At 51.4% G+C, this 139,293-nt stretch overlaps 3 protein-coding genes, 1 long non-coding RNA gene and 1 pseudogene across 5 annotated transcripts; 2 read left to right on the plus strand and 3 right to left on the minus strand.

The window, feature by feature from the left end:
- Positions 1-4,741: 4,741 nt before the first annotated feature.
- LOC125353787 lies at positions 4,742-5,012 on the minus strand (annotated as a pseudogene).
- Positions 5,013-13,707: 8,695 nt separating this feature from the next.
- On the plus strand, positions 13,708-103,029 carry Myh9 (myosin heavy chain 9). 2 transcript variants are annotated; one of them, XM_048356079.1, is made up of 41 exons: positions 13,708-13,938; positions 45,771-46,122; positions 50,895-51,051; positions 63,150-63,177; positions 64,153-64,246; positions 68,124-68,216; positions 68,734-68,797; positions 69,822-69,920; positions 70,314-70,457; positions 71,291-71,386; positions 72,344-72,462; positions 73,938-74,090; positions 75,369-75,542; positions 76,465-76,638; positions 78,666-78,780; positions 81,082-81,275; positions 81,582-81,703; positions 82,430-82,499; positions 84,489-84,649; positions 85,326-85,434; positions 86,343-86,474; positions 87,279-87,485; positions 87,853-87,990; positions 88,864-88,987; positions 90,426-90,597; positions 90,967-91,179; positions 91,537-91,681; positions 92,832-93,038; positions 93,250-93,354; positions 93,576-93,728; positions 93,928-94,176; positions 95,370-95,582; positions 95,707-95,919; positions 96,196-96,357; positions 97,482-97,610; positions 98,703-98,791; positions 98,878-99,001; positions 99,298-99,506; positions 99,984-100,092; positions 100,182-100,354; positions 101,606-103,029. In XM_048356079.1, the coding sequence occupies exons 2-41, from the start codon at positions 45,790-45,792 to the stop codon at positions 101,721-101,723; spliced, it is 5,883 nt and encodes a 1,960-aa protein (XP_048212036.1). In that variant the 5' UTR covers positions 13,708-13,938; positions 45,771-45,789; the 3' UTR covers positions 101,724-103,029. The 2 variants fall into 2 exon arrangements, with proteins under 2 accessions (XP_048212036.1, XP_048212044.1); XM_048356087.1 differs by lacking the exon at positions 13,708-13,938 and adding an exon at positions 23,778-24,388.
- Positions 92,319-106,566, minus strand: LOC125358715. Its single transcript, XR_007212364.1, has 3 exons — positions 106,557-106,566; positions 105,622-105,626; positions 92,319-92,498 (listed from the first exon to the last, which is right to left on the minus strand). It is a non-coding gene; the product is annotated as an uncharacterized LOC125358715 (long non-coding RNA).
- Positions 106,567-111,094: 4,528 nt separating this feature from the next.
- On the plus strand, positions 111,095-117,468 carry LOC125347297 (apolipoprotein L2-like). The gene is made up of 3 exons (XM_048340451.1): positions 111,095-111,128; positions 114,742-114,868; positions 116,595-117,468. Exons 1-3 carry the CDS (start codon positions 111,095-111,097, stop codon positions 117,466-117,468), a joined length of 1,035 nt encoding a protein of 344 aa, XP_048196408.1.
- Positions 117,469-129,843: 12,375 nt separating this feature from the next.
- LOC125347308 (apolipoprotein L2-like) lies at positions 129,844-134,076 on the minus strand. Its single transcript, XM_048340460.1, has 4 exons — positions 134,015-134,076; positions 133,828-133,905; positions 131,955-132,077; positions 129,844-130,760 (listed from the first exon to the last, which is right to left on the minus strand). Exons 1-4 carry the CDS (start codon positions 134,074-134,076, stop codon positions 129,887-129,889), a joined length of 1,137 nt encoding a protein of 378 aa, XP_048196417.1. The 3' UTR covers positions 129,844-129,886.
- Positions 134,077-139,293: the final 5,217 nt, after the last annotated feature.

Consider the following 139,293-nt stretch of genomic DNA (forward strand, 5'->3'; position numbering starts at 1 on the left):
CTTGAAATAGAATCTTAATACCAATGGGTAGAAACTAGAAGTAATAGAAACCATGATGATTTAAAGAATGAAATTCTACAGGGTTCTGGTGGCTTGCACCTGTAATCCTAGCCACTTAGGAGGCTGAGCTCTGAGGATTTAGTTTCAAAGCAAAGCCTGTTAGACTGTTTGCCTTCTTCCCTTTCTTCCTTCTTTGTGCCAGTCCTGGGGCTTGAACTCAGGGCCTGTCCCTGAGCATTTTTGCTCAAGACTAAGCACTCTACCACTTGAGCCACAGCTCCACTTCTGTCTTTTTGGTAGTTAATTGGAGATAAAGAGTCTGGAGGACTTTCCTATCCAGGTTGGCTTCAAACTGCAGTCTTCAAATCTTAGCCTCCTAAGTAGCTAGGACTACAGGCATGAGCTACTGACACCCAAAGTCTGTTAGACTCTGATCTTTGATTAACCACTGAAAATCAGGAAGTGGAGCTGTGACTCAAGTAGTAGAGCACTATCCTTGGAGAAAAAGCAAAGGGACAGTGCTTAAGCCTAGATTCCAAGCCCCAGGACTGGCAAAAATAAAAATAACTAAATAAATTCTAAGCTGACATCAGTTTCTTCTAATTCTAGCTACTTAGGAGGCTGAGATTAGAGGCTCACCTGGGCAGATTCTTATCTTCAATTAACCAGCAAAAAACAAACACAAACAAAAAAAGAAAGTGAAGGTGTGGCTCAAGTGGAAAGTTGGTTGTGTCCTGGACAGAGAGCAAAGCTTTCCATGAATCATCTAGCCCATCCCCACACTGGCCTAAAGCTAGTTTATTCCAGGAGATGACACTGACCCTTCATCAGGTGAACTCGTTTGTCTAAGGTCATAAGGAAAGTGTGCTGGCTTTGTCACCATACCACTAATTAACATTGGTGTCATGCTTGTCTGTTTATAAACATGTGCCACAAGTCATTTGAGACTCATGACAAGCTTGCTAGGCATCTAGAAGACAGATGATGAAACGAGGTTCCAGGAGATCCCTTGGTCCTAGTTAACACACGTGGCCTGGCCCTGAGCCTGATAAAGCTGAACTCATTTAATCCTAATAAGACTGTGTAATTCTTTTAGCATGGAGGAAAGCAAGACTCAGAGGGTAAAATGATTTGCCTAAGCTCCTATCACGTGCAACTTTGAAAAGCATCATTCAAATCCTATTTTATCTAACTCCAAAGAGGTGATGGGGGGGGGGGGGTGGGAGAGGAAGGAGAGCTGTTTCAGGGCTTGAACTCAGGACCTCCTGCTCTTACTTGGCTTGCTTGCTCATAGCTGGCACTCTACCACTTGAGCCATGTCTCCGCCAGGGATTTTTGAGATGGAATCTCATTTACTTTATAGCCTGGGTTGGCTGTGAACCATAATCCTCTGGTCTCAGCTTCCTATAATTTAGGATTACAGACATGAGCTACCAGTACCCAGTTTCTGAAAGATTTCTTTCTCTGCTTGTGGTACTAGATCTGGAGGCCCAGGGCGTTGCCCAGGGTAGGTAAGCACTCTTACCATTGGGTTACATTCCGGTGGGGCTGGGGGAGGGCGTGGACAGGTAAAATGGCCTTTGGTAATGCTTTACACCTCCGATGTGATTCCAGCGCCAACCGCCTCACTTCAGCGGGGCCACACCTGCATTTCTCCAGCTCCTACAGTTGCAGAGTTCTTCTTGCAGGGCAGCAGGCTGGGAATGGGAGCCCAGCAGACCTGGGGCGTCTCTGCAGCAGCCATTGGTTGTCTTCAGAGAGGGCGGGGAAATTGTTTCACACGGGTGTCCGATTGGCTCACAGGACGGAAGTGGGCGGGCACAAGCAAATCCTCTGGTCAGCAGGTGGAGAGAATGGGACTTCCTGCTGAAAAGGTGTTAAAGCCCCCCCCCCCATCACCTGGGCGGAGTCTTCCATTCCGGAGCAAGCGTGTACGCTGGGCTGCTTGCACAGGGCAGTGAATATGAGTCAGCTGGAGTAACGCACACACCTGAGACACTGCTTACTTCTGGAGGGGGAGGGCAGGTACCCCAGGGGCAGGGAGGGTAGGCATAGGAGGGAAATTTTCGTTGTTTCCCAACGAAATCACGAGGGACCTACTGAAATGTGTGTGAGTGTGTGTGTGTGTGTGTACACATGTGTATTCTTGGGATACTATCAGGCTTATAAACCCAAAGCCTAGACTGGCATCCAAAGCCTTTACTAACTTACTCTAACCTTCCCACCTGCCCATCAACCCCGAGCCCAAAGCCACTGGCACATACATTGGTCTGTGCCCAGCCCCTCTTTCCTCCACAACTTGGCTCTTGCAGAGTTTCTTCCACCTGGAGTTCCCTCTCTCTCCCAACGACTCACCCAAGTTCTGCCCACTCTCCAGGGATCCCTCAGAGACCTCCCTACCTCTGTCTCCCCTGAGCTTCCCACACACAGAGGACCCTTCTCCAATGTCCACTCCACCGGGCCCATTTGTCCATTGGCCCAGCTCCACATCCTGGGCGTTGTGTTTTTTTTATTGATTCAACAGCTTTTTGCCAGTCACTGTTCCAGGCACTAGGGATAAAGCAGGCAGTTAAAACTCATAATTCCTGCCCTCCTGGAGGTTTTGTTTTGGTGAAGACAGAGTGTGTGAATAACCCACCCACCCCAGCATGATTAAATCGCAGCAGGGGTCTACCCTACAGGGGGCTGGTGGTTCTCCCGTCCTGATTGGTTGTTTAGAGATGGCTTCTGTGTGGAGGTGGTATTTTGGGAGTGACTTGAACAAAGCATGGGAAGGTGCCATGCCATACTTGGACAAGAGTGTTCCTGGCTGAGAGATGGCAATGGGAAATAGCTGTGTGCCCTGTGGGTGCCCAGAAGGTGGACAGAAGAAGGGGAGAAAGGAGATGGGCACTGGTTCAGGAGAGTGAAGGTGGCTTCTTATGTTCTCCAGGGGTGACCGGCCTGGCCTCTACCCAGTGACTAAGCTGTAACCAGTCACACAGTGTTGAAAAGCCACACCCAGTAGGCTAGACTTCTCTAGGGAGGCAAGGGTCACAGGGACCTAGTTCTGGGTTCTAGGCCCTTGTGGGTGATCTGAGGAGCCACTTGATCTCTCTCAGTTTTAGAGTAACAGTGTCCCTCTTGCTGGGAGATCTTAGGGATATTAAGGTTGTTCTTTTTTTTTTTTTTTAATTTTCTTTAAGCAGTTGTAACATTAAGTTTTTTGTTTTTTGTTTTCGTCAGTCCTGGGGCTTGAGCTCAGGGCCTGGGCACTGTCCCAGAGCTTCTTTTGTGCAAGGCAACAACTGAAGAAATGATGTTTTGGATACCACTGTGGACAAAGCACCCTTCAGAGGCTGGCACATCAAGACTGGCTCTCTAGGCTGCTGTTGGAATGGAGTCAGGCAATCCTTCAGCCCCTGGCTCTCCAGGGTCCTTGATGGACTCAGGTCAACAACAAGGACAGGTAAATTAGAGATTGTGCTTCTCTCTCCTCCTTTGCCATCTCCCCCTCCTCTTCTAGAAAAATCATGCTCAGCCCTGATTCCTCTGCCAAGCCAGGCTCTGGTCAATCATCCCCACCTTCACCCTAAGAAACAGTGGGAGAGTTTCTAGGAAGGTGGGTCCTGCAGCCGGGGGGCCTGGGGCACATGGCTCTGCAACTTACTAGCTGTGTGATCTTGAGTGACTCACAAAACTAAGCCTTTTCCTTTATTTCCCTTCCTTTCCTTTCCTTTTCCTCTCTTCTTCTTGTTCTTCTTGTAAAAAATATATTTGGGGGCTGGGAATATGGCCTAGTGGCAAGAGTGCTGGCCTCATATACATGAAGCCCTGGGTTCAATTCCCCAGCACCACATATACAGAAAATGGCCAGAAGTGGCGCTGTGGCTCAAGTGGCAGAGTGCTAGCCTTGAGCAAAAAAGAAGCCAGGGACAGTGCTCAGGCCCTGAGTCCAAGTGCCAGGACTGGCAAAAAATATATATACATTTGGGATGAGGTACTGGGGTTTGAACTCAGGGCTTACATGCCTAGTTGACTTGCTCATTCAGTTGACTCTAACACTTAAGCCATTCCTCCAGTCCTGCCTTTTGCTCGTTATTTTAGAGATGGAGTCTTGCAGACTTTTCTGGCTAGCTTCTGGCTTTGAACCACCATTCTCCAGATCTCAGCCTCCTGAGAAATTTATTAACACAAATTAATTGTGCAAAGGAGTTTAATTGTGGTATTTCCATACATGTGTATAATGTGCTTTGGTCATCACGATAATTTCCAGTTCCACCCATTTTCCTGTGATCAACATATTGCATTAAACATTTGTTGGGCATTTAGGTGGATTCCATGGCTTGACTGCTGGGAATAGTGCTGCAATAAACATAGTGTGCAGGTATCTTTACTATATGCTTACTTACATTCCTTTGGATATATGCCAGAGAGTGGAAACCTCTCTGTTTCAATCGTCTCATTTTTAGCAACCTATGGCTATTATGAGAATTACAGAAGTGAATAGTAGTCCCTCAGCATACTTGGAGGATGGGGTCCCAGGTCCCCACAGACAATGAAATCTTTGGCTGTACACATCCCTTAAATGGTATAGGATTTGCATGTAGCAATGCATATCTCTCCGTAAACTTTATTATTTTATTTTATATTATTTTTGTTGTGCTGATACTGGGGCTTGAACTCAGGGCCAAGGTGTTCTCTTTTTGCTTTTTGCTCAAGGCTGGCACTCTAGCACTAGAGCCACAGCTCCATTTCTTGCTTTTTTTTTTTTTTTAAGGTTTCCTGAATTTTTATTTTATGTACAAATATGGTCTTTTATTGGGCTTGATGTCTTGGATAATCTGTTTCAAGAAGATCGATTATCCCAACTTCATGAAGCCGATGTCCTTCGCATACTGGCGGAAACACTGCCCGCACATGTTGAGCCCCGACTTCTGGATCAGACGGTGGCGGCTACAGCACATGCGGCAAGAGCAAGATCCCTGGCTGAATTTTCAGGGGTGACTCCAGGAGAGCTGCTGGTGACCCATCTTGCTTCTGCAGATCCAACGAGGAAAAAGGCCATGTCCTGCTTCTTGATGGCTAGTTGGAGATAAGACTCTCATGGAGGGGGCTGGGAATATGGCCTAGTAGTAGAGTGCTTGCCTCGCACACATGAAGCCCTGGGTTCGATTCCTCAGCACCACATATATAGAAAAGGCCAGAAGTGGCGCTGTGGCTCAAGTGGTAGAGTGCTAGCCTTGAGCAAAAAGAAAGGCACAGTGCTCAGACCCTGAGTTCAAGCCCCAAGACTGGCAAAAAAAAAAAAAAAAAAAAAAAAAAGACTCTCATGGACTTTTCATCTTGGGCTGGCTTTATACTTCAATCCTCATGCATGAGCCCTCCGTATACTTTCAATTATCACTACATTACTTATACCCAAGATAACATAAATAATGGTGTGGACAGTTCTACATTATTTGTTTAGGGCATGACAAGAAAAGTCTATATACACTCATGATAGACACAGGCTTTTTAAAGCTATATTTGGTCCTCACTCAGTTGAATCCATGGAAGCCAAACCCACAGACATGGAGGGCTGACTGTAGCCTGGCATGTCCTTTGTGCTCTATAAACCTCAGCTGCTATTGTCCCTCCAATGCCATGAGAAGCTCCGGGTGGGGGGGACCGTAGGCAGAGGAGGAATCTCCAGGCCCCAGAGGCACCTTGGATCCCGAGCCTAGCATTTATAGAAGGGCTGCCTCTACCCCGGAGCTCTTCCTTCCTGCCTCCATCCACAAGGAGCCTCAGCCAGGCCTTCATGCCTCTCCATCTTGCCCAACAATCCTGTGTGGTTTTGTCTCCACTTCCGTGGTTGAGTGACTTGGTGCCTTAGAGGTAGAGGGGCTTCTCTTGTGGGGAGCAGTGCTTCCTCAACTCCTCGCTTCACCAGGGTCCTGGCATTGCTCAGCACCAACTTTTATCTTCACAATCCTGCAAGTCACTGTGTGTACTAGTTAACATAGTTCCGCATGCATGCAGACCTCAAGTGTATGTTCTTTATGCTGTTCATATGGTTTTGTTTGTTTGTTTGTTTGTTTTAACCAGTCCTGGGGCTTGAACTCAAGGCCTGGGCACTGATCCCTGAGCTTCTTTTTTTTTTTTTTTTTTTGCCAGTCCTGGGCCTTGGACTCAGGGCCTAAGCACTGTCCCTGGCTTCTTCCCGCTCAAGGCTAGCACTCTGCCACTTGAGCCACAGCGCCGCTTCTGGCCGTTTTCTGTATATGTGGTGCTGGGGAATCGAACCTAGGGCCTCGGGTATACCGAGGCAGGCACTCTTGCCACTAGGCTATATCCCCAGCCCCCTGAGCTTCTTTTGCTCAAGGCTAGCACTCTACCACTTGAACCACAGCGCCACTTCCAGCTTTTTCTGTTTATGTGGTACTAAGGAATCGAACCCAGGGTTTCATGCATGCTAGGCAAGCACTCTGCCATTAAGCTACATTCCCAGCCCCACACATTTTAGAAGGTCATCAACTCTGTGTGTGTGTGTGTGTGTGTGTGTGTGTGTGTGTGTGTGTGTGTGTACATGCTGCTATGGGTCCTTTTTCACTTAAGGGTGATGCTCTACCACCTGAGCCACTGCTCAATTTCTGGCTTTTTGCTAGTTAATTAGAGGTAAGAGTTTCCTGCACCTTTTCTGCCCAGGCTGGCTTCAAACCTTTATGCTCAGATCTCAGCCTCCTGACTAGTTAGGATTACAGGTGTGAGCTACTGGTGCTCAGCTTCATCAAATGAATCTTGTTAAGTAGACAAGGCATATTCCATGATTACCAACAGGTCAAGAAATACTAAGTCCCTGAATGGTCTAAAATCACTAGCCTAAAATCACACAGTAAGGGCATGGCAGGGTTGGGACCCCACTTGGCCCCTTTTTCTGTCTAATGATAAAATACCATAACATCCATGTGTGCTAGGCACAATGCTAGCTTTTTACCAACGTGATTTTATTTGCTTTTTACCCAGTTAGTAAGTGGTGGGGATAGGGTTCAAACTCATGTATTTGGATGCCAGACCTAGAGTGCATACCTTGATATCCCAATTGTTTTGCCCTGGCATCAAGTTGGGTTTTCTCTAAATTGGTCAGTTCCTTGATGTCACCCCAGTTGAATTTGCCTGCTAAGATGGCTGTAGATATTGGCTTCACCATCCTGGAATCGGCTTTGTACTACCTGGCCTGGCCTATCAGCAAGGGGTACAACATGACTGTAAAATCCTTGGTTACACAAGAGTACTAGGAGGACCAGTGTTGAAAAAAACCACAGCTTTGAAGGGCACAGCATAAGTAAGCCCCTCTCATGACACCTCCACCCTGCCTAGCATGGCTGGGAGATGCTTCTGGTCTGCTCTGGGTCCCAAGCCGTGGGTGGGGTAGTGACTCCTACCTTCAAATAAATACCTGTTTCCTTGGAGCTGGGGAAGGCAAAGTTCATCCCATCTTTATTTGTTTTCCTTCCTTTTTATAAGAACTTTGCTGTGATGGAATTCACACACTATAAAAGTCACCCTTCAATGGCTTTTAGTAGATTCAAAGTTGTGCAACCACCACTGTGATCTAATTCTAAAACACTCTCATCTCCCAAGAATCTTCAGTATCCAGGAGCAGTTAGTCTTCATTCCTGTCTCCCTCAGGTGGGGGCAGTCACTAATCTGCTTTTTGTCTCTGTAGCTCTATCTCTTCTGGGTATTTCATAAAAGTGTATGTTTATATTATAGGGACATAGATGGTCTTTTGTGGTGACCACTTAGCATGGTCCTTCCAAGATCCATTATGTTGTAGCATCTCCTACTATTTCATTCCTTTTCACTGTCAAGTAGTACTCCATTGTATGGATAGGCCATATTTTACCTGTCCATCCATCAGTTTATGGACATTTGAGTTTGTTTCCAGTTTTTTGTCTATTATAAATAATGCTTCTATGAATATTCATGCTGTGCACACTTCCCTATATGGTTTAACCCCCATCCCTTTCTTTTTTTTTTTTTTAAAAGAATTCTAGGTCATAGTATGCCTTAAGTCTGTTTTCTGTTTCTAGAATATAAAACCACAGACTGGCTCATGAAAAGAAATTCATGTGTCACAGATCTGGAAGCTGGGAAGTTGCAATATCAAAGTGCTGGTCATCTTTGAGAGCCCTTTGCCGGGTGGCGAAGTGAGGAGGGCACTGTGGGCAAGTGGGCAGAGGGTGGGAAGAGGAATTGAGGAAGCTCAACTCCCTTTGACTACAACCCACTCTCAAGAGAAGGAGCTTAATCCCCAAACAATGGCCTTAATCCATGATGTGGGTGGAGTCCTTATGACCTAATCTTTTCTTTTCAAGTTTACAATAGTTATACAGGGGCCTGATTTCATTGTTATATTTCCATACATTTATAACATCTTCCAACCAATCTCACCCCTCTACTACTCTCTCTTCTTCTCTTCCTCTCTCCTTCCCAAGACAATTTCAACATGTTTCATTGTTCTCTTTTCACAGTGGCGTGCTCTTTCTCTCTCTGGTGCTGGGAATGAACCCAGAGCTTTATACATGCCAAGTATGCTAGGCATATGCACACATAAACACACAGACACACAGACACACAGACACACACACACACACACACACACACACACACACACACTACCACTGAGCATGAGGTGGGCTCTAATAATGACATCCCAGAGCAGTCAAGCTGGGAGGCTCTGAGTTCCCTGTTCATTCTCAAAGAACTGGTTGTAAATTTGCCACTTGCTGCTTATTGGGAACATTCACCGCTCCTAGATGGAAAGAGCAGCCTATTGAAGCAACTAGATGCAGGGCTTAGAATCCCAGCGGTGCTATGAAGCCCTGGGCTTGTAAACTTTGCCCTGCTGAAGCTCATTCTCCTTCTGCAAAGCTGAGACTAGCTCGAGCCATATGCCAGGACTGCCGTTAGGGTGGAATGACCCTGGAAAACATGTAATAAATAAATGGTAGATGTGTTTGTGAAACATAGGAAGAAACTGGGTGTGGGCAGCTCACACCTGTGATCCTAGCTACTCAGGAAGCTAAGATCTGAAGATTGGGGTTTGAAGCCAGCCCAGGCAGAAAAAAAAAATATCTGTGAGATTCTTATTTCCAATTAAGCAACAAAAGGCTAGCAGTAGCATTGCAGATCAAGTGGTAGAGCACCAACCTTGAGTGAAAAATCCAAGCAAGGGCAAGAGGCCCTGACTTCAAGCCCCAGTACTGGCACCAAAACTGAACCAAAAAAACAGGAAGATTCATTCATTCATGCCTCCATGACTGGGGTCCTGTGAAGGGCGAGTTTCTATTATACAAAGGGGGTTAGAGGGCTGGGAATGTGGCTTAGCGGTAGAGTGCTTGCCTAGATGCATGAAGCCCTGGGTTTGATTCCTCAGTACCACACAAAGAGAAAAGGCCAGAAGTGGCGCTGTGGCTCAAGTGGTAGAGGGCTACCTGTGCAAAAGGAGCTCAGGGACAGTGCCCAGGCCCTGAGTTCAAGCTCCAGGACTGGCAAAAAAAACATAGGGGGTGGAGGGAGGTGATTAGAACTTTCATGCGTGCAGTTCACACATTTGAGGGAGAAGACACAGAACACAAAAAGCTGGGCATCCCCCACCGCCTTGAGCCAAGTGCTACAGAAGGGATGTGTCTAAAGTTCTCTCTGGCTGCAGAGGAAGGGTGTGGCAAGTTGGGTCAGGCTGAAGGAAGTGGTGATGGGTGGGGCCGGGCAAAGCCGGGGCAGGTGGATGGTGTAAGGTGGATGGTGGAGCTCAAGACTCCTGGAGTGTGGGTCTTCTCTTGGGTACACCCTACTCACATATAACTGTGCCCCAGAAAATGACCCATCTACACTGAGTCCAGAAGGAGAGGGACCTTTGGTGTATAAATCCAGATCAGGTACTGGCTGGCCACACCCATGCCACTGTGTACCCAAGGCCAGGTGGCCACCAGGCCTTTGAACATCACCAGGAGTGGTTTGAAGACAGAGGAAACATATTGGACTGGGGAGGGAGACAGACCAGGACAGAGAAAAGGGCTTCAAGCACGGACTCTGCCATTTAATAGCTTGTGATCTCGGGCAAGTCTCAACAGCTCATGCTGGCCTCAGTTTAACTCATCTGCAAAACGGGGATACATGCAGCCCTCCTCAAACAAGACAAAGGAAGGTGGCGGGGGAAAAGTCTGTTGTGAAATCTAAACACTATAGACCTGGTGAAGGCTGGTTACCACTGGATCTGAAGACTGGTGGGTCAATGAAATGTGTTTAAACGTTCTCCTTCAGCAAGATAAACAAATGCCATAACCCTAGCTCATACAACATGAACGCATTCCGAAAACATCACGCTAAATGAACGGAGCCAGACACAAAAGACCACACAGGGTATGACTCCCTTTCTGTGGAATGTCCAGAATCGGCAAGTCTATAGAGAAAGTAGATCAATGGTTGTCTACAGCTGGGAAGAATAGGAAAATGAGGGGTGACTGCTGATGGATAGGGGGTTTCTTTAGGGATGATGAAAATGTTCTGGAATTAGGGGAAGTGGTTGTGCAACTTAGAATATACTAAAAAACTACTGAATTGTCCTAGAGGGGTGTGTGTGTGTGTGTGTGTGTGTGTGTGTGTGTGTGTGTGTGTGTGTGTATACACTGGGGCTTGAAATAGGATCCTGGGCCTTGTCCTTTAGCTTTTTTGCTCAAGGCCTGGTGCTTTACCACTTAAGCCACAGCTTCATTTTCAGCTATTTGCTGGTTTACTGGAGGTAAGAGTCTCACAGACTTTCCTGTCTGGGTTGGATTTCAACCTGGATCCTCAGATCTCAGCCTCCTGAGTAGCTAGGATTACAGACATGAGCAACCAGTGCTTAACTTGAATTGTCCTCTTTAAATGGGTGAAATGTATGATATGTAAATTATATCCCAATAAACCTCTATTTTTTTTTTTAATTCAGAAGATGGGGCTGGGAATGTGGCTTAGTGGTAGAATGTTTGCTTAGCATGCATGAAGCTCTAGGTTCAATTCCTCAGCACCACATAAGCAGAAAAACCCGGAAGTGGCTCTGTGGCTCAAGTGGTAGAGCACTAGCCTTGAGCAAAAGGACCTCAGGGACAGTGCCCAGTCCCTGAGTTCAAGCCCTAGGACTGGCAAAAAATAAAAAAGTTCAGAAGTTGATTGGTTTTGTGTGTTTTGTTTTTCTTTTGGTAGTACAGAGGTTTGAATTCAAGGCCTCAAGCTTGCTAGGCAGGATCTACCAGCCTCATAAACATGTTTACCAGCACCCACTGTGGTATTCGTGGGAGATCCACAAATGAATAAATGTCAAGCTTTCACTCCAGTCCTTTTTTTTTTTTTTTTTCAGTTGTGGGGCTTGAACTCAGGGCCTGGGCACTGTCCCTGAGCCTCTCTGTGCTCAAGGCTAGCATTCTATCACTTGAGCCATAGCACCACTTCTGCCCTTTTCTGTGTATGTGGTGCTGAGGAATGGAACCCAGGACTTCATGCATGCTAGGCAAGCACTCTACCGCTAAGCTACATTCCTAGCCCCACTTCTGGGTTTTGAGTGGTTAATTGGAGATAAGAGCCCCACAGACTTTCCTGCTTTGAACCACTATCCTCAGCCTTCTGAGTAGCTAGGATTACAGGCACGAGCCACTGGCACCTGGCCCTATTTTATTATAATATTATTATTGTTGAAACCATTCCTGGGCCTGGAATTCAGAGATTGGTGCTGTCTCTGAGCTTTATCTGCTGAGCTACAGCTCAAGTTAGTTTATTGGAGATAAGAGTCACGTGGCTTTTCCTGCCTGGCTGGCTTCAAATGGTGATCCTCAGATCTCAGACACCTGAGTAGCTAGGATGATAGGTGTGAGCCACCAGCACCTGGCTTAGTTAGCGTTTTCCCTCCTAGCTGGTGTTCTACCACTTGAGCCATACATTCACTTCTGGCTTTTTGCTGTTGGTTAATTGGAGGTAAGAGGCTCTTGGATTTGTGTGCTCAGTCTGGCTCTGATCTCAGTCCTGAGTAGCGAGGACTGTGTGAGCCCTGCTAGGACTGGACATTCTTATTAATATTACTTGTGAACTTCATGGGTCAAAAATGACATTCCATGTTTTGCTTGCTTTCTGATAACCAATTTTCCCCTAATTATTGGCTACTTGTACTTTGTCTTTTTGAATTAGCTTTTCCTAGCATTTAAAAAATTTTTTACTTTTAATTAAAATGGAAGGGTCTCACACATAGTCTAAGGTACCCTTGAACTTTTGATTCTCCGATCTCAGTCTCCCCAGTTCTGGCTTTTAGGCATTAGTCACAATGCCTGACAAGTTTGGATCATCTTAGTTTCAGGTATTTGGGGCTTTATACATTTTAGATCTTTATACATTTTGATACTGTTTGTCACTTGGGCTGCAAAATCTGTTCTTCCATTTCTTTTGCCCTTAGAATCTAAATATTGTCCGAAGTTCATTTAGAAGGATAGTTTTAGTCAACAATGTTAGGATATCCTAATGAAAATTTGTCTTCAGAGACCTAAAATGAAGCTACCATTGTTGAAGCATTGTGTACTCGGCACAGTAACATATGAAAAGCCCAACTGGTTCTTTTCCTCTTTGGTGGTGCTACTGGAATTTGAACTCAGGACCTTGCTCTTGTTAGATACGCATTCTGCCCCTGGAGCCTCACCTCCAGCCTGAAAGAAAGATCAATGGATGTAATGGAAAGGAATTCACAATATATGAACTTCAATATGTAATGATAAAATGCTATCCGCTACAGTGGAGAAAACTGGGTGGACGGCCGACTTTTGCAAAAGTTTTTAGATTTCTTGCTAGCTCCAAACGCAAATTTACTGAGGGATGAAAAGATAAAGGTAGAATTTTCTTTTTAACAAATGGAACACCAAACCAAACTTTCTTGTAGACAGTAACCTAAACAGGTACAATCAGCCCACCTAAAAAATAAAAACATTTTTTCTTCAAAAAAAGGAATTTTGCAAAGAAGTGTCTGAAAGGTGAGGCGGAGGTAAGGAGCGTTCCAGGTAGAGGGAACAGCCGGAGCAAAGGCCCGGAGGCTGCTGCAAGACAGCCCTGGTGAGCACCGTCTGAAGAGACAGGGTCCAAACCCAGCTCAGGACGCCTACACGGAATGCAGGGCTGAGGCCATGCCCGCCCCCGCAGCCACAGAATTTTGTAAAACACCACTTTTCCCATATATGGTACTTAATGTCTGTTCTTCTGGTAGGACAGGGCGTAGGGAAAACACAGCTCGCGGGGCGGAGTGTCGGTGCCCCGGGACCTTCCCCGTCGGCTCCCGCCGGCCCCGCTCGCGCCCCTGCCGAGCACCACCACCCGGACTCGGAGCCCATCGTACACCCGACTGCCGGGTCTTGATTGGCGGCTGCTTACGTCAATTCTCGTCCTGGAACCTGGCTGTCCGTTGGACCAGCCCTAGGAGGAGGAGCTCCCGCCTAGGAAGCGCGGGGGGGAGGGGGGAAGGTGGGGTGGGTGGAGGGTGGGGGCGGTGAATCCCCACCCCTTTGGCTTCAGAGGCTCCGCCCCCACACTACCACGGGATGATGAGTCTGTCAGTCAAGGCCGCAAGAGAAGCGATTGGGTGGAGCAGGGTGGGGGGCGGGTGTTACGGTCAGGCCCCTCCCCCCTCTCCCCGGCTCGAATCCGGCCCGCCTCTCGGTAGGGCGGGGCGGGAAGGCAGCGAGCCGCGGAGCTGGGTGCGGTGAGGCGCGCAGATCACCGCGGTTCCTGGGCAGGGCACGGAAGGCTGAGCGAGGCTGACCTGCTGCGGCTCCCGCCTCGCGTGCTCGCCCCACCCCGCCGCCGCCGCCCGAGCGTTCGAGAAACCGTCTGCTTCTTCTTCTTCTTCTTTTTTGATTTTGGAGAAGCAGCGCCTATTTTCCCGGGCAGATCCAGGTTCAGGTGAGCGAGCCCCACCGGCAGGTCCCCACCCGGAACGGTGAGGCCGACGGCGGCGACGGCGACTAGACAGACGCTCGGCGTCGGGGGGGCCGGCGGGCCGACGAGTGGCTCCCCGCCCGTGCGCGGCGGGCTGGGGCGCGGGCGGCCGGGCGCGAACGCCGGCCGCCGCAGCCCGAGCGCCGCATCCTTTCGCCCAGGAGTCCCGGACCCGGCGCGGGCGCTCGGGGCGGAGCGCAGCCGGGAGCGAGGCCTCGGGAAGCCCCGGACGCCACCCCCACCCCGCGCCCGGGCACCGGGAGCCCGGCCTCCCTCAGTTGCCGGGTGCACCCGCCCTGGCCTCGGCCGGGGCCGAGTTGGGCAAACTTTTTAACCCTTTCCGGGGGGAGGAGGGGAGCCGCGGTCCTCGAGACCCCGGCGACCCGGCGGGGATGAAGTCGCGAGGTCGGGGTAGCGGCTCCTTTGTGAGAGTGTGTCCGGGCGATTTGGAGACCGAGGTAACGGGTAACCGGGGACCGTTTGGCAGCTGTCAGGGCGTCCTCCTGAGTCAGAATCGGACCCGTCCGCCGCAGACATTGCGCCCGGCTGGGTTTCCGCCCTCCGACGGCGACTTCCTCGTTTGCCCGGCCGCCCTCTGCCGGGCCGAGGGGGGCGGGGAGAGGTGTGGTAGGTGCCGGGGGAAGGGGGACCCGGTGAGACCCGGGGTCGCGCGGGGCGAGGGGAAGACCCGCTCTCACCCCCTCACCCCTGGCCCATCGGGTCCCCGCAGGAGGGAGGCCCGCGCGAGGCGGGGACCTGAGGCCGCCCCGGCGTGCACCTGATTCCACCTCACCCTTGGCCTCCCGGCCCGGGGCAGGGCCGCGAGCAGAGCTGGCCCCTGCCTTTAGGACCAGACCTCCTGGGCTATTGCATCTTCCCTCTTGGGGCCACAGACTGCATTTTAATACACCCCTCACTTCCCGGTGCCGGGGTCCGCACTCCATGCTGTCCGGGAACCACGCCTAGGGCCGCAGGAACGGCAGCCTCCTCCCTCCTCTTCCCTCCCCCCCCTCCCCCCGACCGAAACGGAATCCGTGCCGTCCAGGACGAGCTGGCGGGCTGTCCTGAAGCCGGGGCCCGGGTGAATGCCGGGGTGCTGCCTGCGGCCCCGCCCAGCGCTGTGGGGAGAAGGTTCCCGGGAAGTCCCAGGTCCAGGAGACGGGCGGTTCCCCTCACCGGCCCTCACTTCTCCCTTCGCTGCTGCGCGCTTTTCTGGGTTTTAAGAGGATTTCAAAGTAACTGTTGAGTAACTTCAAGTGGAAACGTCTTAGCTTCTTGTGCAGTGCAACATTGTGGTCATTTCTGATTCCACGGTCTGCGTCCGACTGGTTAAGCTCACCTGATGGCTTAGTCTCTTTTGGGAAAGGAGGGCAGCTGCTTGAGAGCTTGTTTAGACAATCACTCAATTAGTATTAGCCCATTAATATGCAAGGTTGCTATGGGTGGGGGAGGGGGAGGGCACACAGATGTGTAATTGAGCAAATATTTAACTGGCTTCTCTGTGCCAGGGACTTTGCCAGGTGGTGGTGGAGGGCCTGGGGGGGGGGGAGGGAGGGAGGGTGAGTTGAGTAAAACCTAGGCCCTTGCCATGGGCACTTAGGGAAGAGCAGAGACAAATCTGTAGATGACTGTAATGTGAGTTGGAGATGACAGGGACCCCAGAAAGGTACTGTGAATCACCAGGCCAGAGAAGGGAGCCAGCCTCTCCTGGGAGATCCTGGAGGCCTCTGCCCTCCGGAAGTTTGCAGGCTTGAAGGGGCAACAGTGACAGGGTGCCTGAGATACAAAGGCAGCCTGTGATGTGTGTCCCAAGATGCCACAGACAAAGGCCCGGAGGAATCCCGAGGCCGAGGAGGCCGCTGCTGTCTGGGTGGTGAAGGAGTAGTGTTGCAGGTTTGTCCCACTGAGGCAAGCATGTGGTGTTGGAAAGTGAGGAGTCATTTAATGGATAATTGGGGGGTAATTAAAAAACGTCAAGAGATTGCTCAGGGTAATTTGAGAGCCAGCGTGCCCCCAGATGGCTATGGGGTGACACCAAAGAACTTCACTCTTCATACTCAGCAAGTCCGGGCAGTGCAGGTGGGCAGATCCAGGTGCCCTGCCAGCCAGGTTGGCAGGCTCTGCCTAGGGGAGTTATCCAGCCCTGGGGGAAGGGCAGGTGAGAGGTGTTCTGTGTGGGGCTACTTATCTGAAGGATACAGGAGGAGAGAGAGAAAGAGGGGGGCTTTCTTGTTTTATTTTTAAACTTTTTAACCTAAGGGGTTGGAGATGGGGCTACTTCTCTCTTGTAGGATGGACACATGTTAATCACAATCAGCATTTTGCCTGTTCTGGCTCCAGAAAAAACAAAACAAGAATCTGTTAGCTCTTTAAAAGAAGGAAAGCACACTCAAAAAATGCAGCATTGTTTGGAACCTGGTGGGGTATGGCTAAAAACCCGGCTGGGAGCTTTCTTCACTTCCTCTTCCCCCTAATCCTTCAATAAAGTACTTAAGACAGCCCTTACCAGCTTGACATCTTTATTTCAAAGGGAGAGGAGGGGTTGGCTGATGTTTTCCTTCTCTTGTCTGGGAGAAAGAGAAAGAAACCCGAAGCAGAGGGAAAAAAATTACTTGCCTTGACAGCTTCCTCCCAAGCATCATGTTCCAAAAATATTTAGAATAACAAAATCTGTGTGTCCTCTTAATTAAACAAACGTCCTAATTTACTGAGCATAAAACAAGCATCTCTACCCGCAGGGGCAGGAAGTACATTTTCCCTTTGTGCAGCCCCAGAGAGGCTCTGCCTCTTGGCTTTTAACCCTTGGTATGCTGAGCCCTTGGGTTCAGGTCCTCTGCTGACAACAGACTCGGCTGTCCCTCTGGGAAGCAGGGTTCCTGTCATTCACAGAACCCCATTCTTCCGGTTTTCTTGTAGTTTATTGGAGGTAAGAGTCTCACGGACTTTTTCCTGCCTAGGCTGGCTTTGAACCATTATCCTCAGATCTCAGCCTCCTGAGTAGTTAGGATTACAGGCATGAGCTACCAGTCAGTGTCCAGGCTGAGAAGAATTGGGATGGAGTCATAGGAAGAACTAGAGCTTTGGAAATAGCCAGAGTTAAAATCCTGATCCTGCCTAGTAACTTTGTGGCCTTGGGTGAGCTACATAGCTTTTCCTCAGTTATTCCTCTGTGATGTGGAGTTGAAGTCTATACCACACAAGGTATGGATGTGAGAGCTCAAGGTATAGGCCATCTTAAAAGAAAAAAGGGCTTGATCATGGCTATTTAACTAGATTTTTTTGTTGTTGTTCAAATCATGTAAATGCTGTCTTAGCTCCCTGGGTAAGGATGGATAGTAGGGTATTTCCCTGGCTCCTAGCTCAGTGTTCTTTTTTTTTTTTAGCTCAGTGTTCTTAAAGGGGTGCCTGAGCCATGCTTTTCTGTGAGGCCAGTCCCTCTGCTGATGCTTTTGGTACCCAATTTTCCTGATTAGCTTGACACATGGCCTTGGCCTCAAGTGGAGGATTCTCAGATGGTTCAGTTGTAAAACATCCTTTCCCATTGTCTAGACAAGGACTTGTCTGTGTGAAGTCCTCCCTTCTAGCGCTGACTTTGATAGAAGGCTGGTTTGGTTTTGATAGAAAGCTGTATTGCTTCACAAAGACATGGTGGGAAACTGAAAAATTGAGGAATTTAAATTCCTTCCAAATTCCTGTTTCTTAGACCCTATTGATGGGAATGTGTATTGTGTAACTCTTAAAAAAAGGCAGTTTAGCAGTATCTGTCAGAGCATAGTTCCTGACTGCATTCTAGGAATGTATCCCACAGATAAACTCAACTGTGGAAAAGGAAATATCGGAGAATCCTCACTGTCAGAAAAAAGGCAGGAAACGCGCTAACTGTCCATTAGAAAGGTCAAATTAATCACACTACAGCTGTACAGTGGAAGGCCTCACCAGCCTTTAAAAATCGAGACTCATCTATCTACCTGCCTGCCTGTCTGTCTGTCTATTATCTATCATGCTTGCCAAGGTAGTTTTTTTGTTTTGTTTTTGGTTTGTCATTGGGCTTGAACTCTGGGCCTGGGCACAGTCCCAGAGCCCTGAGCTCTTCAGCTCAAGGCTAGCACTCTGTCACTTGAGCCATAGTGCCACTTCTGGCCTTTTCTGTTTATGCAGTACTGAGGAACTGAACCCAGGGCTTCATGCAAGCACTCTACCACTAACCCACATTCCTGGCCCCTGCCAAAGTAGGTTTAAGTAGAAAAGGGAAAAGCAAAATGGAACTAGACACAAATAGCATGTAAATAGTATGTACATTGCTTCTCCCTCTTTCTTCCCCCCAAACCTAAGATGTCCCCCCACCTTTTTTTTTTGGCCAGTCCTGGGGCTTGGACTCAGGGCCTGAGCACTGTCCCTGGCTTCTTTTTTGCTCAAGGCTAGCACTCTGACACTTGAGCCACAGCACCACTTCTGGCCATTTTCTATGTATGTGGTGCTGGGGACTCGAACCCAGGGCTTCCTGTATATGAGGCAAGCACTCTTGCCACTAGGCCATATTCCCCCCCCCCTTTTTTTTTCTTGAGACAGGATATTGCAATATAACTCAGGCTGGCCTGGAATACTTCATGCTCCTCCCTCCATCTCCTGAGTGCTGGGATACAGGTGTACCATCTTGTACAGTTTACTTAGGACAAAGGTCTTAAAATAAGGCTAACTTGCTCTTTGTGCTTGAATGCTCTGGGTGCTGTTTTCATGACGTCATATTGTCACTAGAGTAACTCCTTAGACAATGTCTGCTTTGGTCCACTGTTTTCCTGGGAAATGGCGGCTGATGGCTTTGCTGTACGAAAGGAGCTCAGTTTCACTGCTGGTAGATGTGTCAGGATGCTCTCTGGCCAGAGTTCCCACAGTTTGCCTGTGTCCAGATCATGTGCTCTTCTGTCTTGGGGGCCCCATCCTGACAGAGGCTAAACAAGACCTTCCCTTGGGTCTCTTTGTTTTGTACTTAAGATCATTGTGCTTACTTGCTCGTTCTTGCTCCTTCCCACTCCATTCGGACATCTAGCCTGTGGCTTTTATGGATAGGAAACCCCCCCAGTTCCTGAGAAAATGTGACTGGAGAGGCATTATTGCGACTTGAAGAACATAACCCCATCCTCCAAGAAGTGGGTTAGCCGTGGCTGGCTCAGGTCCTGGGCTAGCTGCCGGCTGTGCCCATGGCTCTCCTCCTGCTTCTCTTGGAAGCCTATGGAAGACCCGGCACAGTCCTGAGCAGGTCCTGGCCTGTGCGCTAGGCAACATAGTCACACTAGAACACACATGAGTCTGGCTGTAAAATGGGTCTGTTACCACCTGGGCAGGTGGTATGAAGGCGGAGGGTGTCCCCCTGCTCCTCGTGGGCTCAGAGATGCTGCTCACCTAGTCTGGTAAGAATCTCTGAGCCAAGGCTGGCTTCTGCTGGAAGACAACTTTGAGACTTGAGAGTTGTCAAGCCTCAGGAGATGAAGCACAGGCAGGTGGGGCTGGAGGAGGCTCCTGGCGGCGGCCTCAGCGGCTGTCTTCACCTCCAGCCAGCCCCAATCCCCAGGAACTTTCCCCGCTGTGCTGGAGGGAGCCAGCAGCTTGCAGAGCCTTGTGGAAGTAAGTTACCACCGCCACAAAGGACGTGGCTTCCTGTGGGGCAGGTTGAACTGCAGCCTAATGTAGAGGGTGAAGGTAGCTTCCTGTGGCCTGTCAGAGGACCTTGAGGTCCTTGTTACATGGTAGAGGTAAAAATGAGTGTAACCGCTGCATGATGTTTAGTGTGCTGTGGCCCCTTAGGTTGTCACTGACCAGAAGGACCTGTTTTTGGAAGTTAAGCCTTACGTTTTTCTCTTCTCTTTTGCATCTTTTTTTCTTTTCCTTCCCTGCCTTCCATCTGTATTTCCTTGTTCAGGGGAGAGAACCAGGACATTGCACATGTTAGGCAAGTATTCTACCACCGAGCCACCACCCTAGGTTTCCTTTTTCTTTCATTTATCTAATTCTAAATGATGCTCTGCCTGGTTTAGAAAACCATCAACAATAAAAACCTTACTGAATATAGTTAGGATTAGTCAATGCATCAGGTAGTGAGTTCAAGTCCCAGTCTCACACCTGGAAAGGAAAAAGAAAAATAAGATGTTGTTTCTCCATATGGTGCAGTGCTTTGCTCAGGCTCATTCCATGAATTAGTAGAAAACCTGGGCTCCTAGCTCACTTAGCCCAGAGCCTTTCCCTCCAAATCAGGAGACTGATTTAAGAGATGAGTTTAAACTTGGGTTCTAACTCCTTTGTTCTGTCTTCACGCATGGGTTACTTAGCCAAGCAAGACATATCCAGTTCTTTTAATCTTTACTCCAAAATCTCCTTCCATTCTCTTACTCTTTCTGGGTTGGGGGGCGGGCATTAGTTTACAGACTGGGGGAGGTGTTTGAGTTTCTCTGAACTTCTTCCAGTAGGGTGGGGCCCTTGGGCTGAAAGTTCCCACAGCTCAGAAAGTCAGTATTTCCCGTGGGGTATTGCCAGGCAGCAGGGTGGGTCATTCAGAAAGCCACACTGGCATCGGCTGCCCTTTAGCTGGTCTGGGTTTCTAGTAATTTTAACTCAATTTAGTGTCTTGGATGATGAGTTTGTTGTATTTTTCCACATAAAACCTGTGGTAGAACAAAACAGGATTTTAGGATTAGGTAGACCTTCACTTTTCTCCTACTGTGAGCCTCAGTTTCTCCATGAGCAACATGGAGATGCCACTTTTTTTCTTTTTTCTTTTTTGCCAGTCCTGGGGCTTCAACTCAGGGCCTAGGCACTGTCCTTGGACTTCTTTTGCTCAAGGCTAGCGCTCTACCACTAGAGCCACAGCGCCACTTCTTGCTTTTTCTGTTTATGTGGTGCTGAGGAATTGAACCCAGGGAGAGCTTCATGCATGCTAGGCAAGCACTCTACCCCTAAGCCACATTCCCAGCCCGGAGATACCACTTTCTTAGGAGTACGAATGTGTATGAAATGGTCCAGTCCTTCTGTTCTGCCTGCTCCTCTCCCCTCCCCTCCCCTCCCCTCCCCTCCCCTTCTTTGTATTACTATCAACATCATTCTGAGGTGGTAGGAAATACATGTTTGATTTTAAAGATTTTACCTTTATCTAGCAAAGTTGTGTTTTTTTTTTAATGGGGTGTTGTGGCTAAGATGCTGTAGGAAGGAACCTGAACCTGTCTGGAGCTTCCTGAGCACCAGTGCTGAGTTTTGAGGTCAGCGACATGGGCATCCTTCCTGATGTACGACATTACTCATCTGTTGGCTCTGTTCTGAGCTAATTAAGGCATTAAAAAAAATGGAGCTGGGCGCTGGTTGTTCATACCTGTAATCCTAGTTATTCAGGAGGCTGAGATCTGAGGATCAAGGTTCAAAAACAGCCTGGGCTTGAAAGTCCATGAGACTCTATCTCCAGTTAACCAGCAAAAAGCCACATGTGGAGCTGTGGCTCAGGTGGTAGAGTGCTAGTAGCTTTGAGCAAAAATGCTCAGGGACAGTGCCCAGGCTCTGCATCCAAGCCCTAGGACCAGTAGGGTGGTGGTGGGGGTTACAAAGCAGGAGAGGCACCCTTATTTAGTCCTCTGTGTTCAAAAGCTGCCGTGTTTCCTGTGTCGCACATGAAGTCACTGAGCTGGAGAAGGCAGTTTCCTGTCTGATAAACATGCAGAACGAGGCATTGGAACAGTATGAGTGACTTAATCTAACTGGACTGGAATGGGAGGGATATTAGGACTCACTGGAGCGTGAGACCTGGGAGTCAAAAGCTATCTCTTCCATGGCTCTCCCTGGCTGCCACCTGGGCTCTGGCAGAGTTGGCCCTTGGTCCTTGTTACACGAAGGGGCTGAAGTCCCCTGGTACTTTTGCTTAAGCTTGTGTGAAGAGGCCCTGGCAGCCAAGGGCTTGTGAGGGCTGCGTTCCCTTTTACCAAACCACAAGTATCTGGTCCTTTCTTGGGAATCTCGAGTGATACAACCCCTTAGTAGGGAGATGTTTCGAAGTTTTTATTTTTAAAGTTTTTGAACTTCTAGTTTTCAACCCAGCCCATGGAATGCCAAAGCATTCAGACTGAGCTACATCCTCATCCTGATGTTTTAATATTTCAGAGCCAACTTTTGAGTATAAGGGAATTGCCCTCAAGTTTCTAGATCATGTCAGTGAACACAGGGGACTCCTTGAGTTCCTGTTGTGTGTCCTACCTGTGCTGGCCCCAGTGGGATTTCATCGGTGGCAAAGGGCTTAGCCCTCCTCCTTTTCCTGTCACCAAGGAGCTTACCCCGTGACACTGGTGACATGAGGCAGGTTCATGTTCTTGGGGGCTTCCTAGCATCTTGAACTTGCATCCTGGAAGCTCTCCCTGCCCAGGGAGAGGAGGGAATGGCTGGAGGAAGGAAGGAGGAAGGCTGGGTAAAGGTCTGGTTCTGCTAGTAGCAGTCAACTTTTTAACTGTAACCCCTTTGTACACCACCTTTATAATAACAATAAAAAATTGCCTTTCATCGAATGCCTGTATGTGCCAGGCCCATGCTAATACTTTCATGTGGACTGTCTTATATATGTCTTTCCTCATTCATACAAGTTGGGAGCTCATTCCATTTTGCTGACAAGGTTAGTGTGTGTAGATTCAAACTTGGGGCTTCTGTCCAGCACCAGTGAGGCCTTGTAAACACCCTTCACTCTGCATGCATTTTTTTTTTTAAACACCCTTCACTCTGCATGCATTTTTTTTTTTTAAACCTACGGTGAGGGTGGAGTGGTCCCCTTGGCCGTCTCCCTGTCCAGTGGCTGAGAATTCCTTAAAGGAGCCATGCTTTGGGTTGTGGCAGAATGGGGCCTCCCAGTCCATTGTTGGCCACTCAGTGCGGCTGGTTCTAAAAGAGGACAGATGAAAGATCTTGGTTGTGGTGTGACTTTGGGCCTGGAATGACTTGTCTGCTATTGGGCCCCTAATGGTGCCCATTGGGAACTGTCATCATTTTGACTAGTGGGCTCCCCTTCCTGTCTGTGCACCTGGCAACCCTTGCATTCCTGCTTTTCTTGCTTGCTTGCTTTTTCTTTTATTTTTTTGGTAGTTATGGCCTGGGCACTGTCCCTGAGCCTTTTCACTCAAGGCTCTACCACGTTGAGCCACAGCACCACTTCCGGTTTTCGGGGTATAAATTGGAAATGAGTTTCACGGATTTTCCTGCCTGGGCTGGTTTTGAACCTTGATACTCATCCTGAGTATCTAGGATTACAGGCATGGGCCACTACTGCCCGGTGCATTCCTGCTTTTCCTATCCGCCCTCCTGTCAAACCCTTAGTCATTCAGTAAGCACTCCTTCAAACTTTCTGTGCTCACGAGACCGAGTGGCAGGTTCGGGTGCTAGGAGCGAGTATCAAGGTGAGGGAACGGGGCCTTGTTTCTGGGAGTTGACAGTCTCCCAATAGGTACAGATGCCAGGAGCCTGAGAGCAGGTCCCGGGAGCCTGAGAGGGCTGACTGGAGGAGGGGCTTCTGATTGCAAAGAGGGGATGGGGTATGGCATGTCGAAGGAGCAGGGCTGGGACCTTGTTCAGTCCTTTAGACTCTGGCAAAGCTTTGTTCAAGGGTGATTCAGGTTGACCAAGGCCCCGTGAGTCACCTGGGGTTGGTGAAAGTTTTTTTTCCCCCTGAGGAGCTGCAACCCCAGCCCCTGCGCAGCCCAAGGTAGTAATCCTTGAGGCCTGCTTCCTTGCGCCATTTCCTGGGAGTGCAGGATTCCACTCTGCTGGGAATTCTGCCTGCACCCTCTCTGGTTGTGTAATCAGATATACTCCCCGTCAAAGGACTTGGGACGAAATTTTTTCTATGGAATATTGAGAGGCATGATTGTTAGGGGAATCAGTTCTCTTTTTAAAGTGAAACAGAACAAAATGAAAAGACAAATAAGGGGTGAGTTGTTTATAATACAAGTATAACCACAAAGCTGGCCAGAAGCAAGTTTGCCCCTCACCCCATCCACCGTGTGCATTTTTCTAGGTTTCCTGCCCGTATACACTTTATTTTACAAAATCATAAGTGGAATGGAAACTGTTGATTTATTCGTGCAGTACTATAATCTGATTTCCTGTGTCGCAACACTCTCCACAATGGGTGTTCTAATGGCTATGTTATGGTCCACTGAGGGAAAGAACCATTGTTTACATTTCCAGAAAGTTCCATGGGTTTTATTGACTCTTGGACATGCGTGCATTCAGCAAGTGCTTCCTGAGCGTCTGTGGGAGGTCCTGGCCAGAGATGATGGCCAGGTGGTCCAGGCCTGAGATGGCCTGGCCCTGTCTTCTAGAGCCGTTGGAGCTTCCCTCCCGGTGGTGTGGCTGAGAGACTGGAGCCTTCTTACCCAGTTGAGTCAGTGGAAAACAGGTAAAACCACTCTGTCATTCATTAGTGGTGAGAAAGCTTAGGAACCCGGAACTGGGAGGTTTTCTGGGCTTTGTGGAGGAAGGCCTTCAGCCTGCTGCCTCCCACCCCCACCAAGCCCCTATGCAGTTTTCAAGGCCTGGGCTAGAAAAGCTACCTGGAGGAGGTGAGGGAGGAAAAAGTCCCCAAGGGACCTGTTTACAGGGAGGCTCAGGAAATAGCTCTCATCCCCGCTGAGTGCCACAGAAGTAGGAGGGAGCTGAGGGCCCGAGCAGGTGAACGTAGAAGCGTTGGAGGGATAGGGGAAAAGGAGGTAGGTGGTTTCTTAAACATCCAGCTATCACTGCCAGCCACTTGGGGTCTCCTGTGGCTCCTGCCTCCCCCAGATGGTACAAGAACTGTAGTAATAAGTTGCAACCTGTGGGTTTTGTTGTAAAAGGAGTCCTAGTGGCTGCTTTGAGCAGTCCATGTTTGTGGTGAAGGAGTATTTGCAGGTGGGGTGGGCTAGGCATATGGGAGAGATGGTGCCAAGGGGCTAGCGACTGGAATGCAAGAGTTGGCCTGCTCAGGTGTTTTCTTTCATTCCAGAGAAATGGCTTCCTTCTTTCTGGCCTTCCATAACCCCTGTTCCCCTGCCCCGGCTCCAGCTCAAGTCAGTCTGCTGCAGTCTGCCACTGCCTTAGAGAGCCTGCAGTTGCTTGGAAAGGAGCCCAAAGCTTGTTACCACCTGCCCCATGGGGGGATGAAGGGCCTGGGGCCGCCCCAGACATGTTGATGCCGCCTGGACATCGTTGTGGGCTGTAGATACTGTGGGCTCTGCTCACCTTTCTTGTCTGCAGTGTGGATTTGTGTCAGTATCAGGTCTCTAGGGTTTGAAGTTTGTCGCCCACTCCCACAAACAACAACAAAAGCCAAATGTAACCCAACTTTATTATTCACACATTGTTACTAAGTATGTACTAAGTACTAAGAATGCTTAATCTGAGGATTTCAGCACTTAGTGGGTTGTAATGCTCCCTGTTGTTCAGGTGAGAATGTCTGTGTATATTTTTGTCAATTTCCTGTCACCTTGTTTATACAACTGTTTGGTGACTATAGGCTAAAGATTATCTTTGCATTTATACTAGCTTTTATATCGGAGGAAGGAGAGATAGGAGAAAGTGGGATGTATAGCGGGGGTGGATGGTTTTAGAGGCAGCAGTTTAATTGAAATTCCATTTTCAGCCGGGTACCAGTGGCTCACGCCTGTAATCCTACTAGCTACTTGCTACTCAGGAGGCTGAGATCTGAGGATCGAGGTTCAAAGCCCAGTCCCGGCAGGAAAGTCTTGAGATTCTTTTTTTTTTTTTTCCAGTCCTGGGCCTTGACGTAGGGCCCGAGCCCTGTCCCTGGCTTCTTTTTGCTCAAGGCTAGCACTCTGCCACTTGAGCCACAGTGCCACTTCTGGCCATTTTCTATATATGTGGTGCTGGGGAATTGAACCCAGCGCTTCCTGTATATGAGGCAAGCACTCTTGCCACTAGGCCATATTCCCAGCCCCCAGTCCTGAGATTCTTATCTTCAATTAACGACCGGAAGAACCCGAAGTGATGCTGTGGCTCAAGTGGTAGAGCGCTAGCCTTGAGCTAAAGAGTTCAGGGGCAGCGCCCAGGCTCAGAGTTCAAGCCCCATGACTTAAAAAAAAAAATTCCATTTATATCCAGTTTATTTGCTTATTAAGTATGTACTTGCTGTGTACTAGACGGTTCTAGGTTCTGGGGATATAGCATTGAGTAAAACCACTGAAGTCTGCAGTGTATATGCCAGTGGACCTGCTCACTGTGGCAGGTCACGCTTTCAGTATGTGCTGAGGAGATCAAAAGTCAGGGAACAGGGTGGTGAGTTTGCTGGGGCTGCCATGACAAAGCACCACAGACTGGCAGCTTAGCACAAGTTGATGCCCAAATTGATGCTGATGTCCTGAATGAACTCTCTCTTTCCTTGGCTAGTAGTTGGCCATCTTCTCTTTGTCCTCACCTGGTTTTCCACTGTTCTTTTTTTTTTGGCCAGTCCTGGGCCTTGGACTCAGGGCCTGAGCACCATCCCTGGCTTCTTCCTGCTCAAGGCTAGCACTCTGCCACCTGAGCCACAGCGCCCCTTCTGGCCGTTTTCCATATATGTGGTGCTGGGGAATCGAACCGAGAGCTTCATGTGTTGGAGGCAAGCACTCTTGCCACTAGGCCATATTCCCAGCCCTTTCCTCTGTTCTTGTCTGGGTCCTGAACACCTGTCATTGAAGGACCTACTTACTCCAAGGACGTCACTGTAGTCTTCATTAGATTCTTTGTGGTCACATTGGGAGTTAAGGCTTCAAATTGTGAATGGAAGAGCATGATTCAGGCCATAACAAGAGAAAGTGGGGGTAGAGGAGACTTTAATCCAGGGATGTTCCATGTCTAAGAGAATGAGCCCTCCTGTATGCTTTTTTTTTTTTTTTTTCCTTGCCACTCCTGGGGCTTGAACTCAGGGTCTGAGCTCTGTCCCTGAGCTTCTTTTTTATTTATTTATTTATTTATTATTTTTTTAGTTTTTATTATACAACTGATGGACAGAGAGGTTACAGTTTTATACGTTAGGCATTGGATACATTTCTTGTACTGTTTGTTACCTTGTCCCTCATACCCCCCTCCCCCCTCCCCCTTTCCCCCCCTGAGGTGTTCAGTTCACTTACACCAAACAGTTTTGCAAGTATTGCTTGTCCCTGAGCTTCTTTTGCTCAAGGTTAGTGCTCTACCACTTGAGCCACAGCACCACTTCTGTTTTTTTTCTGTTTATGTGGTACTGAGGAATCAAACTCAGGGCTTAATGCGTGCTGGCAAGCACTCTACCACTAAGCTGCATTCCCAGCCCCTCCTGTATACTTCTTACTAGTTGTTTACTTAACTACTTTGATCCCTAGGCATTTTTTTATGGGGATCGGGGAGGGGCCTGCTCTGGGGCTTGGACACTGTACTTAAGCTCTTTTGTTCAAGGCTAGTGCTCTACCACTTGAGCCACAACTCCACTACTGGGTTTTTGGTAGTTAATTGGAAATAAGAGTCTTATGGATTTTCCTGACCAAGCTGGCTTTGAATTGTAATCCTCACAATTTAGCCCCCTGAGTAGCTAGGATTATAGGCATGAGCCACTGGTGCCCAACTTTTTTTTTTTTTTTTTTTAAGCATCTGTAAACTGGTTAATAAACTCCAGCTGGGCAGCTGCCACGAGCCTGTAATCCTAGGATTCAGGAGGCTGAGGCAAGAAGATTGGGAATTGGAGGTGAGCTTGGGGTGCATAGTGAGACCGTGTCCTCTCTCCCCACGTGCTGCCTCAAACGAAACTCGACCTCATGTCTCCCGTGTTCTCTGGGCAGCTGGAGGATGTCTTGGAGGACCTCAGTCTCCGCCAGGGCCTCCCCACTGGTTTGCTTCTGATCAGAGTACTTTGATTCTTTTTGTTTGTTTTGTGCCGGTCCTGGGGCTTGAACTCAGGGCCTGAGTGCTGTCCCTGAGCTTTTGTACTCAAGGCTACTGCTGCTTTGAGCCACAGTTCCACTTCCAGCTTTTGGAGGTTAGTTGGGGATTGAAACAACAACAACAAAAAATCTCACGTCCCTGGCTGGGCTCGCATCCATCCTTGGTCTTCAATCTCAGCCTCCCGAGTAGCTAGGATGCTAGGTGTCAGCCATCAGCCGCACTTTAGTGGTGGGGCTGCCGCCAGTGGCTTTGCTGTTTGCCCAGTCAGTGCTCCTGGGCCAAGTGTTCTTGGAGATGGCTTCTCCTCTGTGAGCCACAAACATATTTGTGAAGAGCTGGCCAAAGTGTCAGTGGCTGTAGTTAAAGCTCCCTTTGGTGAGTGCCTCACCTGAGCCACCCCTCCCTCTTCCCTCGCCTCTATCCCAGGACTGGCCTCCATCCTGTTCACACGTGGCCGCCATGACCCTCGCCCCACCGTGGGCCCTGTCCTGGGCTTCCCTCCCAGCACTTGGGTAGAAGATGGCTTCTGAGGCTTAGCTGCCACGTAGTGCATTGTCTAGTATTTATACAGATAGACAGAAGCTCTGTCCTGATTGTCTTTCTCCCACTTGCCAATTCTGTGACTTCGGGCAAGTTATATGACTTTGGAGTTCAGTTTTCTTCATCTGTGGGATGAGGAGAAGAAATGTCAGAGGTGGTATTGGTGCTCCGAGAAGCTTGGCGCTATTATTTGCTGTTCATTTTAGTTATGCAGTTTGCCCAGCACTTTTGAGAGGTTTTCTTTTTTTACCTATTAAAACTGTTTTAATCTATTTTGTCTATCACATTACATAAGCAATCCAGGATTGTATAGATAAGTTACATCTAGGTTGTTGTAAGTCTTAAGAGGGTGGCAGTGTCACACTCCCATTTTAGAGCAGGAGCGTTGAGACTCCCAGGAACCTAAGTGGCTGCCCCAGCCAGCCAGGGAAAGATCTCAGATCCTCCCCCACCTAGCCGCTCCTTTTCACTTATTTTCTGTATCTCTTCCTACTGCCTTTTCCTGCCTTCTTGTACCACTTTGGCCACTCTAGGGATAACATGTGAAACCTAGGTTTTGGCCGTGTCTGTGTTCTTCTGTACAGCTTCAGCGGTGACTGTCCCAGTCGCAGTTACTTGCTGGCTTCTCCGTGCCAGGTGTAAGTTCCGGCCCCCTCTGTTGCTTTTGTGGCTGTTAGGCAGCCCGCAGAGGGAGGTGTGGTCGGCTTGGATCTGGTGGGAAACATAGCTTTTGCTGTTCTCCCTCAGCCTTCCCTTGCTACCTCCTCCAAGCCTCCCAGTGTGCTGTTCTCAGCCTGCCTTCTGCCCACGGCAGGCCTGCCATCCCCCACTCTTCCCTGTGCCTGCCTGGGGGAAGGGGGAGAGGGATGTATAGCGCCAAGTGTTTAGGGAAAAGGCCTCATTCATTATCTGGTAAGTTTCTTGCTGCCAGAATTCATGGCCTCATCACTTTCATGTCTCCCTGCCCCCTCCTGCCCCCCCCCCCCCCGCCCCAGTTGCCTGCACATCTTCCTCCAGCTCTACTGTAGGTAGTTGTGGGAGACCTCATGTCACAGGAAGTCCTGGACTGCCATGAGGGGCAGGGACGGTGTGTCCTGGGGCCCTAGTGTCTTCCTTGTGATGACACTGGGGACTGTGGTCCAGGTCCTCAGGCCCTGTGTGTGCAGACCTGCAGTTTCATACTCTGCGGAAGAGCAGCCTGTGAAAGAGAGCCGTGTCTCTTCCTCTTCACACAAGTCCTAGGCTTTAATTATCTTTAGATTGAAATTCTGGAGCCCCTCTCTCAAGACGGCTCAGCTCACCCGTTTCCTTCTGGCTTTCAGACAAGAATTTGAAGAATGTGATCCTCTGTTGAGGACCTGAGCAGAGATCAGGGATGGGGCCTGAACTCAAAGATTCAAAGGCTCTTCCCAGCTTTACCCTGTCAGCTTTGTTGTGCCTGGGAACCTGGGACATTCCGGATTGGTTGTGGTTAGTTGAGAGTCACAGGCTCATTAAATTCCCAGTGGCTCTGTGTGATTCTTCCTGACACTGCTGGGAGGGGCAGCTGCAGGGAGCTGACCTTCCTTCCCTCCCCACATGCTTCCTCTTGGAAGAATGAAGGCCGGTGGGAGGGGGGTAAGTATCAATCCCGAGACAGTTCTGCTTTCACTGTGGGGCAAGGGGGATGGTGGGGTGGGCACCTCTGTTCTTGTCTCTTCTTGGACCACATCACAGCTGTTGTTTCCCTAGAGCCTTGCTGGATGCTCTGTGAGCATCTGCTGCTTCCCTCATTCAACCTCAGGCAGGAAGCAGGATGGTTAGGTTCTAGGTCCTGTAGCCCCAGATGAGATCACAGACACCAGCATCGAGTTGTGCACACATCCTGGGTTTCAGTTTCCTCTTCTGCCTCACCCACCTGGCTGCTGAGTTAAGGGTCATCACTCTGAAAAGTAGTAAGAACTAAGCATGAGTGTTTTTTCTTTCTTTCTTTCTTTTTTGCCAGTCCTGGGGCTTGAACTCAGGGCCTGAGCACTGTCCCTGGCTTCTTTTTGCTCAAGGTGAGCACTCTACCACACGAGCCACAGTGCCATTTCTGGCCTTTTCTGTTTATGTGGTGAACCCATGGTAGGCAAGCATTCTACTGCTAAGCCACATTCCCAGCCCTGCACGAGTGGTTCTTAATGGCCACATTAGCCCTGTGAAGTGGACTTTCTAATGCTCATTTTACAGCTTAGAGACAGGGAGGTTCAGAATGATTTTATAACTCATCCAGACTCCCTTATCCAATGAGAATCTAGCACTCACTCTGGTTAGGCGGCTGCTGCTTCTTTCCCTCTGGTATAGTCTTGGTCACTTTGGATCCAGACTTTGGCTCAGACTGAGGAACAACTCCTGGTGGGTGGTTCAATAAACAGCAGCAGGTTTCAGTGAAGGTCATGGTGAGGTCATCCTTGCCAGCCAGGCTCCCTGCTCAAGGACAGCTGGGGTTGGCCTGCTTTCAGACGGGGTGCTATGCAACCCTCTCTAGGAACTGTGAGTTAATTTTTCTTGAAAATGTGAAACATGGATTTTCTCTTCACTCCGTGGCCTCTATTTGATCACCTTTCTTGGAGGCAGGAGGTTTTGGGATGCAGCTCACCCACCTCAGCTTCTCCACAGACTTTGGCTGTGTTCTCTGTGCCTTCTTGTATTCTGTGCCGGCTCTGGTGAGAACAGAACCGACAGATGGGGATGATAGCAGGAGAGAGCAAACAGTAGTTTGTCCCCCCCCACCCCCGGGGTCAGCGAGTAGGGGGGCGTGTTACAGCAGTGTCCCATGCCGACTCTCAGCATTGGGTCCATAGTTCTGCCTCCTCAGGCTTCTTCAGGTGAGACCCTGCTTGTCCTTTGGGGTGCCTCAGTCTGTGGACTGTACTTCAGGATCTCTATGAACCTCCTAAAGTGGTAGACACATTCTCATAAAGGACCTTGTCCACTGACTTAGGGAAATGGCACCTAAGCTTTCCTGGTGGAGGGTGTGTTTAACACAGAGCGTGGGGATGCACACATCCTATTTAGCAACATTATGTGTGTTCATTGCAGAATTAGATTCTACTGTTCATTACAGAATTAGGTTCCACCACTCCTGGGATATAAAAATATGGAGCCCCTCCTGGAGCACACCCCAAGGATAGTGGCTCTCCTACCTGATCTCTCTGTCTTGTTGTTTTTTTGGGGGGTGGGAGGGTGTCAGTCGTGGGGTTTGAATTCGGGGCATGGGCTCTGTCCCTGAGCTTTTTTTGCTCAAGGTGAGCACTTTACTGCTTTGAGCCACAGCGCCACTTCTGGTTTTCCTCAGATCTCAGCCTCCTGAGTCGCTAGGATTACAGGCGTGAGTCACCAGAGTATGGCTCCTCCTGGTCTCTTGAATTAGCCTTCGTTATCCTATCACTTCCAGATGTCTCATCAGCATGTGGCTGGGCTGGAGATTGAAGCGTTGATGTTCTTATTATAGCTAGATCCAATCTGTTGTTATTCTAGACTCTTATTTTTGTCCTATTGTCTTCCATCTGGACTCCTTTCTGACTTGCTAAGAATGAACCAAAAGCCCCCTTATCTAGACAAGTTTGCCTTCCTGAGACTCTGAGGCTCTCACTGAAGGGAGAAGGGTCCTGTGACACCTACCTTGGCTTTCAAAGTCAGGAAGATCTAACAACTTGACTCCTTGGACTCTACCACTTGACAGTGTGAGTGAGACGCATGTGTCTAGCAGGTGTCAGGTTGCTGCCACAGGTTGGATCCACAGAAACCCCTTTTGCTTTGGACTTGATAAAACTCAGGGTATGACTTCAGGCCCGTCCCTTGACTAGTCTGGGTCTTCTGTCCAGTGAAGACAGGCGGGTGGGTGTTTTTCAGACTGTTAGCTGAGGTTTGATAAGCCATGAAGTTACTTCAGTGAGTGACAACCAGCAGCTTTTTAAGAAATGAAATTAGAGTTGGATGGTGCCCAGCATGTAGACATCATTTCCTGAAGCCTTTATTTGATATGTCCACATTTGTGATCAAAGCTTTAAAATTAAATTATACATATATATAATGTGTATGTAATGTATGTATGTAATATGTATGTATATACATGCACATATACACTTTTATTTTTCTGGTGTTAGGACTAAAGATTAAACTCGGGAGCTCCATCTCTCTCTGAGCTTTTTTGCTTAATTCTAGTGCTCTACCACTTGAGAGCAATAGCTCCACTTCCAGCTTTTTGGAGCCTTGTGCACTTTCCTGCCAAGTCTGGCTTTGAACCTTGATCCTCAGATCTCAGCCTCCTGAGTAGAAAGGATTACTTGTGTGAACCACCAGCCCTCAGCTTGAATTTCCTTACTGTACTTTGACAGTAAACAACATGGGGGCGCTCAGGATGAGGTCTTCTCCTACCTCTTTTTTTTTTTTTTTTTTTTTTTTTTGCCAGTCCTGGGCCTTGGACTCAGGGCCTGAGCACTGTCCCTGGCTTCTTCCCGCTCAAGGCTAGCACTCTGCCACTTGAGCCACAGCGCCGCTTCTGGCTGTTTTCTGTATATGTGGTGCTGGGGAATCGAACCTAGGGCCTCGTGTATCCGAAGCAGGCACTCTTGCCGCTAGGCTATATCCCCAGCCCCTTCTCCTACCTCTTGCAGCTCTGGCTCTGCGCAGTTTCTTCCTTCAGGTCTGAGCTGAGCTGGGGCTTCTCCGTCTTCCACCACTGCATCCTAGCTTGTAAATGAGGCCCTTCCAAGGTTGAACTCTTGGACTACAGTTCTTGACAACGTTCTGGGAAGTAGCTGCATTCCTGAGGTGGAATAAATCTTCTTGAGTTGGGCTAGGCAGGATGTGACTTCGAGGCCCTGAAGTGGGCCGTGAGGGCAGTGTCTGTGACTGACTCATTGTGAGCTCAGCCATGACAGAAATATCTTAAGAGAAGGGGCCGAGGTTGTGGGGGGAGGGCTTGCCTGCCTGGGGCTCCACCAAGCACTGCTCTAGTGGCCTGAATCCTCACAATGGTTCTGTGAGTTAGGCCTTGCAGGGAAGGGGGCAGGGACAGCGCTGTCAGCCAGGGCGGCCATGCCCTAGTCCTTCTCTATCTAGTGTTCTTCACAGCTGTCCTGGGGTAGCTGGGATTATCTTCCTTTCACAAGTAGAGAAACTGAGATCCACAGGGCCAGGCCCACCTGGTAAAGTGTGTTCTGTGAAGTGGACCTCGAGGTTAAACAACCTCTGGTTGTTTGTAAGACATCTCTGAGAAGAAAGGCTAAAGGCAGATTTCCATTTGGAAGGTCTCACCTTTTCAGGGACGAAGCTCCTTACCAGGGTCTCCTCAGATGACTGATGGCATCAATTTAGGAAGGTGGTTGTTGGCTCCCGGCCAGTCTTGTGTCTCTTAGAGACAGAACAAGATGAGTGTGTAGTAAACAGAGGCAGCAGTAAGATGGAGGAGTCTGAAGACAGTGTCGGGGCCCCTGGGTGAACATAGGGAGACTTTGGCCCATTTTGACCTTTGACATCTGGCCTGACAGAGAGGGATGAACCACCAGACAGTCATGCTGATGTCTGTCTGGACTGCAACGTACAGATGATTAAGGTTTAACATTAGTCACTTAAGAATGAGAGGGAGAGAATTTGTTGGACTCGATCTCTGGAGTTTGGACCTTTGAGAAAATTAGAATCTCTCCTTCACTTTAGGTCACTATGGCTCAGGTCCTACCCTGCTTTATAGCTCCCAGCCCTGCAGGAATAGAGGCAGGAGGGTTATGGAGGACACTGGCTATGTGATTCAGTTAAAAAAGAAAAAAAAGTTACTAAGGGGCTGGTGCATGCAGCTTAGTGGTAAACATTTGACTAACGTGCATAACACTCTAGATTTGATTTCCCAGCACAGCCAAAAAAAGAGAAGGAAAGGAAATATTATTTGTTTATCACTAAGAGAATAACATGCTGCTGGTTATTCTGGCAGGTTCTGGGCCGAGTGGCCTTTAGAAATCATCTAATTTCTGATCACGGGTTGCATTTCTCAGCAGCCTTAACTAGGATGCGGAACACCGGCATCTTGCCCTTTCGCAGTGAGATGGCGGACATATATAATTAAATCTTTCGAGTATGGTTATTTTTCTGCATTGGGTTTCAGCAAAGTGTGCTCACATGCCTAAGGAGGGAAAAAGCATTCTATCAGCAGAACCAAAGGCAAGGAACAGGCGCGCTGCAGGAGTCTGAAGGGCTGAGTTGCCCCCGCACTGTGTGGGCAGCGCCTGGCAGGCTTGGGGGGAAGCTGTCTGCAGGAGGGCATGGCTGATGAGCAGCTCCACGGGAAAGGAGGGAGGCTGGGGGAGTCTAAGCCGGGGGCTGAGGGAAGGATAGCTGCCCCTCGCAGTGGATAGCTTGGGAGGGGCACACTACCCCTGTCTGGGGTAACTTGCTTCTCTCGGCAGTTTCTCCTCAGCGGCTGAGGGGAAGCTCATTACCATCCAGGTGAGGCTCCCGAGTGATCTCACTGTGCAAATATTGAACCAATTAAAAGCAAAGCCAGGGTCCACTGTAGATGACTTATCTGCAGATCCAGTCCCAGGTCTGCCTGCCTGTCTGCCTTCTTAGCTTTGGATGAAAGCTGCCCAACCTGTTGTTGAAGCTCCCCCCTCCTGCCCTGCCTCTCCCCTTTCCTCCCTCCTGGAGAGATTAGACCTGAGGGCATTTAGGTGTGTTTGGGGGTTACCCTTGGAAACACCTTCTCCCTCTACCCCCAAAGTCCAGATTCTTTCCCAGAAGACCCTTCCAAGCATTTTGAACAGTTTAGGTCCTTCAACAGCATTGATGGGGTTGAAGGTGTTGTTGTTGTTGTTGGTGGTGTGTGTGTCCCCGGAGCTCAGGCAGCATTCCAGCAAGAGGGGCAGGGGTACAATCCAGGAGTTCTAAGGGAGACAGGCAGAGAAGTAGACCTGGGATGAGGCAGATTGTACTGGGCCTGGAGGGAGGAGGTGGGGTGGGGAGCATTTTGCACCCCAGTGTTAGGGAAAGCCTCTGGGCAAGGTGGCATTTGGTGCCTCTGTCTTGGAAGATCTAGCAGTGGCTAACTGAGGAAAAGCCAAGTCCAGCTTTTCTCTGGGGCAGCCTGAGCAAAGGCTACGCTTGAGGGAGGGCAGCTGTGCTGGCTAGGATGGAGGACCTCTGGCAGAGGAGGGGCCCTGGGAAGATGGCGCATGGCCTGGCTGTATTTCCCAAGCAGCCCGCAGCTTGTCTTTAGGACAGGTTGCCTTTCTGGTATGAGTGGCAGGGCTGACTTCTGCCGATTGATTGGTTGATGCATTTAGAAATGCTGTCGGTTGAGGCTCTGGGTCTGTAGACTGACTTGTGAGTAGAGAAGACAGATGCTGCGTGAGGTCTGTGCCTGATGCTCTTAGAAACACTGGCCCCGGAGCCCTAGGATGCTTCTATTTTTTCTTTGGGAAGCAATGACTATGAGGCTCTTTTTGGTCAGAGGGTGAAATCTGACTGCATTTGTCTTTAAGGTAATAATCTCTTTCCACTTGGTCTGGACAGGCAGCTAGCTTGCCTTTCTCTGGAAGCAACCTCCTTCCTGGGACTTTCCAAGTACTGGCTGCCCACCACCCCCTTCAGTGAGATTAGTGAGGGTTTTTTTTTTTTTTTTAAAATACACATCTGATGATGTCACTGCCCTCTAGAATAAAGTCCACATTCCTAAATGGCTGATAAGATCCTGGTAAGCTGCCTCTGGTTCTTGTGTAGGAGATGGGAATCTACACATGAAGTTCTGATGGCTTTAAAAAAACCCCACATTTTTTTAATTAGCAGAGAAAAATTGTATATGTTTATCACCACCGGCCCAGCTTTGAGCCTTTCAGACCAACACATGTGCGCCTCTTCTTTAGGCCCACTGGACTCACAGAAGGGTTCCCAGCAGCCTTTGAGGAGAGGGCCTGGGCTTTGGTGCTAAAAGGCTAAATTCCTCTCGGGCCTTTCTTTGGTCTGGTTTCCTTATCTGCTGAGCATCAATTTAGTCTTGGGTTGGAATACTGCTAATAGAAACAAGCCCCAGCTTCTTCTGTAAGCAAACAGCATTCCTGAGGTGGGGAGGAAAGGGGTTTGTGCGCTGCCCTCCCATTCCTCAGCAGCTTCTTCCTTGTGGGCTCTGAGCAGCCACGTCTTCCGGGCCTTGGGGACAGTGAGTGCCTGGGGGTGGTAGTGGAGGGACTTCAGTAAGGCTGGCCTTGAGTCCGAATGGCCCCTTCCCGGATCCTCCCTGTGGATCGACCCCGCTGTGCGGCTCTGGTGTTTATGCCGGGAAGTTACATTGTCTTCCTTGAGTCTTGGTAGCGGTGCTGGCCCACAAAGGGCATCTTGCAAGGTGGGCAGGCGGAAGCCCGGGAGCTTAGCTCACATCTGGCCAGTCCAGCTCTGCTGCCACAGCCCTCAGGTACATCCTGTCAGACCAGCATTTTCCCGCACCAGTCTTTTTCCTGAGTGTCAGGCCAGATTGGATGAACGTTTGCCTTAGTGTGCATGGTGACTGCAGGAAGGCAGAGGGAAGGGGTTGGAGCCTCGCGAGAGGCTCTGCACTTTCCCAAAGCCCCACAAGCTATTCCTAGGAAGGGTGGGGATCATTAGGTCAGGCAGGCAAGGGAGAGGGATAGAAGTGTCCGGTTGTATTTCAGAACCTGAGTTGCAGCTCTTCGAATGGCAGGTTTCTTTCTTTCTTTCTTTCTTTTTTGTCAGTCCTAGAGCTTGGACTCAGGGCCTGAGCACTGTCCCTGGCCTCTTTTTGCTCAAGGCTAGCACTCTGCCACTTGAGCCACAGCACCACTTCTGGCCTTTTCTGTATATGTGGTGCTGAGGAACCCAGGGCTTCATGTATATGAGGCAAGCACTCTTGCCACTAGGCCATATTCCTAGCCCAGGGGTCCCTTCCTTCCTTCCTTCCTTCCTTCCTTCCTTCCTTCCTTCCTTCCTTCCTTCCTTCCTTCCTTCCTTCCTTCCTTCCACAAGTCTAGCTATATAGCCCAGATTGCTTCAAGATTTTCAGGTGTGTACCACTGTACCTGGCAAGACTCTTGTACTTATTTGTAAGTTCATTTTTTTTTTTTTTTTTGCCAGTCCTGGGCCTTGGACTCAGGGCCTGAGCACTGTCCCTGGCCTCTTCTTGCTCAAGGCTAGCACTCTGCCACTTGAGCCACAGCGCCCCCTCTGGCCGTTTTCCATAAATGTGGTGCTGGGGAATCGAACTGAGAGCTTCATGTGTAGGAGGCAAGCGCTCTTGCCACTAGGCCATACTCCCAGCCCCTGTAAGTTCATTTATTAACTTATTTAAAGATGACATTCGTAACAATTGTAAAATGTTTTCCTTGGCAGATAATTTTAAATGACCCTTCAAGTAGAGAATTGTGGATCCCCCATCTTAGAGAGTACGTGCATGTGTGTGCGTGTGCATGTGCATGTGCGTGTATGTTTCTGGGGATTGAACCCAGGGCTTCCCACATTCTAGGCAGCATTCTATAGCTGAGCTACACCACCAGTCAAATTTCTGTTTCATTAGGGCGATTTGGTTGGCCTGGATGTTTTAGAATTGGGAAAGATTAATTAACAAGCACAAGTCTGGCTCACACTAATCACTTAAATCAGCTACCTCACCTGTGGCAGTTTTGCACCTCAGTCCCCGTTTGATATGTCATTTTGGGGGCAGAGTGGTACCATCTTGTAGTTGTCAGGGATGCTGCTAAATGTCTTAAAATGTGCAGGCGAGCGCCATAGAACAAAGCATTACCGACCCCCAAGTGTTCGCCGTGCTGAGAGTGAAGAACAGCGCTCTTAACTGGCATCGTTTTCTGTGTAATTTACAAACCTCTGTGCTCTGTTTCTACATGTTGAGTCTCACTGCCCTTCCTTTGGCCTAGAATCCTTTCCTACCATCTTTTTCCCTCTCCTGTCAGTATTCTACCCAGCTTCAGAGACTCACCTTAAAGATCACACACAGCCTTGGAGATAGTCCCTGATACTCCTCACCCGAGTCTCCACATCTCACTTGAGTTCCCTTTTCTCTTCGTTCCTTTGTAAATTGCTGATTCCTCTTCTTTCCTCACTGAGTCTGTGTAAGAGCTGGTTGTTGACAGGACTCTTCCTCTGTGGAGCTGGTGTTCACAGTGACAGGTTATCCGTCTCATTGTTGTGTGCATTTAGGAAAGAAATCCATTTTCAGATGAATAGCCTTTTGAAATAGGGAAGTCAACATAAATATTATCTGCCTTTAGTGGTGACTCCAGAGAGGTGGTTTGGGCCAAAGGTCACCCATACAGCAAATCTTATAATGGGTGCCCGTTACACTTGGGTATTGGGACAGCACCCAGAGACAGAAGCATATAATGAGATTGGTTTTGGTTGGTGCTGTACTGTGTGGTCTAGATGGACAGACACATCTGCTAGTGGGTGCTGCCTGTCTGTTGTTCCTTTACATTATAAATCCTTTGGGGTCTGGGAATGTGGCTTAGTGGTAGAGTGCTTGCCTAGCATGCATGAAGCCCTGGGTTCAATTCCTCAGTACCACATAAACAGAAAAAGCCCGAAGTGGCGCCGTGGCTCAAGTGGTAGAGTGCTAGCCTTGAGCAAAAAGAAGCCAGGGACAGTGCCCAGGCCTTGATTTCAAGCCCCAGGACTGGAAACCAATCAATCAATCAATCAATCAACCAATAAATCCCTTTGCACCTTGGTATCTTTGCCATGGTTTTTGTATGCTGATCCTCAGTATGGATCAGTTGATCACATAAATGAATCTGATGGGTTTGAAGATTGTCACAGTCGCTGCTTGACCTTCCTTAAAGCAGGATTCAGGACTTGATTTCACTCAACTCAAAACCAGCAGCTGAAGGAGAAAGAGGAAGGACCTGTTCATCTATGCTCATGGGCAAAGGTGGGATAAAACAAACAGGGTCTGCTTACACACAACCAATGGTTCAGCTTGACTAGGCTTTCTGGTATATGTGTGTTAGCTATTCAGCCTGAGACCAATACCTGACATAAACATCTTAAAGGAATAAGATTTACTTTGGCTCATGATTTGCTGGCTTATGTCTCTGGGCTGCTGGTAAGATAGCATTGTGGTGGAAGGGAGTGGTGGAAGTGAGGAAAGCTGTTACTCCATAGTAGCTCTGAAGCCAAGAGATGGTATAAGATAGAGCCTCTAAGGACCTACTTCCTCCAGTTAGGCACCACCTCTGAATAATATCACCTCCCAGTAATGCCATCAAATTATGAATACATCAATGGACTAAATCCATTGGTGATGTAGAGATCTCATGGTCCAACCACTTCCCCAGAGTTCCATCTCTAAACGTTGCCGCCTTGGGAATCAAGCCTTCAGCACATAAGCCTTGTTGGGGAGGCACTTGGCATCCAGACAAAAACATTGTATAGGTGGAGATGGCCAGCAATCTCTGAATTTGAGTCTTGGCGTGCTCAGGCCATTGGTAACTGGTTAGTCCAACTTCTGGAGCACCAGGATCACAGAACACTAAAGCCAGACCCACAGTTATGCCACCACCTTCTTCCTTCAGTTCAGCAAGTCAAGTTGCAAACCGGTGTAGGGTGATAGGTTCCCAGCTTGTAGGAGTCATCTTTAATGTCTGCCTAACTTTTGTCCCATAGCTCCGGCGACCTCACTGGGAAGGCAGTTAAGTGGAAACTGCACTGCACATTGATGCTACGTGCTGAGTTTGAAGCTGGGTTTTGTGACCCGTGTGAGCTTTGCTTTCCTCGTTTGTAAAATGAATAGGAAATTATCACCAGGAGTGAGAGATCAGAGTGCTTTGTTAGGCTGTAGCTTCATGACAAGTATGATACCTTGAAGGCTCTCAGCCTATAACTTGACCTTAGGGGATTTTATATTATTAGTCTTGGTTGTCTAGGAATGGAAAGGCTCGCAGTGTCACCACTAGACACTTGGCTTAGAGCATACATAGTCTTCAGCATGCCAGCAGCTTGTTTTCTGAATAAACACAAAGTAAAGGCAGAGGGGCTTGGAATATGGCCTAGCGGTAGAGTGCTTGCCTCGCATACATGAAGCCCTGGCTGGGTTCAATTCTTCAGCACCAATTCTTCAGCTGTGGCTTAAGTGGTAGAAGTGCTAGCCTTGAGCAAAAAAGAAGCCCTGAGTTCAAGCCCCAGGACTGGCAAAAACAAACAAACAAACAAAAAAACACAAAAAAAGTAAAGGCAGAAACAGAGGAAGGGAAGAGAGGATTCTTAGGGAGCACTGGGAGGAGTAGACAACCCAAGTGGATGCTTAGGGGGAGGTATGGAAGGCAGATAATCAAGGAATTGCATTTTGGGTTGAAAGAAGAGGTTTTTGGTCAACTTTACTTTCAGTTTCATCATTTCCTGAGAGTCCTAATTTAGCCTCTGGTGTGTCCTGCTCGATTATGGCCTAAAAAGGCAACTGCTTGGGTTTCTGGAGTTGGACTGGGACCCACAGGAAGCCACTGGGGAAGGGCGGCCCAGCCTGAACCGTCTCCAGTGGGTCAGGGCTGCTGCTCCCCTTAACTCTTCGTGTGCCTACCATCCCTCCAGCAGAAGCTTCGCCTTCCTCGAGGCATCTGATCTAGCACACAACTTGACTGTGAATGGTGATTTCAGGGGCAGATTGCTGGTGTGGTTGGCTCTCCCGTGTACGTTCTGCCCAAGTAGCGGCATGCCTCAAATCAACCCACTTGGAAGCTGATCAGACAGCACATCTTGGAGCCATGAACATGTTCCTCTCTGCTAGTATCTAAACTTCAGGAAGGTGCACTCGGTAAGAGGGAAAAAGCCCTCAGCATGGTTAAGAATCTCCTTTGGAATATTATACAGTGATCAAATGACCCAGAAGGAAGCCTTGGAGGCAGGTGTCTGGATTTGAGTCCTTGTTCTACGAGCTTGTGTGACCAAGTGGGGAGTTACTTCCCTCTGTGAGCCACTACACTGCCACCAGTAACTAAGGCTCTGGAATGAAAAGGATCAGAGAGCAAATTCTAGCAAATTAAGTAGGGAAGATAAAATACTGAAACTCTTTCCTCTGCCTGTGATAGTTAAAGGTCTATGAGCCAGGATAGGAGGGAGGGAGGGTGAGAGGGAGAGAGAGAGAAATGGACTTTTAGGGGACCAAGGAGGGATGTTTTAGGGCTTTAGGGGCTATTTTTATATTGTGTGCAGTTTTATAGACAAGTTTCCAAGAGGCCATTTAGCCGTCCTAGGACAGGGAGGGTGAGCGGCTGTGTGTGGGCGCTGGTTGGGCAGACGCCCCCCTCCCTACAGTGCTCCTGTTTCATGGGGAGCCGCCCTTTCCAGCCCCGCTTAGAAATGAGGATATGGGTCATTGCTGAGGTGGCACCATCTGCCCACCTCCTGGAGAGGTGAGCGTTAGTGTGGGCACACGAGAATCACAGAGCTGCTTCACCTGCCCCAGGTGGGGGACAGGCCTGTGGGACCCTCTGTCAACATGTGTCAAGGAGGATGCTCCTACTCAGGCTGGCCAGGGGCTTTTCCTGGAAACGCCATGGCGTAGTGTGACCTGAGCCCTCCCCACCCATCTAGCCCATGTATTGATCTTGGCAACGCAGCTCACGTACATCATTCCAGCAGAGTTGCTGAAACCAAAGAGCTCTGTCCTTGGCCTGCAAGCAGAGCCCAGGCTCATTTAGCAAAACCCTCTGGGGAGGGCGTGAGAGGAAATGGGACTGCAGGCTGGCCCTCCATGATGACCCCTGGCACCTATGGGCTTGGCGGTAGGGGGCATCCCTCTTTGTCAGTCTGAGAGGCTGCATTGTGTCTCTCCCTTTGTAGGAAGTGTGGCTTCGTTTCCAGGCCTCTGTAAACCATGCGTGGACAGTGCTATTCCACTGTGTTTTATTACTAAGGTTGAGTGGGTGGGTGGGTGAGGGGAACAGCACAGAACAGTTGCTTGGGTGGGCCTCCTCCCGCCCACATGGTCATGGTCCTCAGAACAGACCCAGCAGTACAAAGGGCAGGATGAAGGTTTACCCAGATTTCCAGGATAAGCCAGGGGCCCAGGGACCACAGTCTGGAGGAGTCCAAGGCCTTCCAAGAGCCTGTCCCCCAGAAGGGAGTTGTTGCTGTTCATCAGACCTGAGCTGGCATTGCTGGAGTGAGTGGACTCTGAGGAGGGCTGTCACCCTCATGGTGGTGGCTGAGGGAGGGAGAAGCTGAATTGTGCCATGGCACTCTTTGACAGTGGCTCCCCTGGGAAGGCTCACCCTCAGCCTGCTCAGTATTTGTTGAAGGCTACAGAATGCATTCCTCTCCATTTCTCATGTCCGGCTCAGCTTATCCACAGAATTGCAGGCACGGGGCCAGGCAGGTCTGGGTTAGGATCCCACTTCACAACAGGATCACCTATGTCTGAGCGCGGATCTTCATTGGTAATCGACGGCCGTGGTGATTGATGGTTTAGGGAAGTTGTGAGCGAACTGAACTTGGTGTTGCTTGGGCGACACTTAGTGACTGACGCCTTCCTCTTCCTCCTGGCAGGCATCTTGTGAAAGGCAGCGATGCCTTCCCTAAATCATTTTTTGAGATGGGTTCTCACTGTGTTGCCCAGGCTGGGCTCAAACTCCTGAGCTCACTTGATCCACCATATTCGGCCTCCTCAGTACTGGGATTGCAGATGTATGTCACCATGCCCAGCTCTCAGTGAAACTCTCAACTAGCAACAGACTTAGGATTTTGTACAGTGACACTGAGTTTCTCTTATCCTTTACGTTACAGAAGTGGGGACACTTTGGCTGCCAAGACCCATTTGGATATTTACAACATCATTTTGGGGCAATACAAAATTATCTACACAGGCAGATGGTGGCTGATGCCATGTACCAAGCGATTTCAAAGCCCACAGACAGGATGTTCCCCTCCCCTGCATGAGCTTGAAACCTGCTTGATGCAGGTTTGTGCCAAGCAGGGGCACGATGGGAGGCCCTGGGTCATCGCCTGCCTGGTACTCAGGTCTGCAGGAAGCCAGAGGACAACTGGGATTTTCTGTGGCAGAGAGAACCCTGGCTTTGTGCTGGACCTCAGCTGGCGGTGCCTGGGCATGGTTCTCTTGCCACCCAGGGAAGAAGAAGGCTGCCAGTTCTTTGACCATCCAGTCCTGTCCTGTTTACTTACTGCTCCCTATGCTGGGCCCCACCTTTCTCTGGTGGTCCTTGAAGATTTTCTGCAGGGGCCTTCAGGGTCTGCTGGCACTGGGGGATATAAAGAAAGCCACCAGGGCTGGGAATATGTCCTAGTGGCAAGAGTGCTTGCCTCCTATACATGAAGCCCTGGGTTCGATTCCCCAGCACCACATATACAGAAAACGGCCAGAAGTGGCGCTGTGGCTCAAGTGGCTGAGTGCTAGCCTTGAGCAAAAAGAAGCCAGGGACAGTGCTCAGGCCTTGAGTCCAAGCCCAGGCCTGGCCAAAAAAAAAAAAAAAAAAAAAAAGAAAGCCACCAGCGGATGGAGCTGGTGAGGCTGCCGAAGGCCGCCTCCTGTCTGGAGGAGTTTGTGAGCACCAGGTTTCCAGGAAACCAGCCTCTTATGGAGGGAGGCCAGGGAAGCAAAGAAGGAGGCCTGGGCGGCTGATTTTTCCTTTTGTGCATTGCCTACCAAGTCTCCAGCATTCTTGGCATCCACATCTCTGTGGATCTAGAAACTTCTAAGCTGTATTACTCTAGTTTTGGGTCTGGAGCCATCCTGATTTCCAGGGCAGAGTAGGGAGGGGGGTTGGTTTCACAGAGGAAGGTTGTCTAGGTTGGGAGTCCAGGCAGAGAGCTCTGTCTGGCTGCTTCCTCTGATGGCTGGGGGTTCAGTGTCTCAGACCAGGTTTCAGATCCTGGTTCTGGTTCACTCAAAGCCACAGTTATCTCAGGGGTCCTGTGCCTCTGAGCTGGAATGAGTGGAGGCACAGAGTCAGCCCTCCCTGGGTTTCTCTGGACAAGCCCTTTCACCCAGGGAGCTTTTGTTCAGTAAGCCACAATGAGTATATCTTAGGGGCAAGATACCATTGGTGTATAAGATATAGGACCAGTGCTTGAGGTGGTCTATGCATGCGGCTTGAACTGTGGAACTCCACCATGTGAGCGGCTAGTGGCTCCTCAACTTCACTTTGCCAAATGAGGTCAGAAAAAATGTGAATGTTCACCTGACCTATAAATTGTGCAGGTAATGTTTTTTATCTTTATGGCGTGTCCTGGAGTCTGACTTTTGTTCTTTTTTCTTTGGATAGTATTATCAAGATGGAATTAAAATCTTGCCAAGGTGTATATTGGCATTAGCTTTCTTTTATTGGTTGTCTTTGTGGACTCTGTAAATAAGGGGAAAAAAAAGTATTTAGACTGGCAACTTACACCATTGTGTGATTGCTTCTCTTTATTTTTTTTTTAAATTACTGTAAACGTGATGAACAGGTGGGATATGGTTACATAAGTAGGGCAATGAGTACATTTCTTTTAAAACATTTAAAACGCAATTTCTCTCTTCATTTTCTCCTGCTTACCACTCCCCTCCCAGATTGTAAAGTTCATTTCCAACATAGTGTCTAGTGAGTATCGTTGTTGCATTATGAACTGCCTTTCTTAGTTAATTAGAAACGTGGTGGACTTAGAAATCCTAAATTATGCTGTCACTGCTACCCTAGCAGGAGTTGTAGTATAGTAATGTAGTCACATCCACCTTTGCGACTCTTGTACTCACCATTTTGCAGAGAGGATCTTTCTTTTCCTTCCTTCTCCTTCTTCCCTCCTCTTCTTCCTCCTCCTCTTCCTTTGTCCCTCTCTTTCTTCTTTCTTCTTTCTTCCTTCTCTTTCCCCTCTTTCTGTGTTGGTTACTGGGGCTTGAGCTCAGGGTCTGAGTGCTGTCCCTTAGCTTTTTTTTTTTGCTCAAGGCTAGCACTCGTACTTGAGGCACAGCTCCACTTCCATCTTTTTGCTGATTAATTGAAGATAAGAATCTCTTGGACTTTCCTATGTGGGCTGGCTTTGAATCTTTTCCCTCAGATCCCAGCCTTCTGAGTAGCTAGGATTTACCGGTGTGAGCCGCTGGTGCTTGGCTCACAGAGTTGTTTTATGGATTTGCTTGATTGTCTACTTTCCCCAGAACAGTACACCTCACTACTAATTTCCCACAAAATCCTCACTGTCAGCTTGTTGCAATCATGACGCACGTTTTTCTCCTCAAAATATAGAGCAACAAAATTCTTGCACATTGTGCAGTTATGCCGAATTTTACCGTACTAGAGTTTGCAGTGAGGAGAAAGAAAAAGGAAAGAGGCCCTTGAGTCGCTGGTGTGTTTGTATTTAACATCTTGTTCTTTTTCTTCCCTCAGGTCCGGGCTGTGAGTGGCCATGGCGCAGCAAGCGGCAGATAAATATCTCTATGTGGACAAAAACTTCATCAATAACCCGCTGGCTCAGGCTGACTGGGCTGCCAAGAAGTTGGTATGGGTGCCTTCCGACAAGAGCGGCTTCGAGCCGGCCAGCCTCAAGGAGGAGGTGGGCGAGGAGGCCATCGTGGAGCTGGTGGAGAATGGGAAGAAGGTGAAGGTGAACAAAGATGACATCCAGAAGATGAATCCGCCCAAGTTCTCCAAGGTGGAGGACATGGCGGAGCTCACGTGCCTCAACGAAGCATCAGTGCTGCACAACCTCAAGGAACGATACTACTCAGGGCTCATCTACGTAAGTGCTTCCCGGAGGCAGGCCGCTGGGTGCCAGGGTGCCAGCTCTGTGGTTAAGAAGGGGGTCTCGGAGTGCTGCCGACATGCCTGGGCCTTTGGTGTCTGGGCGTCCTCGTGGGGTATTTGGTTAGCGTTGCGTTTTTTTCTCCTGTGTCGCTATATACACCACACATAGGAAGCCTATTCTAGCCACACGTAGGAAGAGCAGCATGCCAGGTCTCGGAGTGGCCTGCTTGCTGACCTTGGACCTCAAGTCCTGGATATATAGGTTTAGGCCAGTGTGCTAAATTCCTTCTACTGCAGGAACCACTTCCTGGCCCCTATCTTGTATCTCCTGTACCGCCTGGTCATCCAGACCCCACGGTAGCCCAAGCCCATTTCAGTACCTCTGCTCTGTGTTTCCTGTAGGGGTCTGGTGGGTGGCTTCCTTCCTTGGGACTTGCTGAGAGCAGGCCTGAGCCACCCAGAGTGGAATCACGATTCTGTCTGGCACATCAGTGCTGTTCCATGCCAGGCTTGACAAAGGGGAAGTGTAGTTAGAGTCTAGAGAAGAGCATGTGCGAAGGTCCAGAGCATGCAGAGGTCCAGGAATGTCTCTCCTCCTCTGGCAGGGTTGCATTTACAGATGGACATCTGTCAGGAGATGGGCATTCCCCAGCCTCTTGCAAACGGTCTCCGAGCGCCCCTGGCCCTGGGTTATTTCTAGTATCCTAAGTTCTTCATTTCACTGATGAGGAGGCTTGATCACGGTCTCACATGTAGTAGGAGATGGTAGCAAGCTTCTTCTGCTATGGCACACCAAGGGCTTCCCACTGGGCCAGCCCCTTAATCTTCTCAGGACCACTTCAGCCCACATGTCCACAAGATGCTCCCCATCCCTGGCCCTACTGAGTGTCCTGCAATGTGCTCAAGCTCTCGGTTGAATTGTGGTCCATTTTGAGCTACCCAGAAACCCTGACTGGGTCTGGCCATGTGCAAGAACTGCATTGCCCCACTGATTGCTACGTCAGGCTGGATAAGGGGGCTCTCAATTGTTGGGCATGAGTCCCATTAGTGAAGACCTATCAAAAGGCAGATACACAGAGCCTCATTGAAAAGTACTTCTTTACAGACCAGTTTAGCCCAACTTTCTCATGGCAGGTAGGAAGGACCAAGGCCTGGAGCTAGGAAGGGATGGATGTATGTGGGGCCTCATATGGAGTTGTTGGCAGGGCTGAGACTGCAACTCAGGGTTTCCTGACTCTCAACCCACCAGTTATCTCTTGGTGCTTTCTTGATCATTTGCAAAGCCTCTGTCCTTCAGAAGCATCAAGCACTGACATTCAGAATTACTGACCTGAAGCAAAGCCAGGGTAGGAAGCCTTGTCCATCTGTAGGGATGGCATGGGAGCCGCAGTCCCATTCTTAGGGAGCAGACTTTGTAGCTCACATCACGCCCACTGTGCTTTTCTACGAAGCTAGGATGGCCTCTACCCAGCACAGCAGAGCACTCAGCCTCCAGGGCCTGGTTTAAAGCCAGCCTTACTGACTGACCATGGGACCAAGTGCTTCACTTCCGCATCTGTGAAAGTTCTGCATCTGTAAAGTTCCCAGCCACCACCCCTGTCGTCCCCCCCACCCCCCCCCCCGGGACTTACAGCAGGGCCAGGACTCTGGCTGCCACTGTGCCTTCCAAGGGAAGGTAACTCCTGCTGCTCTGCTGGCCTCCTACTGAATTTGGATCTTGCTGAGATTTGCTGGTTGTAGAACAGGCCAGCTGACAGCACCAGCCTCTATGTCAGCTCACTGCAAAGTTCCCTCCTACCTGGGGGGATGTTCGTTATTAAAATGCTTTCAGCGTTGATTGCTGAGTCTTTGCTCTGAAAAGACATGCTCTGTGGGCGGATGTGGTGGGTAGAAAGGAAGTCCTTAGAACTCTGGCTTTATGACAGGTGACAACCTTCCTGGGCAATTCCTCCTGCCACAGACCAGCTCCTCTTGAGCAACCTCAGAAGAAATTGGTTGTCCCTGCAGTCATCAAGGTGGAGACTCCAGCAGGTTCATAGCCGCGGGGCGATCAAAGGCATGCAGGGCTGCCTGGGCAGGAGAGTCCACCTCTCTGTACACTGGGTCCTGCGCTATGACCTCACGAGCCTTCCTGCTGCCTCATTGCCTGGCATTGTGGGCGGCGTGGCTAATTCTGTGCCACAGCTGCTCTCTCTTTTCCTCTGGGGGGGGTGAGGCTCTGGGACAGGGGGTGGCTGGACACAAAGAGCCTCTGTGTCCTGTGAATGGAGCGGCTCCCTGGAGTGGCTGTGTGGGAGCAAAGCCCTTGCTCAGTGTCTGTGCCTCTGAGCGCCCGCTGTGGACCCTCCCTCCCACCTGAGCTGCGTGTGCATTCAATCTGCAGGGCTGTGGTGTACAGTACCCACAGGGTGGTGGGATTTATCCCTGAAAACTCAAACCCTACAGACCCTTCTGCACGACTCCGTGCCCATCCAGCTGTCAGAAAGGCTTGTCCCAGTGACCCCTCTGCCTGCTTCTGCTGTTGCTGCCAGCTGTTTCCAAACATCTGGCTCCATGGCACTCCTACATGTGTGACCATGCTTGCTTGGCTTTTATTGCTTTGGCTTTCCTAGAGTGTGGGTTTTCTCAAAGCCTAGGAACAGAGCTCGATTGTTTGAAGCTCCTGGGATGACCTCCCTACTCCCTGGACTTCTATCTTGTCTCCACACGATGCCACCCTCATCCCTGCTCACTCCTTCCTGCACCAAGCCTGTGATTGCCAACATCATGTTTGGGCCTTGCTTCATGGTCTTCTGGTCCCTCCCCCTATGAAGAAAATAACCAGAGGGGTAACTACTCCTGGCTGACTCTCCCAGGAGACAGGAATCGAGAGCCCTGTGTCTCTTCTGCAAAGGGAGGACTCCCCCTTTGAGAGTCAGACCCTCTTGTTTGCATCTGAGCTTGGCTGTCATCTTCAGTGTAGATGAGCTAGCTCATGACTGATGCACTCTTCTGGGGTTTGCCCTCAGCCTGATGTTTTGGCTTGGGAATTCCTTTGGCTATGTCAGGGAAGAGCTCCTGTCAGTATGCCTTGCTCCTGTGTGGAGCCTGCTTTTAGGTGGGGTTGGAGAGGGCACAAATAGAGGGGACCGAATTGACATGATAGCACAGCCCCACAAATCTTAGCTGCTCTCAGATAAGGGGAGAAACTGAACAGTGAAGGTGTAGGTAGCGTGGGGCGAGGAAAGCAACAGGATGCAAGGCACGCAGAGCTGACACCCGGGACTGTGCTGGCATTGGTGGATGCTGAGGCCTCAGCATGCTCCGTGCTTGGCCTGATGCCTGTGACCTGCTTTCTGTTAGCCTTTGACAGTCAGGGCTATAGGTAGTGTGCAGAAGCCTCAGGCCGCACTTCGCCAGGCTTCTGGCCCTTGGTCCCCTTTCCTAGGAAAGTGGTTGCTTGGCTTGCTCCACCTACTTAAAGAGCCATGCCCTCAAACTGCAGCTGCCACCTGGTCATCTTGGGTGGGGTGTCGCATGGGGCCATTAGAGGCCTGTCATTTTGTATATGCCCAAGGGAGAAAAAGTAGTAAGAAATATGTTAGAAAAAGGATTAGTAGCCACAAGGTAAGATGGGTTTATCTGAAGATATCAAGGAAAGACATATTTGTACAAGCAGTTGCCATGGGAAATGGCTTTCCTGATAGCATTCGGCTGCTCTCCATGGCTGTGCTGGGTATTGTACTCAGCACTGCCTTATTAATCTTCTTCACCACCCAGGGAGGTACAGACATAGGTCTCTACCTGTGCTCTTTTATACACAAAGAAGTAGAGGGAGAGAAGGATTAAGAAGGGCACCTGTACCTTAGCGTTTTAATCCTAGCTACAAGGAGACAGATCTGAGGATTGGGGTTTGAAGCCAGTCTTGGCTGGAAAGGCCGTAAGACTCTTTATCTCCAGGTAACTAGCCAAAAACTGGAAGTGAAGCTGTGGCTCAAGTGATAAGAGAACCACCCTTGAGCAAAAAAGCCAAGTAAGAATGTGAGTCCCTGAATACAAGCCTCAGTACTGCCGCCCCTGCCCCCACCCCCCAACACCCCCCCCCCCAAAAAAAAAAAAAGAAAAGAAAATCTTGAACTCAGCACATGTGACTTCAGGGGTTTGGTTTTGACTGGGTCAATTCAGACTTGGAGTACTGGGTGTATTTTTGTTTTCTTGCATTATAGGGTGGGCGAATTGATTCTCTGTACTGAAGGCTCATAGGGGACACAAAGTGTGAATGTCTAGAAAGTTTTAGGATGAGAGCTAGCTCTCACCGATCCACTAGTCTGCGGCAGATCTGACTGATTTAGGAACTTGAGCTTTCTTAGTGCTAGAAATGTTTAAGCTTAAATTGTACCTGAATTAAAAAAAAAAATTATACCTGAGATTCCTTCAGTGTAGGGTAATACGCTGTTTTCTGGGCTGCAGCTAAACCCCTTTCTCTGTACTTCTCTCATGATAACAAACATATCTCTTGTTGTCCTGGGCTCTGAGTTTTGTAATGGGATTTCTGTCTGCTTTGCTTCAGTCTTGCCTAGTGTGTATTGTCACTACGCAGAGCAGGAGCCATCTGCATTTGAGAGAGAGCAGATCGAGGATACCCGGGCACCTTTAACCTGAAGCAGGAGCAGAGATATCCCAGAGTATTTTCATATCAAGATGACTCAGAAGCAGCGGATACTTAGCTGCAAACTTTGTATACTTTAAGAACAGACTTGTTAACCTCTTGTTTGCTATTTTATTCAGACCTATTCAGGCCTTTTCTGTGTGGTCATCAATCCTTATAAGAACCTGCCAATCTACTCTGAAGAGATTGTGGAAATGTACAAGGGCAAGAAGAGGCATGAAATGCCACCCCACATCTATGCCATCACAGACACTGCCTACAGGAGTATGATGCAAGGTGAGTGCCTGGGGACAGGAAGGTCCTCACCTGGACTTCCAGGGCCCATCTTCCCTGTGGCCTCCTTGCCTGCTTTGCAGGTACCAACTCCCATACGTGGCTGGTTTTTTAGGCTGGTGGAGGATGGGGGCAGCATTTCATTGAGGCCTATGTGCATCATATATATGAGAGCCAGGGGCAGTGTCTTTATCAGAGGACCTGTTGATATGTTTAATGAATGTGTAGAAGCTTTAAAGAGAACATTTCCTAGTTGTTTGCCCAGTTTCTCATTCTTTTCAAGAATACTTAATACCCGTCCTGCCTGCTTTCTTTCTGGTCCTCCTTTTTTCTTCAGGATTTCTTTATTCTCTCTTGCTCTTTACCCATCTCTGGAAACAATGTTAGAGAATTTTCTGTCTTAAAAAAAAACACAGATGCAGAATCTTTCCTGGCCTCTGCCCCCCTCTGGCTCTCTGTCCTACCATAGTGAAGCATTTTAGAGGAAGTGTCTGCGCTCCCTCCCTCTCGTGAACATACCTCTCACCCACCACTTGGTCAGACTGTCTGACAGAGGTCATCTGTTACTTAGGCGTTGCTAAATCTGTGCTCTTGTAAGTCCTTCCCAGCATCAGATAGTCTTGCCTACTCCCTGAGCAGACCTGTCCTTTTTCCGCAGTATTCCCAGGGCTCTCCTACCTCCCCTCCCCTGCATCTCACTCCAAATGGTCCCCTGGATGGCGGCCTCATCCACTGCAGTGGTTTTTTTTGGTGCTGTCAAGCTGAAGATCTGACTACCACCAATCACTCCATCCTCTTTGCTGACCGTTGTCCAAGCCTGGGGCTTTTGTTACACATGTCTTTTCTTCCTCTTCCCTTTCTCCTCCCCTTCACTTCTACTTCCTCTTTCCCTCCCCAAACCTCTACCCCTTCCTCTTCCACTCCCCCTTCATCCCCCTTCCTCCCATCTCTCCCTCTTTTACTCCTTTTTTTGGCTAGCCTCAAACTCTCGATCCTCCTGCTCAGCTTCCTGAATGCTGGGGTTACAGGTATGAGCCACTATTTCTGGTTTCTTATCAACACACTCCATAGATTTTTCTCCTTTAGTATTTCTGATCCCCCCCCGCCCACTTGTTTTCTTACCGTCATGGCCCTGGCCGTAGTTCGGGCCTCTGTAACTCACGGTCACTGTGACTTTTGCTCTGACAGAGCTGGCTCTCCCTCTCCCTCTGTCAGTGGGTCACTTTTCTTGGGTTCTGAACGGGATGAATCATTGCCCCAGAGGCGGCGCTTAGACTTGAGCAGCATGCGGTGCTCTTTGTAGTTGCCCCCTGCCTATCTCAGCCTCCTGGTCTCAGGGACTTCCTGCATGTGTCTGGCAGGTGTCTCTGCTTGGACGTTCATACCTGATCCTGCTGCCTCTGCTTCTAGTGCCTGGCAAGTTGGCTACTCTTTTCTAAGAATGTGAGTGGAGTTTTATGCCTCTAGGGAGAAAATCCATACTAGATTTTTATCACAGTCTGGCAATGCTTTGTTTGAGTTGTGTTTATACTTTATTTTTTTCCTCCTTGATATGGATAGGGTCTGTGTTGCCTTTATATTCTTAGGAGTTAGCCAGATATGACTATTTCCTTATCTTGTATCGATGGTGGTCTTTGGTGCACCCTTTTAAGTGTAGTAGTCTATCTAGGCAGTGGTGGTAAGGAATCTTGTATTCACAACTTGGCCCTAGGGTAGTAGTTGAAAATGGCAACATGTATGTGCTGTGGAGAAGCTATTCACTGTCACACTTAGGAGTTTGGCCTGCCTGGCCTTTGGTTTATGTTCACATCTACCAAAATTTCTTGCAGAAGCCAGCCCTTTAGTTTAAAAGTAGGATGTCTGCTTGAAAGTGCTAATGAGAACAATCTGGTGGAAGAACATTTTGTGAGATCCTAGAAAAGGCTGAGTCTCTGTTTCTAGAAGTTCTGAGTCACTTTTCTCCTGGCTGAATGCAAGGAGTACACTCTTGGGTCTTGCTGAGGTCTAAATGACTACACAGGGCATGTTCCCACACTTGGATCTGGACTCAAGGGGCTGTGGACCAGGGGCCTTTTACCGCCCTTTTAGGTCATTATGATAGCATCAAACATAATGTAGGATGCGGCTCCAGGAGTCATTGGAATTGGGCTTCCAGACATTCTTCAGCTAACCTGTGGGACTCTTTCCCAAAGATTGATCCTTTCTTATTGATTTAGTGACAAAAACAATTGAGGTGAGAGGGTTCTCAAACTCCCATTAGGTGGGAAACAATTATGGTGGTTAAAAAGGAATATAGAGCTTTCCTTTGTCTTGTGTGTAACAGAATGGCCTCAGTGGGAATAAGGAGCTGCCTCACTCAAGCTGTGGGGTCAAGTGGATGTGTGCTTTCATCTTGTAGAGGCCAGAGCTGGGAAATGGACGTGCAAGCTGGGGAACCGAACGCCCCAGGCTTTCTTTGTAACAGCATCTGCAGGTGTTGAGTCCATGTGTTTGTAACCCTTACTCTGAGAGGCCTCTGCCTTGCCTGCTTGCTGCTTTGTATTAGACTGGCGCTTTAGCTGACTGACAAGAACATTTCTGAGTGGTCAGAAAGTTTCTTCTTGGACCCAGTGAACCAACCAGCAGAGCCTTTAGCAACAGGTTTCTTGTACTTGGGGAGGGGAGGAAGTTAGCAGTAGAACTTGTCCATGTCAAGAAAACGCAGTTCACTAGTCAGGCATGTTTCCAAAGGGGCCTTTGCTTTGGGCTTTGCTCTAAGTCAGGTATTGCAATTCAATGGAGCCTTGAGTTTGCGGGCTGGTGAGGTCTGTTCCTGTCCAGTTTGGGGTGAAGTCTTAGTGCTTGCTGCCCACTGGCTTTGGGGAGGGAAACTGATTTGCTTTCTGGCCCTTACATCTTAGAAGACTTGACCAGCTCATACCTTTTCTGCCTCAAAGGAAACAAACAAGAACTAGACAAAGACTTCCTTCCCGAGTTGCCTGTGGCTTATGACATAGTCACATTTATTTTGCCAAATAGGGTAGTTAGTGGCTTTGTCTGAGGACTTTATGAGACAAGCGCTTTGACCCTTCCCAGGCACTTCCCTGTCCTTCATCCCTTAGGTGCCTGGGTTTGCCTATATAATCCTGACTTTTGCTAGTTGACCTATAGTTATTATGAATAGTTATTATGAATATTATGAATAGTGCATCTGGCTTAGGTAATAAATTATATGCCACTCTACTTATTTGTTAGAGTCAGCCAGGGACTCTCAAACCTGGCATTAGTGGCATTTAGGATTGGATAATTCTGCTGGGGAAGGGAGAGTCTGTCTTGTCCTGAACACTGTAGGATGTTAGCAGGATCCTTGGAGAGAGTGGGTTCTACCTTCTCTGTCTAGTCGAGACAGTAAGTAATATTCCAACACTGACATCAAATGTTTCTTGAGAATCACTGGACCGAGCTTTGCAAATTGGTTGTTCTCTGAGTGTCAGTTCCCAAATGATCTCATGGTGGTGGGGATTTGAAATTCAATGCCAAGGAATGCTAGGCTAGATTAGTGCCATCTGCCACGAGCGTGGGATAGAGCATGGTGACCTATGGTGCCTCGGGTTAGGCCATGAAGACAGGTGATAGAAATTGCCAGAACACCAAGAGGTTCATCAGTACATTATCTTGTCCTTAGAGGCCCTGGCAGTCCAGAGGGAGAGAGACAAGACAGGTTTGTAGACAGATCTGGGGCAGTAGCTGCATAGCCAGACAAACTGCTGTCCATACCTGATACCAGGGTGACCTAGACAGGCGTGGAGTATTTTGGAGATGGAGGAAATTGTGGCTTTTGAGGCCGGGGTGGCCAGGAGGGCCCCATGGAGGTCAGTCCTGTGGAAAGCCTGGCCAGGTATGTGTCAGTAAGCAGTTGGGGGCACAGCCCAGACGTGCCTGTAGAGTTTTGTTTATTATTTTAATCTCCAGCCTTTGGGTTTAATTAAAATTGTGGCATGGCCAGCTCACCTTCCGAACCTTGGCTCTGCCTTTGATTCTTTTGGTGCCTTGCCTGTTAGTAATGGGCCTTCCAGCCTTGGGATTAGACTCTGCTCCTCAGGGTCCTGGAATGGTGCTGGGCTTGGATTGTGTGAGGCCTAAGGACAAGAGAGTGCAAGCTTGGGTTGCCCTTGCTGGGCAGACACGGGTACCATTGAGTGCATGGGGGATCCCACAGCTGACACAGAGGCTAAGGTGGATTCGGGCAGTTGGCAGTACGTGACCTATAAAAGGGTGGCGGGGCTGGGAAATGATATTTCTGGTCCTAGGTTCCCTGATGGGTAAAGACATATGTGAGCCTGGTTGTCTCCCCAGCACAAGTAGAAAAGGCCTTTTCTATGTTAATTAGCTTCAATGCCAGGGTTGGTTCACTTTCAGTGACTCTGGTATTTTAATGAGCACCTACTGGACCGTGGGGGGAGGGTCAGCTTTCATTCCAGGCCTAAACCACTCTGAGCAGTTTAACCCTTTGTCCTGTGTGGCCTTCCTGGGCTCCCCACCCACCGCTGCTGCTCAGCAGACACTGCTTGGTCACCTGGGCATTTGCATTCTCATCTTGGTGGTTCACTGATCTCCAGGTAGTGGAGGGTAGTTCTGTGTTGGCTTCCTGTTGGAGCATGGCCCATCCCACTTGCAGGTAAAGGCAAGGGCTCAAGTGTGTGTCCCACTGTCTGCCAAGTCAGACCTAGGAATCGGGTCTCCTGATTCCCTGGATGTGGGCCATGGTCACTGCTGCTGTCCCCCCTCCCTCTTCTGGCTGGTTATTGAAGGAATTCTTCACTGGCTTGGCACTGTGTTGGGGGTTAACAGGAAGTGAACCTTCCCTTCCCCTCTTTACATCCACCTGCTTGAGTGGTCTGCTTTCCAAGGTCTTCCTGAGAAAAAGTGCATACTTGTCCAAGGCCGGGGAATAGCTTCAGGGTACAGTCGGCTGGATCATGAGTGGTTCCTCAGGACAAATGGCTGGGGAGCAGGAGCAACGGGGAGCCACGGGTGCAATGATCCCACTTAACAGGAATGTGCTGGCCAGGAAGTGTAAGCCCTGCCAGCCGTGAGCACACAGGTTCTGCTGTCTGCCAGAGGCCTGGCGCTGAGCTGTGTGCATCCCCGTGTGTCTGGGGGAGGCAGTCTGGGCTCACCAAGGAGGGCCAGACACTGGGCTAGCCTTCTGTGTGCCAGCCACTGCAGAGAGTACACACATGTAGGCTGTGGGACCTGCCTTAGCGAGGTTCCTGCCTGGTACCTGGAGGTATGAGATGCACAAACCATCACAGTGAGCATCCCAGCCCCGAGGAGAGGTGTCCTGATGAGCCCTGGGGGCTGCTGAGGTGTGGGGGTAGAAGTGAGAGAGCTGTGCAGCGTGTCTGTAGGCTGTAGGGAAGGTCTGCTGGGCCCTTCAGCCTTCGCTGTAGGGAGAATCCGCCTTGTGAATAGGAGGGAGTAATACTGGGGGAGGCCATGGGGTTTGGACTGGATGTCATGAGACCATCAGTTCCTAGCTGGCCTGGATGGGATACCAGTTCACCATGACGGAACCTTCTGTGTTTAGTGAGATGGGTAGTGGGGCTAAAGCATTACAGGAGACGTTGTGGTGATGGGGTGTTGTGGGGCTGCTGGAGATTGAGAAATGGCCTCCACGGAACCTTCCCACTACTCAGTTCTGACATTACACTTGGCTTGCTTAGCAAAGGTCATCACCGGATGCTTCCTCCAGGCTGGCCTTTTAATGTCCTCAAAGAGAGTCCAGTGATAGCAGCAGGCATAGGACGTGACCCACACAGCGCCTCCATACAGACCACCTCCACCTTGTTGAGAGGCGTCAGGCTCTGGCTCTTTTTGGCCCTTCATGCGAATGTCATTTTGCACTGGAGTTCACTCTCATGCATCCCTGAACTACTCTTTTGTCCACTGTGTTGTTGGTGGCCCAGTAGAAGTGCGGAGAGACACAGGCTCCAGAGCCACTGGCCCGCCCCAGGGCCTGGGGCGAGGAGGCTGTTGGTTCTGCTCTCAGAGGGAGAGCCTGGCCAGGAATGAGCTGCCTAATTGCAATGTGGTCAAGTTGTTTCATTTCTAGAAGACCTTTTTAGAAGAGGAATCTGTGGTGAATAGATCCTTTGCAGTGATTCAGCTTTAGACTTCTGCTTTTAATCCAACCCAGTAGGCCCATCATGCTTATTCTGGGTCTGCTAAGGGACAGAAAAAAATTAGTCATCTTGGAACCTGGAGCTTTGGGAACAGTGAAGAACTTGACTCAGTGATGATTTTGTTAGTCTCCCCCCCATCACTGCAACAAAATCCATTTGAGAATCCCTAATGGCTGAGCTGGGCTGTGATTCAGCTCCCCTGAGGCATCTGCTCTTGCTACCTGTTGTTGCTGCTCACCAGCTTGCTAGTCCTGTCCTCACGTTCTGGCTGTGAGACCCCAGGAGAACCGTGGTCCAGTATGCCAGATGTGCCTAGAGAAAAGAGCTTTCCTTTCTCTCTTGCCTTTCTGGAATTAGGTGAACAGTTGAGAGCAAAAATAATTCCTTAAAGCTATGGGGACAGGAAGCTGAAAGCCTGCGAGGTGTTAAATTCCTCTAGTTTGACCCAGGGTGTTGGCCCAGTGCTGACCTTTGTAATGTTCTTTTGGCAAACAGACCATGCTGGTTGGGGCTTGGGGAATTGTCCCACCCGGGCCTCTTGACTCTCCCCGTAGTCTTGCTTGTCTAACAGGAGCTAGGGCGCAGGTCTGAGCTGAAAGGACTGGACGTGTGGCTTGCTTCAGGGGCAGGTTCTGCCTAGCCACATACCTTTGATGACACTGGCTGTCCTGGCTTCTTCAGAAAGTGTCTTGTCCATGGTACTGTTTACCTCTCTGTTCCTGGTGTCCTCAAGCAAGTTTGGCTCAGCTCATCTGAGGAGAGTTGAGCTTTCTTTTTGCTCGGCTCTTTGTGGTGGTCCAGCTGGTAAACAAGATGGTCACGATTGCCTGGCTGAACCTTGCTCTCTGTACTTGTCCCGTTGTCCTTTCTTTGCTTGTTTTGTGAGAACCAGCCCTCTGCACAACTCTGAGTTGCAGCTTATTTCTCTCTGTCCAGGACTTCTGCCTTTCCTTTTCTCAGAAAGAGAGTGTTGGGTAAAGTGAGGCAGAGCTGACCTTGGCGCTTCAGGGAGCATATGCTATGGGTTGGAGGTGTTCATATGTAGCTTTTGTCTTTTCCTCTAGCCTGACAAACCTGTTGGAGCTGCCCCCATAGAGCCAGGCCAGCAGACAAAGGCAGAAACACAGCCAGCCCTGCCTTTCTGGCAGGTTTGCCTTCGCACCAGCAATTTACCTGTGTTTTGCTGGTGCATTTTAACCAAGAGAAGGCTAGTTTCCGGCTTTGCTCATCCTGAGCACAATGAAAGTTAATCATCCAAGGGACTGGTGGGAGGGTTACCATTCTCCTTCTGCACCTGGGGACCTCCTGGGCAGGTTCAAGCCCCAGTGCTTTCTGAGGAGCACAGACTGTGGGTGGGAGGAGCTGGGCCAACTCCAACTGTCTCTGGCTTAGATTGCTGCTGAGTGAGGTTTTCTGACCTGGGCTTGCCTGTGTGCCCTGGAGACCACATAGAGTGCTTGAGGACCACTAACAGGGGCTTTCTTCACCACTGACTGCTGGGCAGACAGGCTGTTAGGAGGCTCAACGACATAAAGTCCCTGCTTGACCCATCCTGTAACCTCTGTTAGTATGAAGCAGTGTTCACATCTGCTCCCCTCGCCCCCCTTCCTAGTTCCCAAGAGCTTATCACCTATTGGTCTGGCTGTAGAGAACATTGGCCCTTCATCTGCAGCACTGAGGTAGGACCGTGTGGCATCAGGCTTCTAATGTGTGGGTACTCTTGGTGATGGGAGAAGGATTGGGGCGGGGAGGACTCCAATCCAGAGGCCTTGTTCTTTGTGCAGCTCTCTAAGTTTGATCAGATCACTGTGGTTCTCAAGAGTCTAGACTTGGTCTCTACCCCGTGACAGCTGAACCAGGTGTTCTTAGAGGTTCTGAGTTGGAGCTTCCCAGGCTTTGTGCTTTGTGAAGTGCTTTGTACCAGGCCCCCTAAGATTGTATATTGGCCACAGAGAAGTGACTTGGAGACTTAGCCTGCCCATCCTGGGTGACAGGGAGCCATCTCAGGCTCTGCTCTGGAATTTTCATGAAAGCACAAGCCCCGCTTTAGTTACAGATTACCCATGCATGCCCATCACCTGTCCTGAAGTTGCTCTCCTGTCCTTCCTGTCTTGGCCATACCTACTTTTCAGTAAGGTTCTAAGAGCCCAGTGGACTTGGAGACAGGGTATGCTTGGATGGGGTGCGCTTCCAGTGTGGACTCAGGAGCGGGGCTGTGCAGGACCCCCTGGGAGGGAGGAGGCATCTGAGGTTGGCCATGAGTCAGTCCTGAGCAGTGGCTGCTGGTGAAGTAGGCCCCGCTCCCTTCCTCCTGTGCTTCCTGTTGGGCTGATGTCACTGCTGTATGAGTCTTGTGGCCTTTTATGGACAAGAATCAACTGCAGCTTCTTTGCTGGAGGAAGTAAGGAGTAAGGCCCCCTCCCCCCCACCTGTACTGGGTTGAAATGTCTGAGATAAAATACCTGCAACCTGGTTCCCCTTCTAGCTGGGCTGGCCTTGTGAGTTGGCTTGCCTGTGCTTTATTGCCTGGGCTCAGCCTCAGGGCTTTTCAGTTTTAAAGTAAAAGGCGGTAGGATGGCTTGGTCACTGAATGTGTAACTCATAAAAGCCTTCCTTATGGTACTGAGAAGTGGGGGCTGGAGTGGTTAGGGATGGCCTTCAGTGGGTTCAGGCAAACATTTCATTTCCCTCCGTCCCTAGAACAGCCCCACTCTCAGAGGCTGAGGGGGAGGGGCATGGGGGAGAAGTACAGAGCAGAGAGCCGAGCCCTAGTGTTCAAGTATGTGGCCAGTGACTTCCTCCTCCAGCGGCTCTGGGTGGATATGGACCAGTGTTGTCAAACTGCTTTGAGGAGCCCTCTCCACCACCTGCCGCCCTGCTCAAGGCTTTGGGAAAATTTCGTCCAAGGAAAGCTACTGCTTTTCATAAGTCTGGAAACTAAAACAGAAGACTGGGTCCTTCCCCTTCCCCATACCCTTTGAGATATGGCTGGGGACTCATGGTTCAGGATACCTCAGAACAGGGTTGTCTTGGTGGTTGTTTATAGCCTAAGACCCAGACCTCTTCCAGGGCAGAGGAAGAAAGGCTATTTTCAAGTAAGCCTTCAGTCTGTATGGGCCCAAGTAAAGGACTCGAGTCAAAGCAAATGGATCAGGCTGGATCAGTGAGAGGGCAGTATGGGGCAAGACCGACAGCCTCAGTGGCAAGAGACTGCTAGAAGGCACGGGATGGTGGGGAGGGATGAGGGGCCCAGGGGAGAGATGTAAGGTGAACGGGGCCCAGCCAGGAGCCATCCTAATGTCCAGCAGGGGCACTTCTGAGCTCAGAGACAAATCCTAAACTTTGTGAGAACAGAGTTCTAAACAGGGGCAGTCACCCCTGCCTTGTTAGACACACAAGGTGATGGATTGAGCTATTGAGGGTTTGCAAAGGTTCGTGAAGCGTTCCAAGGACCTTTCTGCATGTAAGAGGCCATGCAAGTCACTCTAGGCAGAGGAACTTGGGGTGCTAAGTGGTGGGACCAGAGGAATCGAGCAGGCCTCCCGTCACTGTTCTTCTGAAAGCATTTTCCGGGATGGGTTCTGGCAAAGCGCATTAAGGTTTCTCTGAAGTATGTTTGGGCTCTGTGGACAGTGGTCAGTGGTCCCTGGGGGTGGTCAGGAGGGGTTGGGGGGGAGGGAGGAAGCTGGCCATGTGGGCTGGATGGAGGTATGGGGATGAGCTTGCTCTGGGCCTTAGTGTTTGGAGTGTGGGCAGGCCTGTGTGTCCTTGTAAATGTCTGTGTATGTGTGAGCCATGTAGTCTACACAGATGTGGTTCGAACATGTGTCTATGCACATAGGCAGCCAAGTGTCCTGAGTGTGTATGTTATGTCTAGCTGTGTTACACGTGCCTGTTCATATGGCTGTATGTGTGTGTGTCTGTTCATGTGCCTTTATCTGTGTCCATGTGGGACGGTGTCCAGGCGTAACTGTGCGTGCGTGTGTGTGTGTGTGTGTGTGTCTGTCTGTCTGTCTCTGTGCTTCTGTGCATGTGTGAGCATGGTCGTTGGGCCCATGGCCTCGTGCGTGCATGTTCTGTGTGTATGCCCTCCAGCCTCTGTTTCCTGTTGAGCCAGAGCCTCTGACTCCTCCTCACAGTTAGAGGAATTCCAGCCATCCTGGAATGGAAGGGGCACGGACTGCCTTGGGAGACGCTTCCTCCTGGGAGGGCTGGAGAATGTTTCCTTTTATGGTAGTGCCTGGCCCCTGCTGCCTAGGCCTTGCCAGCACGCGCAGGTACATTCTTGCCTGCTTGTAGAGCGGTGACTAAACATGCAGGCAGCCACAGCTGGGACAGACCACAGGGCTCCGCAGGGGCAGGGGGAGGGACAAAAATGATCACTGCAGCCCTTCTCTGTTGGGTTGCGGGTGCTGTTGTCAAGGCCTGGTGGCATTCTCTTTCTTTCTTTTTTTGTTTTCTTCTCTTCCCATTGTGAACTCAGGGTGAGCACCGTTTCTAAGCTTTTTCCACTCAAGGCTTGCGTTCTACCGCTTGGAGCCACAACACCACTTTCCTGGTGGCATTCTTGTCTCCATCCTTATGGAGGCAGCCTTGCAGGACTGCTGTTTGGGAAAAGCTGAGGGGGGAGGGAGGAGGAGAAAGGTTGTCCTTACTCCCCAGAGTCTCCCCCTGAGCTGTTCTTAGATTGGTGTGAACAGGAGTGATCTAGCTTCCCTTGTGGGGATTTCTTAGGAGGCTGAGAGGAAGGCTGCAGTCCAGGGCAGGGGCAGCCGCTGCTTGTGTGGAGTATGACGCGTGCATATTTTCCCCTCCCTGCTTGGACTCCCCCTTTCCCTCCTGACTGAGCAGCAGGTAGAGGAGGAGGTAATGCTCAGCTCCTGCACTGCTGAGTGCAGGCTCGCCAGAAAGCACCTAGGGGAGGGACGGGTGACCTGGCTGGTGAGTGGCTGATGGCCTTGATCAGCTAAATCCATCTCCTGAGGCCATGTGCGCAGCAATCCCTGAGTCATTCTCCCAGTCGGCCTCCGGGTGCCAGGCCCTGGGCTGACAGGGGCGGGGAGTGCTTTCTCCACACACACAGTTGCCCTTGGCGATCTCCACACAGGTCCACTCTGGCATTTCTATTTCTCAATCCTGAAGGGGAACCAGTACTGTACTTACTTTGTGTTATGGAATCAGACTCAGAATTAACTCTCTCACCACAACTCAAATGTTAGAAAGCAGCCTGATGCTGCATTTAGGCTGCTTTATCTTCAAGGAGAGTGGGAATATTTTACTTTTTGAGGTACTGGGAATTGAACCCAGGGCCTCGTATATGTTGGATAAATGTTCTAGCACTGAGCTACAGTCCTCACATTTCAGTCTTTTGAGACATGATTTTATTATGTGCACACCCTGCAGGGGCCCCCCCCCCCCATTCTCTGGTCTCCTTAAGTGAATGCAGTGTTTAGAACACCTGTCCTGAACTCAAGATCCTCTTCCTCTGCTTCCTGAGTGCTGGGATTACAGGTGTGCACTACCGTGCCAGGCTGGCAGGAATGTTACATAGTGTTTTCAGTTACTGCCCCCAGCTAAGGGCACACAAAGGGAGGGCTCATCTTGGTTGCTCCCTGAAGGAGCCTTTAGGGAGCATTCCAGAGATCAGCTCTCCAAGGAGGGAGAAAGGGAACTCTTGTGGGGGGTGCCTTGGGGTGTAGTGTGGGCGGGCGGGCACTAGAGTTCCCAGAGGCCAGGCTCTGCCACCCTGAATGCCCCTTCCTGAGTGAGGCCCGTGGTCATCTTGGGCTTGGAGGGGCGTGTGACTCCCCCACGGGCAGCCAAGTTTGTGGCTTTGTGCTCCTTGTCTAGGACATGGCACCTCTCAGAAGCCAGGTGTGTGTGTGTGGAGGGGGGTCTCTTCTGGTCAAAGTTAACCTGATGTTTTCTTTGTTTCAGATCGGGAGGATCAGTCCATTTTGTGCACGTAAGTGTTTTTCTGATCCATTTTTATCTTTGTTTTGCAGTGCTGGAGCCCAGCCCTGTTTTAATTCTTTTTTGTTGTTGTTGTTGCCAGTCCTGGGCCTTGGACTCAGGGCCTGAGCTCCTTCCCTGGCTTTCTTTTGCTCAAGGCTAGCACTCTGCCACTTGAGCCACAGCGCCACTTCTGGCCGTTTTCTATATATGTGGTGCTTGGCGATCGAACTCAGGGCTTCACGTATACGAGGCGAGCACTCTTGCCACTAGGCCATATTCCCAGCCCCACCTGTTTTAATTCTTGAGGAAAGAATATTCTTGTCCTGCTAAGGCTCAGGTTGGTAAGCTCCTTGAGAGAGGTTCAGGCCCCTGCCACTTCCCCTGGGGTCAGGGCTTGGGATGGTGCATTTGCTGCCCAGTTGTCTCCCAGCTGAATGATGAGAGAGGCTTTATCGCCTTCCTCAGCGGAATGGTGAGCAGGCAAGGAGTTGTCACAGGAAGAACAGGAGTCTCCTTACCCAGGTCACAGCTCCTGAGCAGATGCCTTGAATGTAGCTTTACCTCCGTTCAGGTCAGCACTGGTTTCCCATCTGATTTTAATAGGGAGACAGATAAATTCTACCATGGAGGGAGTTAATGGTGTAGGCCAAGCCCCTCAGTGAGGTTTCAAAGGGACTCACATAAGTGCCTTTGACCTCGAAGTCAACAGCTGCCTCCCACTGATTCCTAAAACATTTGTCTGCAAAGGCTGCCAAGTGACCGGGCAAGGAGTAGATGTGAGCTGACTTTTGTCTGGCCTCTGGAGGGCCATGGGAAACAGACCAAGGGAGGATTCCAGAACCTCACTGTCCCTTTTTCCCCGTCAGCAGGTGTTGGCGCCCTGAAAGGCAGAGTGGTAGGCAACAGAGCATTTGGTAGAGAGGGAATGAGGCCAGGGCCAGGGCCATGGTCATAGCTCTCTGAAGACTTGCTTGATTCTTGGCAGGGGAGAGTCTGGAGCCGGTAAGACGGAGAACACCAAGAAAGTCATCCAGTACCTGGCTCACGTGGCCTCCTCACACAAGAGCAAGAAGGACCAGGTGAGTGTGCTGCACACCCACCCTGCCGCTGCTTGTGGGGCCTTCTGTGGGGTACTGGAGAACCTAAAGATCATGGCCTTGGTTTAAGTGAGACTGCTCTGGGGAAAGGAGCAGAGGCCTCCCCTGTTTTGTAGGAGGCAGAGTCTTGGGAGTGGTTAGGTGCTGGCCATCCCATTCTGCCCTTGGCCTTGCAACTTTCTAAGTACCGGTGGAAACCGGAGCCGGCCCAGGGTTCACCTAGCAGCACCCTTGGTGTTGATAGCCAATTGCTCCTCCACGCTTAGGCTGGGAGACAGAGCCCAAGACTTGGTTCTGAAGCTGATGGAGGCGTGGAGGGTCTCGGGCAGGCCTGCTTTGGAATCTCCGTTTCATTTCTTGCTATGGAAATGCCTCTGGGTGGACAGCCCAGAGGACAGCAAAGAGAGAAGGGGTAACTGGAAAGTCATCTCACTTCCCTTTTTCTCCCTCTCCCTCTTGATGGATTTTGGTGGAACTCAGCAGTGTCCTGGCTAGGTGAGCTGCACGTTTACTGCACGTTCTGCACCGAGAATGCGTGTTCTGCCATCGTGTGCCCTTGGATTCTGTATTTTTTTTTTCCTGAGCAGCTTTTCACTCCACACATTGTCACTTTCTGCAGCTAGAACTCTTCTTTCTTGTAGGCTTGGCTCACTGACTGTCTTGGGAGGAGGGGCTGGTATGACACACAGTAACCTCTTGCGCACTCTGAACCGATGACCCCTGCAGAATGGGTTCATCTCATGACCTAGCTGTTCTCACAACTGCAGTGCTGCTCAGACTCCCGCCAGTGCCAGCAGCTGTCATGTTCCAGGCAGAGTCGTGACCGTGGCACTGTGGAATGGGCACCTGCTCTCTTGGAGCCCCATGGACTCGGTGGTCCACACCAGATACAGGTGGCTCGGTCCTCATCTGCTCACAAGCAATGTCAGAAAGTCCCATTGGAGTTTCTCAAGGGTTGGGGTGGTTAGTCTTAAGCATGATCATGGGGTGCTTTCTCTTTCTCTCAAGTGTACTTAGACTGCACTGTGAAATCTAAGTGCCAGCGGTGTCCCCTGAGGCCATCAGGGGAGTTCTGCCACCCTTGGTGGCTCCATCCTTACTGGCTTGCTGTGTGCAGCATTCATCAGTAAGTTGGGGCGTGTGTCTGTGCATGCAGATATGGGGTGCGTCCTGCAGAATGTCCTCATGTGTAGTCTTCTGGAACTGACCCAGAAGCAACTTTTCATGTGCCAAGCCTCTCAAGGCTCTGAGCTTTTTTCCATGGGTATCAGGAGTTATATTTGGAAACTAATAAAGTTTTTCCCCCCTCTTTCTCCACTCCCCCAATTTTCCACTCTTTTTGGGGGGAGTGATCTGTGAGGTTAGAAGTTCTCTAGCTGTGGTTTTCTGTCTCTAAATTTGAAGTACAATCTGTTTCCCAACTATTTATCAAATGCCTGGTATGTGACTGGTTTTCGGGAGCGTGACACTGCGTTCCCCGTGAAGGAGAGGAGACAGGGCCACAATGAGCAGTAAAAGGGCTGTAGATGCTTATGTCTGAACCCTAGGTGTAGAGGGGAAGGCCATTCTCTAGCACTCAGTGAAGATGGCAGATTGTGAGGGCTTAGTGGTTTTGACAGTGAGAACAAAGCTGTCCAGATGTGGAAGGCACATGTCCCTGGCTCTGTGTCCACCTAAGGTCCAGTCACTGCTTGGGCTCTCAGTGTAAAAGGCCACTGGCCAGTGTAGTTCATTTCCATGCCTGAATTTTCTGTCTGTAGTTGGGGCATGAAGTACCCTTGAACTTGGCTGGCCTGTCTTGAATGGAGAGGCCTGTAGCGGCATCTCTGGGAGTGAGCTCCTTTTCTTGCACTTGGAGTGTCCGACTTGGTCATCCCATGACACGGAAGCCAAGTACAGTGTTCATGGCTTTGGCCAGGTCTGCAGGTCGACAGAGCTGAGCTTTGAAGAAGGGACTATTGAGACAGACATTCCAGTCTGAACAGTGTGCCTTGTGGCCTCCATCCTCTCCCGTTTTTAATACACTAACTGGTGGTCAGAAACACCACCAGTGAAACCTTTCAGAAACGGAATTGGCAATTCCGAATTTAGAAGCATCAGTTCATATTATGCAAATCTCATACAAAAAAAAATCAAAGTCTGCTATGCCTAATTAGATGCCGGTAGAGAAAATTGTGTAGGTTAACTATCCCCAGGGTTGGCAAGGAATGCTGGCTCTTCAGGCAGCGGCTTTTCCCAGTCAGCCCGTCAGGCCCACTTTCCATGGCAACCCTCATGTGGTTCTGAAAAGAGGCCTCTGCTTTGCCTCCAAGCCAGACGGGCACGGGCTCTGGTGGGACACAGACTGCACACTGTGTATGTCTGCGGGAAGGGGAGCGGCTCGGCCAGCCTGGAAGCCAGGCCTAGACTGGGTTGAATAGCTTCAGTGGGTGGGGAATAACTCCATCCAAATCTGGCTGTATGGGCTGCCTCAGCCGACTTCCTAGGGGCTGGCGGCTCCCAGGCTTGCCTGAAACTCATCGGTGGGAGTTGGTGTCCATTGTCCGCCGATGCCCAGCGCACATGTGCATCCTGCTCCACCTTGCCCCCTCAGCCATTGGCTTTGGCCTAGCTGACCTCCCCTCGGGAGCAAAGCACCAGAGGACTCCACCTGTACTTCCCCAGTCTGGGAGGAGCCCTGTCTGAAGATGGCTGAGTGGGCCTTGGTGGGCCGTCAGCCAGCTTGGGCTGGACTATAGAATGTCCCTGATACCCTGCAGATAGGTTTGTCTGCAGCAGGTGTGCTGGAGGACTGGCATTCCCGTCTCCCGGGAGCTCCTGGAGCTGCTGCCAGCTTTCCTTTCATCACTCGGAGGCAGCCGCTGTTCCCGTAAAGCCCTGGCTGACCTCCAGCCTTGCTAATAAAGGCAAACTCCGCCTGGCCCTGTGTGAGTTCTTTCCCCTTGATATTCCCAGCTGTGACAGGGAATGAGATCCTGTTTTCCTCAGCCAGCCCTGGCTGTTAACCTGGCCGGCCAGGCGGATGGTGGCTGCTTTCAGGAAGGCCTGACTGGGCAGAACTCTGACACAGAGCTTGGGCAGATATCATACTGGCTATCTGATGAGGTAGAAGACTTGTTTGACTACTGCTTTGCCTGTTTGTTTCTGGATGACCTTGGGCAAATCATCCTTTTCTCCTTCAACCTCAGCTACCGCTTTGATGATGCGGACATGCCTCATCCTGTCCACCCGCAGCATTGTGAAGGTCCAGGGACGAGAAGGCATTGGGTGCCTTTTCCCAGCCACCAAGGACCAGCATTCCACACCTAGGATTGGTTAACATTATTGATGAATAGCTTGGACCCCATAATGGACCTAGGGATTATACACACTAGACACTGCTCTGGTAGGAATAGGTCTTGAGGTGTCAGGACAGGGGCCAATAATGACCATGAAAAGTTGACTAGGCCAGAGTGTGTCTTCTGAAGATCTGACGCCCTCTTCTTGTTTTGTGAAAGTGAGGGTTAGAGATTTGGATTAGGCAGTATGGGTCTGTCCCAGGGAAGAGCTGTGCTACATCTCTTGGTTCATTCATTGCTTTTAAGTAGGTTCCTCCATGCCTGTGTTCCTGGAGCCATAGGAGCTTTTGCTTTCTCCTCTGGTCAGTCCATGGGCATTTAAACCAGTACAGTTTCCAAAGGCCCAGCAGGAAGATGGCCTTGGAATGATGAGGAGCCTGGCTGAGGCTGGAGTGGCAGCTTCCAGAAACCTCTGTGGCTAGCACATTGGGACTGCAGGCTCAGCTCTGCCACTGAGGTGGGGCAAGCTTGGCAGCCCCAACTACTACCTGGTCTTCACAAATCTCTGGGTTCCTTCACAGGGGGAGCTGGAGCGGCAGCTGCTGCAGGCCAACCCCATCCTGGAGGCCTTCGGGAATGCCAAGACAGTGAAGAATGACAACTCCTCACGATTTGTGAGTAGCAGCCAGCGGATTCTTGGGACAGATATTGAGGCAGCTTTGTGATGTTCCATGTGGCTTTCCACATGAGAAGGGATCAAGCGTGGTGCCCCCTGGTCAAGATGGTTCCTGCCAGTGTGGGCTTGCCCTCCCTCTCTTAATGAAGATGGCCATAAACAGCATCTTCAACCAGTTTCACATAAAGTGGAAGAACCAGTGAGGAAGTGAGCACAGTGCTGTACTATAGCAGTGATCAGTTCGTTCCCAGGGCCAGTGGTACTCATGAGCCTCCTTGCCTACTTTCTGGGCCAGGAGCTCGGCCCAGGATAGGCTGGACTCAGGTTCCAGGCTTTGGACAGCATGGTGACTTTGAGCCCTTCTTGTTGTGTTGGCTTGACACATGGGCACATAGTCCCTCGGCTTTCTCTTAGATGTGGGAGAAGGGGCTAGGTCTCTAGCTTAGTCCTTGTTCCCTAACTCTGTAAGCAGGAGAAGCAGGAGTCTCTCATTATTTTTATTTGCCTTTTCTCAGGGAAAATTCATTCGCATCAACTTTGATGTCAATGGCTACATCGTGGGCGCCAACATTGAGACTTGTATCCTTGTGGCTGATTGAATAAGAGGTGGGATCTGGAAGGAAAAGGTGGCCTCCCCAGAGGAGAGGCTGCTCCCTTGTTTCCACACTTTCTCTTTTTTGGGGGCTCATTGTGACACCACCTTCATAGAGTTGGGGAGATACCAGGATAAGTGCATTGTAAATCCACAGTGCTTAGGGTTTTATGGCAGGCTACGGTTCTGTGTCTATCAGGAGTGAACTACTGAAAAAAGCTGTAAGCACATTCCTAGAGTGGTAAAGTCTGGGAGGATGCTACCTATGTGGCTCATGCCGGCAGCCTTTGCTTGTAAAGTACTCCAGTCTCCCATTACTAGTCAGAGGGAACTGTTTAAATAGACTCGGGGTATAAGCCATCCTTTTTTTTTGGGTCAGTCATGGCGATTAAACCTGAGCTTTTTCGTTCAGGTCCAGCACTCTACCACTTTGAATCATAGCACCACTTCTGGTTTTCTGGTGGTTCATTGGAGGTAAGAATGTCATGGATGTTCCTGATCGGGCTGACTTTGAACCATGATTCTCATATCTCAGCCTTCTGAGTAGTTAGGATTACAGGCGTGAGCTTCCAGTGCCCAGTCTTAAGGTGTTTTCAGTACTGTGGCCTGGTTGCTTGCTGTCCTTTAGTTTTCTTTTTGGTCTGTCATGGGGCTTGTTCTAGGCTCTGTCCCTAATCTCCTTTTGCTTAAGGCTGGTGCGCTACCATTTTGAGCCACAGCTCCACTTCTGGTTTTCTGGTGGTTACTTGGACTCTGGCTTTGGAAAGCAATCCTCAGATTTCAGCCTCTTTAGTAGTTAGGATTGCAGGTATAAGCTACCAGCTGACACTTTGGATAAGTAACTCTGCTTGAAGGATGGGATGAAGGTAATTTGCTTTTGCTCTGTTTTGCCATTTTGTGCCATTTTTTTCTTCCTGGTGCTATTCGGTTCCTTTCCGTGGTGATAACAGGAAAGCCCTGGCATTGCTTTCCTTCCACCTAGTACTGTATTGCTCCTTAATGCCTGCAAAGATCTTTTGGAGAAATCTCGTGCCATCCGCCAAGCCAAGGAGGAACGGACCTTCCACATCTTCTACTACCTGCTTTCTGGGGCTGGCGAGCACTTGAAGAGTGAGTCATACACCTGCTGGGTTGTGGCACTCTACATGCCCCTCCTGGCGTGCAGAGCTGTCCACCACTGGGGCTGTTGATAGATCAGCATGATTTTGGGGAGGAGAAACAATGACTCCTGTCCTTGGGCCATCCAAGGACTTCATCAGTTTCTGAGCATACAGGAGAAAGGCTAGGATGGGTCACAGGCAGGATCTCAAATCCAGGCCCCTGATGTTCTTCTGTGCTGTGTGCCTGTCACACTCTGAGGAGGCCACAGGGATGTGACTGTAGTTCCCAGGGCACCCCTGGGCTCTGAGGCTGTTGCCATGTCTCTAAATCTTGGAGGCATAGATTGGCAAGGCCTCTGCTTTCAACACTTGCTGATCTGTCCTTGCCCTCTACCCCTTGCAGCTGATCTCCTGTTGGAGCCATACAACAAATACCGCTTCCTGTCCAATGGGCACGTCACCATCCCCGGGCAGCAGGACAAGGACATGTTCCAGGAGACTATGGAGGCCATGAGAATTATGGGCATCCCAGAAGAGGAGCAAATGGGTAAGGGCCGGTCCTCCTGTAGTGAGGGGTAGGGGAGTCTGGCCCTGTGCCCTAGGAGGCCTGAGGAGTACTCTGCTTAGATAGCCCTGTAGAAGCTAGAGGAAGGTCCTGAGGGGGTGGGCTTGGGTTGTAAGGGTTTTGTTTCCACTGGCACTACCAGTATCTGCTTAGAGGGGATAAGGATGGTACTCAACTTCTGTGGTGTGGGTCCACTGAGGCAGCCTTTGTCACTGCCGACTGAGATGTTTTTGTTCCGTCTCTGCCAAGTGTGGCTCCTGTGGCGGGCCAGCCGGGCTCTCTGTTGGTGACACCCAGAATGGTCAGCATTGTGGACCTTACTTGTGTCTTCAGTCTGCTAGGCCGTAATCTGGAGCACGACAGAGTTGGGGAGTGTGCCCCATTTTCTGGCTCTGTCTACTTTAGAGCAGAGTATGTGTCAGGGGAGAGTGGAACAAGAGCCACGGACAATATGTAAATGAATGGGCATGACTGTGTTCCAATAAAACTTTATTTAAAGCAAGCAGTGGGTCCTGGGCTAGAAGCTTGTCCTCAGTCCAGATTTAGAAACACTGGGCATAGTATCAGAGCTCCTATCTGAATAGGGCTGCCCACTCTGGGTCTGAGAGAAACCTGGGAGACAGAGGCCATAGTGGCAGTTGGGGGTGAGCCCTCCACATGCCAGCATACCAGCCAGTCACCCCAGTGCCCCAGAAGGTGGGGGTGCCCCTGCTTGTCTTGACTTGCCTGTCCTTGGGGAGTGCTACTCCCACACAAAGGGGCTCCCTCTGACTTTCAGTCTGCTTCTGACCTCCTCTTTGCTCTGTACCCCAAAGGCTTGCTGCGGGTCATCTCAGGAGTTCTTCAGCTTGGCAACATTGTCTTCAAGAAGGAGCGCAACACCGACCAGGCCTCCATGCCTGACAACACAGGTGACGTAACACCTGCGGGCCTCTCTTCTGTACCACAGGCCAGCTGCCTGGGGGTGATGGAGGTGGGGAGGGGTTTGTCCTGGGCCTTGAAAAAGGCCTGGGGCGCTGTCCCCGTCAAGGCTAGTCCTCTGCCACTTTGAGCCACAGTGCCACTTCCCATCTTCTGGTGGTTCATTGGTGATAAGTCTCATGGACTGGCCTGCTGGGTCTGGCTTTGAACTGTGATCCTCAGAGCTCAGCCTCCTGAGTAGCCAGCACCTGGCCTGTTTTGATTTGAGATTGGGCGGGGTTAGGGAGGTGTCACACCATGTTGCCTAGATTATCCTTAAACTTGTGATCCTCCAAGCTTAGCCTTCCAAGTAGTTAGGATGTTTGCCACTGTGCCTGTTTTCCTCAATTCTTTTTGTACAGATGTAAAATGTACATGAATGCGACCCTACTTTTTTCCCCCCTCATCCCATAAGCATCAGAATGAGCTAGAAAAACTACTGATCACATAGGCCAGGGCTTTCCTCATTCCTTCCTGAGGCCAAGCCACCTGTTCCGAATACTGAAACAGTAACCCGAGCCTGTCTACAAGCATGTCAGGATGTGACGCGATGAGGTGCCCTCCCATAGCTGCTGCTCTTTCCTCGGCACTGATAGGGCTCCATGTGGTTTTCCAGTCTCGATCAATCTCAGGGGTTGTGGTTTGTACAAGATGCTCCTGTGGTCCCACATCTCACACCATGCCTCTGACACAAGGGAGGACTTGCCTCCTCTCTGTCCTGTTTTTGGGTAAGGACCCATTTTACTGGTGATGTGAGGTGTCCAGTTAGGAAGTGAAGTCTGCCCCAGGTTCAGTTGTGCTGGTAAGGATAGCTGCTACTTCCCCTCTAGGCTGAGCAGAGGGCTTGTTCCCTCGGGTCTAATTAAGCCTTGTATCTCACTCCTCCTCCCTTATTCCGAAACCATCAGCTGCCCAAAAGGTGTCCCACCTTCTGGGGATCAACGTGACTGATTTCACCAGAGGCATCCTCACCCCACGCATCAAGGTGGGACGAGACTACGTGCAGAAGGCGCAAACTAAAGAGCAGGTAAAGCTGCCTGGAGCTGGGTTTGGTGCTGAGTCAGGTTTGAGGGTTATTAGTGGATTCACTGGGTAGGCTTTCCTTACTCTGCCTGCAATACCACAGAGAGCAAGGTGGTGTCTCTACGCAGAGCATGGAGAGCGGCCTGCCCAAGGTCTCATGCCTGGGATGTTCTGTCTTTAGGTGGCATGGCAGTTGAGGACCTAGGCATGTGTTGTCTCTGTATGCACTGAGGACCCGATGTTTCTGTAGAATGGCCATTGGTGCTTGGGTGGCAGCCTTTATCACTCTAGAAAGCCTAAGCCAGCTGGCAGTTTCTCCACCTGAATGTACTAGAGGCTTTCCTGGCTAGGCCAGGCCAATGTGCTTACCTCTGGAGTCCAGGCCCCTTGTAAGCCAGGCTGTTTTCTTTGTTAGGGTTTCTAGTTTTAGTCGTGGTGCCCATCCTCTCTCTCAGTACTTGGAAGAGGACACCATTAAGCCTTTTTTTAAAGGATCCCATGCTGGACAGCTGACAGCCTGTGGCCCTTGTGTGCAGAGCCATTGCATAAAGACAAAAGCATTGTTTTCTACAGGCAATGTACATAATTATTGCTGTTTATTTTCTGAATATTTTAGGAGAAACCTTAAGTTTTGTGGTTTCTTTCTTTCTTTTTTCTTTCTGATTGTGGGGCTTGAACTCTGGGCGTGGGCTCTTCAGCTCAAGTCTAGCGCTCTGCCACTTTGAGCCACAGTGTCACTTCCAGATTTCTGGTGGCTAATTGGAGGTAGGAGTCTCATGGACATTCCTGCCTGGACTGGCTTTGAACTGTGATCCTCAGATCTCAGCCTCCCAAGTAGCTAAGATTATAGGTATGAGCCACCGTCACCTTTCTCCTTAAGTTTAAGAATTAGAAATACTACATTGACAATACAGAAATATTAAGAGAAGGAAAAAATGTTTTCATAGTCCTAAACCAGTGATAATTGTGATTGGGCAGCTATTTCCTGCAAAGTTTTCTTTTTTAACATAGTTATCACTCTGGCTTTTATTATGGAACTTTTCAAATATATGCCAAATATATTTGAGAGAGAGAATAATGGGAAGATCCCTGTGTGCCTTTCATGCAAAGGGGGCTGTCAACATAATCAGAATCTGAAGGCCAATCTTGGTTCATCATTAATCTCAACTGCATAATTTTAAATCAAGTCTCAGACATTTTGGTTACTCTGTAACTGCCTTCCTGTGTCCCCGTTTTATTTTAAAAGGTCTTTGTAAAATACTTAAGTTTACTGTTCCTTTGTTACTGGATTTGTGGGTTGTTTGAACTGTTTTCATGACGCATGATACTACAGAGAACATATGCATGAGCTCTCTTCACTCTTCTGTGTTTAGTGCTGTTCCCCTTGGAAGGTCCTTACAGGGAAATTATTGAGGCTAAGGGCATGGGGGTCTTAAAACTCCATACCTGACACCCTGTTTCACTGGATATTGTCTCCAGGCTGACTTTGCCATTGAGGCCTTGGCCAAGGCCACCTATGAGCGGATGTTCCGCTGGCTGGTACTCCGTATCAATAAAGCTCTGGACAAGACCAAGAGGCAGGGTGCATCGTTCATTGGGATCCTGGACATCGCTGGCTTTGAGATCTTTGATGTAAGCTTCCTTTACCCTTTACCCGCAATGCTGCCTCCTCTTGGTTGCCCTCTGCTGGGGTTGATAGTTCTCTTCCTTGCTCCCATGGCTGCCTGCACTGGCCAGTCCTTTGCATGGAAATCTAGGTGTATTTTAACCTTCACAAGACTGTGCCCATCTCCACTCAGAAAATAGATAAACTCTGGGAGACTTCATGGGTGGTGCCACCTATTTGTTTTTTATTCTTTGCTCTAAGAAGACGTTGTCCTTGCCCATGAAAACTTTGAAATCTAGTAGGAAAAATGGATTAACTACAGTAGATTAGAAGTTCTTTTTTTTTTGGCCAGTCCTGGGCCCTGGACTCAGGGCCTGAGCACTGTCCCTGGCCTCTTCTTGCTCAAGGCTAGCACTCTGCCACTTGAGCCACAGCGCCCCCTCTGGCCGTTTTCCATATATGTGGTGCTGGGGAATCAAACCGAGAGCTTCATGTGTAGGAGGCAAGCACTCTTGCCACTAGGCCATACTCCCAGCCCTAGAAGTTCTTAATCCCTGATCCACAGTAGGTTTTTTTCAAGGGAACCAGGAACTCATATTTGGGGAAAGCATTGTCATTCTCTGACCTTTCTTTGAAATTGTGCGTGCGTGCGTGCGTGTGTGTCAGTTCTGAGGCTTGAACTCAGGGTCTGGGCAATATCCCTGAGCTCTTTTGCTTAAGGCTAGCATTTAACCAGTTGAGCCATAGCTCTACTTCCAGCTTTTTTTTTTTGGTGCTTAATTGGAGATTAGTGTCTCATGGATGTTCTTGCCTGGACTGGCTTTGAACCCCAGTCCTTAGATCTCAGCCTCCTAAGTAGCTAGGATTATAGGCGTGAGCCACTGGCACCCAGCTCATGTAGTCTTATCAACTGTGAATTTAACGAAGTTATGCAAACCACAGTTATATTAGCAATGCCTGTGACCTGTCAGTAATGAAAATCAGATATTTTTTCATGTCATGGTCTAGTGCTATTCAACATAATGTCTTTCCTCAGTACCTCAGTGTATGCATTTTGAAGTATCATTCAGAGATGGGCTTTGCCAGGCTGCTGTAGAGGCCCACTGGCCCCAGAGCCTACAGACAGCCTGCTGTGGGAGTGGTGTAGGACAGGCCCTGGAGCCCACGGAGGGAAGGCAACAGGGGGCGATGCCTGCGGCATATCCCCCCCCCCCCCCCGCAACTCTGCTGCCCTTTCCCGAGCTCCTACCCTGCTGAACCCTTAGTAGGCGAGACCTCTCTTGACGATGCTTTACCCCGTGCAGCTGAACTCCTTTGAGCAGCTGTGCATCAACTACACCAATGAGAAGCTGCAGCAGCTGTTCAACCACACCATGTTCATCCTGGAGCAAGAGGAGTACCAACGTGAGGGCATTGAGTGGAACTTCATCGACTTCGGCCTAGACCTGCAGCCCTGCATTGACCTCATCGAGAAGCCAGTAAGGGCCAAGCTGGTCTCTACTACGGACCTTCTTTCTGTGTTCCTCTGCGGTGCCCACTCTATAACCCAGCCCCTAGCTGGTTGTAGAATGTCTGGTTCCTTTGGCTGTCGATGTTACTTAGAAGGTTAAGCCTGGAGGCTGGGATGTTTCTCTCTGAGAAGATCCTGTGGCCAGGTGGGGACATGGCTGGGGCCCAAACATCCAGGCTTAATATCTAGTAGACTCACAGGGGCCACATGTTTTTATTGTTTTAAAGAAATAGCTGTGCTTTTGTTGAGGAAGGTCCTATCCCCAGACACTTCTGCTGCAGACAGAACCACAGACTCCAGGGTTATCCAACTCTGGCTCTCCCTGGCTGCATGTATGTAGACTGACCTAGGCCTGTGGGAGACCAACACATTCCCAACAGCTTTTGTCCCATTAGTTAGTCAGGAGGCTCTGGACGATGTCTGTTCGCTTTGAAAGCACCTCTAGGCGCAGGGGGCTGGAACTCTCTACCATCTTTACATGAAATGACTGACTTTTCCTAATCAAAATTTCTAGGCGTTAAGTCTAGTCTGAACGTGTCTTGGTAATGTCTGAATGCTTTCTCCTTCCAAGTTCACTGTTCAGAAAGCTGTTGGGTTTTGGGGCGTACTCTCTCACTGTCATATCATTGTAGCTGCACAGACTGGGGTGCTACTCTGAGAGCGGTGCCCTGAGTCTATTAACAGCCACCAGAACAAGCCTCAGACACTTTGGGAATTGTGCTTTTTGGGGCTTCACTAGTGCTGCAGAACTACAGTAGATCATTAGGTGAAGGTCTCTCAGCGGCAGCCTAGACCTTAGCGGTCTCGCTTGAGACTAGAACCCACACCAGGTTCTGGCCTCTTGTGGCTCCACATCCTTCTCACCTGGGCCGGTGCTATGCTTTCTCCAGGCTGGCCCCCCTGGCATCCTGGCCCTGCTGGATGAGGAGTGCTGGTTCCCCAAAGCCACCGACAAAAGCTTTGTGGAGAAGGTGGTGCAGGAGCAGGGCACCCACCCCAAGTTCCAGAAGCCTAAGCAGCTGAAAGACAAGGCCGACTTCTGCATCATCCACTATGCTGGCAAGGTGAGGCGTGTGTGCACAGGAGGGCCAGTCCGTCTGCATAGGGAGGTGGGGTTCATTTTCTCTTGGAGCACGTGGCTCTAGCAGTTTTTGCCTGTGACTCATCAGATAGAGTGGCTGGTGACTGTCGGTCAACATTCATACAGCCCACAAAGCATCTTCGTGTATTCTGCTTGTACGGAGCCTGTGGTGTTCCCCTACCTGCTGAGACCAGAGGCTGGGATGTCCCGTGCTACTGTCAGGCCCGTCTTCCAGGAGCAGAGGATCCCAGCCACAATCTGGAGCTGAAATTAGAGCACTGCTGCTTATAAACTGGATGACTTGGGGCCAAATACTTAAAACTCTGTTGCTTTGGTTTCTTCATCTGCAAAATGGGAGTGACTACTGCGTTACCGGTTGAAATGAGCTTGTGAGGTGTGGCCTGGATCAGTGCTCCGGAGCCTGGGCTTGGCAGTGTGATGTGCCACCTGGGTCTTCCGTTATTCTGAGGACCGCCCTGCTTCTTCCTCCAGTTGGCAGTCAGTACAGCCTTCCTAGTAGGAACAGTCCAGACTGCCTGCAGACTTCACCAGCATGTCCTGTGACCAGGAGGCAGGCCTGCTTCGAAGGCCCTGCTCTGGACCACTGCTGCACAGCTGGTCTGCACCAGGCCTGTCCTGACCGCTGACTCTCGTATTCATCTTCCCAGTCTGCTTGTTCGGGGGCTCAGATCTAAGGTAGCCACAGTGGTTAGGAGTAGACCAGTGCTGGTGTTTCTCAGTGAGTTGTGTTCCTTCTGTACTCAGTTGCAGCCTGAACATGCATGCAGTTAGATGGGCTGAGCCCAGCCCACGCTCTGATTTGTGGCCCACTGTTCCGCATCTCTCCTGTAGTGCTTATGTTCTTGTGGCTAAAAACTAACAAAACCCACAACACTTGAGTACAGTTTCCCACAGCTGTTCTGAACCTTATGCTCATCCCACTTACGAGAAGCAGATGTGTTCCCTCTGTGGAAGATCGCAGACCACTCTTGCTGTCCAGTTATATGTGGTGCTAGACAGGGCACTCCCGCTCTACCTGCTGCCCAGGGCCTCAATGGTGAAATCACCTGCAATGTTTCCTGGCTATTCTGAGGATAGGGGCTGGTTCTGTGGGGGGGGGGGGGGGGAGAGGGAGAGAGAGAAAGAGAGAGAGAGAGAGAGAATGAGTTTGGTGTTGGTCTTAGGCCTTGGACTTAAGACAAGTACTCTGCCACTTGAGCCATAGCTCCTCTTCTGGTTTTTCGGAGTTAAGAGTCTCATGGACTTTTGTGCCTGGGCTAGCTTTGAACCACGATCCTCAGATTTCAGCCTCTTGAGTCGCCAGGATTATAGATGTGAGCCACAGGTGCCCGGCTGTCTCTGACTTTGTTCTCTTGCAGCAGCCCTGTGTTGATTCCACCTCCTGTGTTGATCCCATGTCCCGTACTGCAATATTGACAGCAGTGCCCACGTGCCGTGGACTTCAGGGCTGCTGTATAATTGGGAAGAAGGCCATGATACTAGCTGCTCAGTTTGTATCGTTCTTGAAGTTTTCTACAATAAAAATAGGATATTGTGGGGTTAGAGGCATGGCTCAGTTGGTAGAGTGCTAGCCACTGAGCAAAAGTGTCCATACTGAGTTTGAGTCCCGCTCTCAGACCTTAAACAAAAGGTTAAGAAAATATGAGTCTGTGTTATTAAGGCTATGTTTGAAAAATGGCAGGATAGATGCATGAACTTTAAAAGAAAGTAGGAGTGTTCTCAGAAGACAAAGCAAGAAGACAGCGTGCTGTGGAGGCCGCCCTGTTGTCCCTTTGTCTGCTGGCTGTCCATGTTGTTTTTAATTTTTAAGTATCTGCTCTTTCTTTGGCAGCACCAAGAGCATCCTGTCAGCACTTCATTGTTTTGGTCACTTGCCATTTCCTTCTTGGGGATGGAAATCCCCAGGCAGAGGGTGTCGACTCCGCTTATCCTTGAGTGGGGAGGTTGTGCAACCCCGAGCAGCTCATGACCAGGCCCCAACTCTTCCAGGTGGATTACAAAGCTGACGAGTGGCTGATGAAGAACATGGACCCCCTGAATGACAACATTGCCACACTTCTCCATCAGTCCTCAGACAAGTTCGTGTCGGAGCTGTGGAAGGATGGTACGCCCTTTGCCTGCCTCCCGCCTCCCTGTGTGGCTGGTTACCTGCCCACCTCCGCAGTGGGCCCAGACAATCAGGGGTTCTAGACAGAGGCCAAGTGGGTTCTGTTCTCCTTAGCCCCACAAGAAAGGTCCCCCCTCCCCCCTTAATGAAAAGGTAGAGGCCAGCTTGAGCTTGCACCTGTGGAGCAGAGGCTCCTGTGGGCCCCGTGGGCTGCAGACAGCAAGGGCACCTTCCAGAGGCGGCCCCGTCCATGGTGGCCCCAGCCTTCCCACACAGGTCTCCAGGCCCCCACCTCCTTGCATTTCTGCCTCTATCCCTTGTTAGCTGGTGGTGTTGAAGTTGTACTTTCTTGCTGTTTCTTTCTCTGCCTGGGTCTTGCTTTAACCTCTCTGTTGCAGAGATGCAGAGCACTCAGAGAGCCTATTTCTATCACCGCTTTCCCATTCTCCACCTAGAATCAGGTGACTGGCCACCCGGACTGGGGTCTCGTGTGTGTGTGTGGTGCACCCAGAGCTGTGCTTAAGTGCTTCTGCTGCCTTCTCCTGCCCCTGGCTCCTCCCGCCTGGCTGTGCCTGTCCCCCCTGCAGTGCCCTGGGCTCCTGCAGACTTCCAGCCGTGCCTGTCACGGGCCTACAGTAGAGATTTGGCAGATGACGGGCTGTGTTGCCATATTCGGGGACATCGTGTTATATATATGATGGGGAAAAAAACAAGATGTTAAAAGCTCATCTCTTTAGAGCTCCACCTGACTGCTTGCGTGGCTGCAAGTGTCTCGCGTGAGGTGTCCCACGTATTCCTGTGTGTCTGTGCTCCTGAAAGCCTCCATGTTGTCAGCAGCCATTCAGCATGGGCCGTGTCATCTGGGCCAGGGTGCAGGACACCTTAAGAGGATTGGTGTTCGCCTTGTCTTGTAGAGCCTGAGCAGCTCTCGCCAGCCACTCAACCCCGGGAAGCCAGCACGCGTGGGGTGAGGGCTGCCTTGGAGCCTTAATTGGCTGGCTTCTGTGCTAATAAGCAGGTGTCCATTTGTTTTCCAATAAATAATAAGAGATCTGGACACAAAGGAATAGGAAATAGACTTTGCGAAGGATTTCTTAACTTTTATATTCAGCCATGGAAGGCTTTGAATTTAACATCAGCGCTTGCTTAGAACTCATCTTTCAGGGCTGGCCGCTTCATTTTGTTTGGTTTTGCTTGCCTGGGAGGAAGCGGCTCTGGGGCAGGAGTGGTACTGCTACAGTCCCTTCCTTTGGTAGGGGTGTGGAACCTCCGGCCCAGGGGCTGTGCCAAGGCCAAGGAAATATTGTACACGAGGGGACAAACATGTATCCTCATCAGCTGCCTTGTGGCCTGGCACTTGAATAATGTTACAAGTATCCAAATGGCCCTTAGCAGAGAAAAAGGTTTCCTACCCCTTTAGAGGATGTTTAAGAAGATGGAGACAGGCTGGGAATATGGCCTAGTGGTAAAGTGCTTGTCTCGTATACATGAAGCCCTGGGTTCGATTCCTCAGCACCACATATATAGAAAAAGCCAGAAGTGGCGCTATGGCTCAAGTCGCCGAGTGCTAGCCTTGAGCAAAAAGAAGCCAGGGAGAGTGCTCAGGCCCTGAGTTCAAACCCCAGGACTGGCAACAACAACAACAAAAAAGAAGTTGAAGACCTGTGATCCAGGGGGCAGGTGAAATATAAGACGTGAGGAACCTTTGGCAATATTTAGGACTAACAGTGGTTCTTTGGGGTCTACTTCTAATGCCACCATGTGTGCTGTGTTGAGTCCCCAGTTGAGAAGAGCTCTGTCTGGGGTGACTGGGCAGGGAGCCACACCCAGCCCTGCTGACAATGGCAGGGTGTCTTTGGAACTCCCACTGCCTGGCTTGTAGTTGTAGCCCAGTGCTTTTAGGTTAAAGGTTATCAATCCTTCTTCCCTTGGGACCATGGGATTACTTATGCTGAGCCAGGTTTCAACACCTCCTCAGAGGCAGCCTCCTGTAATCCTGTCTATTCCACAGCACATTGCCAAGTTATCATGTCTCCTCGGCACTAGGAGTTTCTAGAGAAGAAGGTTGAGGTTGGAGATGTAAATGTAGGTTCACTTTGTTGGGATGCTGCTCCCTAAGAGAGACAAGCCTAGGGACCTTTCCTCCCTGGGTTTCCTGCCCAGGTTAGGTCTGCCCCACACAGAGTCCCACTACTCTGTGCTGTCTCTTCCTCTTTTCTGTCCTGATGTCTGTCTCTCTGTGCACTCTGCCCCTCAGCAGAGGTTCCCAAGCATTTATGTGCTTTGTGTTCTCCACAGTGGACCGCATCATTGGCCTGGACCAGGTGGCTGGCATGTCTGAGACGGCGCTGCCTGGTGCCTTCAAGACGAGGAAGGGCATGTTCCGCACTGTGGGACAGCTGTACAAGGAGCAGCTGGCCAAGCTGATGGCCACGCTGAGGAACACCAACCCCAATTTTGTCCGCTGCATCATCCCCAACCATGAGAAGAAGGTACAGCCATCGATGGGGCTACTATTGGGCAGCAGCAGCAATTCTTCTGGCCACAGAGCAGGGCCAGAGGGCCTCAGTGATCTTACAGGCTGTCTCTGGAGGCCTAGGAGACGTGCCACATTTATAGGCTGCCTTTCTTGTTGGTTACACTGTTGGATTGTGCCCTCTCTTGGCCTGGATCCATGTACTTAGTTGTCAGAACCTGATGGCTGCAGTGACTTCTTAGAGTTTTTCCCCTTCTGAGTTGAGAGGGCCCAACTTTTCTCGCCAGCTCTTGGATGTTTCCCTGTGTACTTTCTTCTCCAGGCTGGCAAACTGGACCCGCACCTGGTACTGGACCAGCTGCGCTGCAATGGCGTCCTTGAGGGCATCCGCATCTGTCGCCAGGGTTTCCCCAACAGAGTGGTCTTCCAGGAGTTCCGCCAGAGGTGAGCAGGCTCAAGCCCCTTGCCCAGGCCAGGCTGTAGGTGAAATGAGCCCCAGCGAGGGGCTGCTGTAGGCAAGGACTTTTGGAGATGTCCCCATCCTTGAAGATCAAGGTCTAGCCAACTCTCCATTGCATCCTTTCCCTGTGCCACCCTTTTCTGTGAGATGAGCTAGATGGTCCCATCTTAATCCTGGCAGGAAAGTCAGTGCTGGCCCTTACTCTTAGTGACTGCCAGGACTTGCTGCTGTGTGCTGTAGCCAGAGGCGCTCTGAAATAAGATTAAAAGGATGAGCCAGGTGCATGGCACTGAAGGAACTTCATGAGGATGGTCGTCATAAACACTGCAGCTTGCTGTGTATGCAGATGTTAGTTAACAACACTGTCCTGTTTGCCCAATGACTGCGTTTAGTGCCGGCTGTTGCTACTGTGATCTGGTTCTTTATGTCTTGGGCCATCCTACAGCATCCCAGGGAAGCTGCCAGTGTGGCTGTCCCAGGCCCCAGATGAGGAGTCTGGGAAGTTTTACCAGTGAGTAAGCCCAGCCTGAAAGCCCACTCTCAATGACTGAAATGGTCCAGTGCAAGTTTCTGTTCATCCTTAGGTGGCGGTGTTCAGCCTAAGGAAAAGCAGGGTGGATTCGCCAAATATTTTCTTCCTTAGGATACTTGTAGGCCACGCTGTACTGAAGCAAGGGGTAGGGTGACCAGATTTCTCTTTCCTTCCTCAGATACGAGATTCTCACACCCAACTCCATTCCCAAGGGCTTCATGGATGGGAAGCAGGCGTGCGTGCTCATGGTGAGTCCCGCTGATGTCTCTCACAGACTCTGGCCTACATATTCATGGCTGGTGCCCATCCTGAGAGGCAGTCAGTCACCCTTTTGATCGGACATGCTGTGTGGTCCCTGCCAGGGTTTGGGTTCCGACTCTGCTGGATACCTCGAACAGCAGCCCTCTCAGCTCTTTGGTGGTCTCACATGGCATTTGGGACTAGATTAGATGGATAAAACCGAAGCCATAGGGGCTAGGAATATGGCCTAGTGGTAGAGTACTCACCTTGCATACATGAAGCCCTGGGTTTGATCCCTCAGCACCACATATATAGAAAACGGCCAGAAGTGGCGCTGTGGTTCAAGTGGTAGAGTGCTAGCCTTGAGCAAAAAGAAGCCAGGGACAGTGTTCGGGCCTTGAGTTCAAGTTCCACAACTAGCCTCCCCCCCCCCCCCCCCCAAAAAAAAACCAAAGCCATAGCAGACAGGACTTTTAAACAGCTTATTCTATTTGAGGAACAGTCTCCTGTTTTCTTGTTCATATCACCTCTGACCATTGTACCCAGTGAGTGGGTGGCCAGTTCCTAGCTAGGGCAGTAGGCCTGGACGCTGTGGCCAGCCTAAAGCCTCTTGAGTCTGTATCTTGACTTTTTCTCTCTTTTCTTCCCTCCATCTCTCCCTCCCTCCATCCCTCCTTCTCTCCCTCCCTCCCTCCCTCTCTCCCCTCCCTCCTTCCCTCCTTCCTCTCCTTTCTCCAGCCCCCAGTGCAGCATGTATCTGGCTTCTGGCTGAATGACTGACAGCTCCGTGGTGCTTATTGGCCAAGCCTGAATCCTATCAGGCCCTTTTTTTCTACTTCTCAGGCATCCTGTTATTTCTGGCTGGTCTATGGTAGCAGCCAATGCCTGTTGTCTCCATGTACTTAAAAGCAAGCTTTCTAAGGAATCAGAGACCTAGGCTGGTAGTGTAAAGAACTGGTAAAGGAAAGAGAGGGGAAAAAGACCTCAATGTATACAATGTGCAAGAGCCTGTATTGAGTGACTGGGGAGATCAGGGAAGGCAAGGAAGTGAGGAAAACAGCTCCTTGCTTTCAGACAGGTATCAGCCAGTGTCTGTGGGCTGCCTTCTCTGCCTTCTCAGCCACTTGTTCATGGAGTGGCCTGTGTGTTGCTCCTCTGATGTGGAAGGTTCGTCCTTTGCCCTACAATGAAGAAGAGGCATGTTCTAGGGCTGCGTGGCAAAGCGGGATAGGCCCATGTTGGCTCCTGATGATTTCTGTTTTTGTACCCGGGCTTCTCCCTGGACTTCCGTAGCCATTTGTGGGCAAGGATCCCCCCGAGCCTCCTTAAGTCCTCAGGTTCTGCCAGTGGGAGGCTGTACTCTCAATCCTTCCTCTCCAAGGCAGGCTGGCACTGGCAGGTGGTGGCACACGTGCCCTCCCACTTGGGCGCACAGGAAAACTGCTGCCTGGTTGCTGGAGTGATTCGCGTTTCTTTGGACACAGTACTGGCTAGGTGCTTGGCTGTGCCAACTTCTGTGTGCGCTGGGTTCCCACAGCCCTGCTACCATTACTTGTTTTGTGTCTCCTTCGTCCTTGTTTCAGTTGAAGAAAATGGTCTTCCCATTTTACAGCTGAGGAACGTGTCCTCATGGTGGTTAAGGCCCAGTGTTTCCTAGCTAGCGTTAGATCCCGAGGGCCCAGTGTGGCACGCACTGTATCTCAACATCCGCCGTGCCTGGCTGCCTCCCGTGGGAGGGTGGCCCCACTGCGCCTTGGTGGAGGCGCGATTCCAGGGTGCAGAGGCGGGAGATGGAAGAGAAAACCTCAACGTTTCCTTCAACTCCGAGGTCCTGTGTTTCCCTGCAAGGCTGGCTTGTCACGCTGCCCTGTGCTGGAGCCCGCCTGCTCAGTGTTCATAGGCCCTGCTCTCTTGAGGGTCCTCGAGACTGTTCTCAGCTGTTTCCTCCCGGGGTACACAGTAGCACTGAGTCAGCAGCCTGCTTTCCCCCCATGCAGATCAAAGCCTTGGAGCTCGACAGCAACCTGTACCGCATTGGCCAGAGCAAAGTGTTCTTCCGGGCTGGTGTGCTGGCCCACTTGGAGGAGGAGCGGGACCTGAAGATCACTGATGTCATCATAGGCTTCCAGGCCTGCTGCAGAGGCTACCTGGCCAGGAAGTGCGTTCTGGGCTCTTCCACACTCCCCCCTCTCTCAGGTCCCCTCTGCCCTCCTGCTGTGATCAAGGGCCATGGGCTTTTCTGTCCCGGTGAGATTAGAGGAACTGAAGGGAAGTAGTGGCTGCCTGGGTTTGCTGCCCCCAAAGTTTCTGTGCTCTGTGTTCCTGTTTCACTCTGTGGGGACAGTACTCCTGTCCTCAAGGATGGTTCCCTTGGGTCCTGAGTAGATCTTACGGAAGCCCAGCCCACACAGCAGGCATGGCAGCTGCCCACAGGTCTGTGTCCCCGGTCTCTGTTTTAGGACTTGTCCCAGTGTGATCTCAGCCCTGGGTAGGGGAGGTGGTGGTAGGACGAATGGAACCTCCTTTATCCTGATTCCCTCAGCTAGTGTCTTACAACCTACCTTTGCACAACATCCTCCTCCCACAACAGCTCAGACACAGATTCTTGGACTCTGCCTGCTGGGTAGCTGAAGTCAAAGTCCCCTAGGCATGGGTGGGTTCATGGCCAGGATCTTAGCGTGACACCTCGTGCTGAGTAGTAGACTTGGTGTGGGCCCACATGAGGCCTTCACCCCACGAGCAGCTGAGTGGAGAGCAGGCCCTTGTCACCCACCAGAACGACCAGTGATCTGTGGCCAGGGCCGTCAGGTGGTGACTGGGCCCCTCCCCTACAGGGCTTTCGCCAAGCGGCAGCAGCAGCTGACAGCCATGAAGGTCCTGCAGCGGAACTGTGCCGCCTACCTCAAGCTGCGCAACTGGCAGTGGTGGAGGCTCTTCACAAAGGTGGGTGCTGGGGCCGCAGCTGGGTGCTCCACAGGTGGGCCTTGTGGGGGGCTGCTCCCTGCCCATTGTGTGAGACACCTCCAGCTCCCCTCTGCCTGGCAGCACCAGCCCAGAAAGCCCTATCGCGTAGGGCCTGGGGGTGCATTATTAGCCAAGGCATTGATCGGATAGAAGCGGCCGTGGCGGGGCCAGGTCAGCTCCGAGCTGCACCCCCCCCCCATGTAAAGCTCCACACACGGGGTCCACGGCGCAGGAGGCACCGTCTCCCAATCCAGCTTCACTTACAGCAGACTGGCCCTGCCACCTCCCACCGCGTTTAGAGCTGTTTCGGCGGGTTTTATTTATAATAGATGGTTTACGGTAATTGTAAGAAGCAAACGAGCAGAAAGCATCCAGAAGAGAAAAACTCCCCCACAATCCCTTCACTCCTACCAACAAAGGAGATTCTGATATTTATTCTTGCCCTCTTTTTCTCACTCCCAATAAATCTCAGCTCTGTATAATAAACTATACGCATTCTTACATAGCTAAGCTTTGACTTTATAAACACTCTCGTATTTGCACTTTCTATTTATAATTCCTTGTCACTGTCAGTTTTTAGAAGTCCGTGTGCTATTCCCTAGAGTACATATCATAATCGTCTGGCTCTCAGCACCATTCCTAAATCTTGGCTATTATCGACAATGCTGTATGAACATTCTCGTGTGTACCTCGCTATGCAGTGAGTCAGAAGCCTTTGGCGAGCCAGAGGCGTTTCTGACTTCTAGAAAGATTGTCTTGTCAGGCTCCTCCCGCACTCCCTCTGGTTGCCCCTTGCTTTTGTCCCAGAGATGAGAGCAGCTTTGTATGGTTGGCAGGGGTGGGCATCTTCCAGGTGAGCTTGACTATCCCTCCTCTTCCTCTCCTAGGTCAAGCCCCTGCTACAGGTGAGCCGGCAGGAGGAGGAGATGATGGCGAAGGAGGAGGAGCTGGTGAAGGTGCGGGAGAAGCAGCTGGCTGCAGAGAACAGGCTCACAGAGATGGAGACGTTGCAGTCTCAGGTGAGTGTAGGCCAGTGGCAGCGGCTGTTCCTTGTGCTGCCATCTGCTGGCTACCAGTAGGCAGGCAGGTTGGCTGCTCGGGCCCTGGTTCACTGTCCTGTGGGAAAGCTGTGCAGGCAGTGTCTCAGCAGAGCCTTGGGGGTTTGGACAGGAGGGAAGCTACTCAGCCAAGTAGGAGTTTTCAAGTACTGACTTCAAGTCCAGATCACCATGTCATTCTTGGCTCCTTCCGAGGGGTCCTGGTCTGAAGGTCTTGGGGAATGGCAGAGACTTGTGTATATTATCAATGGCTGCCTGGGAGCTTAAGCCCTCTCTCATGGAAGCTGCTCTTTCTTGTTCACGCATTCCTTGCCAGCCATAAACCTGAGCGCTCACCATCCAGGCTCAGCTTGAGGTGCTTACTCATCTGCTTCCCGTCACTGTAACAACATACCCGAGATGAACAACTTAACACGAGGGAGGATTTTATCTTGGCTCATGGTTTCAGAGGGTTATTCCATGGGCTCTTGGCCCCATTGTTCCTGGGCCTGTGGCAAGGCAGAAGGTGCATAAAGCCTGGTGGACCAGAGCCACTCACCTTCTGGTGGCTGGGATACAGAGGAGAGGGGAGAAAGGAAGCGACCAGAGTCCCACTGTGTCCTTTCTGGGCATCCCTGCAGTGACCTTCTTCTGCCATCTAGGCCCTACCTATCTCCTGAAGTTTCTTCTATCTCCCCGTAATACCATCCCTGCAACCAAGCCTTTAGCACCTGACCTTTGGGGGCATTGCCGAAAGAACTTAAGTTCTCCATGCATCCCTTGCAGCTCATGGCGGAGAAGCTGCAGCTGCAGGAGCAGCTCCAGGCAGAAACCGAGCTGTGCGCTGAGGCTGAGGAGCTCCGAGCCCGCCTGACCGCCAAGAAGCAGGAGCTGGAGGAGATCTGCCACGACCTGGAGGCCAGAGTGGAGGAGGAGGAGGAGCGCTGCCAGCACCTGCAGACGGAGAAGAAGAAGATGCAGCAGAACATCCAGGTGCCCCCTGTGGGGAGGGCTTGGAGTCCTTGGGGGAAGCAGCCACACGGACGAGCTCAGGCACGCGGAACCCATCCTCACTCTGTCCACGAGGCAGGCCTGCAGAGGTTTTCTCACCACTCACGCCCCTCAGGTCTCACAAGTGCTGCCCAGTGGAACATTGAAACCCGTGGACTTCATCTCCTGGGTCCTAGCTCCTCTAGCCCCAAGGCATGGGGCGGCGCCTTGGCTCTGCCCCCTGCCTGTCCCACTGATGTGGACCTGGCTTGGGAAGCCCCGTCATTCTGTGTCAGTTCACATGCGGGCCCCCGGAGTAGAGCTGATCGTTTGGAAGCGTGCCTGTCTCATGGTCTCTCCACCCTTGCAGGAACTCGAGGAGCAGCTGGAGGAGGAGGAGAGTGCCCGGCAGAAGCTGCAGCTAGAGAAGGTGACCACTGAGGCCAAGCTGAAGAAGCTGGAGGAGGACCAGATCATCATGGAGGACCAGAACTGCAAATTGGCCAAGGTGGGGCAGGGCAGGGCAGGGCCGGGTGACCCATCACTTCCCGCAGCCCTGTCTGTCCTCCCGCAGCCCTGTGGCTCTGCTCAGTGGGAGCTGCTTTGGCACCCGTGTAAAAGGAACTTTCTCATGAGTGAGGGACCTAGAGAAAGGTTTGCCTTTACCCCTTAGTGAAGTGACCTTGGTGGCATAGCTTGTGTCAGTCACTGGTGGGAGTACGTAGGGCACTTATGGCTTGGTGTTGAGGTGCAGGGCACTGCTCTCCAGCCACCCCTGAGGGGGTGATTGTGTCTTCTGTGAATGTCCCTGTGAGCGTCGGTCCCAGTGGGCAAAACAGCATGGGTTAGAAGAAGGGGACAGACCCAAAACCCTGGGTTCCCAGAGGCCAGCAGGGGAGCTGACAGGACGCTTGCCTGACAAACTAACTATGTGGGGGTCATGAAAAGAATAAGACCCCAGAGATAGCTGCACAAAGCAGGTGAAGAGGCAGCCTTGGCGCTGATTGGGGTCACAGAGATGCTGGCACGGTAACGTAGTTAAGTCCTGTATGGCGTCCTCCTAATGGGGAGGGCCAGTTGAAACCCAGAAACTGTCTTACCTGAACCTAAAAGGGTCATGCAGAGCCAAGAAGGGCTTGGATACCCGCAGTTTTAGTCCCTAGAGAAGCTTATCCAGCTACTTCTGGAGAGCTAGTGAACTTTTGCAGTTGTCCTTTGATCTAATAAATATGAATGAACTTGACATAGTGGCCGAGGCTGCTGCTTTTGTCTCCAGTTCCAAACACCTGGCAAGTCCTGCGTTGAGAGTGCTCAGGCATCTCTCTGCTCAGCTGGCACAGAACTCTGACCTATATCTACTTCTGTCCCCCTCTCCCTATAGGAGAAAAAACTGCTAGAAGACAGAATAGCTGAATTTACTTCGAACCTCATGGAAGAGGAGGAGAAATCCAAGAGCCTGGCCAAGCTGAAAAATAAGCATGAGGCAATGATCACTGACCTGGAAGGTGAGGTGTGCCAGGAGGAGCAGGCCTGTCCACCGGCAGCCCTGGGCTGCTGCCCCACAACCCCAGGCTGCCAGGCTTAGGCGAGAGTGTCTGTTGCCACGGGCTGCAGGCGTCCATTGCTCTGGGCTGCACAGGCCCTGCAAGAGGAGTGTTCATTGTGAAGCTCTGCTTCCTCTGTCATCGTCCACCACTGTTCCAGAAGTGTTGAGACTTCCCAAGGGAGTTCCTGGTGACCCCTGAGCTGAGCAGTTGTATCATCTACTAGCTGGGTCATCTCACACTTAGTGTTCAATCTCTGGATTATATGCTGTGTCTCTATGCTGTGAAGCCCAGACCGCTATGGGCTTCCAGCTCAGGCCTGGCGACATAGTCAGCTGACATTGGGAGCTAGGTGGACTTATAGTGCGGTGTTGTGCCTGGCCCTGCCAGCTTCTCCTCATCTAGATGGGATGAGGTGAGTCAGGCTGTTGTGGGGAATAGGTTCTGATATAGGGAGGCCTCTTCTTCCACAGATACCTCCCTTGCTAGGGAGGGCCTGAAGGCATTGATCATCGAGAGGTCTAGGAGTGGCTTATTTGCTAATTTAACAGGTTGCTATTAGTGTTTGTGAAGCTAAAGAGCCATCAGAAAACATGTGCACATGTGTGGGCATACAACCAATCAGCCACTATCTGGAGAGGTGGGGCCTTGTGTGCCTTGACCTGAAGGTTCTCTTGGATCCCTTTGGGTGTGTGCATTAGAATCATAGTCACAAATCCTCAGTGATGTTGTTCACAGAGAACATGAACAGCACAATCCAAATACTTAACAGCTGTACAAGGGGTAACTTGGTATAATGCCATCCAAGACCAGAGTCCAGTGAATGTCTTCAATGACACTGATTAAATCAGAGGCCTCAGCCTCCTGAGCAGGTATAGGGAGAGAAGTCACCCTTACAAAGCACTTTTGAAGGGCTGGGTTCTATTCTAGGTGCTTTAAGTTGTTGACTCCTAGGAGCCTCAGTGCAGCCTAACTAAGCAAGTTGTCTGTTCACCTTGTTATTCATATGAGGCGCAGTAGGGTTAAGAGACATTCCATGACACCACAGAATTGTGAAGCCAGACACTGAACCCTGATCTGCTCTCCTGAAGTCACAGACTTCACACAAGGCAGTTCTGTTGTGTACGTTTAGATTCATGAAGTACATGGTATTAGCCATGAGTGGAAACGGGGAATGAGAAAGACAAACTTGAGGAGCCACCCTGACAGGAAGGAGATGCAGAAGCCTTGGCAGCCTGTGGCAAATCCCTGTCTTGTGTCCCTGACCTCCCTGCCCCTCCCCAGGCTGGGCATGGGTGTGTCTTTACGAATGCTCAGTCCTCCATCTAAGTGACTGAAAGTAAGCATGCAGCCCGCAGCCACTGAGAGCCCTGTGGTCCCTCCCGCCCTTCCCTGGCAGAGCGCCTTCGCAGGGAGGAGAAGCAACGGCAGGAGCTGGAGAAGACCCGCCGCAAGCTGGAGGGAGACTCCACGGACCTCAGTGACCAGATCGCTGAGCTCCAGGCACAGATTGCGGAGCTCAAGATGCAGCTGGCCAAGAAGGAGGAGGAGCTGCAGGCCGCTCTGGCCAGGTGAGGTGCCCTTCTGACCGTAGATGATTAATAATGAGGGGCTCTGTGTTAGTCATCACTTCTAACAAATGGACCTGTCTGGGGGAGGCTAAGGTGCAGGGGCAAATCCTGTGATTTAGATCTTGTTGTGAATCCGCAACATTGTCACCAACCCCGGGTTCCCTCTCCTTTTACAATTCGTAAAGTGGTGTTTGCTCTTAAATCTGATGCTTCTCTCAGATGCTGATTTTTCTGAAATGGATCCTAAGTGCAATGATTGATTATGACTAGCCGATGCAGCTTTGGCTGCACCTCCCTGTGCTCCTTTGCACACTCTGTTGCATGAAGGTCGACATACCCTCATACTGATGTAATTGGTCACTTTGGCAGAGTGGAAGAAGAAGCTGCCCAGAAGAATATGGCCCTAAAGAAAATTCGGGAACTGGAATCCCAGATTTCTGAACTCCAGGAAGATCTGGAATCTGAGCGAGCTTCTAGGAATAAAGCTGAGAAACTGAAGCGGGATCTTGGAGAAGAGCTGGAGGCCCTGAAAACTGAGCTGGAGGACACTCTGGACTCGACAGCTGCCCAGCAGGAGCTGAGGTGTGCCACGGGGCTGACTGAGTCACTGGGGATGGGGAGAGGGTGTGTGGTAGGGGGCCCCTAGACAGGGTCAGACACCCCCCAGATGGGGAGCAAATGCATGACTGCCTCAGAGACCAAGGATGTTGTAACTCCTCTGCAGCTTCTCCTGGTGAAGAACCCAGCTCCATGTCTGGGGCGAGGTGCAGGGTGGGCTGTCAGGCTGCCTGCCCGCTTGGGCTCCAGGGCCGAGGAGGGCGGCACTGGTGGAGAAGCTGTCTCTGCTCTTGCCAGGCCTCCCGGTGGTCAGCACAGAGCCCAGGGCCAGCTTTGCTCCAGGGGCTCTGGCCTCCATTCCGAAGGCACTTCTCTGCCTAGGTCCAAACGTGAGCAGGAGGTGAACATCCTGAAGAAGACCCTCGAGGAGGAGGCGAAGACCCACGAGGCTCAGATCCAGGAGATGCGGCAGAAGCACTCGCAGGCCGTAGAGGAACTGGCTGAGCAGCTGGAGCAGACAAAGCGGGTGTGTTCCCCAGTGTGAGAGTGTGTGTGTGTGTGTGTGTGTGTGTGTGTGTGTGTGTGTGTGTGTGTGTGTGTGTGTGTGTAGCAGGGATTCAGCTGCCTTTGCCCAGGGGCCTCGCAGTGTCTGAACACCACTCTGGGCCTTGCTCTCTCTAACCTCTTGGCCTTCAAAACAGCACTCCAGCTTGTAGCTTGAGCATCCTGTGCAGATGAGAACCCCCGTGCCACAGCTTCCCTGTCTGTAAAGAAACATGATAGGCCGACTCATCTGATAATGTGAACTTGAGTTGATATCACATGTAAAGCACTTAGATAATAAGGCCTTAATAAGTCATTGTTGTTGAAATACCATTGTCTGTCTACCAGTCTACCAGAACAAGGCTTCCCGGAATGGAGCTGACCCAGAACTGTCAGAGGGCCATAGCCGTCCCTCTTCTGACTAGGAGGGCTCCTAGCACGTGGTCAGCTGGCATCTTACTGGAAAGGCAGTCCTGTCCCTCCAGCTAGCCTCCTGGCCAGCCAGCACGGCTGGGCAGTGTCTTCACAGGACAGCGGCTGCCTGCTGGCCTCGGGCACACTGTCACTGTTGGTGGCCTCTTAGAGCCCCCAAGGGTTCTTGCGCGTGACGCTGTCAAACATGTCTAGAACATACCCTGTCCATTGGTCTCCCTTTGGCCTTCGCCCGTGCGGTGTGTGGAATCCCGCCTGTTCCTCGGGGTTACTGTCCCCTGCAGTGGCTTTGTTTGCAGTGTCTTGGGGTCCAGCTTCCTCAGGAACTTGCTCAACTCATTGGGTGCTCAGCATTTGGTGTAGGATTGCTAACATTTATCTCGTAGGCTCCACTTTCATATTTTTTTTTAATAATGCTGTTAAAATTTCTCTTGTGTTTAAATATTGCTGAACTCAGAACATCTATAAGAGCACATTATACTAGAATATTCTTTCTGTCCAGGGAGGGAGGCTGGGCTGGATTATTCCAGAAGATAGCTGGACTTATCTCTCACCTCCCTCATAGACAAGGGCCATACGGAACTGTCATTCTTGCTGTAATCACTGTAAGGCAGTGATTTCTGGGGCGAGGGGTGGGACTTTTCCACGAGGTTAGAGAGACCTGGTGCCTGCCCACTTAACCTCCTTGCTGCCTCCCGCAGGTGAAAGCCACCCTTGAGAAAGCGAAGCAGACCCTGGAGAGCGAGCGGGGGGAGTTGGCCAACGAGGTGAAGGCCCTGCTGCAGGGCAAGGGTGACTCTGAGCACAAGCGGAAGAAGGTGGAGGGCCAGCTGCAGGAGCTGCAGGTCAAGTTCAACGAGGGAGAGCGCGTGCGCACCGAGCTGGCCGACAAGGTCACCAAGCTGCAGGTGAGGCTTCTAGAAGGCTGGAGCCCTGGCCTGGACGTGGGGTCTCACCACAAACTGGGTCATGGCCCAGATCCAGCAGTGCTATCCCCACGCCCTCTCCCCATGCCTGGTCCTCATCCTGGCCCTTGTGGTTCGGCTTCGGACCCTGGACCAGTCTATGACAGCAGAGATGGCTGGGCTCATGATCCTTGCCTCTCCCTTCCCCATGCAGGTTGAGCTGGACAATGTGACTGGTCTCCTCAACCAGTCTGACAGCAAGTCCAGCAAGCTCACTAAGGACTTCTCTGCACTGGAGTCCCAGCTGCAGGACACTCAGGTAAGGACGGTGACGTTGGCTCTTCCCCAGGGGGGGCCCATGCTGTGCCCACTCGGCCTCCATCACACGGCGCGTCTCTCCATCCATCCCACTCCTGCCTCTCCCAAGACCCTCCCAGCTCCCGCTGGGTCCACGCATGACTGTCCCGTGAGCCAGGGGCCCGGGGCCCTCAGGTCTGACCTGCTCTCCTGAGCGTTGCACTACGTCCTTGTCTGGAGTAGGAGCTGCTGCAGGAGGAGACCCGGCAGAAGCTGAGCCTCAGCACCAAGCTGAAGCAGATGGAGGATGAGAAGAACTCCTTCAAGGAGCAGCTGGAGGAGGAGGAGGAGGCCAAGCACAACCTGGAGAAGCAGATCGCCAACCTCCATGCTCAGGTAGGATGCCCTCTGCGCAGAGCGTTCTCTTGTCATGGAAGAGGGAAGCAGCATGCACGTGTGGAGTGAAAGTGTGTGTGTGAGTGAGTGTGTGAGTGTGTGTGTGTGAGAGAGAGAGGGCGAGATCTGTCCATAACTGAGTTGGCTCCCTAGGCCTCCATCCAGCGCACAATGTGCCCTTTCTCCCTGCTCTACCTAGGTGACCGACATGAAGAAGAAGATGGAGGACGGTGTGGGGTGCCTGGAAACAGCCGAGGAAGCCAAGCGGAAGCTTCAGAAGGACCTGGAAGGGCTGAGCCAGCGGCATGAGGAGAAGGTGGCCGCCTACGACAAGCTGGAGAAGACCAAGACGCGGCTGCAGCAGGAGCTGGACGACCTGCTCGTGGACTTGGACCACCAGCGGCAGAGCGTGTCTAACCTGGAGAAGAAGCAGAAGAAGTTTGACCAGGTCGGTCATCAGCTCGGCTTCCCCACCTCCCTCCTTCCAGCACCCCAGCCTAAGACAGAGGCCGCGGTGAAACCAGTAAAGCCTGGCAGGCAGCTTTAGGGGGAGGGGGAGGTACGGGTGTGCCCCTCAGTCTCCGGCTTGCGAGGTGCCTGGGAAGAGAGCGACCTAGGGAGGCTGCCTCGTGTGATAGCTGTAGAAGTTTCTCCGTGTTTCTGCGTGCATTCAGCACTGGCCCTCATTCCAAAAGTCTGAGGCAGTGAAGGAGATGCAGACAGACCCTGGGGCCCGACAGAACAGTACAGTAAGAAATTCAGTGATCCCCAAGTGATGGCCAGAGCTCCCTTTTGTAGATCAAGTTCTGTTGAATTCAGTTGCTCGTCCTCTTGCCTGTGTCTCTGGTGTGAGAGTGTAGTCACTTTGTGCTGTGGCCTTATTGAGTGGTTGCTAAAGCCTGTATGGTCTGCGAGCCACCCTTGATGGAAGAAGGTTCCTAACCCATAGAGTAGGTGAGGAGTAGGGCAAAGCAAGCAGGAAGTAGGAGGGTGTAGAGCCCGCATGGCCCATGCAGAGAGCAAGACCCATGGGGGGGGGGGGTAGGAGCCATCCTTGGGGGAGGGTTACACACACAGGATTCAGACTCCTAAGCAGACTCATTATGAAGAAGGATCAACTATTGATTGGCCTGGAGAACCAAAGCGTTTCCAGGTTCTAGTGTTTGAGTGTGCTTGTTTCCTGAGTTCTTAAAGGGGCAGCGTGTCACATAAAGGATTGTTATTGTTCAGTGGTAAAAAATTAAGCCGAGGGGCTGGGAATATGGCCTAGTGGCAAGAGCGCTTGCCTCCTACACATGAAGCTCTCAGTTCGATTCCCCAGCACCACATACATGGAAAACGGCCAGAAGGGGCGCTGTGGCTCAGGTGGCAAAGTGCTAGCCTTGAGAGGGAAGAAGCCAGGGACAGTGCTCAGGCCCTGAGTCCAAGGCCCAGGACTGGCCAAAAAAAAAAAAAAAAAAAAAAAATTAAGCCGAGGCTAAAGCATGATGGACAAGCAGTCCTGCCCTTGTCTAGCCCTGCAGGAGGCCACGCTGGTCACTGCATGGCATGCTTGGGCCAGACAGCAAGCCTTGGGCCTGCTTGTCTTGGTGCCCAGGGCGGTCTTCAGCCTTCACCTCATGGTACCCTCCTCTTTCCTAGCTTCTGGCCGAGGAGAAGACCATCTCTGCCAAGTATGCAGAGGAGCGTGACCGGGCTGAGGCCGAGGCCCGAGAGAAGGAGACTAAGGCGCTGTCTTTGGCCCGGGCGCTGGAGGAGGCCATGGAGCAGAAGGCGGAGCTGGAGCGGCTCAACAAGCAGTTCCGCACCGAGATGGAGGATCTCATGAGCTCCAAGGACGACGTGGGCAAGAGTGTGAGTGCTGGCCTGTGGCCGTGCCTTGAGAAGACCTCAGAATGGATGTCACGTGGGGTGGGGGGGCGGGGCACAGTGAGTCCAGAGCCGCAGGTGCCTGGCTGACTCCTGCTCTCGGGTGCAGGTCCATGAGCTGGAGAAATCCAAGAGGGCTCTGGAGCAGCAGGTGGAGGAGATGAAGACCCAGCTGGAGGAACTGGAGGACGAGCTGCAGGCCACTGAGGATGCCAAGCTGCGGCTGGAAGTGAACCTGCAGGCCATGAAGGCCCAGTTTGAGCGGGATCTGCAGGGCCGCGATGAGCAGAGCGAGGAGAAGAAGAAGCAGCTGGTCAGACAGGTGCTTGTCCCCTGTCCCCCGCCCCGTTCCCTCACGCAGCTCTCCTGCCCCCTTCCGTCCCTAGCAGGTCTCTTTCCTCGCCCCACCCGGATCCCCTTCCATGCCCTTGCTGCCCAGTCTTCCTGTCACGGGGCCCAGTGGCGTGTGCTGAGTTTTGATAGTCCGTAATCCCCAGTGGCCGTGGAGGCCCCGTGGTTCCACAGGACCCACCCGGGCTCGTGGCTGAAGTGGCGCTCCACGCGCGGCCCGGCCTCTGGAGCTGTCCCTGTTCCCCAGGTGCGGGAGATGGAGGCAGAGCTGGAGGATGAGAGGAAGCAGCGCTCGATGGCAGTGGCCGCTCGGAAGAAGCTGGAGATGGACCTGAAGGATCTCGAGGCTCACATCGACACGGCCAACAAGAACCGGGAGGAAGCCATCAAGCAGCTGCGGAAGCTGCAGGTGAGGCCCGGCCGGGCCAGTCCAGGGCTCGGCGCTGAGGCGGAAGGCTGGGAATGGTGGCCTTTCCTGCCTGAGCTGCATCACGGGGGTTCGTAGCCCATCTCACAAATGGAAACTGGAAGAGTGACACCAGTCTAAAAGTAAAACTCACAGTGAGATCGGTGAACGGAGGACGCTGTAGGCAAGGAAGTGCAAACAGACCTGCAGGAGGGCCAGGGGAGGCCAGTTAGGCTTCTTTTTTTTTTTTGGCCAGTCCTGGGCCTTGGACTCAGGGCCTGAGCACTGTCCCTGGCTTCTTCCCGCTCAAGGCTAGCACTCTGCCACTTGAGCCACAGCGCCGCTTCTGGCCGTTTTCTGTATATGTGGTGCTGGGGAATCGAACCTAGGGCCTCGTGTATCCGAGGCAGGCACTCTTGCCACTAGGCTATATCCCCAGCCCCCAGTTAGGCTTCTTGAAGAGCCTGGGTGCTGACCCAGGGTGGTGCCGGGAGACGCTCTGACCGGCGCTTCCGGGAGGCAGTTCAGAGTACAGGGCACACGTGGGGAATTTTCACCTCACCAGCAGAGCGCAAAGCAACAGAGCAGCCCATCGTGCCCAGTATGACAACGGGAAGAGCGCACTTAAACTCCATGGTGGGTGACAGCGGGACACAGATCCTGTGGCTGCCGGTGTGATCCCACTGGGTGCCAGGACCACACCCACGGGGTTGGGAATCCCAGCGTGGGAGTTATTTGCAGAAGATTAAAACAGAAAATTCTGTTGGACAGAGCAGGAGAATGACAGTGGAAGCATATTTATGCCTCGTAACTAACTGGGCAAACTTGGGTGCCAGCTCTGTCAAGGGTGTACACTGGGTGGTGATCAAGCATCAGACTCAAGTCAACAGAAAGTTCCAGTGCATAAGACGGGGGTGCAGCGCGGGCAAGCAGCAGGCTTTGCACATCCCATCACCTAGCAAAGGATCCTAGTGGGCAAAGGCGTGTGAAGTTGATGTGGGGTGCAGGGCTGTTTTCTCTTCTGCCCTCTTACGTTTTGTTGGTTAATTGAACATGGTTCCTTCTAAGGAATGTAGGGGGGAGCAGGCAGATCGAGGGGGTCATAGTAATCTCTCCTCCCCTCCCAGGCCCAGATGAAGGACTGCATGAGGGAGCTCGAGGACACCAGGGCCTCTCGTGAGGAGATTCTGGCTCAGGCCAAGGAGAATGAGAAGAAGCTCAAGAGCATGGAGGCCGAGATGATGCAGCTGCAGGAGGTGGGCCGGCCCACAGGGACATGGGAGGTCTCTGCCTTCCGGCCTGCAGAGAGCAGCCAAGAGCAGCCGGGGGCAACCAGTCAGCAGGGCGGGAGAAGGGAGAATGGAAACAGACTGAGCAAATTAGAGGAGTGAGTTTGGTATGGTCCATGTTTTTATAGAAGGGTTTCCTTACTGGAGCCAAGCTTCCGTGTGTGTGTGTGTGTGTGTGTGTGTGTGTGTGTGTGTGTGTGTGTGTGTGACAGAAAAGAGAGGAAAGGAGGAGCGGCTAGAGATAAGGTATAGCTCTTAAGGACCCACAGCTTTCCAGGAGGTCTTGCCTCTTGCGTGCCACTGTGTCCATTTGGTCCCGCCCCCTTGTACAATCTGAGGCTTGGTGCCAATCACCACCACCTGTGTGGATTATGCCTGGCCGGAGGGACTTGAGTGTTCCCTTGGCTGCCGTGTCGTTCACATGTGAGTGCACCATGTCCAGAGGGCATGCTGCAATGTGCAGTTACTGACTCCACATTACTCTTTCATTTTTTTGCGAGTCCCAGGGCTTGAACTCAGGGCCTGACCACTGTCCCTGAGCTTTTTGCCCAAGGCTAGTGCTCTACCACTAGAGCCACTTCTGGCTTTTTCTGTGTATGTGGTGCTGAGGAGTCGAACCCAGGGCTTCAGGTATGCGAGGCAAGCACTCTGCCACAAGGCCACATTCCCAGCCCCTGCATTGCGCATTTTGATAGCCAGTCTCTCCTGTGCTCTCCTGCCTTAGCCTGGGGTGACCTCACCCTCCATTGTCACATGTGCCCATCCTCACATCTGTCTAACCCTCCCAACCTCTGGTCTACCCAGAATGCTCAGGCCAGCACTGAAGGTGTCCTTTTGCGTGGCCTCCCCCGCTAGACCACACTCTATTTATATCCTGGGCATCTGGCTTGATTCCCAGCACATCCGTGTAGGGGTTTTGTGAACACATGCTAGCTTCTTGGAGAGGTGAGTCGGCCCTGAAGGAGAGGAGAGTGCCAGGAGCTCTGGGCAGGAGGGTGTGGAGGGCCGGAATGAGCGTCTTGCTCTTCCTGGAGGGTCACCCTCTGGTTCTTGTGACAGGAACTGGCAGCTGCCGAGCGTGCGAAGCGCCAGGCCCAGCAGGAGCGGGATGAGCTGGCTGACGAGATTGCCAATAGCAGCGGCAAAGGGTAAGCCAAGGGAGGGTCGAGAAAGGAGCCTGGGAGGGTCTCCCCATGCCCCCCTCACAGGCCCTCACTTCCCTTGCCCTCTACAGAGCCTTGGCGGTAGAGGAGAAACGGCGGCTAGAGGCCCGCATCGCCCAGCTGGAGGAGGAGCTGGAGGAGGAGCAGGGCAACACGGAGCTGCTCAACGACCGTCTGAAGAAGGCCAACCTGCAGGTGGGTGCCGGGACTGCCCGCTGTCCGTCCTCCCCGGGCTCTGCACCCAGGCCTGCGCTCCCTGAGAGGAAGGAGGTGCAGCTGGCAGAGCTCCAGGCGGAATCCTAGACTGTCCCTAGGACTCCGTGTCCTGGTACCGGTCTCCCTGTGTGTGGTTTCCCTGTTGGGTGTCAGGAAGTGTCCGGATTCTGCTCATGCATAGCTCCCTTCCTGGAAGAGCTCAGATTGTGGACCTCGGGGCCTGGTGGGATCCTGGGTCCCACCTTCCTTGGGCTCACTGGCCCTCTTTCCTGCAGATCGACCAGATCAACACCGACCTGAACCTGGAGCGCAGCCATGCCCAAAAGAACGAGAACGCGAGGCAGCAGCTGGAGCGCCAGAACAAGGAGCTCAAGGTCAAGCTGCAAGAGATGGAAAGCACGGTCAAGTCCAAGTACAAGGCGTCCATCACCGCCCTCGAGGCCAAGATCGCCCAGCTGGAAGAGCAGCTGGACAATGAGACCAAGTACGTGTGCACCCCCATTCCACAGTGAGCAGGCGGCACAGTGACTTGTGTGTGCACCCCCATTCCACAGCGAACAGGTGCACAGTGACCTGTGTCTGTTCCTGGGAATAATCACAGGTTGAGGTGGAGCCAGCTCTGTCTCCCAGGGCCCATGTGTTAAGGCTTCTTTGCCACCTGTCTTTGAGGGCTAAAGTAGAGGAGCTGTGGGGTCTTGCCCTCTGGGCAGCTGTCTGTGGGCTCAGCAAGAGCGAAGCTTCTTTGGAGATGGTGGGTGGTCACATTGTGCTCCAGGCCTCAGTGTCTCCACTTCCAGGCTACTCGTGCCCTCTTTGAATAGTAGGTGTCCAGTAAGGACAGGCACCTAAGCCAAGGCCTCTTGGTGGCAGATGCCAGTGTGGCTCAGGAAGGCCCAGGAGTGGAATTTACCCTCCCCCACTGGGTCTGGGTCTGCTGAGCCACCGTGTCCCTCTCACCCAGGGAGCGCCAGGCAGCCTCCAAGCAGGTGCGCCGGGCGGAGAAGAGGCTAAAGGACGTGTTGCTGCAGGTGGATGATGAGCGGAGGAATGCCGAGCAATACAAGGACCAGGTTGGTGCTCAGGCAGAGCCCTGTGGCTGGCTGGGAGAGCCGCAGGCCCAGGTTCCCTCACCAGGGCCACTGGCCGTGTGTCCCCGCAGGCTGACAAGGCATCCACCCGGCTGAAGCAGCTCAAGCGGCAGCTGGAGGAGGCAGAGGAGGAGGCCCAGAGGGCCAATGCCTCCCGCCGGAAGCTGCAGCGTGAGCTGGAGGATGCCACCGAGACTGCCGACGCCATGAACCGAGAGGTCAGCTCCCTGAAGAACAAGCTGAGGTGAGCCCCCCGGCCCCTGCCTCTGCCTCTATTCCAAAGCTAGTTTGTTCTGAGGAACACTTTTCGGAGTACCACCTCTCTCCTTATTTACTTGGTCCTGTTTTTCACAAGGCGCAATGGTGTGAAGTGACAAAATAAGAAGGTACCCATCACAGAGCAACCCGTCTGGTCCCTTCAGGGCCCCTTGCCTCTGGGACCTTCAGAATACACTGGAAACTTGGCCAATTATTCCCATCCATTTCACAAGTTAGTCATCTCATGGTGGGATTTTGGGGCTTAGAAGTTGCCAGAGGCCCCTTGGCCTGAATCCCCACACAGGTTAGGTACCTAGGAAATACCTGTGGAGTGAATGCGAATGTCACCATTCCGTACCTGTGAACCTTAGGGCCCGGGTGCAGTCAGTCCTCAGGAGGGCTTCATTCAAAAGTCTCAGGTGAGCTGGGTGTGGTAGAGGCAGGAGGATGACAGGTTCAAGGCTGACCTGCATAATGAAGTCCTGTCTTCGAAAGCAACCGAAAAGCTGGGTACCTGTAACCCTAGCTACTCAGGAGGCTGAGATCTGAGGACCGCAGTTTGAAGCCAGCCCAGGCAGGAAAGTCTGTATGACTCTTATCTCCATTAAACTCACGAAAAAGAACCTGGAAATGGAGCTGGGATTCAACTGGTAGAGCCTTGAGCAAAAGAAGGACTCAGGCCCCTGAGTTCAAACTTAAGACTAGGACCAAAAGCAAAACAATAGCACTGAGTGGTTATCGCTGAGATCTTACCTGAGATTCCCCTTTTTTTTCTCTCCTGTCAAGGGTCTTTTTTTTTTTTTTTTTTTAAAGCATAAAAGCAACAAGGTTAGACTTCAGTAGTTCATGTCTGTTTTCGGCTATATGGTCAGAAGATGCCATGTTTGTGCCTGTGTGTGTGTAACCAGTTCCTTTATCTCTGAGGTCCACCTGGGTTGGTTGCTTGGCTGGTTTTACATTCTGGGGATGGAGCCCAGACTTTTCCTTGCATGTACTAGGCAGGCCACACCCACCCTTCTGCTTGCAGTCAGCCCTGCTTTCCTGACCCCATCTTAGACCCTATCGCTCTGCATTAAGATGGCAGACATGTGAATGGTCTGCGCCAGCTTCTCGTCCTCCAACGTGCCCGCCCAGGGGCTCCCGAGGCCCTGCATCACACCTCTCCGAGGCAGAGCGGGTTGGTGCCTGGTTTCTCTCTGAAGCTGCGGCCTTGCTGACACTCTGCCTCTGCCCCCAGGCGTGGCGACCTGCCCTTCGTGGTACCGCGACGGATGGCCAGGAAAGGCACTGGTGACTGCTCGGACGAGGAGCTGGACGGCAAGGCAGATGGGGCTGAGGCAAAGCCTGCTGAGTAGGCCGATTCTCCTCCTGCTGCCCAAGATGGATGGACAGATGCCCCCACTTCCCCTCCCCCTCCAGCCTCCCCCTCCCCCAGGCCTTGTCCAGGGCATCGGCTTCCCGACGCAGCCCCCACAGCTCCCCTCCCACCCTCCAAAAATCTGATACCAAAGAGTCCGGGCCAGGCCCGGGGAAAGAGCGACCAGCAGGTCTCACCTCCGTCTGAACGCACAGGTGGTGGGCAAGGAGGGCGGCCACTGGGGCGGGCATGAGAGTTTTCTATGAATCTATTTTTCTGCAGACTAAGGGAGTTTTGATAGCCCCCCCCACCCTCCCCCCACCCCCAGCTGTCACCTTCCCCCACCTTTGCCATCAGCTCCTCCCTCCTCCCCCTCCTCCCTCTGCTGTTGGCAATCACACATGGTGACCTCACACCCCTGGCCCTGTGTGGTCAGGAAGGAGCAGGCCCAGGGCTCCTCCCCCTCTGTGCAGGGCACAGAAGGCCGGGGACCAGCAGGAAGGGCACTCACCGCCTCTGTGCCGCACAGCGCAGTGCCTCTGCCCTTCCCGATTCTAGAACGTCTCAAGTGCAATGCCTCCCGCTTGCCAGCCTGCCCTGCCACGGCGAGGCTCCGAGGCCACGCTGAAGGGCCTGCAGGGCCTCTCCCGGCACTCTTGGGGACCAAATATATTTAATGGTTAAGGGACTTGTCCCGAGTCTAGCAGCCAGAGCATCGGAGGGCTGGCGGCCCTCCGCGCGATCTCGTGCTCCTCCAGGACAGGGCCCAGGGCATCTGATCTGCAGCCCACCTCAGTGCGGGGGTGCGGGGGGGAACCTGTCCTGGGCACCAATAACTTTTGAGAGGAAAAGCAAAGGTTTTTTTTTTTTGTTTTTTTTTTCCTTCCTTCTGTAATAAATGATGCATTTCTGAGTCTCTTATCACTGCCTTTCCTTTGGAACATGTTAGAAGAGTGGTTGTCCTACACTGGTGCACACTGGTTCTGAATTGACTTCTGTTCCTAACTGTTTTGTATATGCTGCATTTAAACTTACTCCTGGCAAGAAGGCATTTTTTTTTTTAATTTTTAAAAAAACAGAACCCAACCCAACAAATCCTGAGCTATAGAAAAGCCGTATGCCTAAAGAGCTCTGAATTCAGGTCTCAGTTGCTGTCACGAAGGAGCGAACGGCCCTCCCACCTGCCCCCTTTTTATATAAGAAAGTGCCTTAGCGCGTGCCGCAGCTGTCACCACTACGTAAGCTGGTTTACAGATGTTTCCACTGAGCGTCACAATAAACAGTACTATGTGCTATGAGCTGGATCCGCGTCTGTGTGTCCATCCGCCCGCAGGGGCCGCGCCGCGCTCCCCGAGGGCCCCGAGCTGAATTCTCTGCATCAGCGTGTGAGTGGCAGGGCTGAGTCCTTGTCCTGAAGTCCCTGGCGGCCCCCTCGGGCCGCACTCGGCGCTCGCCGGGGCCGGGAGGTGTCTGGCTGGAGTGGTCCTTATCTCTCTCCTCCTTGCACTGTCATCCCGGAATGTGGAGCTGAGAGGGATGGGGAAGGCTTGAAGCCACAGATGCGAAAAAGAGGACTGTTTCTTCCTCGCTCCCCATCATTGGGTCTTTTCTGACGTGACCCTTCATCCCTTGAGTTTTCACTCAGAACTGGACTGAGGGTCCATGTTTGCCCCGAAAGGGTTGACAGCTCCCAGAGCTGCCTGATTGCCTCATCCTCCATGCAGACGCTGGGGAGCCGGAACTGAAAGTTCAAGGACCGGTCCAAAGTCCTCGCCTGTCACCGGGGTCATGCCCCCTCCAAGATGCCGGTAACACTGCCACACTTTCCCTTAGTCGACCGCTCCTGTCTTTTAGGCATCTCTTTTATTTATTTATTTTTTTCAGAATTGTAAAGGTGACGTGTGGAGGGATTACCATGACGTAAGTTAGGGAAAGGGTACATTTCTTTTTAGACAATGTCACCCCTTCTCACTGTTTTTTCTCCCACCCCTCCACCCACAAGTTGTATAGAGCACCTAATGAGTACCACTGCTGCATTTGTTCACCCTTTGTCCCGCCATTTCGGTGCCAGAGACAGACAAATTAACAAATGACAAAAAAAAAAAACCCCAAACAACAAAGAACAAACCTCATAATTCCATTTCCTGGAGTTCGTTTTTTTTTAAAATATTTATTTTTTTGCCAGTCCTGGGCCCTGAACTCAGGGCCTGAGCACTGTCCATGGCTTCTTTTTGCTCAAGGCTAGTACTCTACCACTGGAGCCACAGTGCCACTTCTGGCTGTTTTCTATATATGTGGTGCTGGGGGATTGAACCCAGGGCTTCTTCCCACTAGGCCATATGCCCAGCCCCCCTGGAGTTCATTTCGACAAATATTTTATATGATCAGAGGCATCTTTGTGATCTTTCCCTAAGAATATCCTCCTTTGGTCTCACTGTGTGACTGTCTAGATAGAGTCCTGTATAATTTATCATGTTCCAGTGTATTTTACTTTTTATTTTTTTATTTGCCAGTCCTAGGCCTTGGACTCGGGGCCTGAGCACTGTCCCTGGCTTCTCTTTGCTCAAGGTTAGCACTCTGCCACTTGAGCCACAGCACCACTTACAGCCGTTTTCTGTATATGTGGTGCTGGGGAATCGAACCCAGGGCTTCATGTATACAAGTCAAGCACTCTTGCCACTAAGGCCATATTCCCAGCCCCCAATGTATTTTAGATCTAGTGACCTCATATGAGAGAAAACATAAGCTTGGCTTACCTCACTTAACATGTTGTGTTCTAGGTCCATCCATTTCCCTGAAAATGACATTCTTTCTAATAACTGTAAAATTCCATCATGCATATGTACCTTTTTTGGATCCACTCATCTATTGTAGGGCATTGTAGGGCTGTTTCCACAACTTGGCTATTGTAAATAGTGCAGCAATGAACACAGCTATGTAAGTGTCTTTACAGTCTCTAGGCTCGTGATGTTCTGGGTAGATACCCAGGAGTGGTATGGCTGGGTGGTAGGGAAGATCGATGTTTAGCTTTTTGAGGATCCTCCAGAGTGACTGTACGAGTTGACATTTCCACCAGCAGTGCACTAGGGTTCCTTTTCCCCCCACATCGCCATTTGTTGTCAGATTAGGCATCTTTCCTGTACTGCTTGTGGAGTTTGTTTTCTGTCATCCATCCAAATAGTTAAGGATGGGAAAATTATAAAGCAAAAAGACGTGTGTGTAGCTTGCAGTTTTGGAAGCCGAAAACCCAAAGAGCACACAGTGCAGGTTCTGGCGAGGGTCCCTGCCAGCGTCAACTTGAGACACAGCAATAGTGCGCATGCTAGGGAGTGGTCAGGTGGAGGAACCAGTGGCCAGAGCACGGGGAGGAGCCAGTCTTCTGACCTCCCGCTAGGCTCCGCCTCTTAAAGGTACCTAGTAAGTCTGCTTCAGTGGAGAGGGATCTGAGAGATGAATACCAAAAGGCTAAAATTTTTGAAACAAGCTTTCCACAGTAACCACGTTATATTTTGTACTTTCCCATCAAATGATGCCATGGAGAGACGGATAGACCTGGGGGGTGTAGCTTCGTGATAGAATGCTTGTCTCTCATGCACAAGGCCTCAAGTTCCACTCTCTCGTGGGGGTGGGGGAGGGTTGGTATCTCTTCTAAAAACACCAGTCTTTTGGATTAGGGCCCTACACCTGATCATTAGGCACGGAGAAGATTCACAGGGCAGACAAGTGGGGTACATGATGCCCAGCTGAGCCAGTCAACATAGCAAAGGCTCAGTGTGTCAGGGTTAGGATGCAGTTTGACCTGACTCTGCCCACCTTTTTTTTTTTTTTCTTTATGCCAGTCCTGGGACTTGAACCTCAGGGTCTAGAGACTGCCCCTGAGCTTTTGTGTTCAAGACTAGCACTCAACCACTGAGCCACAGCTCCACTTCTGGCTTTTTTTTGGTGTGTGTGTGTGTGTGTGTTTAATTGGATGTAAGAGTCTCACAGAGAACTCCCCAGGCTTGCTTGAAACCGAGATCCTCAGATCTCAGCCTCCTGAGTAACCAGGATGACAGGTGTGAGCCATCAGCGCCCCGCCACCGTGGCCATCTTGATCCTAACTTCCATGATTTCTCCAAGAGCCTTTCCCTGCTTATTTCTCCAGCTCGCTATAGATGAACAACACACCATTAGACTGACCGTGCTGGACAAGCACGATGGTTCCCTTGCAGTCACAGATGTGATCGTTTCCCGCTGACACTGTTTGATGGAGAAGGTGAATCTGACCGTGTCTGGGTAAGCCATGCAATCCCCGAGGAGGTGCTGCTCACCCCCTTGTCATCCCCAAGAGGCAGTCCTGGGGGACTTGGCCAGGAATAGGAAAGAAGAAGAGGGGGAAGCAGGGACGGAGGGGAAGGGGCAGGAGGAGAAGGATGCTGAGTCTCCACCTTCCACCAGGCGCTGCTGCTCTCTTCTAGAACCTTCCAAAGTAGTTTCAGGGCTGCTTTCCCATTGGATTAGGATCCCTTAGTCAGGAGAGCAACATGGCCCACGAATCAAAGCCTTTGGTCAGGACCCTGGGGGCCTTTTCTGTGATGTTGCGGGGTGAGCTGAGCTGTTTTATAGCTAGTCTGTGGGCTCTCCGGAGGAATGGTCTCCGCTGGCATTGTTGGAGTTACTGACCTCTACTTCTCCCTTTGGGGGGAGCCTACAGCCCCATCCTGGCTGCTGCACCCCGAGACTGTGGACTGTGGTCAAGCATCTCAGAACTCTTCTTCCAGTGATTCTGCTTTCTGAACACCAGGTCCTCATCATGGCAGGGTGGCGTTTAGGGTGCTGCGCCCCACTGTACTTGTTTCATACTGGCCAGTCGGAAGAGGGAAGAATTAGGCGGAAGGGAGTGTAGACAAGAAAACAGAACAAAGAGTAATAAAGAAGGAGCTTTCCTCTCTGGGGTCAAATGTCAGCAGGGCAAACTGGGTTTGACTCTCCTGACCTTCCTCTCACCTCAGTTTCCTGAAAAATCAGCGCTCACATTCCACCACGGTGTGCGGGTGTGCTCTATTTGACGTCAGTTCCTAAACCTGGAAACACATTTAGATCTTTACGAAATGGGGGAAAGTGTGTGCATTCCAGACTGCAGTGTGCGGGCTCCGGCGTGGTCACGCAGCCCTACCTCTAAACCCAGGAGTGCTGGCCATGCACGGATATGGCCATTTGTCTTGGTGGAAGGGACACCTTGGCCTCTGGGGTCCCCTCCCTCTTGGAACCCTTTCTATCCCGTAGTAGACAGCAATTCAGTAGTGTGCCTTAGCAGCGTGGGACTGAAGACCAACAGGGACTTTGTCCCCTCCCCCGCTCTGAAGGTGCCATAGACCTTAGGATGCTGGAGAGCTTCTGAGAGGAAGTTTCTGGCTACAGGGTAGGGCATTGAGCCACAGCACCACAATGAACCCACAGTGTGCGCGCCCAGACTGCGAGCTGCTGCTCCTACTGGGAGGTGGGTGAAGCAGCTTTCCTCCCCGGGGAGGGGGTTGGGGGGTTCGAGTCCAGGAACTGTGGGAGTGATCTGTGGAGGGGCCCCGTGGTCTGTTGGTCTCAACCAAGATGGGTTGTGCTGAAGGACCTGGAATGGCAGGCCAAGGTCCCACCTGAGTGGGTGTGCCAGGAGGGTGGGGCCAGGAGGGCGGGGCCAGTTCACACTGGTGTTTGTTATGCTGGGTCCATCATGAATTACTCAGAACTCAGGGTTTCAATTTCCACTTCCTGAACACATCTGAACTGGAAAAGGCCTTTGGCCATAGCTCAGGTGCACGGCTGAGGACCGGTTGCACTCGGCCGAGGACGGCAGGTCCCATCCAGACTCAGCCTGGGGAAGATCCAGTGGTAAGTTGGAGATGATGTGACCCATCCATCTCTTCCATCTCTCATGGCTTCTAGTAGAGAAAGGTTATTGCCCCCATTTTATAGATGAGCTTGGAGAACGAAGACAATCCTTCCAGTTCCACAGTTCAGCCAAAACTGACCTAGAATTACACCCAGTTAATTTCTGATGTCTCCTTCTTCCCTCTGCACCCAGAGAGGCTAGAGAAGCGCTCAGATGGGGGTCACAAAGGCCCCAGAAGCAGCTCAGGAGCAGGGCCAGGTGACCCCAGAGGACAGGGGGTGGTTGTGGGTGCTGCCCCACCATAGAGGAATGAAGGATGTGAGGTAAGGCAGGGGCCCCAGAACCCAACAATTCTGTGGCATGCTGCTGCTGCCGCTGCTTCCTGATGGGGACAATGCAGTACCTTTAAGATATACGGGGCCTGGGGTTCTCATCCAACCTGGCTGAGCACCTGCTGCTCTGTGCCAGGCCCTGCGGGAAAACCCAGGCCTCAAGACAGGGGTGAGTGGCTGGGGTCCTAGGAAGGAGTCTCAGCAGATAGTGGGCAGGCCTGAGCCCATCCACACCTGGCCTCTGCTCAGCGTGGGAGATGAAGGAACAGGACAGGAGCCATCGTGTGGGCCCAGATAGGATGGTGACCAGGTCTCGAGACAAAGGGCATATTTCAGGACAGCGTGTCTGGCACCAGCCTAGTTTGCAATCTTAAGCTCAAAAGGCCAAACGGGATGTGTGTGTGTGTGTGTGTGTGTGTGTGTGTGTGTGTGTGTCTGATACTGCACAGGTTGCTTCCCCTCTCTGAACATGGGATTCCTCACCTGACAGATGGAGTCAGGACCCTGTGGGTCCTCTGGTCAGCTGCTGCTCATCTCTGGGGTTCAGTGGGAGGTGGTGGAGAGGCAGTGGGGGGGATCGGGTCTTGGGAAGTGGGGGAGCAGGCTTCTCAGGTCCTGGTAAGGCTTTTGGGAAGGAGGTGGTCTCAGCTTGCCAATTGGAGGGCTACTGATATTTGGTGTCAAATGGGGAACAGTTACCTTAAGTGATGGGCGCCAGGGAAGATTTCAACCTCATCTATAGGCCAACAGAGCAGTCCATGCACACACACACACACACACACACACACACACACACACACACATCTACACATATGCAGGTGTACCTACTCCTGCTGCAGACGGGGCTCCAGCAATCCCAGTGCGTCCATACCATGTCTCCCAGGCCTCTGGGGCTCTTCCCCCAGACAGCTTCTCCTCCTTGTGGGGAATGGCGGGGTGCTGTGCCCAGGCACTCACGGACTCTTGTTTTCTGTGTGCTCCCTTATGGTTAGAGTCCTTCCCTACCTTTTGGGGTTAAAAGCAACGCTGGCCTGAACCCCACCTTACATACTGCTTTCTCCTTGCACACGTTTGCTTGGTTTTCCACACTGTTGCTGGGTTACACCTGGGGGCACATTGCCAAGTTGGCTGCCATTGCTGATTATTTTCTAGAATTCTGGAACCTTCCCACCCAGAGAGGCACCAGAGACGGAGTGCTGTCCGCTGCTGGCCCTCCATGGTCATTTTAAGTCTGGCCAATAACCTGCTAGGTCTTAACACGAATTTTTGTAAAAATGAATCTTAAAAAGTGATGACGACGTGATTCCAGTCTTTTCCCCTAGAGGCCCCTGACAGTGTTAGGAGCCCAGGAGGATGAGGCCGGAGGGGACAGGTTTGTGCCCTGGGCCTGGTGTCAGCCTGGGGAGGGCTTTTCCAGAGCGCCCGGCTCAGGCCCTGCTGCCCATCAGACTGCAGCTGGGTCCTGAGGATTTACAAATCGTCTTGTGCTTTCTGTCTTTGTCCTCACATAAGAACGTCAGGGCTGCAGGCAGGAGGTGGGAGGAAAGAACGGAAACTCCTAGGGATGTGACAGAACTGTCCAAAGCACAGGAACCAGCAGTCGCTGGAGTGCCAGGACAGCCTTGGTTCTCTTTATCCAGGAGTTCTTCCTGGAACAGAAACCAGACGGAGTGACGGAGCTAGGAGTAGAGGTGATGTCGGGCTGTGTCCTGCGTGAGGGGGGAGTGGTTCTTTGTGCCCTAGGATGAAGGCCTGGCTGGGCCGGGGAGACGGAGCTGTCCTGATTGGGACTGGGCAGCGGTCCTGAGCTGCAGTGAATATCAGCCTGGGTGCTGGGCAAGGGACTTGACCTTGACTGTGGAGGTCATCAGAGATCCCCAGGAGGCGCATGCTGTCTGAACTCTCTGCTCACAGAAGAAGTCCTATGTCCACAGAGAGTGAGAGACCTTGGCAAGGATCTCCATGCTGCCACGTTTGCAGAGCTGGGGCCGGCACGGAGGAAGGACAGCTCCCTTCCCGGGCCATGTGATTGGTCAGGAGCAGGGCACATCAGCTGTCACCTGTTCTTTCAGTACCTACTTGCCTCTCCACCAACAAACTTTGGGGGAGTGGGGTAGGCTGATGTAAGGGGGCTCACTGTGTGCCAGAAAAGCAGGAAGGGCCTGGGTCAGAGTCAGAGGAAGAACTAGGGTGACAAGGAAGGATAAGACCTAAAGTGTGGGATCATCCAAGAGCCCTGCTCCTTCTGCCTTCCCACCCTTCCAGTTGTCTGGGTTGGCTCATGGTCCTAGTTTCTCATGATTTCAAAAAGCATTTCCTGCAGCCTTTGAAGCAGAGAGCAAAGGATGGATAGCCACCGCCACCCCCCACCCCCCGCCCCACACGCCTGCCCCCTGAACCCCTGAAGCACGGCTTGCTGGTGAAGACCAGTTTCCAGGAACGAGATACTTACGTGTTCAAAGTCCAAGACAGGAGGCAGCCGTGGAGAAAGCGGAGGTGAATGGCTTTTGCATTTGATGGAAAGACACTGGGGCACTGGGCGCCACTGTGCTTTGCTATAAGGTCAGGGAGCAAAGCCCCTCAGCTGGGCAAGGATCTGCCCGGGAGTGACCAGAGATGCTAAGGCTTAGAAGGAGAAGGGAACCTGCTGGGAGCCCATCCCCCCCTGTGGTGGGACTTTCAGGAACATGGCACAGCTGCCCGGGTTCATTCATTCATTCCCCACAGGACAGCAGCTGTGTGCACCTCTGCACAGTCAGGCTTCTTCAGGGACACTCTTGTCCGAGTGGAAGCAGTCGAGTTGATTATTCTTAAGGAGGAAGAAGGCGCATTGTGGGGCTCCAGGGCCCTGGTGAGAGGGTGCCAGAAAGAATCTGTTATAGGATTAACACGTTAGTTGTGTGATTTAGAAGGAGTCCGTCTTATTGATAATAAGTTCTATCCATGAAGATTTCTATAAATCTTACTTTTAGATAGAGAAGGCCAGAATGAGGGTCAAGCAGAACTTGGTAAAGAATCGATGTTCACTCATTGTAGCTAAGACAAAGGGTCTCCATTTCTGTGATTCTAATAAAACACCTGAGGGCAGGTCATTTATAAAGAAAAGATAAAGGTTTATAGCCTAAACACAGAACACAGGCAGCTGCCTGGGCCTCTGGCAGGCATCCAAACATGGCGGAGGGCATCACAGGGCACGACAGAGCAAGTGCGCTAGCTCTGTTTCGATTTCTCGGTTCTTCCATCATGGAGGGCCCACCCTCATGACCTCATCTAACCTTAATGTCCCCACCCCAAATAGCACATATCAATTTGGGTGGCACATTCAATCCACACCCTGAGGAATGTTTGGCATTGTGTAGGTGGCATGGAGACCTGTTATCATGCCTGCTTAGAAACAATTAGGAAGTGGCCTTGTTCTCTCTCGTCATGATTTCAAGTCCACCTTGCCTGAGGGTGACAGGCACATAAATAGAAGGTAGCGCGCACACGCCACTTACACACACACTTGTGGCCTTCTTAAAATCATTAGCATTTGCCAAACCCAATGATAATAGCTATTGTTTACATAACAACCACCTTTTTAGCCTTTATTTCTGTGTGTGTGTGTGTGTGTGTGTGTGTGTGTGTGTGTGTGTGTGTGTGTGTGTGTGCTGGTCCTGGAGCTTGAACTCAAGGGTCTGGATGCTGTTTCTGAGTTTCTTTGGCTCAAGGTTAGTGCTCTACTACTTGAGCTACAGCTTCACTTCCAGTTTTTTGTTTGTTTTTTTTTTGAGTTTATTGAAGGTAAGAGTCTCATGAACTTTCCTTCCCCAGCTGGTTTTGATCTTCAGTCCTCAGATCTCAGCTTCTGGAGTAGCTAGGATTACAGGTGTCAGCCACTGGTGCCTCTGATTGTCGTTTTGTGTACTTTTTCTCAATTCTTCTCTTTGCACGTATTGTAAATTTGTGGCTTTGTGCTTGCTAGACATATGTTCTACCACTTGAACCAGGGCCCTAGCCTTTTTTGTTTTATTTATTTATTTATTTGCAGTTCTGGGGCTTGGACTAAGGGCCTGAGCACTGTCCCTGACTTCTTTTTGCTCAAGGCTAGCACTATACCACTTGAGCCACAGTGCCACTTTTGGCTTTTTCTATGTATGTGGTACTGAGGAATCGAACCCAGGGCTTCATGTATACGAGGCAAACACTTTACCACTAGGCCATATTCCCAGCCCACTTTCATTATTTTTTAGATGGGGTTTCACAGTTCCCCTTAGTACCAGTCTTGGGTGATGATGCTCTTACCTACATCTCTTGAGTAACTGGGATTCTAGGTATGTGTTACTAAACCTTCCTTGTTGGCTGACAAAGGATTTCACTAGCTTTTTTCCCCAGGGTGACTTTGAACTGTGTTCCTCTATATTCTAGCTTCCCAAGTATCTGGATTACAGGCATGCCCCATTCTGTGAGAAAAAAAAGATTAATGTGGATACCTCTTCCCCAGTCATTTTACATCTAGAAATATTTTAAAACAATCTCAAGCATCGGCACAGGTTTATGTAAAGAAAACATACGCTGTACATTGTAAATAGTAGAAATAACCTAAGGTCCAGCAGTTAGAGGAGGGCAGCTGAGGGGCCCGGGCAGCCCATAGCAGGGATGGGAACACAGGCTTTGGGACTAGAAGCCATAATGGGATGGAGGATCCTGCAGAAACATGGAGGGTGGGCGATCACAGAAACCACAGAGGCCACCAGTGAGTCAGTCTACCAACTCGGGGAGCTGAGCACCGAGTACGGGACTTCACTATAGACATGAATACATGAGTGAATAGTTTTGTCTATTCAAGGGGGCAGAGGACGCATGGTACTTTGAGTCAGAAGGACCTGGGCCTTGTTGAGAAGTTGGGCCCTGACCCTACACCCTTACACACACGTGCACACACACGGGCATATGGAGCTGGAACAGGATGACTAACGTTCTCCCCGTGGCCAGCAGAGGGTGGACAGGGCGGGTGGGATCCTGGCACCCTGGAAGGAAGCGAGGGAGACCCAGGCCCTGCTGCCACCTTGGCGGGAGTTGCCTCGGTCCATCCACACTGTGTGTTCTCTCCCCCCGCAGCCTGGACGACACAGGTGAGCTGGAACCAAAACTTTACAGAGATATCACTACGGCTGCCTTGGGCCAGAGGAGGACATGGCCTCTCCAGGTAATCGCACTTGGTCCTCTCTGTCTGGCCTAGGTGTGGGGCCTCAAGTTTGTCACCTCCAAACTGAGTTAGCCTGTAGAGCGGCGGGCGGGCCGAGAGGAGAAGCTCCAAGAGGAACCATATGGATCTTTCAGCCCCAGGCCTGTGGGGCCCTCCGCCCTGACCTCGTCCCGGAGTGAGGCATGGCCCAAGTGCTGGCCTCAACTGTACCATTCTCCTTAGGGTCGGGGAGGGGGAGGGGACAGGCAGGAGAGCCTTGAGGATGTGGACAGCAGGGGAGCAGAATGGGGGAAAGAAGACAGAAGGTGGCAAAGGCAGAGACCAAAGGTGAACCGCAGCTTGCGTGCTCGCCCTTTCCTTCCACCTCCCCTCTTCCTGAGGGGACCCTGAGCGGCTCTCATGAGGGTGCGGTGCCTCCCTGCTGGGTGCCCAGTATCTCTGAGTGCCTGGAATGCCACTGGATTAGCGTGACCTTTCCCACCCATGTCCATGACCTGTGCACTGAGAGTGTAACATGAGAACCTACAGCACATGAAAGAAGAGTCTGAAGGGGACACGAAAGGAACCAGCCCTCCTCCCAGGAACAACCCCCACCCCTGGATCCTTACTACATCCCCTAGGTCCTGCTTTCTGAGGGCTGTGTTCTTCCCCTCCCCCAACCACCTTGCCACCAAGTCAGTTCTTCCCAGGAGCTGGCCCTGGAGAGCAAATGGTGAATATACCCAGGCAGTCATATAGGTACGTGTATGCGTCTGTAAGCTCACATGTGTACATAAGGAACAGTGGTCACCCTTCCAACGTTTGAGTCATTTGGTTATTGTCAAACGAATGCAAAGTTCATTTTGTGTCAATATTATCATAGCTTGAGCAAACACTTACTTGACACAGCGTAAGGGAAGAAAGATTCACTTTGTTCACAGCGGCGAGACTGTGGAAAAGCAGCTCGCATCACGGTGGAGAGGAAGCCGGGCTGAGCACAAGCAGGAAAGCAACGTGGGAAATGGAAGCCATCATCGCAAATGTCCCACTTCCCTGGGGGGGCTGAAAGGCTCACTTTCTGACTGCTCTGAGTCGACAAAGATCTATTTATATCTGCAAAGCACCACGGTCCTTCTGTTCTGCATTGACATGCTCCTGCTGCCATCTTCAATACCCCAGTCGGGTGGCTTAAACACATATCCTCTAGTTCCTTGCAGCTCTGGAAGTCAGTGTGACGGCCTGAGGGGCGAGGTTGGTTCTGAGGAGGGCTGTGCTCCTGGTGTGCAAAGAGAGCTGCTCACGGCAGGCGGGCACGCGGCCCTTCCCCTGCACATGGAGGGGGAGGAGGAAGGGAGGGACAGAGACACATATGTGGTGTTTCTTCTTCTTCGTGATAGAAGTCCTAAGGATCAGGGCTCTACATGTACGGCCTCATTTAGTCTCATTTATTTCACTTCCTTAACGAAGCTGTCTCCAAACACAGTCCCTGGAGGCGAGGGCTTTCCCACGTGTATTTGGGAGCCGTGATTCCGTCTATAACATGAGTGACGCCATCCAAAGTGACGGATGTTCAGCGACGTAACTCTTTTGTTGTTGATATCACACAAGCTCCACCATGCTGACCTCTCACCGGATTCTTTTTCCCAACTAGAGAACCAAAGCTTCATCGATCAGGTCATCGAGTATCTCCAGGACACCGTGAGCAGGGAGGAGCTGCGGCACGTGCTGAAGGATGATGACGCGTGGGAGGCAGCCGTGGCCAAGGCTAAGTTGTCCAGGTGACCTCCGTGAGGAGCCACAGCACAGATGCCCAGTCCCCTGGGGCTTCCCAGGGCAGGGCCATATCTTAGCCAGTCCTGGGAGGGGGGAGGAGATCCCTTCTGATGAAGTTTCTGGAGATCTTTGCACAGGGGCTTTGTGTGTGCAAAGGCAAACACTGGCCCCCAGCTACGGTGCCCGCCAGGCTGGCGAGAGCAGGCAGTCACTGAGGGTTGATGCCAGGCGTTGAGTTAGGATGGGAAAGGTGCATGGAGAGGCAGTGTGGTTCTAGATTGACCACCATGACTCTTGTCTCCCAGTCACCCAGGGCAGTGGGTGGGTCCACGGACCCTCACATGGGAAAGTGTACCCAGCATTTGGGAGACCTGGGAGAGTCATAGTTATGGTATCTTGTGGCTCCAGAGTATTTTGTTTTCATATATTTAACCCTCAATACATAAGAGAGTGAGGCTGCAGAGACTTAGGTCACAGCCCCCACCTCTTCCTCCTCCTCCTACTCCTCCTCCTCCTCCTATTTTTCTTAAAATACCAACTGCAGATTTAGGGTTCGAGGGACAATTCACTAAAAGGACCCACAGAACTTCCTGGACACAACACAACTACAATTTATCCCAGAGAAAAAACACAGGTTAAAATCAGCCAAGGGAAGACACCCGTAGGGCAGAGCCCCTCAGGGCTGTAAGCACGAAGCTGGTTGCCTCCAGTCAGGATAGAGAGCGTAGATCAGTATTAGACGCGTGACATCTCACGTGGAGTATTTCCATCCAGAGAACCTTGCCTGTGAGAGAAAGATTGTTCTGCCTCCCACTAAGAGACGAGGGGAAGGAGCTCGGGAGCAACTCTGGATGCAGTGGAGTCAGCTGGGAATTTATAGACAGTCCGGTGACGAACTACTAACAGGGACATCAAGAGATGTCCTGCGCTCTTGTGTGGTGACTGAAACTTCCCACACGAGTCTCGGTTATAAGACTCTCTCCTTGGCTATCCTGCCGGTGCTCAAAAAATTTCAGATTTTGGATGAAGATCCACAACCAGAATTTTCTTATGGCCAAAGTGGAGAAGAAAACAAAGTCATTCCTAGCAGGCAGGACCTGCAGGGATTTCCAGATTGCTTCCTAGAAGCTGAGGACAAGGGGAAGGGATCTGTGTGGGCAAAGTGGATTCTTCCCTACACATTAACATTCTCTGAGTTGTTGCTATTGTTCCTGCCCCTAAAAATTCTGTACCACTTTGTTCCTCTACAGAGGTCCCAATTAAAAAGTGCTTTTCTTTTTTTGTTGGTCATGGGGCATGAAGTCAGGGCCTGGGCACTGTCCCTGAGCTCTTTTATTCAAGGCTAGAACTCTGCCATTTCTGGTTTTTGAGTGGTTAAATGGAGATAAAAGCCTCACAGGGACTTTTTTGCCTGGGGTGGCTTCAAACTGTAAATCTCAGATTTCAGCCTCCTGAGTATCTAGGATTACAGGCACGAGCCACCCCGTGCCTGGCTTAAAAAAGAACTTTTCAATCACCAAGGAACACCTTAAGCTGACTTTTCCTCACTGTTCTCTTATTGACTGAGGACCACGGGACCTCTGTGGTATACTAAACATAGTCACCATGGAAAGAACAGTTCTGTACCTCTGGAATCTGATTTCTAGTAGCAGCTCTGTGGTTTGGGCAGGATCGAGCTCACAGGTCACTTCGTGCAGAGAAGCAACCTGACTTTGCTCTTTACTGTTACAGGGAGGACGCTGATGAGCTTCGTGGTGTTCTGAAGATGCTCACAGAAGACACAGATGATGATGATGAAGGTGAAGATGAGGATGAGAAGGATCTGCAGGATAGGAAGAGGTTTTTGGATGAATTTCCCCGGGTTAGACTGGAGCTTGAGGAGCGCATGAGAAAGCTCCGCGACCTTGCCGACAGGGTTGACAAGGTGCACAGGGATTGCACCATCTCCCACGTGGTGGCCGGCTCCACAGGCGTGGTCTCTGGGGTGCTGACCATCCTTGGCTTGGCTCTGGCTCCTGTGACAGCAGGGGTCAGTCTGGCGCTGTCTGCCACCGGTCTGGGGCTGGGCACCGCGGCCACTGTGGCTAGTGTTGCCACGAGTGTTGTAGACACATCAACCAAGTTGTCCGCTAAAGCGGAAGCCAGCTCTCTGCTCTCAACCGAAGTGGATAAGGCCAAGGTGGCTGACGATGTTCTTGCTGAGGTTAAACCCAGAGTTGTTGCCTTAACTCAGAATTGCTTCCGAGACCTGCCACGCCTTCAGAGGAACATCCGAGCCATGAATCTGGCCAAAGCCAACCCTCGCTTAGCGGCCAGCGCCAAGCGTCTCATGACCACTGGGAAAATCTCGGCCCGAAGCACTAAGCAGGTGCAGAAAGCCTTCGGTGGCACCGCGCTGGCAATGACCAAAGGAGCCCGGGTGATGGGTGCGGCCACTGCAGGTGTCTCCCTTCTCATGGATGTCATCAACCTTGTGGAGGAGTCCACACATTTGCACCAGGGGGCGAAGACCGAGTCTGCTGAGGAGCTGCGGCGGCAGGCTCTGGAGCTGGAGAGGCGGTTGGAGGAGCTCCTCCGGGTCCAGGAGAGTCTGCAGTCGGCATGACGCAGTAGAGAGGTCAGGAGAGATGGAGTGGGTGACAGTGTGGACAAATGAGAGCCCCCCTCCTGCCCCCAACCCCACCACTTTATGATCCATTATAGGGGAAGCCAGAGCATGGGCGGGGCCGCCCTCTGACCCCTTTAGGCTCCACCTCTTGGTGGCCCCACCCCTCCCAACTGCACCTTGCTGAGGACCATGATTCCAGCACCTGTGCCTGTGGCCTAATCTGAGCCACCGCCCCACGGGCCCCGCCATCGAATCCCCTTCATTATTTTTGTCTCTGGACTGTGTCGCTAGTGTCTGAAGCGTTGGCACCAGGGACCTCTTCCTCTCTCATAATGTCTAATGTATCTTTTCCCAAATAATTCCAAGTCTTTCAGCCAGACTATGATTGTGAACCCACCAGCCAGACTTTTCTGTCTTCACTCTCGATTCCTCGTCCTTGGGGTGACAGAAGCCTTCGGTGTAATGCGGCCGAGCACCACCGGCGTACACGTGACGGGGTCCCCTCTGCGCAGGCGTCGCGGCGTGCCTCAGGGTTAGCTGACGAGGCACAGGGCCCGGCCGGCCGTGAGTTCTGCTCCCCGAGCAGGGTTGTTGGTAAATACAAAGAACTTGGCTTCCTATTAAACTTTTAAACGCTGATGCAGTGGTAGGGATGGAACACCGCAGGCTGCACCGATTCTGTCACTTTTGAAGAATAAACTTTAAAACAGTGACCCTGTTGTAGTTCCTACTTTGCCCCCCGAATGCTGCTGTGAATTTTCTATATCTATCACTTTAGGAGAGACTGTGAAACTCCCACTGTAGCCCCAACCCCAACCCCCGCCCCACAATGGTCATCTCTACTAAAGATTTTTTTTTTTTGCAAGTCCCTGAGCCTCTCTGTGCTCAAGGCTAGCACTCTACCACTTGAGCCACAGCCCCACTTCCAGCTTCTTCTGTGTATGTGGTCCTGAGGAACCGAAACCAGGGCTTCATGCAAGCTAGGCAAGTGCTCTACCATTAAGCCACATTCCCAGCCCTACTAAAGATAATTTTTGCTTTGGTTTGGTTTTTTTTTGCCAGTCCTGGGGCTTGAACTCAGGGCCTGAGCACTGTCCCTGGCTTCGTTACTGCTCAAGGCTAGCACTCTACCACTTGAGCCACAGCACCACTTCTGGCTTTTTTCTTATATGTGGTGCTGAGGAATCGAACCCAGGGCTTCATGTATATGAGGTAAGCACGTTACCACTAGGCCATATTCCCAGCCAAAAGATATTTTCAAGTTAAGTAAAAGAATCAACTTTTGTTCTTTATAAAATTAGCCACATTTGCTAGTTTTAGTCTATTCTTTCTCTCTCTCTCTGAAATCACAAGGTGAATTTTAGCAGTGCTTGTGGCTGCCCAGCCAGGTCTCGTTTTCTTCTTTAGGAAAGAAAGATACATAAGTACTTACAGCACAGGCCCGTTGTCAAGCACGTTGCGTGCGGAGAATTGCTGGATCGCCGGGTATCTGTCTTGGGGGCCTCTGTGCTGTCGGCAGCGGCCTGGTGCTGGCGTTCTTAAGGCCAGGGCCTGGTGTGATGGCGATACCAGGCGGCGCTCCTTGGTCTCCTGAAATGCAGGGTGTGGGGTGGGTAGAGGTGGGCGGTGCTCTGCATTCTTGATTCTGTGGTGGGGGTGCCCCTCCCAGCCCTCCCTACCACACCTGTCCCTCCTCACTCTTCCTGCTTGGTCTTCTACCGCACCCCAGGCTGCTTCCACTGTCTGGCTTGTCTTCAGTATTTTTTTCTATTCTTGGCCAAGAATGCTTCAAGTTAAGCCCAGGTGTCCTACGTCAGCCACTCGTCCTGTTCTCGAGTCCAGAAGCTGCCGAGGTCCTTCTGCAAATGAGTATGCGGGCATTCCGGTTAAACGTCAACACACGTAAGAAAGATGATGGTCAGCTCTGTCCTCTGAGTTGTCCCTTGTTACTCGGTGGTGGTTTTCCTGTCTGAGGACAATGAGGAGTGTTCCTGGGTGAGATGGGCGGCCTGGCGAGGTACCAATGGTGGCGACCAGCGGCTGTCCCTTCAACCTCTCAGAACGGGACCAGGGATGGCAATGGTGAATTCCATCCCTTCCCCTCTGTCTAGCATTGCTCACAGGTTCGTCCCTGTAGCCACTCACATGAGTTTCAAAGGCCCTTCTCGCCGGCTCAGTTGAAAGTTCCTTGGGCTCTTCCATAGTCCTTAGAGAAAAGGAAAACAGTGCAGGTGGAGACCCTTTCCCAGAGCATCCAATGCAGTCTAGCTTGCCAGAGCCAACCCAGCTGTTCAGGGCCAGGGCCTGGGTCACAGTGGTTGGGGGAGGGCCCAGGAGCCGGGGCTGCTGACCTTTCACCTTCTACTCAGTGATGTCACTCTTCTCCACTGGAGCCTTGCAAAGCAGCATCGGGGCTGCTTTCCCAATGTAGTACTGTCTCCTGGATGTTGTGTGTGTGTGTGTGTGTGTGTGTGTGTGTGTGTGTGTGTGCGCGCGTGCCTGTCCATGGGGTTTGAACTCAGAGCCTGAATGTTGTCCCTGAGCTTTTGGGCACAAAGCTAGCTCTACCACTTGAGCCAAAGTTCTACTTCCAGCTTTTTGGGGGGTTTGTTTATTGGCAATAAAGAGTCTTACAGACTTTCCTGCTTAGGCTGGCTTCAAACCACTATCCTCAGATCTCAGCCCCCTGAGTAGCTAGGATGACAAGCTTGAGCCACCTGTGCCTGGCCTTTATTGTTAAAGGAGTTGTATGGAGCGGGTCACAATTCCTTAAGTCAGGTAACAAATACATTGCTTCCTGGACAATGTCACCCCTTCCTATAATTTCCCCCAGTTTCCCTCCCACCCTGCCCACGAATTGCATAGTTCACTTTTTACACAATGTATATTGAATCCCATGATTGTATCAGTACACACTTCCTCTCTCCATTCCTGTTCCTGCACCGGGTGGCTTTTCTTTGTGATGGCTTGGGTTGAGAGGAGCTGTTTTACAGCAGATCGAAGTGAGGTGGTCTCTGATGGCATCCCTAGAGACCCAAACTTCCACTCTTGCAGTGAATCTGCAGCCCGAGCTGGTTGCTGTAGCCCGAGACTGTGTTCACGAGCCTTTGAATGTCCCAGTCCGTTCTGCTCTGTGACCAGAGGAGCCACATCACCACAGGGGGGCGCTCCAGCAAATATATTGGCATGGTTCTGATCTCACTGTGGTTTCCTATGGCTGTCAAGCTGAAGAAAAGAAAAAGGGGAAAGAATCCATGGAAACTGGGCGCCCGTGGCTCACGCCTATAATCCTAGCTACTCAGGAGACTGAGATCTGAGGATAGCGGTTTGAAGCCAGGCCAGGCAGAAATGTCTGTGAGACTCTTATCTCCAATAAACTACTCAGAAAAAGCCAGAAGTAGTGCTGTGGCTCAAGTAGTAGAGTGCTAGCTTTGAGCACAAGAAGCTCAGGGACAGTGCCCAGGCCCAGAGTTCAAGCTTAAGATCTGGAAAAAAAAAAAAAAAGAAAGAAAACAGAAAAAAGAATCAATGGAGGGGTAGAATTACAGACGAAAAATGACCCAACACGAGTCTTAAGCAGGCAAGGGGAGGTAGAGGGTAAAATGCCAGAAGGTCAAACTTAGTTTGCATTCTGACTCTTCCTCTGTGTTGCTTCCTGAAATCCACTGCATCTCCCCTTGACTCAGTTTCCTCACCTGATAAACATCCTATAGATACATACAATTACACCTCAATTGGGAGACTAGGAGGTGTGCTGGTTACGGTGGCACACGCCTGCAATCCCTGCTCAATAAACAGATGGGTCTGGGCTTTATAGAGAGAACTAGTCTCAAAAGAAGACTCAGCAACTCAACACAATAAACAATTAAGTATAGAGACAAGCACCCCGCAAAGGATGATCACGAAACTCTAGTCAAATGAAGCCATAAGTGCACTGCACTTTATTGTGCTTCCCAACCCAGAAGCAAGCATTTGGCCATCAAGTCCCGTGGCCAGGACAAGCCAGGCTCGCGTTGGTCCCTGCGGTCCAGCTCTGCTTGCTGCCCCTTCTCTCCGTGACCAAGCCGAGAAGGCTGATAGCCACTCAGCTGTGGGACTTACTAGCTGTGGGACTGTAGACCAGAGGTGGCCTTTGTGTCCTCCGCAGAAGGAGCCGTGGATGAAGGCATGTAGCCTTGCACTCTCCTGGAAGGTTGCAGGTGGGTGTGAAGAAGGCATGCTGTTGTCAGGTGGCAGAAGCTGCAGATACTGAATGAAAAACCATGCGCGGACCTGTCTAGAAATCACATGGACAGGACACTCGGCCACAGAGCAGCCATGGACCTGCCGTGAGTGCCTAGGGCGTGTGGAGACTGCTGATGGTGGTAAGTTGGCTGAGATGTCGCAGGGGGCTGGGTTCAAATTCAGGGGGTGCCAGGGAATGACCTGTAGAGCTCCATCCCACAGTCTGTAGATGGTAGATTTTTCTTCCTGAAGCCCTCCCTCCAAAAATGTTCACACGTTGCTTTTGTTTTGTTTTCTGAGGATCTGGAATGTGGGGCTAAGGGCACTGCTGTGAACCACTCAGCAAGCAGAGTGGGACAAGGGCGGGGCGGAGGGAGGAGCCCTAATCACGGAGCTTTAAAAAAAAAAAAATTCACCATGAATCCAACAGAGAAGAATGTTGTGACTGTGTAAAAAATGTTTTTCCAATACTGAACACGCTTGGTAAGCCGCAGTGGCTCTGTGGTCCTTAGGCAATTAAAGGGGCCATGAGTACAGTCAAGGGGCTTTTGGGTGTTTTTTTTTAGTTCTGCCAGTCCCGGGGCTTGAACGCCCTGGTCCACAGGAGGCCAGTGACCGCCCAAGCCGCCAGCAGGCCTTGGCTCTGCAGCCACCCAGAACGCAAGGGTGCCCGGGTCAATGGAGGCTTCCGCCTAGATTTCAAAGAAAGCCTGGGAGCCCAGGTGACGTGTAGCAGGGTCAGAAGCCCCTGAGAAGGGAAGGTATGAAGCGGTGAAGTCGCTAAGTCTCAGGTGAGACCTAAGGATGTCATAGAGGCCAGGAGCCTGGAGCATCATCTGAGGAGACGACGAGCCGGGAACGGGTAGAGCCAGCCAGCCAGGACAGTGACTGCGTGAGCAGGAAACAGCAAGCTATGGGGGAGCGCTCCCCAAGCCAGCCGGAACTCACGTCACAATGTGGCAGCCAGACCTTCGCCTACAGGGTTTCATGTTCACCTTGCTGGGTTGTGGTCTTGCTTGGGTCCCTTGCTTCCTTGCTAGGCCCTCCATTCCACCCTCTCAAAATGGAGCGTTCACTCTTTGCCATTGTATGTATGTGAGCAGCATATAATTATTATTTTTTTTTTTTTGGCCAGTCCTGGGCCTTGGACTCAGGGCCTGAGCACTGTCCCTGGCTTCTTTTTGCTCAAGGCTAGCACTCTGCCACCTGAGCCACAGCGCCACCTCTGGCCATTTTCTATATATGTGGTGCTGGGGAATCGAACCCAGGGCTTCATGTATACGAGGCAAGCGCTCTACCACTAGGCCATATTCCCAGCCCCAGCATATAATTTTTTTAAGGGTGCTCACATGTATCTTGTATTTCAAAAGAAACTAGACCTTAACTTTTTTTTTTTTTTTAAAGCAACTATGGAATTCTTAAAGACTGTGGGGACCCAGCTGGGCACTGGTGGCTCACAACCGTCATCTCAACAAATCAGCTAAGAAACTGAGAAAAATACCACCCCCCCCCCCAAGTTGTTTCTGTCAGGCGTTTGGTTACAGCAATGAGAAAAGTAATTGATATGCCACACCGCATCCAATGGAGCTGCTCTTCTCACTGAAGATATGACAATGAATACCAAACCCATATAGTGTTTTACTTGCCCACCCAAATAACCCAAGTAACCAAAGACATTAATGGTTTGACCCTGGAGCAAATGAATATTCATACCAATGAGATAAGTAGTGTAACAACTCTGTGTAGTAGGAGCACAGCCGTGGTCAGGACAGGACCTGGCGCTGATGGGACCTCGGGGCCGGGAGTGAGGGCAGCGCACGCTTGAGGACGTGGCACGGAGTGTGCTTCCGTGTGGACGCACGCGAGGGAGGCAGGGCGCCCCTGGCGCAGGAGACAGCGCCCGTCTCAGAAAGGGGAGAAGGGCGGCCCCAAAGCAGAGCCCACCCGATCCAAAACCGGAACCCGAGACGGACTAGGCCACAGCAGCTTTGGACATCACTTTCGAGGCTCGTGCTTTCCAAGTTCCTGTGGTTCCTGCATTTTAGCCTATGGTGCCAGCGTGGGAATTTTTAATTTGATTTTTTTTTAAAAAACACCATTTTGAATCTATGGGGTAAACTGGCCACACAGGGAGGCCCCTCCTGCTCCAGACGGAAGGGCTGAGATGGGAAGTGGGGGGAGAATCTGCATGTGGCAGTGATGGTGGGGCCTGGACCCTCCTCCTGGGCCCTGTGACCTCTGTGACCCCACGCTGGCCTACTCACTAAAACATGAGGGTGCGTGTGTTCCGAGGACCCCATCGCCCTAGGCCGCGCGGGGAGCTTCCGGTGTCGAATCCCTCCCCTTCTCTTATTCTTTCACGAGCCAGCTGAAGGCGCAGTTTGCTCTCCAGGGCCTGCTCCTGGGAAGAGCTGACTTGCTTCAAGGCTAATGGAGGAGGGGAAGTCCACAGGGCAGAGAAAGCAGGATGGACGGGACATAGCGCGAGTCCTACGGACAGGGTGAGGGAAGGATTGTTTCTGTTTGTGTCACATTCACACTTTTTTTTTTTTGACAGTCCCAGGGCTTGAACTCAGGGCCTGAGCACTGTCCCTGGCTTCTTTAGCACTCTACCACTTGAGCCACAGCGCCACTTCCAGCTTTTTCTGTGTATGTGGGTACTGAGGAATCGAACCCAGGGCTTTGTGTATGAGAGGCAAGCACTTTACCACTAGGTCACATTCCCAGCCCCGCGTTCAGGTGTAGGGAATGCCTCTTGCTCCCTCGTGGGGCTCCCCTTCTCCCTTCCTGACTCCTCTTGAAGGGTAGCTCGGCTGGCATCTAAGCACTGAGCAGAACCCAGGAGAGAAGACGACCGTGACTACCCGGGAAGGCCTGAAAGAATTCGGGCTCCATGGTGCAATGGCCGCGAGGTCTTCCTCCTGTCGTCATGGGCAGCGTCCAGGCTGCAGGAAGAAAAGAGCCTCCACACTGCTTTCCAGAGTGGCTGAACCAGTTTGCATTCCCACCAACAGTGTGGTAGGGCTCCCTTTTGGCCACATCCCCTCCAGCACTTGTTATCGTTAGTTTTCCTGATAATGGACATTCTTACTGGGGTGAGGTGGAATCTCAGTGTTGTTTGGATTTGCATTTCTTTTATGGCCAGTGATGCAGAGCACTTCTCCCTGAGTCTCTTGGCCATTCTCATTTCCTCTTCAGAGAAATCTCTTTTTAGGTCTTTAGCCCCTTTGTTGAGGGGGCAGTTGGTTCTTTGAGGATTTGTTTTGGAGGAATGTAATCTTTTTGAGTTCTACATATACTTTAGATATGAGGGGAGGCCACCCATTCTGATTTGAAACTTGTCACTAAACCACTCTGCATGCTACCCTTCCGCTTTTCTGGGGTTGTTCCAGACACTGGAGGAGGCAGGAAGAGGAAGTCAGCACCTGGGCCGTGCTCCCTCTCAAGATGGTTCCAGAAGGAGAGCTCCCCCACTGTGAGGAGGGCAGGCTCCTCTTTGTCCCTCTTAGGGGTTCCCCATCTCTAACCCTGCATCTCCTGCAGGATAACCTCAGCTGGTCTGCGCTAGGTTCCAAGCAGGAAGTAGCCAGAGAGTAGGAAGGAAGACTACCTGGTGGAGTTTCGTGGTCTGCTGGGTCCACGGTTTCAGTGCTTGCGTCTCCACAGACGTTTTCCTTGTAGCTCACCAGTGATGCACTGCAGAAGGAAAAACAAACAGTGGGGTAGAATGGGAGTTAGCTGCAGCCAAGGCAACAGTCAGCAGCCAGGCCTCCGGTACTACCCTCCAGGGTTCCAGAAAAGACCTAAATAGACCCAACCCACAGTGCTCCTCTTCCTATAGACTCTGAGGCTGCTCATGAAAGAGCACCTTGCTCCAACTCACTCTGCCATCAGCCCAGCCAAGGTAGAGGCCTCTTGAGCTCTTAGAGTACAAGGAGGAGGCCATCGGATGAGGTCCTGTGTAACCTCGTTAGAGCACTGCACAGAGGGAATGACCACAGTGGTCAGGTGACCTGCTCTTGTATGCACAGTCGTGCTGGATCCAGTACTTGAACCAAGTCCTCCTGATTCAGATCTCATGTTCTTGGTAACTACGTTTTGCTCCCCCAAACACGTGCATGTATTCACGTGCATATGTTGATTGTAATGGCTCCCTCGTTCCAAATCAATGTCTTGTACCCGATTCCCAGGTCTCTTTTTTGGTAAATTTGCTGTCTTCCTCAAATCTGCATGTTCCTTGCTTCTACAGGATCCTTCCTCCCAGCAGTGCCTGAAGGACCCTCTCCTGTCCTAGCTGGGGTGGGCTGCCCAGGCAGCCCTGGGCTGTCTTCCCTGAACTGTCGGGCATTAGGTTGTTTCTAATCCTTTACTTAAATATTAGTACAAAAAACATGATTTCCCTGCATTAAAAAATTACCTGCACTTAAGATTATTTTTAAAGATGTTTCTAGAAGGAAAGTGTAAACTTTTCCATCTCTAAGCACACTGTTATGCAACAAATTGTACCAATTTACATCCACTCAAGCAATGTGTCAGTGTTTCATTATTCCACTCTTCCTAGTTCCCAATTATCTTTTTTTTTTTTTTGGCCAGTCCTGGGGCTTGAACTCAGGGCCTAGGCACTGTCCCTGAGCCTTGTTTTGTGCTCAAGGCTAACGCTCTACCACTTGAGCCAACCGCACCAGTTCTGGATTTTTCTTAGTAGTTTACTGGAGATAAGAGTCTCATAGACTTTACTGCCCAGGCTTGGCTTTGAACCACAATCCTCGGATCTCAGTCTCCTGAGTAGCTAGGATTACAGGCATGAGCCACTGGCACCTGGCTCCCAGTTATCTTTTTAAGAAAGCAATATAATTCTGTTTTTACAGAGAATTTCCATTTGTCTTGTGATTATCTTTCCTGGAGAGAAAAGGAAAAATAACAAAAAACGAGAATAAGCCAGTTAGTTTCTCTGATTAACATAAGTACCCCCAAATTCTCAATAAAACACTTAAAAACTAAAATCAACAGCTAATCAAAAAGATTGTACACCATGATCAACTTGGTTCCATTCTATATACGATTGGTTCGACATATGTAAGTAGTAAATGTAATAGAGCACATAAACAGAATCAAGGATAAGAATCATATATGATGAAGAATAAAACCATCTGCTCCTATGATGGAGAAAAAGCCTTTGACAGAATCCAATATCCTTTTATAACAACATTCTGCAGAAGCTAGGAATTAGAAGGATTATACTGTAACATAACAAGACTATCTGTGACAATCCTACAGCCAACATCATACTAAATGGTGAAAAATTGAAACTGGAACAAGACAAGGACGTCCCCTTTACCCACACTTACTCAACTGGGCTGGAATTCTTAGCCAGCGCTCTGGCAAGAGAAAGATACAGAAGGGATCCAAATGGGGAAGGAACTCAAATTATCCTTGTTTGCAGATGTATGATTGATGGGAAATACCTTCAACGGAAAGCATTCACCTTTTCCCCTGACAGCCATATCTTAGAATTGCCCTTGCGGCTGACACCACTGAATCATTTACCCTTGAATAAACGCACCTGGTGTTCTTAATGCCTGTTTTCCATTTACTCCCACTGCCCTACCCCACCCCACCCCCCACCAGATGGGTAACAGCCTGGTGGGAAGTTAACAGAGCAGGGAATCCTAATGCCATCTCTCAGATGGAAAAGCAAAGGCTCAGAGACAGGAAGTGACTTGCTCACGGTCCCATAGCTCTTGGTGGCCATACTGATCCACCCACACCCACGGAAGACTGGATTTTAATCATGATATTCCATGTCCAGGATGGTACTACAGACTCTCTTCTGTAGTGCTCTCTCAGTCTCCACTCCTGCACACAGCCTGGCCCCCAAAACAGCCTCTGCCTTCATCCTCCATTCCACAGAGGCTGAGCAGAGGCCAGGCAACGACAGCAGGGTTTAGGCCTGCCATCTATCTACCTAGGACTCCTGGTTTCTCCATAGGCAGAGTAGGTACGCAAGGTTGGATGAGAAACTCCTGGGCCATTATATCTCAACAGTAACCTTTCATTCCCATCAAGCCTTAGCAGCAACACAACAGTCTTTAGGCCACAGGAATAGGGAGCTCTGGGTCCATTTCTCTCCTCCTCCCTGCGTTGATGCCTAATGGCACCCCAAGCAGACTTGTGAGCCACTGGAGTGGTTTCTCCACGCTCCTTTCTGTACAGGGAGATGGAGGAACAATTGGACCCAAACCTGGGTGTCAAAGCAAGCTCTGCTACTGCCTGGCAGTGAGTCTGAAAAGCCGACTGCCTAACTCCTCTGAGTTCATCTCTAAGATGAGAACAAGTCCTTCTCTTTCAGAGCCCTGGTGGGGATGAGGAGGGTGGGTCATAGCAGCCCCAACTTACCACAGAATCTCCTCCTGGCTGAGTGAGGAGACAGCCCAGCTCTCCTTAACTGTGTGGGTCCAGTTGCCAGCTCTGTGTCTGCGTCGGGCGCTACATCTATCCTCTGCGGCACCCCAAAGGGAAAGGGAAAGCCCTCAGTGTGCAGGACGCCGCCCTCAGCTTCACCCACTTCACTTGGCTGACCTACTCCCAGAGGTGACTCTGTCCCCACATTTCAGGCCCTTCTCAGTCCAGGTCATCTTGGTTGGGTGGGGGAAGGGCAGTCTGCCTGCCACCAGCAGACTGTGGGACCTTGCATAGATGACTGGGCGTGAACCTAGCCTGCAGGACGCCTCTCCCTCCCCTCCCCTCCCCTCCCCTCCCGCACCACACGCTGCCCCGCATGTCCTGGCCGGCTCCTGCACGCTCGCTGCGATGCTGTGGTTGAATGTCCAGCAGGCTTCTAGATAGGTGCTTCCGTGGGCTTTTCTGTGGGGAGCTCCTGCTTCTGACCTCTCAGATGACCTCTAGGCACCTCCGATCTGTGCTCATGGCACCTGGCCAAGAGGGGCCAAATCGCTGCTTGTGTGGTCCCAGGGCAGCTAAACTGCCGCCTGAATTCTTTCGCTTTGCTTTAGGTGGAAGGGGCTGCAAAGAGCGCTGGACGGGAAAACCTTTTGGACCTTTTGGCCACTGCCTTGAATCTTCAAGGGAGTTACGAAGATGAGTCCGTGAGGCCCACGTGCGACAGTTTGCTGCGTCTTGTGTTTCCTTGTCACCAGCAAGAGTTTTACATTCTTAAAGATCTAATTTTCCCCTTTAAAGAAATCATTATTTATTTTTATTTCCCAGATCCAAGACTGAACTCAGGCCTTTGAGCGCTGCTTGGCTTTCTTGCCCATGGCTGACTCACTACCACTCAAGCCAGGCTTCTAGCCTAGATTTTTCTGCTATTTAGTTGGAGATGGCAGATAAGGACTTAGTGTCCAAGCCTGGCCTTGAACAGTGACCCTTCAGAGCTCAGCCTCATGAGTACCTGCGAATGTGGCTTAGTGGTAGAGTGCTCGCCTAGCATGCATGAAGCCCTGGGTTCGATTCCTCAGCACCACATAAACAGAAAAAGCCAAAAGTGGCGCTGTGGCTCAAGTGGTAGAGTGCTAGTCATGATCAAAGAAGCTCAGGGACAATGCCCAGGCCTTGAGTTCAAGACCCAGGACTGGCAAAAAAAGAAAAAAAATACATACTCAACCGAGTGAAAAAGTAGCCCATGAAATGAAAGAAACAACTTGTAAGTCATATGTCAATAATCAAGAAGTCATTTCCTGAACAAGACAAAGGTGAGTCAATACCAGAAAAACAGGACTGGAGACACCAGGCAAAGACTTTATTCTTGCTGGGACATCTGACCAAGGGGACCCCATCTTTTTCTCCTTATTCCAACAACTCGCGCTCTGGTTTTCTCTCCTTTCAGCTCTCCAATTTCCTGCTGCTCATGGCTATTCCCACAAACCCTCTAACTCTTCACACCCAGTGTGTTCTCACCCGGTGTGTTCTCCAATCCAGAGTAAGCCATTCCTCCTGCTCCCCACGCTCTCTGGGCCTCCCTGGTCCCATCTCGGGCTCCAGGTTCCCTTCCACCCACTGCTGGCTGCACTCCCCATGCTGGGCTCAGCCCTGAGTTGCCCAACTCCTTTCCACCTCATTCCATAGACTCATCTTATCCCTGTTCCCCACTCTTCCCCCCGCCCCCCAATACAAGGCCTCCGGCCCACACTTCTCCCCTGACCTCTGCACTGCTCGGGAAGGCAGCGTCACCTCACTGAGCTGGGCCTGATGACAGCTCCCTCTGGACCCTGACAAGCAACTCCAACCTGCTCTCCAGCTCCTGAGCCACCCTGCGCAGCTCTGCGGCCAACTCTGACTCTGCCCTCTCAGACAAATGCTGTGAACCTTGCACAGGGCTGGCCATGTCCAGCCCACGCAGGACACCTGCAGGGACTACCCCCAAGATTGGGGGTCCCCTGGTCATAGCTAATGCCGTGCCCCGAGAGGCTCTCTCCACACTCTCAAAGCCTCTCGAAGATCTCCAAGTGTTCATTAGGCCCCTCGCCTGCCGTAGTACCTGGGGGTTGGCTTTGGCCTGGCTTAAAGCATGGATGTGCTTCCCTATGTCTCTCAGGAGTTGGACGAACTTGTCAGATGCCAACACAACTTCAGGTGAGATCTTACCCGCAGCCACTAAATAATCTTCCAACGTCTCCATGTTGTCTGATACCAGGTTGCTGGCTTCTGCTTTGACAGATGACCTATTTCTTCCTTCCACGGTGCCGATGGCAGCACTACTCACCGAAGCTGCTGCTCCCAGCCCCATCCCACCCAGAGACAGCCCCAGACTGAGGCCCGCGGTGAAGGGTGCCAGAGTCAGGCCAAGGAGGAGCAGGAGTCCGGAGGCAGCGCGGGTGGAGTCGGCCACCATGTTGGAGATGGTGCAGTCCCTGTGCACCTTGCTGACCTCGTCTGCAAGGGCCCGGAGCCTCCTGATGCAACCCTCAGTCTCTGTTTTCATCTGTGGAAACCTCTGCAAGAAGATCTTCCTATCCTGAAGGTCTTTCTGGGGCCTGTCTTTGTCCTCCACAGCCATGGCTGCTGGGAGCTTCTTCAGAGCTCCCCGCAGCTCATCGTCTTCATCCCTGTAAGCGTTAAGGTCTTGTCATTAAGACCACTTGCAGCTGGATGCAGCGGCTCACACAGGTAATCCTGCTACTGAGTAAGCCAAGGCCTGGAGGATAATGGTTTTAACCAGCCCCAGTCCTCTGGTGGGGAAGGGATCTGCAGACTCCTGGGAGGTCCTGCCAGCCAGGACCGGCTGTGTTTGCCCACAGACTTTGGATCAGAGATGCTCACATCTCTGATTCAAAATCCCCAAATCTGAAATGCGCGCAAATATGAACCATTATTTCCTGAGCACTGGGGATTGGACTCGGGCCTTACAGATCAAGTGCTCTCCCACACGAACCATGCAAGCTCCCGGTCATTTTGCCTTTTGTTTGCATTAAATAAGACCCTGTACACACTTTGCTCCACCCCGCCCTAGACCTTCACCGGGCTGGGCGCTCTGGTGTCACTGCTGATGGCCACCATCTCCTCCATCCTCCTCGCCAGTAGCTGGGATGGCAGGTGTGTGCTGCCATTCCTGGGCCCAAATGTGAAATCCATAGTGCTGACGAGGAGCAGACATGGCAAGTCCTCCACCTCACCTCATCAGATGGAAGGTTGCAAAAAGTGGCAAGCTTTAAAAGTAGTGTATGGAATCACCTTCATGGTGTGTGTGTGTGTGTGTGTGTGTGTGTGTGTGTGTGTGTATGTATTTTAAAAACTTTAATAAATTTCATGTTAAGCACAGATCCTATTGCCGAAGTACATTGACACATGACGATATCAAGAAGAAAAAAACCATCAGAACTCAAACCATCCTTGCCCTCCTGTCTCCAGACAACAAACGCACAATCCTGGCTATGTGATGGGGAGGTGTGGTGGGTGCTTTGGCCTCATTTCTGTCCTCCAGAGGCACTAGAGACCAAAGGCACTGAGCTCTGGGAGGAGGGGGGCTGCAGGGCAGACATGAGGGAAGGTGGGATTGAGCCTCACGATGGAATCTGGGGTGTCATCGTGCCTGGCTTCAGGTGCGCCTGGGAACTTGATGAAAAGCCCAGTTCCGCCTGTGCCTCACGGCGTGCGTGCATGCGTGCGTGCGTGGGGAGATGACTGGCTTCTGGGCCCGTGCACTGAGGGAGGAGGGCCACACTCGAGGAGTGGACACCATGCAACCGGTGGGGCCCAAAGGAGAGAAGGGGAAGGAGAGGGAGGTCCTGACCACAGGTCACCTGGACAGCTCGGCAGCGGACACAAACACCTCCCAGGCTTGGTCTTCAGTCACCAGGAGGGTGACATAGTCTGGGCCCAGTTGGTCCGCAAGAAAATCAGCAACACGCTCAGCAAATATTCTTCTGTCTATTATGGGGGAATAAAGAGAAGGCCAGGGACAGAGTAGAGTTGGGGGGCGGAGGAGTCACGCTGTGTGGACTTGTCCCATGGGAGGCTATGGATGAACTGAGTGGCCCCCTAAATTCACCAGGAAAAGTCTTCATCCCAGTGACTATATGTGGACACGGGGCCTTCAAGGAAGTGCAGTGATAATGACTAAAGGATGCCGAGCTCGGGGGCCACACATCTGTAAGGCCAGCTGCTCTGCCGTCTGAGATTGGAGGGCCACAGTGTGAGGTCAGCCTGAGCAGGATAATGAGCCAGACCTCATCCAACAAATGCACCAGGGCAGGGTGCAGGCCTGCGCTCCACGGGACCCAGGCAGAGAGGTCACGTGACCCCCTGGGCCCCAGGCAGAGGGGCCATGGTGCCCGGCCTTCTCTGGAGGAAACAGGAGGCCCTGTGCAGGAAAGGCCAGCTGGGCATCAGTGCTGTCATTCCTGCTAGGACTCGTGTTTTGCACACTGCTGTCGCTTCCGCATTTGAACACGTCCCTAGCCCCCTGGGGTTTGCATAACTGGACAATCTCGTGTGCACACTGTGCAGTCATCTGGTGGTGCAGAGAGCATCCTCTGCGGAGGATGGTGGCTCTGGGGTGGCGGTGGAGGGAGGTGATGGCCCTGCGTGTCCCTCAGCTCATGTCCTGTGACCTCTCCACGTCTCAGGGGACCTGGCTCACCAGGTGTCCCTGGAGGGAGACTTTATCCTGAGGATGCCCCCACCCAGGCCTCCCTCCAGGATCCCAGGCCCTGCGGGGAGCTTCGGGCTGGAATCTTCCCCTCTCTCTGCCCTTGCTCTCCAGGGCTGGCTTCTGGGAAGAGCTGAGCTGGGTCAAGGCGATTGGGGGAGGGGTGGCACAGGGGAGCAAGCAGGCCTGAGGGTGTTGGGTGGGTGGGGTGGGTGGGGTGGGGTGCAGGGAGGAGGCCACTGCCCTTCTGTCCCTTTCAGGCTCTTCTTCCACAGGGGTCGGGAGCCCCAGCCCCTGCCTGGCCAGTCACAGCTGTAAGCAGGTGCTTGTTCTGGGGGAGGGAGGAGGGGGGACCTGACACAGCTTCAGGGTGGGAAGGGGAGGCTGCATGGGACCTGAGCAGGGGCAGGTGCAGGGAGAGAAGCAGCAGGAGGGGAGCTGGGGTGGGGCAGGTCCTGGGCTGGGGACCTACGCAAGTCACATGTGACCCTCAGGACAACATGGACGCACACTGCTCTCATGTCACAGGCGGGGGCGGGGGGGACACAAAAGTCACACCAAGGTCTAGACCAGTGACCTTCTGAGTCACTCTGCCTCTGAGCCTCTCAGAGATCCTGGGACAATGATGAAGTTAACTTAGCAAATAGGGGAGGTGGAGAGCAAGGGAGGAAGTCAAGTTGTCCTGGACCTCCTGCCCTATGTCTCCTCCTGTTCCTATCCATCATCTGCTTGTCCCCTTCTGACCTCCTCCTGTCCCTCTGTCCTCTCCCCTTCCGCCCTCTCCCCTCTGTCCTCTCCAGCAGCAGGGCTCTCCTGGCCCCACCCAGGGAGGTATGTGCAGGAAGAAGAGAGCACCTAAGGCCCGCCCTCCGGGAGAGGGCCAGGAAGCCCGCTGATGGGTGTTAACTGTGGTGGACACTCTGGGGGCTCCTCTCCTTCAGCTCCTCTGCAGGCCAGCTCCGATTAGAGCCGCCCCTCAGGTCCAGGCCTCCAGCAGGAGCAGACAGACGAGAGGAATGGATTACCTGGGGAGGCCGCCATTTTTCTTAGCGCCAGCTGAGGGAATCCCGAGAAGATTTCTTGTGCTGTGCTTCCACTCCAGGCTGCGGGGGGAGAGAACACAGTGTGGATGGACAGAGGCAGCTCCAGCCAAGGTGGCAGCAGGGGCCGGGTTTCCCTTGCTTCCCTTCAGGGTGCCAGGACCCCACCCACCCTGTCCCTCCTCTGCTGCGCTCCATGGCCATTGGTACGAAGTCATCCTGTTCCAGCTCCATCTGCCCTCAGCACGGCCAAGGCAGAGGCCTCTTGTGCTTTTCAGTCCAACAAAAGGAAATATGTATTCACCTATACATTTTTATGGTACTTGCATCAAACCCAGGGCTTCATGAAAGTTAGGCCAGCATTCTGTCACTGAGCTTTACCCCATGTCCCAGCAGGGGTCTTAAACTACACTAGTATACACTAAATAAAAATTATGAATCAAGAAAAAGTAAATGTAGTTGAGGGTCCTAGAAAGATGTAAGTAAACTATTTACAAGGTTTCATAAACAATATAGAGATTGTGATTTAATGATATTAGAAAAACATATAAACCAAGCACTGGTGGCTCATGCCTATAATCCTATATACTCAATGGGCTAAGGTCATGGTGGAAGCTAGCCTTGGCAGGAAAATCTGTGAGACTGGTCTTCATTAAACTACCAAAAAAAAAAAGCTGGAAGTGAAGCTGTGGCTCAAGTGTTACAATACTAGCCTTGAGCAAAAAGAAGCTAAGGGCCAGTGCTTAGGCCCTGAATTCAAGCCCAAGGACCAACATTTAAAAAGAGTAAAAGAGCCAGGCACTGATGGCTCACACCTGTAGACCTAGCTACTCAGGATGCTGAGATCTAAGGATCACGGTTCAAAGCCTACCCAGGCAAGAAAATCCATGAGACTCTTATCTTCAATTAACCACCAGAGAAACTGGAAGTGATGCTGTGACTCAATGGTAGAGTGCTATCTTGAGCTGCAAGTGCTCAGGAACAGTGCCCAGGCCCAGAGTTCAAGCCCCACAACCGACAAAATAAAAAAGAAAGGAAGGAAAAAGGAAGGAAGGAAAGGAGGGAGAGCGGGAGGGAAGGAGGCAGGGAGGGAGAAAAAAAGAAAGGAAAACTTATATGAGGAGAAATGAAACCCTTATCTCTTGTAGTGGTAGATAGATAACTAGCAGCCAAGTGTCAGAACCAAGAAAAAGAAACATGGAAGAGTTGATATGTCTCACCCACCTATTTCACACAACGCGCCATTCTAAGAGCTTTGAAGGCCCTGACTAATCTTTACTTCTTGCATGAATCCTGTTAGAAAAGCACACGGGTAGACAATAACTTCCCAAACAGAACTTCAATAGCTCAGGAAATGAGAGCAAGAATTGACAAACAGGATCACATCAAACTAAAAAGCATCTACACAACCAAGAAAGCCATTACAGAATGACAGGACAGCCTACAGAATGGGAGAAAACCTTTGTCACCTACACAGGTGTCAAGGGATCTATAACCAGAATATATGAAGAGATAAGAAACAAACTCAAACTCCAGAAGAACCAACAACCCAATTAATAAACAGAGAAATAAATTGAGTGGACAGTTCTCAAAATAAAAAGTACAAATGCATAGTCAGCATGTGAGGAGAGATTCTAGAGCCTTAGCCAGAAAAGAATCACAAATGAAAGCAATAGAACAACATCGAGAGTCCATCTCAGCACAGTCACAACGGCCATCGTGCAGGACACAAATGACCTTGGAGGATGCTGAGACTGCAGCCACCATGAATACCAGTATGGAGGCTCCTCAAAACACCAAAAACAGGACTGGGAAGGTGGCTTAGTGGTAGAGTATTTGCCTTGCATGCAGGAAGCCCTGGGTTCAATTCCTCAGCACCACACAAATAGAAAAAGCCGAAAGTGGTGCTGTGGCTCAAGTGGTAGAGTGCAAGTCCTGAGTTCAAGCCCCAGGACTGGCAAAACAAAACAAAACAAACAAACAATAAAAATAGAGCTACCATATGAACCTGTGATATCATTCTTGGACGTATGACAGTCAGGTCCACATCCATGTTTACTTTAGCACTAATCGTAATAATGAGTCTACAAACCTGTCAACAGATGAATAAATAAAGGAAATATGGGATACACACATGCATACACAAATATGTACACACACACACACACACACACACATCAGTGATTGATTGATCCAGAAGTGACCAGAGAGATCTGCTAAGGAACTCTGGGGTGAGGGGCTGTTGCTATAGAGACAAGGTCAACAGGAAAGCTTGAAGCCCCTTCCTCTTGGTTCCTGCCCCAGTCTACAGGACCCCAGGGCAGGGCGCCATTTTGAGATCACAAGATGCACACCCAGACAGGAGAAATGGCTGGTCAGGAAAGAAAACGCTGTGGCCTTGGCCATCCACCCCACCCATTGGGAAAAGTGGCTGATGCCACACTGGTCTCCCTCGTTGAGCTTTTCCTGGGTCTCAGCTGAGTGCTGAGGTGGGCTACTCCTTCCTCCTGCTCAGGGAACCCCTGGCTTAGTCCCCGATGGCAGAGAAGAGGGTGTGGGCTGAGAGGAGGCACAGTGGGCTCCTCCTGCACCGCCCTGCTCCTGGACAACTGTGCGGCCCAGATAAGGCGCCTCTGTCCCCAGCTGGACCTGTGCCCTCGGCGTTGCAGCAAGCACAGGGGCCCAGCAAGGCCTCTTCCTCCCAGAGCTGCAAGACGTCCTTCCGGGGCGGGAGCACCGGGGATAGAGCTGCACGTTCCTCCTAAGGAATCCTCCATGCCCCCGGGGCCGGCAGCAGCACACCCGCCCTCTTCGCCGCTGCAGCTCCGGCTGCTCGCTACCCACTCCCAGGCCCCTGCCTGCCTGACCTTCACCTTCGCTCCAGGCAGCCGGGAGATCCCAGCTCTTCCTGGGGCTCCTCACTCCCCTTAAATGCTTTGGGTCCCCTCCTCACCGGGTGAACTATTTCCACCCCGCTCCTTCACTCTCCCATGGCTCCTGCTGGCCCCCGGGCTCTCTTCCTGGAGCCCAGGGGTGCAGCAGTCGGCGTGGGGCTCCGCTGCTGAGCAAATCCTAACTCCACCTATCAGGCGATCAGGCAGAAGCTCAGAGGGGGCCATTGCGTGCCCGGTGACACACAGCCCTTGGTGGGCCGTCGGGAGGCCAACACCGGCTCCCTGTGTCTGCGGAGGCTGAGACAAAATAAGTGGGATTTGGAGCACACAGATTCTAGGTTTGCTTCTGCGTGTGTACCTGGAGCGCTCCCGTCACCATCTTCCCATTGCCAAGCCGAGCGGGCGCAGCGGGCAGCGCCCTGCAGCCTGTCCTCAGTCCCACCCTTGGCCACCACCCTTCACACCCAGACACCCAGCACAGCTCCCCCTCCGCCCATCCACCTGCCGCAGGCGAGCCAAGGTCGGCTGAGGACAAGGTGCACAGGCCTGCCTCGTACCCGCTCAGCCACTCTCCAAGGCCTGGGGGAAAGCCGCTCTGGACCTAGGACCTCATTTTCCCACGGGCCCAGGCACAGAGCAGGTGCTCAGAGACAGGCTGGGTGAGGGCTGCTGCTGGCTTTCTTGGATGCAGACTCAACCCTTTGCCCCCAGCAGGCCTCCACATCACAAGACCACAAGGACTGCTGGGTTCTGGGTGTCTTGCCCTCCATCCGTTTCCCAAAAGGGTGGTTCTCATGACAACCACCTTCTCTCTGGGCAACCTGGCACCTGAGCTGTGAGCCCATCAGTACTGGGGTACAGGGAGAGGGAGAAGAACCGTGAGACACAGTCTGGGTGTTGGTCCTGATTCTGCCCCAGCGCTCCTGAGCTCATCTATAAAACAGAGGGAACGGGGGCTGGGAATATGGCCTAGTGGCAAGAGTGCTTGCCTCCTAACACATGAAGCTCTGGGTTCGATTCCCCAGCACCACATATATGGAAAACGGCCAGAGGTGGCGCTGTGGCTCAGGTGGCAGAGTGCTAGCCTTGAGCAAAAAAGAAGCCAGGGACAGTGCTCAGGCCCTGAGGCCCAGGACTGGCCAAAAATAAATAGATAGATAGATAGATAGATAGATAGATAGATAGATAGATAGATAAAACAGAGGGGACGATCCTTCTCTCCCAGAACCCTTTGAGGATGAGCAGGTGGGTGGGTCCTACCATCCCCAACTTACCACGAGCTCTTCCCCTGGCTGTTTGGTGTGGCCTGCTGGTCTTAGCTGTGTGGATCCACTTACCACCCGTACTGCTGAGCCACAAGCAGACACATCCTCTGGAGTAGATACAACTGTGTGCAGGAGCGTGACGGCCCTGGGTTCTCAGCAGCTCTATATCAAACCACCACTCCAGATAGGATGCTCCGCGAGCCCCTCCCTCCGCCCCGCCCTTGTCCCACTCTGCTTGCTGAGTGGTTCACAGCAGTGCCCTTAGCCCGACATTCCAGATACTCAGAAAACAAAACCAAAGCAACGTGTGAACGTTTTTGGAGGGAGGGCTTCAGGAAGAAAAATCTACCATCTACAAACTGTGGGATGGAGCTCTACAGGTCATTCCCTGCACCCCCTGGATTTGAACCCAGCCCCCTGCGACATCTCAGCCAACTTACCACCATCAGGAGTCTCCCCACGCCCTAGGCACTCACATCAGGTCCATGGCTGCTCTGTGGCCGAGTGTCCTGTCCATGTGGTTTCTAGACAGGTGTGTGCATGGTTTTTCTTTCAGGATCTGCAGCTTCTGCCACCTGACGACAGCATGCCTTCTTCCCACCCACCTGCAACCTTCCAGGAGAGTGCAAGGCTACATGCCCTTCATCCACGGCTCCTTCTGCGGAGGACACAAAGGCCACCTCTGGCCTACAGTCCCACAGCTAGTAAGTCCCACAGCTGAGTGGCTATCAGCCTTCTCGGCTTGGTCACGGAGAGAAGGGGCAGCAAGCAGAGCTGGACCGCAGGGACCAATGCGGGCCTGGCTTGTCCTGGCCACGGGACTTGATGGCCAAATGCTTGCTTCTGGGTTGGGAAGCACAATAAAGCGCAATGCACTTAGGGCTTCATTTGACTAGAGTTTCGTGATCATCCTTTGCGGGGTGGTTGTCTCTATACTTAATTGTTTATTGTGTTGAGTTGCTGAGTCTTCTTTTGAGACAAGTTCTCTCTATAAAGCGCAGACCTATCTGTTTATTGAGCAGGGATTGCAGGCGTGTGCCACCGTAACCAGCATGCCTCCTAGTCTCCCAATTGAGGTGTAATTGTATGTATCTATAGGAGGTTTATCAGGTGAGGAAACTGAGTCAAGGGGAGATGCAGTGGATTTCAGGAAGCAACACAGAGGAAGAGTCAGAATGCAAACTAAGTTTGACCTTCTGGCATTTTACCCTCTACCTCCCCTTGCCTGCTTAAGACTCGTGTTGGGTCATTTTTCTTCTGTAATTTTTCTGTTTTTTTGTTTTTTGGGTTTT

Source organism: Perognathus longimembris, chromosome 1, assembly GCF_023159225.1.
Source record: "Perognathus longimembris pacificus isolate PPM17 chromosome 1, ASM2315922v1, whole genome shotgun sequence".
Lineage (NCBI taxonomy): Eukaryota > Metazoa > Chordata > Mammalia > Rodentia > Heteromyidae > Perognathus > Perognathus longimembris.

What these genes read in the sequence shown, in the direction of transcription:
- LOC125347308 (XM_048340460.1), bottom strand. Translation starts at nt 134,076, where the DNA reads ATGGAGCTGGAACAGGATGACTTCGTACCAATGGCCATGGAGCGCAGC. An exon ending in CGCAGCAGAGGAGGGACAGG is followed by an intron (nt 133,906 to 134,014) that starts GTGGGTGGGGTC and finishes CTCCCCCCGCAG; the next exon opens with CCTGGAGTGGAAGCACAGCA. An exon ending in AAAAATGGCGGCCTCCCCAG is followed by an intron (nt 132,078 to 133,827) that starts GTAATCCATTCC and finishes CATAATAGACAG; the next exon opens with AAGAATATTTGCTGAGCGTG.
- LOC125347297 (XM_048340451.1), top strand. Translation starts at nt 111,095, where the DNA reads ATGGCGGAGGGCATCACAGGGCACGACAGAGCAA. An exon ending in CACAGGGCACGACAGAGCAA is followed by an intron (nt 111,129 to 114,741) that starts GTGCGCTAGCTC and finishes TTTCCCAACTAG; the next exon opens with AGAACCAAAGCTTCATCGAT. An exon ending in GCCAAGGCTAAGTTGTCCAG is followed by an intron (nt 114,869 to 116,594) that starts GTGACCTCCGTG and finishes TTACTGTTACAG; the next exon opens with GGAGGACGCTGATGAGCTTC.
- Myh9 (XM_048356079.1), top strand. Translation starts at nt 45,790, where the DNA reads ATGGCGCAGCAAGCGGCAGATAAATATCTCTATGTGGACAAAAACTTC. An exon ending in GTCGGAGCTGTGGAAGGATG is followed by an intron (nt 78,781 to 81,081) that starts GTACGCCCTTTG and finishes TGTTCTCCACAG; the next exon opens with TGGACCGCATCATTGGCCTG. An exon ending in AGCTGGAGCAGACAAAGCGG is followed by an intron (nt 91,682 to 92,831) that starts GTGTGTTCCCCA and finishes TGCCTCCCGCAG; the next exon opens with GTGAAAGCCACCCTTGAGAA.